The 144,179-nt window shown below is 35.2% G+C and overlaps 1 protein-coding gene across 5 annotated transcripts; it reads left to right on the plus strand.

The window, feature by feature from the left end:
• Positions 1-23,977: 23,977 nt before the first annotated feature.
• SMC2 (structural maintenance of chromosomes 2) lies at positions 23,978-72,436 on the plus strand. 5 transcript variants are annotated; one of them, XM_012753786.3, is made up of 25 exons: positions 23,978-24,222; positions 25,043-25,276; positions 25,883-26,032; positions 27,961-28,083; positions 29,175-29,213; positions 29,626-29,736; positions 29,927-29,971; positions 30,981-31,214; positions 31,436-31,585; positions 36,579-36,812; positions 38,402-38,561; positions 39,051-39,168; positions 39,777-39,915; positions 44,730-44,849; positions 47,301-47,505; positions 49,431-49,566; positions 53,581-53,705; positions 55,256-55,449; positions 56,681-56,824; positions 57,284-57,478; positions 59,337-59,537; positions 61,491-61,607; positions 66,736-66,896; positions 69,787-69,934; positions 70,838-72,436. In XM_012753786.3, exons 2-25 carry the CDS (start codon positions 25,109-25,111, stop codon positions 71,012-71,014), a joined length of 3,594 nt encoding a protein of 1,197 aa, XP_012609240.1. In that variant the 5' UTR covers positions 23,978-24,222; positions 25,043-25,108; the 3' UTR covers positions 71,015-72,436. The 5 variants fall into 5 exon arrangements, with proteins under 5 accessions (XP_012609240.1, XP_012609239.1, XP_012609241.1 ...); XM_012753785.3 differs by having other exon boundaries at positions 23,978-24,213; XM_012753787.3 differs by having other exon boundaries at positions 23,978-24,213; positions 25,048-25,276.
• The last annotated feature ends 71,743 nt before the right edge of the window (positions 72,437-144,179 follow it).

The following is a 144,179-nucleotide window of genomic DNA, read 5'->3' on the forward strand; positions in this document are numbered from 1 at the left end:
AGATCTATACATAGAAATCAATCATATTTCAAAATACTAGCATTGAAAACTCAGAATTTGAATAGAAAGAATACCATTTACAATAGTATTGAAGAAAAAAATGAGATAATTAGATAAAAATCTAAAAATATATATCCAGAATCTATATGTTGAAAGGCATAAAATACTGATGGAATACATCAAATAATAAAGGTATAAGTGGAGTGACATCCCATATTGATGGTCTAGAAAACTCAATATAGTTAAGATATCAATTCACCCCAATTTTATCTATTGATTCAGTGCAATCCCAAACAAAATTTCAAAAAGTTTTTTGTAGATATAAACAAGCTAATTCTAAAATTTATGTGGAAAAGCAAAGGCACATATTGGCCTAGTACATTCAGAAAAGAAGAACAAAGTTGGTAGACCCAGGCTACCCCATTTTAAAATTCGGCATAAAGCTATAAAATCAAAAATGGCTCGTGTTGATTAAAGAATAGACATTTAGATTTAGATTGATGGAACATAATAGAGATGCCAGCAGTAGACCACACATATATGGCTGACTGATCTTGACGAAAATGCAAAAGAAATTCAGTGAGAAAAAAATGGTAAAGTCTTTAGTGTCATAGAATGAGATGTCTAACACATGTCTAGTCACAGTAGCAAAAGAAGAGATTAGAGGAAATGGTGAAAATAAATATTTGAAAGGTTAATAGTATTTTCTACTTATAAAATATATGGATCTATACAAATATTAAATATATTGTTAATATCAAGCATGACAAGTCAAAATAAATCCACTTTGAAGTGAAAAAAATAGTATACTAAATTAAAAAGAGGATATCTTAAAAGCAGCTAAAGATAAAAGGAAAAATTAGTGTGGTGTAAGACTTATTAACATTAACAATGGTAGCCAAAAAATAGTAGAAAAATGTCTTCAAGGTAGAAAGAAAAAATAGCTCTCTCAATCTGTCTATTAATAGTCGATGCAACTACCGGTTTTCTCCACGATGCAGCATCAGTTCCCTGAATCTCTAGTTTAGGCAAAGTTTTGTTTCTTGCCTAATTGCATATGGGCTGCTAGTTGGCTCCTAATGTGCTAGCTCTGGTTCCTGTGTCATCTTCTTTATGGCATCTAGCTATAGAAGATATCCTTATTTGGAACACGCATTTCTCATGACAAAAGGAAAGGAATGGTGGCAGAACAATGCAAGACACTTAAAGCTCCTGCTAGGCCTGGCACACACCACTCTCACATTCTATCATCAGCTAACATAGCCCTCATGAACAAGGTGGATCTCTAGGGGGAAGGAAAGTATGCTTCTCCTTCAGGAAGACACAGCAAATTATAAGGCAATAAGCCAGTATCTATAGTATTCTTATAGGGAGGAGACCAAATAATTAGGAACAATAACATAGTGTATCACGGTTTAGTATCGTGTACCTAGACAGATCTTACCTTTCAAAAACAAGGCAAAATAAATAATTTTCAGATAAATAAAAGTGGGGGCGGATTTTGCTACTGATAAATCTTCACGAAAGGAAGTTCTGAAGATTGTACTTCAGAAATGAAGGAAAACAATTATAAAAAGAAGATCTAAAATGTAAGAAGGAATGGTGAACAAATAAATGTGAGCATGTAACAAAACCTAACATCATTTGCATAAAACAATAAAAATGTCTAAATTGCAGTGTGAAAACAAAACAATAGAAATAATGAGAGAGAGAGAGAAAGAGAGAGAGAGAGAGAGAGAATGCGAGCGCAAGCAAGCAGATTCTGAACAGGTCATTCTTTGCTGACCTCTGTGAATGCCTATTCCTCCTCTCTTCCCTGTACCCCCAAACCCTATGCACCCCCAAACCCTAGCTTCACTGGCTAACTCCTTGTCTACTAATTTGCTAATTTTTCAGGATTCTAATGAGATATCCTACAAAGGATTTACCCCATTCAAAGTCTGGGTTGGGTGGTTCTAGTAAGTGTTTGTCTAGCATACTGCCATAGGTACTCTATCATTTAAAAATTATCAAATTATACTGTTATTGTCTGTTCATTCTTCTGTCTCTAATGCTAAACTGTAGAACAAGAACTTTGTCATTTTTTATGGTGTATTTCATGAATCAAGCACAATGACTGTAGGCCCCCAGTATATATTCATTGAATGACAGAAGCAGTTAAATGTAGGATGGAAAGATATAATACTTTTAAAATTGAATGTTTTTAACAATTATTAATATCTCTCTAAGGGACAGCAAATGTCATTCATTATTTTATATACTTCCAATGAGTTCAGTTTTTTTTTCCCCACTAATTTATAGTTTGCCATAACTTTTCCTGAGAAACAGAGAAAAGGAAGAAATTATTATCAGTTTATAGATAAGATCGCTGAAGCTCAAAGCAGGTAATATCTCTTTCAGAAAGTAGTGCTAGCATTGAGATCCAAATATCGTTTTAAAAAATCAGCATTCAACACATAAAAATGATACTTTCAAATGCTCAAAACTACAGTTCCTGATGTGGTATGAATAGAAAAAAAAAACTTTATTTCTTATAAGGAATAGTACACCTTAATGTGGAGTACAAATAATATAATTAGCTAAAATCTATACAGCTGTTATTACTAAAAAAAAGGTATTCTCACTTTTCAGAAAATAACTGACAAGACATTGAAAACATCATTTTTCAGAATTTTTTTTCCTTTTTCCCTGTCCAAAATGTATTGAAGTGTAAGGAATTGGTGAGTAATTGTTTTGTCATTCATTCAAAATCTACCCAATGCAGATGGCATAAATTCAAGGCCATTATTCTCAAATAAATAATTCCAGACTGATGTTAGCTTACTGTTTCAAGAATGTTTAATTGAATCTGATAAATAAGGGAGATGAAGCATTTCTGTAAAAAGGTAACTACGCTGATGTTGGTAAACTGTAAAGAATCATCCTTAGGTGCCTCCAAGGTCTGACATGGGAGTAATTGTTCCATTTTATTATTTTGTTATTTTATTTTCTATTTGTAGCACAAGAAGTATTAAACCAACAATGAAAGAAAGAAATAATAAAAAAGAAAAATATCTCACAATCCTGCCTTACTAACAAATCTTTTGTTTTTACTTTTTATGTTCTTTGGATCATAAGTAAACATATTTTATATGTTTGTAAGTATGGTGTATATTTTAATGTTTTTTCACTTGCCATTATGTTATAAACATTTTTATGTGCTCTTATTTTTAACAGTAAGATTTTTTAATGGACAGTTTATAATCTACAAATTGACATTCTGTTATTTACTGAACCATTTCTCAGTTTTTAAATATTAAGTGGCTTTCAATTTTGTATGACTATAAATAAGTTAATAATGAGTATTTTTACATGTGATCTTTCTTTTCCTTAAAAACAGTATACAGTCAATAACAGCAACAACAGATAAAAAAAACTTGAACAATTTCAAAGTTTTTGCTATTTTTTTAAAAAATATTACTACAATTTACACTTTCAGCAGTATACACAAAAGCACCAGTTTCAATATGAAGCTATTTGCACATATATGCTAATTTAACAGATGCAAAAACATATATCATTTGATTTTACTTCTTTAATAAATAGTTACATTAAATTTTGTTCCATAAGTTATTGCTTGTACATGAACTTCTGGATTATAGCTCCCTGACATAAGGACTCAAAGATAATGACAAGGTCGCAAGGGAAGCTGATAATCCTCTGGGTGGGGGTGGTAAATGATCCTACCCCTCTTTTAGTCACTTGCCAATTGCTGGCTCATTCTTCAACTATATGTGAAAGGAATTCATATTATACTTTTACTACAAAAACATTAATTAATTATTTTCTAATGTACATATCATTTTGTATTTCATTTTATAGAGGTGGTAGGGATACCAATTCAGATAGAGAAGGGGCAGCTTCAGCCTCCGTCACTGTTTAATAGAATAATTATTTCTATTTGACATATAATCTAAGAAATCCTATCAGTAAAATATGAAGAATGTCTGCACTTAAGAGTACCACTGAACTTATTTATGATTGTACCCATCTTTAAGGCCACTATTTACACTGTTCTAAGTGAACTTTTTTAATGCATTAAATGTTAATTTTGTACAAAAAATACTAGTATTTATTAAGTTCCCACTATGTGCTAGACATTTCTGTATACCTTATCTCTAATTTTCCCAATAACCCTATGAAATAGATATTCATTGTCTCCTTTCTAAAGGTAAGGAAACTGAGACTCAAAGAGGTTCAGTGTTTTGCCCAGGTTCATGCAGCAAATACCTATGATGAATTTCGTATTCAATGTTGTCTTTATTTAACATCTATGATTTTTCATTTGTTTAATTATTTAATACTGGTCATTTCAAAGGTTGAGTATATTTTTTTCCTCTGAACACTTAATTTTCTATTATAAATTATATTTTGACATCAGTATATTTTAATCCAAAACATGAATAAACTACAACCCAAGTAAATTGAAATGCTCAATCCATTACTGTTTCTGATTATAAACTAATAAAGCTTTCTCTCTATATAAATTTTCATCTGAATAAATTAAACCCCAGGATGAATGAAGTCCACTTTCTTGGCCCAATGCTGTGTTATGCCAACTGTGCTTTTGGGGTGACAGGCTCATTTGCCATTATTCGAACATAATTTTCACCTTTTTACTTCTATATCTTAGCTCATTTTCAACTGCAAAGCTACTTTTCCATTTATTAATGACCCAATCCAAAGGGCACCTTCCTTTCCATAGCTTTTTTAGTCCCTTCAAAGTTAACTCCTCTGTCTTAGGAATAGTTATATAACTTCATTCTAACTTCATTAATTGTATTCTATGCAGTAAATGGAAAGAACCTGGTCTTTAAAGTTGTACAGGTGTGATTCAATATTTAGCTTTAATCTAAATTATGTCCTTTTCAAAAGATCAGTGTGTCAGTTAGCTATCGCTCTGTAACAAATCACCCCCCAAAATTCAGCGGTTTAAAACAAGAAGCATTTCTTACTGCTCTTAAGGCTATGAGTAAATTAGGTGGTTCCTCTAGTCTTGGTTGAGCTTATTTAAGCAGCCGCAATCGGCCTTGCATTAGGAAGGCAGCTCTGACGATCTTGGCTGGGCTCTTTGACATGCTTGGTGGTTGGCTGGCGATAAGATGATCTAATATGGACAGCTGGGCTCTTTTCCACATAATTTCTCTGTCTGTAGCATTCCAGCAAGATAGCCTGAGCTTTTTCCACATGGAAGTGATAGTGTTCCAAGGAAGTAGAACTCTCTTGAGGCCTAAGCTAAAAAATGACAGTCAGTTTCGTCACATTCTCTTGGCCAAAAACTAATCACAAAGACAGCTGAGATTCAAGTGGTAGCAAAATAGACTCCACCTCTTGATAGGCAGAGAATTCAAAATAATCATAAGAGAATAGCTACATTTCAAGATTATCCTGAAATTAAATAGGATATATGATTACAAAGGCCTTAGCAAATGTTTTGAATATAAAGTATTCTCAATATATGCTAAATTATGTATCCTTCATACATCTTTGCCCCTCATATCTTGCACATAGTAGGTCTATAAGTAATATCAAAAGAATTAATTATAGAAATATACATTTTAGAAGGCCTTTTGAAAACAGATTTTGAAACACATTTTAATACAAATGTGCAATTAAGTAGATGTATTACTGCCTCAACATCATATTTAATTCAAGTCCTGTAACTATATAGCAAAATCAATACTGATGTGAAAAGTCATGACAACTGTAACAATTTTTCTTCAAACTCCTGAATTTCCCAATTTATATTTTTATGCTATATAAAAAGTGGGAATTTTTAAAGGAGACATTTGATCATACTCAATATATAATTTGTGCAGGACCATTATTTTTGGCAATAGATTTTCTTTTATAGAAGCAAAATAGAGTATATAAATTTTGCATCTCATGCTGGGAGAAAATCAGTATAGATACACACTTTTCATGCTTCAAGGATTTTTACTATAATAGAAATAGAACATAACACCTTCGAACTTCACTCCCTAATGTATATTAGATAGACATGGTGAGAATGCATTCCCATGGGTTTTACTTGCTGAAATAAAGCTTATATAGTGTTTAGTATCCAAACAAATATGCTGATTTTATTTACAATTTTAGAAGCAACATTTTCTTGTCAAAGAGCTTTGAAACAATAACCTGCATAAATCAATATGTCAATTTTAGACATAGAGAAATTAGAGCAAATTGATAATACCTGTGTTTATATATATAGTAAAATTCAGAGCTGGGATTTGATTTATTTAAAAATGGGTAGAATTTCTTTTATTGAATGAGAGAATATAATCCCCTATGACAATGGGAACACGTAACTTCCCTAATTAATCTAGCACAGATTCACATGTTTCCATAGAACCCTGAGGGATACTTCAATGTTTCTAACATTTGACTAGTATTTTATCTTTTACTTATGTCAAAGGCAACTTTGCATACATGTGAAATAATACCCAAGCTTGAATATGCTATATATAACATCAAAGCTTTTTAAATCAGTATTTTAAAATTACAAAGTAGCTCAAAAAACTCAGATAACAATATAGCAATAATATAATATAACAATAATATAATAATAATGATATAATGAAAATCATGTGCTTGGCTCCAATGTTTATCATATTCTCATATTATTCTATACCTGCTTTACTTGTAGAGTTCCCTATAAAATCCTTTATATTTCCATTATCTTTGCTCCTTCTCAAAGGTAATCTATTCTCATTGATTCAATGTTTATCATTAATACTTAGGTTTTCTAGTGTTTCTATATTTTATTTAACTATAAATATATACATTTATATATTATGATTTTGCAGAACCTCTAACTATATAAATGGCATCATGTTACAGGTATTATTTTTCACATTGTTTTGTTTTATTTAACATATATATGAGCTTCATCCATATTAATATAGGTGTTGCTTTAGTTTATTTATTTTGACTGCATTATTTTTACAACATTCTATTTTATGATTATATCACACAATTTATTTATTTATTCTGCTGATAGGCTCTTCAAATGTTTCTAATTCTTCCCTTGTTCAAACAATGCTACTATAAACAATCTTGGATGTATTCTCCTTTCGTACACATGGAAGAGTTTCTCTGTTACAAAATGAGCTGATGAATTCTGGGTAATATACATCTTCAACTTTAATAGATATTAACAATTTGCGATTCATTAGCTGTGTATGACAATGACACATTTTTTCTTTCTAAGAGAAGTTATGTACTTTCTTGTTTTCATGTAATGACACCTATAACCTACTATTAATATGATTCTTTTTCCCTCTGACCTCACTCCTCAATACAGTACTCAACTATGGTAACTGCTAGACTCTCTCCTCCTCAAATAGTATGGGTCATGATTATACAGCAAGAAGAAACCATATCATTTCCCCCTCCATGGTTTGCAGCAAGGAATGGATTTGTTTTGTGGGAAGTGGGAATCAGAAATGTTAGACTGGGCACCTTTCTCTGTTTCCATGTGGAGGGATTGTTTGAGTAGGTAAAGACCATCTGTATTTTGGTAAATCCTCTGCAAATAGGCATACAGATCTCACAGGGCAAGGCTCTTGGTATTCTGCAGCCTGGGAATCAGTAGTTAAACATCCTTATCCCTTACTCCCATATTCTCCCAGAAAGCTTATATATTGAGAAATACATTTTGTCTTTGGAATGAGATACTTTTGGTCTTTGAAGTGTCCCAGCTCAGGATCTAGCAATTTCTGTCCTCTCTTCCCAGTCGCCCCTCAAACTGATAAGGCTACACCTAATGCTCTTATTCTGATCTTTCATGTAGCATCAGGTTTTCCTGATCTGGTAGCAGAACAATAATTTCTCTAATTCCCAGATGATTCATTCATTAATATTACAGAGAGGCAAATGGGCATCAGGAAGGATAAGTATTTCCCAACACAGCCAGAAAGTAGCATAACATAGAATCCAACCTACCTCTTCTACTTTTTTGCAAAATGTTCTTTCTCTTTTTTTTTTTTTGAGATAGAGTCTTACTCTGTTGCCCCAGCTAGAGTGCCCGTGGCGTCAGCCTAGCTCACGGCAACCTCAATCTCCTGGCTCAAGCAATCCTTCTGCCTCAGCCTCCTGAGTAGCTGGGACTACAGGCATGGGCCACCATGCCTGGTTAATTTTATATATATATATATATATATATATATATATATATATATTTAGTTGGCCAATTAATTTCTTTCTATTTTTAGTTGAGATGGGGTCTCACTCTTGTTCAGGCTGGTCTCAAACTCCTTACCTTGAGCCCGCCCGCCTCAGCCTCCCAGAGTGCTAGGATTACAGGCGTGAGCCTCCATTCTCGGCCCAAAATGCTCTTTCTACTACACAATTCACCCAAAATGATTCCCTTTAGTTTCTCTAGTTTTTCCTCTGAGACTTTTACTGGTGTTTGCTAGAGAACATTGAGTTTTGTTATATATTCCTAGAAATAATGCTATATAAATATGAACTTTAGTCTCAATGTTATATAGGTCCTCTGCATGCAATATTCTGTCAAGGGAAACACTGTCTTTCCTGTGTTGAGTCTTATAGCCACAGAATTTCAGAGCAGGACTGGACCCTCAAAAAGTTGGCTCAATACTCTCAATTTCCAGATGAGACAAAAGTGAAAAATAAAATCTAAAAAGATTAAGTTACTTGCCTAGTGTCATGCTGCTTGTAAGTAGCAGAACCACTATCATATAAATTTGTTTCTGATTGTAACAGTAATGAATAAAATAATAATTCACCACAAAGTCCTATCACAGAGATATTTACTATTAAAATATAATTGTCTATTTCTTCAATTAGGTGTAATTTAAGGAAAGAAGAGATAAATAAATGGTGGCATTTATTTAATACTATTATAATCATTGTAGTCCTCTTGGGTTTAAATTCAATTTAGGCATTTATTAGGTGTGTGACCTTGAGCAAATTAATCTATCTGGGCATCAGTTTCTCCATAAATAGGAGATAATAGTAGGGCTGTTTTCAGGATAAGATGTCAAATACAGGAGAATATTGTCTGACATATAATCAGTGTTTAATAAAGCATAGCTATTATTTTCTCTAAATAAGTGAAAACATAGTTTATGCTTCATTATAACAGGAAAGATGCATTTTTATGTTTTACAGATATTCTTGTCTATTATATATATAGATATAGATATAAATGCATATATACACTCTAATTTATCTTTTTAAAAGTGTGCTATCAAAGAATAATTTTTGTTTCTCCTCCCTTTTTTAAAAAGGGATCTATTAGATCCATCAGAAACTTTAGCTATGTTGACCATAATTTTATCCTGGGCATTGGCATCCCGCTGGGCACAAGAACACAAAAATGTTGTCATGTCCTGGAACAAACAATAAGTTCAGTGGAAACATTTAGATCACACACCCAACCAACATCTTAGTCTTGAGCAATTAGATTCATATATGCATTATAAATCTGAATAAAATGACAAAGTGTATAAAATATAACTGTAGCTATATAAAAATTGTGTATAAATATTAAGAATATGTGTATTATACACAAGCATATATTTAAATTTGGAGGAACTATGTCAGGAAGTTATCACTGCTTCTTTCTGGAAGTTTTTAAAATATACAATACTTTTCTACATTTTATGAATTGTAATAGTTTTATAACCTGAAACTTCCTAAAAGAGAAATCAATAAAGGGTCACCTTCTTCCCTGTATGAATTGTGTAGTATATCTGAAACTAAATGCCTTCCCTAGTTGAATATAAAGACAAACCTTTGATAGTTCCACTTAGATTGATTAAACATCTTACAGGATGCCATGAATTGAGCCACACCTCTGTGTCTTTGCCAATGCTGTTCCAACTGCCTGGTGTAGGCACCTTGCCTCCTTTTGTCCACTACTACATTATCACCTTAAAGAAAAAACCTCACTATCTCCCTGGACACAGTTTCTCCTTCTGAATTAAGCCTATTTAAATTACACACTAAGAATTGACAACTCCTGTCTTTGTGACGCACTGTAGCTTGAACATATATTTGTCAAAAACCTGAAACATTTTTTCCAGGTTTCCAAGTATATGTGTGTGTGTACCTTGAGATTAGAGGTCCTAATTATCTTTATTTTCCCAGTACTTAGCATAATAGGTGCTCTGTGAATATTTGTTGAACATGGGGAGGGAGGGAGAGAGAGGAAAAAGGAAGGAATGAAAGAAGGAAGGAAGGAATAGAGGAAGGTAGGAAAGGAGGGAGAGAGGAAACAACCAAATAAATGTTTGGTGATGTGCAAAGGATAAACACATCTCGTGTAGATTTGAAGCATTCTTGTGAGATTATTTGAGGCAGGTCTACTATTCATATTTTTTCCATTCATAGACATATTTGCCCAAAAGGCCAAAAAATATTAAAATCATAAGAGAAAACTGGATGAATCAAACCATTGAAAAGCTAATTGTGCACCTCTGGTTTCATAACACTTTTCAAATACAATACTTTTAAATTCTCATAGAAACCCAATGACCTAAATATTATTCTCAGTTTAAAGATGAGGAAACTGAAGTTCAAAAAGGTAAAATGACTTGTTTGAATTCACACAGCTAAAATATGGCAGTTTATTCTGTAGGAACATTTATCCCAGATCAGTGGTTTAGCACAAACCAAGCTTATTTCTCATTCGAGTTTTCCATTATATATCAGCAGGAAGGAACCATATGTTGTAGACTCCCGGTGACTCAGGCTAATGGAGAAGCCACTATGTCAAATACTGCTAGTTATTGTACCAGAGAGACAGAGAATTCAGAATTTCCCACGAGCAATTAAATGTTCTACCTTGAAGTGACACATGCCACTTTTATTAATAAATATATCCACAAATATATCCGTCAGAATTATTCACGTGACCCCACCCAACTACAAGAGGGACAAGAAATGTTGTCATGTGACTAGGAGTAAGGAGAACTGAAAATATTTGACAATATTTCTACCTAGTATCTACCACTCCTGAGTAAGAGTGAAAGTACTCCTCAAGTACTTTCTCAGTACAAACAAAAATAACGTGCTCTTTCTAAGCTCTTTGCATATCAGAAAAGCAATAGAAATAACATGCTTTTAGAATTTTAGAGTTATGTTAGTCCTTCAAAGTCATATTTGTCAGAATAAAATTATTTTTGTAGTTGAATTTAATTGCTTATTCAGAAATGTCTGTCCTGAAGCAGCCTGTTCGGAAGCAAATAATTGCATACAGGTTAGTCTACTTTGTGTCTGTTTAGTCCTAGCTCTATTTACATTTGGAGTTGAGACATATAAACATATTCTGATAAACTGGAGTCAGACTGTAGAAAGGGACAACAGGCTGGAGCATAGCAGTAATTTTCTACTGCAAACAAGTACTATAGTAGAGACAGAAGCATTAATAGTGCAGCCTGGAGGCTGGCAACCAGTGGCTGCCTGGACTGATTTGTAGCCCATATGCCCCATCTCTTGTATACTCCCACCGATGTGTCCCAATATTGGGATACAAGAGATGTATCCTAATACATGTACCAGTGGGATTATTTTCATTGTATAATTTATTTCACAATTAATATCTATTTAATATCTACTGTTTGGGTAATGTTATATTAATGGAGATAGTGCGGTATAATGGGAGGTTAATGGATTTGGAGTCAGAGTGTGGTGATTCTCCTTCAATGAAGAACTTAATTGCTTCAACTGCTGGGACGCCTATTTGCAAACAACCCTCAGCTGTCAGCACCTTCAGGGATTAATTCAGCTACAGAGAGTCACCTTTCCCAAGGTCATGCCCCTTCCCAGTATGGCCCACATCCAGTGACTGATTTATGTGGGAATATGCCAGTGAATATAAGCCCAGCTTGAGATCACTCTGCAGGGAACTCTGCAGGGTCTACGCTGGTGGTGTTGGTGGTCATTAGGCCTATATCTCAGCTCAGCTGCTGCTACTCAGTCCTGCTGCTATCTTTGCCTTCATAAATGTTGATGCCAGGGGCACTACTTTGTAAATCTGCATGCTACACTCTATCTTAGCAGCTGCTATCCAGAGAACCCAACTTGCAACACAAAGAACAGAGTTATTTCTGTTTCATTATTTACCAAGTACATATATTTGTGGTTGTTTGACAACATGTTGGCAAAATTTTTTACACTCTTCCCTCCCAAAGGTGGAGTCTCCTCTATCCCCTACCCGTAAAAAGTGGGTGGGCCTTTGTTACTGTTTTAATGAGCAAAGGAATATGGTAGAAAGGGCAGCTATATTATATATGACTTCCGAGACTAGAGAGTAAAGGCCATGAAGCTTCAGCTGGTCCTTCTTGGGACATTCACTCTGGGAGCCTTTTGCTGCCACGTACAAAGCCCAGGTACCCTGAAGTTGCTATTTAGAGAGACCATGGGGGAAGGTGACAGAGACAGCTATGTCTGGGAAGCCCCAACTATTCTAGCTCCCAGAGTTTGAGTCATCCCATACCAGGCACCAAACATATGAATGAAGTCGGCCCCACCCATCACCTGATTGTAACTTCATGAGAGACCCCAAGCAAGGATTGACTAGCTGACCCCAAGAAACTCCCAGATGAGATAAAGAAAAATATGTTGTTGTTTTAAGCCATTGTTTTAGGGTAGTTTGTTCATAGTTATAAATAAACTGCAATAATAATTAAATTATTTTACTTTTCTCAGTCTCAATTTCTCTATCTGCAATATGGGAATAATTTTATTAAAACCTTCTGAATCTACAGCACTGGAATGTTGTGAAAATAACATTAATAATAAATGTAAATTTGCTTTGTAAGCTATAAGAAGCATTAATTAGAAGTACAAATTATTATAATTATTACCATAAATCCTCATTAACTAGGAACAGAGTGTACAGAATACCAAAAGAGCATGGTTCCTAATCTCAAGGAGCAATGATTATTAGCTCTCAGTTTATAATCATTTATCCTAACCACAGAAATGTAAATAGAAGGGTCTAGTGGGAAAGAGAAAATGAAAATGAAGAAGTGGATTTAAAAGCAATAATGTAATATTTGTTTTTCTTTATCTACCCTTTCTGTACAGCTAAGATCAAAAGGGTATTTCAAGTATGTTTGTAGAAGATATAATTCTGTCCTCTTCCACCTGCAGATGTGGAAATTTAGCACTTAACAATTCTCCCTTTTACACTCACTAAACATTGACCCTACCCCCTCCTCTTTTTGTTCTCTGTGCTATATATTTTGAATACATGTATCTTCAACTAGACATAAACATCTTTAAAGGAATAGTTCAAGGATTCGTAGTTGTGCTCTAAGGTGAACCATCACTGTATTTTGTAAATAGAAATTACTTAATATGTGTTTATAAAATGAACTCCAAATCATGCAAATATGATTCGAAAGATAGTAAAGGATCAAAAATAACTTATTACTAAGCTCCTTTTTATTTAATTGAAAATTTAGAATTCAACTACCAGTTTAATCTTTTTCCTTTTTTTTTTTTTTTAAATTTTCTAGGTTCCAAAATTTTCCCCTAGTCTTTATTAGTGCAGCCTACTAGATATTTCAGTTTTCCCCACTCCTGCCCTTCCAGGCATATTTTGTGATTGCACTTTCTGAGATTCTTGTGATGAACAGTTGTGGTGAAATATGAGTGTAAGCAATGTGTGTCACTTTGGATAGAACATTTATGTTATGGTTCTAAACTGCCTCCAGAGTTCTTGTTTTCTCTGGCAGTCATTTGCAAGATTCAAGGTAGTAGCTGCTCCATCAGCCTGGCTTCCTTAGTGATGATAAGCAGAAATACCTTTTCCCTCTTGCAATCTGACCTGAAATGGACACATAGCATCAACAAGAGATAAATCGTTGTTTCTTTTTAAGCCTTTGAGATTTTGAGGTGTTTTTGATCTCACATCATAACTGCCTGTTACAGCCTTACTGATAGACTATACACTTAGTGATCAGAACTGATTGATGGGTTTGGCAAAGGTTCAGAGCAGGAGAGTAATAGCTCAGGTACAATTTCTCTTCTTTCCAATTCTTTGTCAGTGGAATCTAAATTGGTTTAGTAATTCAGCACTTAACCTGAAATGCCAAATTGTTACCATAGAGACCATGAGCTAGCACTTTTAATGACTGAATCATATGTACTTTTAGGCTTTCCAAACTCTATGTTAAATTCTGTTAAAATAGTCTATTGTGTCTCAATTTATGTCTGGAGTTGTCTTAGGTGTGTTCCCCAGAGAAAAGACTCAGAGACAGAGATTCGTAGGCAGAAAGTTGATTTGAGAGTGCTGTCCAGAACACTTGTGACTTGTACAGAAAACACAATTGGCCAGAGGGAGATGCTGAACTGAGATGCAGTCAGAACAAAGGCCTCAGCTGATGGTATGAGGGGCTGTTTAGATGGCCCTGGATAGCTGTCCTAGTTAAAGCAAAGGGCCTGGGCTTTTGTGTCCCTGTATCAACTAATCATTGGATATGGGTGACCACAGGGGAGGAGGTGTAACTTTCAGCTAGGCAGCTTCCTTCAGTGGGGGGGGGGGGTTGGGGGGGTGGAGGGTGAAGCCCAAGAAGGGACTCAGTGCTGAACTGTCACTAACCAACACTCTTGCCAGCTGGAGGAATTTATATGCCTCTGTCCTGAAGGGGGATTCTGCATGCTGCAACACAGCATCAACTGTATAAAGTAATATGTTTCTAATAAAACCACTGGCAGCCTGCCACCAGGTTATCTCCTACTGTAACCATTACTTCAGCTTTGTCCACCATGATATGTCCTCTTGGACAGCTGTTTCCCTGTTACCAACTATCAAAAGAATATTTAACCATAAGAATTCAGCTCAAAGATCATCTAGGAAAATCCTCCCAGGAAATCTCTCCTAATGGTGTTCCTAATGATGATTATTTTTCTTCTTGTGAACATTGGCATTCTACACCAATACTGTTTTATTATATAAGTTTGTTTTGACAAAGAAAAGGCCCTCTAAGTGGCTGACTGTGGAGCTACTCTTCAAACCTGAGGCACAAGAGATGCTAAGATGGAAAACCATAGAGGTGGGAATAACTTGAGGGACTCAGAGATGCTTAGGTCCCATTGCACTAAGCCTGTGAGTCCCAGATTATGTTATAGACTGATGTCTTCTAAGCCAGGTGCTTCTCACTTTTCACCATAATATATGGATTGTTTTCCCCTTATTATTCCTAAATCTTTAGTAAAAAATAATTTAAAGCTCCATTCTTGACTTGGTCTTGCTTCAGAGCCTTAAAGGGAAAGCAGATCATTTCAATCCCTTCTCAGGCCTTTGTCCTCATCCCTGACCTCTGACTTGATCCCTGTTCTTTACTGAAGTACGTATAGTGGACCTGGTGTTCATTATTGAGGGATTTTGCCAAGGGAGAGGGAATTATTAGAGAGAAAGGATCTGGGACTGTCAGGTCTAACTGTTCTTTTCCTATTAGAAATCCTCCCGACAGAATCAACCTTTGATTATCTGTTTTAAGTTTTATTTTACAGGGAAGCAATTTCTTTATACTTTCAATTAAAATTATTTGTACACAAATTTTATTTCCTCATTAGACTTTAGGTTACTTGAGATAAAGAATAAATTTAGGAAAATCACTAGAAGCCTTAATTTCCCCATTTACAAAATGAATGGCTATAATTCTTCAAGGGCTCGTTCATCTGCAGAATTTACTAATTTTATGTGAGTCAGCCTAAAATAATAGGATGTCACAATTCTAGAAAGGTTGAGAATACCTCATCTCTGGCTTTCATATTAGTTTGCTGGCAGATGTGCTGTCTACATCTTTTTGTTACTGTCAGGTTAAATAACTGCTCTGGAATAGAGGGCAGGAATAACACAAAGAAAGTAAAACAAGGAAATTTCACAACAGCCATCATCAGGAACTCAGGGGCAATTTGACCTAAAGCAGCTTGAAATTTTAAAAGAAAAACAGAACATACAATTTGTTTTCTCATTTGCTTTCTGTTTCCTCTTTAAACAAGCACACTTTATCTCTCCAAAGATTTTCTCTTAGAAAGAAAACACATTGCACAGCTTGACCTGTAATTTAAATCACAATTAAGCCTCCAGTTAGAATGTATCTTCTTCATAAGTCTGCTATAAATCCCCTAGCGTTCTGTTAAATTCCCTTATCCTCTTAAACAGCATGACCCCAGTTTTATTTTCCCTAAACATAAAATGCTGAATTATAGCTTATTTATGAGTTTCATGAATAAGACTAATTTGATTGCCATTTGCAGAGAAATTCTCACCAGGTTATTATACTCCTAGATCCCATTAACTAATAAAAAATACACAAAATAAAAATTACTCCAAATTAGTCATCCAAGCAAAATTGCTGGCAAGATTTCTTTAGATAAAAAGATGCCACCACCCAGAACAATTAAGAACATTTCCTCCTGTTGCCCCTGGTCAGCACTGCCTCCTACGCTAAATCCAATCTGCCTTCTATAAACATTTACTAATCTACCTTCTAGCCGGTTATAGCATTTATTCCTAGGGGACATTGCTTTTTCATTAAGAATTCACTCCCTATGAGCAGTGCCTCAATTGGTTCAGATTTTATGTTCCTGACCTAAATCTGGGTACCTACTATAAATCCAAACTTTACTGAGAATGTCCAAGCATTTTGTGAGCTAGGTCACCTGTGGTTTCCAAAGAGTTGAGGGCTTCAATAGTCACATAGAAAGGACAATTACTTGAGACATTAAGTCTGATAGCTACTTCTAGGATAATGTAAGATTGTTGCAGAAAGTTGTGCTTTGAAATCAATAAGAACTGATATCCATTATAACATAAGCTCTACACAGCAGAAATATTTTATGATACTGTTCACTGACATTGTAAGCACTCAATTATTATTATTTGTTGAATGGATGGACTTTCACCCCAGCTCTATGGTCAAAGCTTTGTTCCAAGATCCAGTTTCTTTATCTGTAAAAGGGAGATACATGAAGCAACTTAAGGAAAGTTTTTGGAACTTGGTATACAGCACAAGTATAAGTCAGTATTTTAAGCAATAAAATTACTTTTTAATAATAACCATCATAAATAACTCAAGCTAAGTCAAATAAAAGATTATTTTAAATCCTTGAAGAGCAACAGTGGGGAAAACTGTTGTTTAAAAGTTGAAAGCATTGTTCCTTCTAAAATGTGAACAATTAATCTTTGGGGCACTAAAAGCCTTTGTTTTTGTAAAATCATTTGAATAGATACTCAAGTTTATACAAATGTAGAATAGTTCTCTGTGGCAATAGAAATATATTAGACATGTAGCAGCAAAGAAATAAACTGCTTTGTTTTATATTGTAACATACTGACGTTAATGTAGGCAGTTATGTTTATTTTTAAAACATCTTTTTTTCCAATATGTGTATCTATACCATACTATGCCTATACATCATTGCTTGTTCTTATGAAAGTATTTGAGTGTTTTCCCCAAATAGTTGCCCACAGGATATTGAGTGAGAATACCTAAAAATGGCAGGAAAGACTTGGAGACATAATTGATTTAGATTGCTTAAACCTCACCTGAACTGTACTGTGAATGTCCCATAAATGCTGGTATTTTTATTAATAAGAAAAATATCCTCTCACTCTCAGGAGTAAATTGATGTCATAATACCATGGTCTGAAGATCCTTAGGAACTAATGAGTCAAACCACACTCTTGTGTGTGGTGGGGAGTGGCTAGTGGGGATTGTGGGGTATAGGGAGAGTGGAGACCAAAAGCTAATAAACAGAAGTCTGTGGATCCCGCATGTCCCACCTTCTCATAATGGGATAGAGGTGGGGTGGAAGTTAGTGTTTGGAGATAAGACTAGAATCAGAAAAGAAGGGGAGATACTGATCAAAGTAATTCATGAGTTTCTATAGACATTGATGTTTGATGGAGTATGCAGGTAACTACTTAGGAATTTAAATATGGGTAAAACTAACAATATAACAACAACAAACTTTCATTTGAAAAATCTGGAAAACAGAGAATGATTGTTTTCTGGTTTGGAGAGAATGACCATCTTTATAATCTTTGTGTGTTCATGTAGTTGCTTATCTATTTAATAACATTTATGGAACACAACTCTGTGTCAGGAACTTGTCTGGATGTTAGGTTATAGACATTATAAGTGACTGTAAGGCAAGACCATTGACGTGAAGGTGCTCACAGTGGGAGAGAGATATATAAATAAATACATGTAACAGAAGTTTGTGTGTATAATAAAAATGCACAAAGGAAGGTTGGTAATTATACCTTGACAGCAACTAAGGAAGTGACACTTGAATTATATTCTTTCAACCTGAAACTACAGCTGTTCTTATAACATAGCAGAAGTTTATTTTTATTTTATAGGCCAGAAAAGCACAACCCAAGGAAAAGAATATATAATGCTGAGAGCCCTCTGAAGCATAAAACTGGAATGTGTATTCCATGGTACATTCCTTAGCCTCATATCACAGTGGTCACAGATGATATTACAAAAATAGAACACTTCGCTGACAGGTTATATAAAAAACGTCTTCACTGTTACAACAGTGAGAAATTATCACTACCATTAACCTGCTGAACTTTAAAACATTGCATATTTTGTGGAATATATTGTATACTCCAGTACTGAGTATATTTGTACTTTTCAAATCTTGTTTTCCATTTTAAAACTCTTCCTTTACGTTAATGAGATAGCACCAACTAAACCCCTTGAACTTATTCATATTTAACCAATATTTATTATCTATTATGTGCTGAGGTATACCACAAAGGTATGCCACAGTAGAAATAGAGGACAGAAGAAAAGTGTGAAAAAAGGTTAAGTAATTATAGAAGATGTTGTAAATAATTTTTCCACAAGTATATTTGATTTGGGGGTTGAAACATACATAGATATACACATGGAGGAAAGTAGAGAGATGAGTATTTCAAGTTCAGCATGTACAAACATATGGGTAGAAGTGAACATCAATGCTTCAGGAATTACAAAAAATTAAAGATAGCACATAAAATACTCCATAATCTGTCTTCTGTGCATCTCTTATACTAAATCTTGCTTCATATATTGTATTTACCTTTTGTGCCTTTGCCTGTGCAATCCTTTTAGATTTCCTTCCACTCTTCACTTCCTCTGTTTAATGTCTTTATATGTGTCTTCTCCACTCAACTATGAACTTCTTGGAGATCGACCTACATGTTATTCATCTTTGTATCCCAGCGTCTAACACAATTCTTGGCATAATGCAAGCATTTTATAAATGCCTACTGAATACATTCATTCATCTATCCATAACGAGGTTGTTGAGCGTGCTCATCATTGGTTGGTGCTTGGTTCATAGTAGTGAACAAAAAAGACATTGCAATCTAAGGAAAAAAACAGCAGATAAGTCTGGGATAGTAGGTGGAGAACATAATAAAAAGCTAGGCATGCCACCTTAAAGAGGTTAGAATGAATTCTGTAGGCAATTTTCACCAAAGTTTTATGTATAGGGAAAAGATATATTTTTGATATAGAAACATACTTTTTTTTTTAACTTTAGAGAGGGCAGGGCCTGGCAGCTAACAAGTCATGCTAAAATAGGAAAGAAAGTTAGAATTTAAAGTGCAAGTACTTGCCACTATAGTAGACTGAAAAATAATGTAAGAGGTAGGGGAGATAATTACAGGGTCAGAAAAAAATCTAAGAGAGAAGAGTCTGTTTGGATCTAGTAAGCACTGAATTTGGTAATAAAAAGCAACCAATTGGAGGAGTACTAGGCAGATATGTATGGATTTGAAATAAAAAATAATAAGGGACTGAGATTACAGGGAAAACAATAAAATGAGAATAACATTTGAGGAAGAAGAACTAATAATTATCCCCCTGAAGGAAGGGATGTGACAAAGCAGAAGAGAGATGAGATGGATAACTCTGGATAAAACCAGCATGGAAGTGATAAAAGCAAATGACAGCTAGAATAACTGAAAGAACAAATATTAAACAAGTAAAGATAGGCTGAATTTTATGAGTGATGCATAAAAATATTTTCTTAAGAGCTGGTACTAGATTTATTTAGAGAAGTAATTATTGGTTTTAGGAAAAGCTACTTTGACTATAGAATGTAAAACAACAAAAAGGAAATTCTTAATGCCAGAAGCAAACTGAAACATTGAAGAGCAGAAAGCAGAACGGACACCATGGTAGCCCTCCAACATTTTATACTTGGCTATATGCCTCAGGAGCCAGTAGCTGGGTTTTAATGTCCAAGCACAAGGCCTTGAGCTTCAGTGAGGCAGAGGAGCTGGAACTAGACCCTTAGGGTAAAACCTGGAGCCTTAAGGAACTGTCAACTACAGGGCCTGGAAAAAAATGTTACCTACTAATCTGAGGTAGACAGAGGCAAGGAAGTTTCTTTGTCCAAGTCTTTGGAAGTGGGAAAAAAACAGAAGGTACCAGTGAAAAATCAAAACTTTAGTCCTATAACAGATCTAAATTTACAATATCTGCATAATTCAAGAACCACAACTGAGAAATTAGCATTTAAAAGTGCTTCAGGATCTTTAAGAGCCAAAGTATGCTTGCAGAAGCAAATGCATAATTGCTCTGAAGGGACTCTTTCACAACTCAGGGCATAAGAGATTCCCATTAACAAAACAACGGCACTGAAGAAGAGCACCACATGAGAAAATAAATCACTATGAATAAGAATCAGCAAAGGTTGTAAACAAGAGAGTTAGGAATTCAAAAGCTGGAAATAACAGATCAGGAAAGAAGGTAAAATAAAGATTAACTTGATTAAAGAGGCAAAATCATAGAAACTATGATGAAAGAATAAGCAGATTTCACAAAGAACCAAACAGAACATGTAGTTTTGAAAACAATATTGTCACTGAAATTAAAATAAATGGGTCTAACCAGATCCCATAGGTGAATGAATGTAATTGCCTCCTTTTCTATTCCTCATTTTAAATTATGCTTAGCTATGTTTTTTTCCAACTTTGCCAGACAGGTTATACTCAATGAAACACAGTACAAATATGGTGGGAGAAATGAAATACAGTCATGCATCACTTAACAATGGGATACATTCTGAGAAATGTGTTGGGAGATTTCATTGTTGTGAGAACATCATAGTGTGCTTACTACACAAACCTAGATGGTATAGCCTATTGCTCCTAGGCTACAGACCTGTACAGTAGGTTTCTTTGCTAAATACTGAAGGCAACTGGATGGCAATGGAAGTATTTGTGTACCTAAACATAGAAAAGGCAATGCATTGTGCTATGATGTCATGACATCACTAAGCAATAGGAATTTTCAGCTCCATTATAATCTTTTGGGACCACAGTCGTATAATACAGTCCATGGTTGACCAAATGGTATGTGGCACATGACTGTAATCAAAGTGTGCTGCCACTCAATACAATTTAAAAATACAAACTTCCTGTCATTATCATCTCTTTGAACCCCAAAATAATTGCTCATAATAAAGAATCACCCTAGCTTATTTCTGCAGTAAAGTCCTTTTTCTTCTTTTGTCCCATGTTCCAGGGAGAGAGGACTCACTCAGGTCCCTGTAAGAACTGCTTACTTTAGCACTCTAAAATTAGAAAAGTATACCCTGGGAGTAGAAGACTCATCTTTCTCCTAGGTTCTGTTTTATGACTGCATCTGTGTCCTTGCTGGTGCTGATGCTTTCCACATAAGCACTAGGACTCCACCAGCTACCAGATTTCTGATTGAATCACTGCCTGCCAGTGTTGAAGGTTTCAAAAGATTTTAATCCAGTGATGAAAGAAGTGTTTTATTTATACTATGTCTACCCTATAGTCTGTTTCCAGCCTTCACCTCTCGAAATTAGGGAGTACATTGGCTTAGTACCTTGGTCTTCTCCACTTCATTTGTAGTGATCTCAGGAGGCAGAGTTGTAACTGAGCTATCAGTGATTTCAAGTCCATCTGTCCTTTATTAACAGAAACTCCTTGGTGTTTCTGGCATATGCTAAGAATAAAACTAATAGAAATCTCTACCTTTATGAGCAATTTTCACTTTATAGTCTTAAGTGTCATCAGATGTGTATACTCTTATGACCACCTCAAAGTTCTTATTGAACAAAAGTGCATTTGTAAGTAAGTTTTCATTCATTTGACATGAGTATATCACCTAGTTATTAAGGTAACTGCAAATGCTAATGTCTGTCCTAACACTTATATTTTCATGCCAAAGCATAGATGAAAGGGGACATAGCTTAAAGTGTATGTGTAAGATTCAATAGAATCAATACAAGTCAATAGCTGTGACAAAGAAGATGCAGGAATGAAGGCAAAGACATCTGTTTAATTAAATTGATGTTAGGTCATGACCTGTGGTTGACATCACAGGAAGTGGGTAGTGTATCAGAGTAAATGTATGAGTTTTTAAAACAAATTAACAAACAAAACAAACCCATAAAACTTTATTCCCTTAAGTACGGAAAGAAATTCAAAGTATAGGCCCATTCTTGGAAGTTTAAGACTGGTTCCAATTACTGCAATTCCATGCCAGGGCCAAGAAAGCAACTTTTAAATACATGCCCTAACCTACTAAATATGTTTCACATGTTGAAAACCTAACCCCTAAAGTGACAGTCTTAGGACGTAAGGCCCTTTAGGTGATGATGAATGGGATTAGAGCCCTTATAAAATAGGCTCAGGGGAACTCTTTTGCCCTCTCCACATGAGGAAGCACCATGTGATGACAGCTAGAAGGCACTATTTATTAATCAGAAAGCCTTTACCAGACACTGAATCTGCCAGTGCCTTGATCTTGGACTTTCCAGCCTCCAGAAATATGAGGTATAAATTATTCATAAGATCCCCAGTATGATATTGTTATAGCAGCCCAAAAAGGATTCAGACACCCTAAAATAGTATTATTGGCTACCCCATCTTTTTGTATCTCACCTAGGATAGTACCATACCCATTCTGGAGCTACGCCCTTACTAACTCATTAATATTGTGCTCAAACGTGAGTAAACCTGACACCTTTTTCCTTTTTAAGAACAACATATACTGATAACAGGATTGGTTACTAGCAATACTGGATTCTATACACCAAGCATATGTAATACTTAAAAACACCCGCTTTGGAGCCAGGCTTGCCCGAGAACAAATCTCGGCTTCTTTATTTGCTACTCAGACAAGTTGCTTAACCTTTTTGAGACTCATTTTATCTGTAAAATGAAAACAATATCAGATTTCATGGGTTTGCCACAAGCATTTAAAAAGCCTTTGGAACACAGCCTGACATACAGAATTCAGTAAATATTAGCTGTCCTAAGGTTTTCAGAAACATTCCGAGTACTAGGCCTGCTTATCATTACAGAGAAAGACCTATTTGTCTAGCACCTACTACTCGCCCCACACAATTTCTCCGCCGGGCTCAGAACAACTCTAGAGAGAGTATTTCAGTCCCTTCCAGACGCGGAAACTTGACATGAAAACGCTCGCCAGGGTCAGAAGCCAGCGAGGGGCGGAGCCAGAGGCGGAGTCCCCAGAAGGCCGGCGCCTCCCTGGTCCCCACAAAGTACAGCTTCCATTTCTCAGGAATCTGGGCCAACCCGAGAAGATTCTGAGGCTTCCGAAACAGAACGAGAACACTGACAGAAAGCCTTCCCACTCCCAGCCTCCGTCTCTTTGAGACGGTAGCAGCTAGCCAAAGGCAGCACCGCCAGGCCCTCGAAAAGGCGGAGTCTGCAGGGCGCGGCCGGCGGGCGGAAGGGGCCTGAGGAGGGGCGGGGCTGGCGAAGGCGAGGCCCCGAGGCCGCTGTGTGGGGCTGGCCAAAGTGTGCCGGACGCCAGTGTCAATATATATCACCTGCTCCTTTAGTCCCTAAGCCCGTGCCGTTGCATTCTGGGAGCTACCGTTATCTATATTCTCTTTCCTGTTGCCTTGTCACTTTGATCGTTCGAGTGGTGTGAAAAGGTGGAATCCTAGAGTCAGGCACCTCCTAGGCACCAACAGAGGAAATAAGGGTGGCGGAGGGGTCCTTTGCTCGCGCCGAAATTTAAAGTAGTAAATAGTTCCGGTGCGGGTGCTGAGCTTGGGGCCGCTATGGCAGAGTTTGCCTCGTAGCACCTGCTACGAGTGGGTTGGTCTTCTCTCCGCTTCTGTGTCCGGGAGGAGCTTTGGGGGCTCCCCAAGCCCAGGCGACCTGAGGCAGCGGTAAGGCGGGTGCGTGCGCACGGCCGGTTGGGCCTGGCCTGGCGTCTTGGCGGGAAATGGGGGTCGGGAGCAGGAGGATGGGTAGCAAAGGATCTCCGTTGATAATTAGTAGCTGGCGGAGGAGGTGTAGAGAGGAAGGCCGGGGGAGCCGAGGAGACGGACTGAGTAAAAGTAAGAAGCTGGAGAATATGAGATTCATCTCATCCCTTTAATAAATAGTCAGTGACCTTCCCTCCCCCAGGAGTCAGGCATGATTCGGGGATACAACGTGGGACCTAGGCGAAGATTCTGCAAGAACTCATAATCGTAATGGGCTGCCATGGACAAGTAATTACCATTTAGAGTCACCTTTAATTGTCATGAACGAAAAAAAAAAAGCCGAGTTGTGGGGATGAGTAAGGGTGCTCTTTTACGTAGGGAGGTCAGAATGGACCCCAGTGAGGTGACGTTTGAGCAAAGACTTGACTGTAGTAGACAGTGAGCCGTGCCAGTTTTGGAAAGAAGCACGTTATGGGCAAAGAGAATGGGGTGTGAAATAATCAGTAGTCTTTGTTAGCTAGAGTATGATAAATGTGGAAGGCAAGCCTGGAAAAATAGGTAGGAGAAGTGGTAAAGAGTCACGACTTCGAAGTTGAGTGGTTTGACTTCCAGGTAGTGGCTATCTTTTGTATATTTTTAAGTAGGCAAAAGATAGCATTACCGGAGAGAGGATAGTGTGGCAAGTGGCTATTTTATTTCGATTTTCCTGTCATTCTTGTTTTAGTCGCTCACATTTATTATGATTTCAGGTTTATATGCCACTTAACGTGGTGTTATTTCTGTATTTCAGTACAGAACTGGTTTGTGGCCTGTTTGATGCCTAGCAGAGGTTGATGGGCCCACGGCAATATCGAAAATGCATATTAAGTCAATCGTTCTGGAGGGATTCAAGTCCTATGCTCAGAGAACCGAAGTTAATGGTTTTGACCCCCTTTTCAATGCTATCACTGGTTTAAATGGTAGTGGAAAATCCAACATATTGGACTCCATCTGCTTTTTGTTGGGCATCTCCAACCTGTCTCAGGTAAAGTGTAAACTTTCTGATTTATGAGAACTTAAGTTTATTGGGAAATCCTCACTGAACTTAGGAGATTACTGCTGATGTTCTCGTCATTTGCATTTTTGTGCTTTATGTGAATTATTTTATACTTAACAGCAGTCTTGTAAGGAAAGTTTTTATTCTGTTAGATGAGAAAATAGAAATTTGGAGAGGTTGCCTTAGGTTTATCCTCTCAAGATGTTTAGGAGTAACACTAAAACTCAGACATTATGACTTTAAAGCAGGCACAATACAGAGTTTGTATTTTCACTCCTGTGTCATAATGCCTTTTCAAATCCTAATGGATTAGATGACTAATGAAAATCATAGGTGCTGTCTTCCCTTAAGTTGTGTAAGTTAACTTTTGTTAAGAAATGGATAGAAAACAATTCAGAGTTGAAGGGTTCTAAAGAAAGACTCCCTTTGTAGAAAGTCACCTGTTTTCCTTGCCAGTGGATGCAACTGCCTGTCCTTGTCTACTTAATGGGTTACTAGATTGGTGGGCTTTCCAACAGCAAGAAATCCATTTTTAGTGCTAATTTGTACAGCATGGAATTTTGCAGTGGGTAAACTTTTCTTCTTTTGTTTTAGGTTCGGGCTTCTAATTTACAAGATTTAGTTTACAAAAACGGGCAGGCTGGTATTACCAAAGCCTCGGTGTCAATTACTTTTGATAATTCTGACAAAAAGCAAAGTCCTTTAGGATTTGAGGTTCATGATGAAATCACAGTAACAAGGCAGGTGAGTGGCTGTTAAACAATTGAATACCCTAAGAACTTTTCATGTCCTATGTGGGTTTTTGGCAATATGGCTTTGCAAAAAGCGTTAAAATTCATGAGCAAAATTGCTGGATCAAATACTGACTAGATTCCTTCAGAATATCTTCTTATATTAAAATCTCGATCATGCAAATTCCATCATTAAGAGGATTGAAAGAGATCTCAAAAATTATCCATCCAGTATAAGGACTCAACCATGCTTAATTTTTTTTTAATGGTTTTTTTTCAGGTCACATGGTAACATGCTTAAATCTTGAACCATACTCTAATCTTCATTGGCAGTTCTTGAACACCGCCAGTACCTGAGATCTTGCTGTTTTCTGAGATAAACCATTCTGTTTTGGGACAGGTCTTATTAGAAAGTTACTCCTATAAATTCAGCCTAAGTCTGCTGTCTTAAAGTTTTACTCATTGATCCTGATCCTCTTGAGAGCACCAAGAGTGAATCCAATTTATTCCATATTTCAATATTTAAAAGATCTACAAGTGTAAATGTTTTCTAAGTGAAATTTCACCAGGTCTCTGACCTGATGATGTTTGTTTCTAGTTCCTTCACTTGCCTGATCACACCACAGTATGTTCCAGTTGCCTCTTGCCCCCCATCTATCTGTCCATCTGTTGTTTTTAAGGCATGGCACCTCAGATTGTGTGTGTCAAAGTTGGTCTAGTTAGAACAGAATTAAGCAGAATTATTACTTTTCATTTTAGATACTCTGCTTCTATTTTTTCCCAGTATGGCATTGGAGTGTTCCTAATACATTATTGGTTTATAGAATATTTACTTGAAACCACTCTGACTTTTTTCAGGTGTGATACTTCTCAGCTGTATTACTGCCATTCTTTCATGTATGCAGGTTTTTGAAGCCAATGAAGAACCTTACATTTGTCCCTTAAATATTTTTCTTATTGTAGTTGGATAATGTTTTCAGCTTGTCAGAATTTTGTTTTTAAAAATCTGTCTGCTCCCATTTACTCTCCATTTTAGCATTATGTTACTTACAGATTTTCTCTTCTAATTTAATGAAAGTATCTGATTAAAAGAAAAATGGTTGACTAGGTTGGGACAGAATCCTATTCTTTGTCCTTAGGCTTCCATCAAATAATTACCCCATAAAAATTGTCACTAATTGTTACTAATATACCTGATTGTTTCTGTCTCATTTAGGCAGTAGGCCTGTATATTTACCAAAATATTGTCATACAGTCCTTGTCAAATTACTTATGGTAGGTGTATTAGATTTGTCTTTAAGGACCTTAAAACCTGGGGGGTGAGACAGTCTTACCCAATAAATGATGGTGTAAGTATGATAATAGAATATGAATAGTGTCTGGCTTCACTTGTTCTTAATGAACCCATTCAGTACTCTTTTTTTTTTTAAGGAATCACAGTCATGTCTTCATTAATGCTTTTTAGAATCTTGTCAAGAGTTGATGTCAAGCTGCTTGTCTTTAGGTTTTAATATCTGACTTCTGTTCCCCTTGAAACGTAGAAAAAGAGAGGTAAACCTCTGAGTATGGAAAAATTACATAAAGAAGATGATAAGGAAAGGAAAATATATTTTACACATACTGGGGAACATAAAGCTTCATTAACCTTATGGAGATGGAAACATAAACACCTTAGAGACCTAGTCCAATGTAAGGTAGATTAGGAGGCCTGTGGTTGGTTATATAACTAGTTAGCAAAAGTACCTGGATTGGAAGCTTGTTGTCCTGACTCAAGTTAGTGTTTTTGACCATGTCATGCTTCCACTGTTTACTCAGAATTGGTTTTTGTTTACCATTAGTTGGACAGAACGAATAAGTGCAAAGTAATATACTTTGTAATTTATCATTTTAGTACAAAGCATGTGTGTACATTCATATTTTTAAGAATTCTTCCTTTTTTAGGTGGTTATTGGTGGCAGAAATAAATATTTAATCAATGGAGTAAATGCAAACAACACCAGAGTACAGGATCTCTTCTGTTCTGTTGGCCTTAATGTTAACAACCCTCACTTTCTCATCATGCAGGTATTTTGTTTGAGGTTTTTATATCTCTTTCATAATGGTTTTGATATCTTTTAAGTACTACAATAGAAATATCTTCTTTTTTGGATTTTCCATTTGCTATTATGCAGTGTTTGGGGACCTATTAAGAAATGTGGTTTAATTATTTGCACTGATATCTTCTACCATATTACATACATTTGAATTTTGGAGAATGTTTAGAAATTTTTCTTGAATTTTATTTTATCACTAAAAGAACAATACATGTTAACTATTTAAAATTGTAATATCGTCTTTTATTGTTAGATTAAAGCATTTTAATATTTTAAACATAAAGGTTTTAGTAATTTTCTTGTTTAGAGACTTATGCAAATGAAAAGTAAAGACTGATGTTGTCTTGAACTTCTGTTATTTCACTTGACTCATCCTTGAGAGAGTCATGGTAAGGCTAATGGGAAGATCCTGATGGGACCAAAATAAAAATATTTTCACTACATCACAGTTTCAAAGCTGGAAGTTTGCTTCAAGTGAATCTAAGTCCTAATAATGATTCTCTGAGTGTGCAGGGTTTTTTGTCTTGTTTGGTTTGGGTAATGAATGAATTTAATGATTTTATGGCATTGGAATAAAACATTTTTAATTTTATTTGAGGCCTAGAAATGTGTCCTCTATTTCATGAAATTATTTTGGAAGGATATCATTCAAAGAAATCAAGAAATGTTCATTATTTATGCTAAAATATATCTATTACTTTCCATTTTTAAAATTGGATGTTTCTGCACCTTTAATATTAACTGTCTCAGAAAAATGATCCGAGTTAACTTTGTATCATCATCTAATACGTTATTTCATTTGTATCATTTAGTAACTTATGTAACATATCACTGGTAAGTCAGGAAGTAAATAGCAAAGTTCCAAAATTATAGAATTAATATAAGCTATCTTTGGTAACAAATTTAACAAAAGAAACATCTTTTCATGTAGGTAGAGATAGACCTCCCCCAAGACTGGTATATTGAGATTCAGAGGCTTCAGAAGAGATAAACATGAATGCCTTTAGGTTGAATTTTCTATAATTTATTATGATTATAGTAAGTTTACCACTTTATTTTCAGGGCCGAATTACAAAAGTATTGAATATGAAACCTCCAGAGGTAAGAGTACTATATATAACATTAAAAATAGTAATTATAGATACTGTTTTAATCTTCTAGGCAATCAGCTTTTTAATATAATTTCTTCTAATTACAAAGTTCTTGGAAATATTGTTTAGGAATGATTATTAAAGAAAGTAATTTGTTTATTTGGCAGTATGCCCAATATTAAAAGAAATTTGACTGTATAATGTGGTCTTGCTCAACTGATGTTCTGCATCAGGATTCATCCCTACAAAAAAACCTTATAGAAGATTTCTATAAAATTACTGTATTTAACTCTTTTGGTCTATTTTGGTGATTATTTTGGTAGGATTCTTAGGTCAAGACAATAAATGATATATTTAATGTAAACTCCAATGAGACACTTTGTCTTGGATTCTTAAAACATTAATAACAATTGTCATTCCAGATTTTATCCATGATAGAAGAAGCAGCTGGAACCAGGATGTATGAGTACAAAAAAATAGCTGCCCAGAAAACTATAGAAAAAAAGGAGGCTAAGCTGAAAGAAATTAAGACGGTAATTAAATTTTTATGAAACATTTTTAGAGAAGAGTGTAATCTTGCATTTGGAGTTTGTGCTATACAGATAGAATTTTTTTTTTCTCAGTTCAGTTTTCCATAGTTTTCCATGCCACTTCTCTTTTAAAAATTTTTTATGGTACTTTTCATACTGAAAATATTGATTTTTTTTTTCCTTTATTTTCCAGATACTTGAAGAAGAGATTACTCCAACCATTCAAAAATTAAAAGAGGTATATACTATATATGGGCGGATAGTCAGAATGTGTGGTGATATATTCAAAATTATGCACATAGGGATGAAGTATATATTATTTCTTGTGGATTTTTTTTCTGGAATGAGATAAGGGGTTAGAATTGGTACTCTATAACTCAGTTTTCTGCTTGCAGAGAATATGTGCTTCATGTCTATTAAGTCATAATGATATTGGAGAATGATCTTCCTAATCTCAGAAAACGATATGTCAGATTTTAATTATTGAAGGAACGAGTCTGAATTTCCCTGGATGATTTGACTAGAAAAACATTTCTCAACTGTATAGCACTCTTAGTAACCCTTGTTGGTAGAATGAATAACTTCTAGGATAAGAGAGGCTAGCACTGTAATTATTGCTGTCAGGGCATTTTGTAAGTGAAAGGTATTGAAATGGAGTTAACTCTGATTTTTTGCAGCTCCTGTTACCATAAAACTTGGCTATGTTTCAGTGAAAGAATACATTTATAAACTACATTGTTTTTTATAGATATCCATTGAGGAATTTGTTAAGTGCTCATTAAAATTTGGTAATGCTGAAAGCTGTTTTATTAATCCTTATAGTAATGTAGGTGGTGTTGGAAAAAATGAAAAGATTGTGATCTTGAAGGTACCCTTTTTGTATGCATGATTGAAAAATATATTTAATAGTGTATCACTATTGGGTATATAGATTATCTTTGTAGACTTCTTATTGCCACCAGTTTATGAACTTATGTTTCTTTGTTAATCCCAACTGCTTGATTATATATTTAGAAGAATTAGCTACATAGGATTCACTAGAGATGGTATGATGTTATCTAAAAAGCCAGAGTTTTCATGTAATGTAAAGTTTACTAAAATTTAAAATGCCATGATCATTCAATATGAGACAAAAATCTATTATATCTGTAATGGGAAATATGATACATGTTGTGGCTTGATTCTTTCCAAATTTGTTTTAAAAATATAAATTTTGAGTTATTCTTCATTGGTGACCTCTCTTTCAGGAAAGATCTTCCTACTTGGAGTACCAAAAAGTAATGAGAGAAATAGAACATTTGAGTCGATTATACATTGCTTATCAGTTTTTGCTGGCTGAAGATACCAAAGCACGCTCGGCTGAGGAGTTAAAAGAAATGCAGGATAAAGTTGTAAAGCTTCAAGAAGAATTGTCTGAGAATGATAAAAAAATAAAAACACTTAATCATGAAATAGAAGAATTAGAAAAAAGAAAAGATAAGGTCTGGACATATATATTAGTACAGATAATATAATCTGAAAAAAATACATACAATAACTAGGGTTCACTGGGCATTGTATTCCATATCAATTTGTTACTCTTAAAGTAGGATAATGAAATAGCTTGTAAAAAAGTAAATATTTCATATGGGAATCATATAAGAAAATGACAACATGAACAGATTTTGAATAATTTGATTGAATTGGGTGCATTTGATTATAGGAAATTGGAGGCATACTCCGATCTTTAGAAGAGGCTCTTGCAGAGGCCCAGCGAGTTAATACTAAATCTCAAAGTGCATTTGATCTCAAGAAGACAAATCTGGCAAGTGAAGAAAACAAACGCACAGAACTGGAAAAAAATATGGCTGAGGTAAGCAAATAAGCCTAATTTCATTGCAGCTAGTGTACATTTATCCATTCAGTAAATATTTGGTTTGTCTACTATAAGCTAAGTATAGTTATTTGGGCTGGGGATATAGCAATGGACAAAATGGTCAAAATTCCTTGCCTTGTGGGTCCCTCATTCCAGTGGGGGAGATGATGATAAAAATAAATAAAATGTATAGCATGTTATATAGTGATAACTGATGTGGAGAAAAAGAAAAGCAGGGAAAGGGAGTGGGAGTATAGGCATAGAGTGCATTTTGGGATTTTAAATTGAGTAGCCATTGAAGTATGGAGTTACCATTAGGTAAGATGGAAAACAGGAAGAACAGGTTTGAGTGGAGACAATAAATACAGTGCAAACATAATAGGTTTGAGGTGCCTGTTAGACACATTGAGTGCTGATGCTGATTAGGTAATTAAATATGTGAGTATTGAATCCAGGCAAAAATACAAATTTGGGGGTCATCAATATATACAGGATATTTAAATCCACAGGACTACCTAAAATTATTAAGGGTGTGAGTATATAAGAAGAAAAGAGGTTTAAGGTTTGAGTGCTGAATACTTCAACATTAGAAGTTAGAGGACGTGAGAAAGAATGAGCAAAGAGATTGAAGAGGTATGAGCAAAGTCTCAGGTCAGTAAGTTTGCATGGAGGCCAAATGTAAAAGGTATTTCAAGGAGAGGTGGCCATGAGTTCCTGATTAGAGTGTGCCTTCTCTCACAGAATGAAGGCAAAAACATTTAAGAATGTGTATACATAATTTTTTGAGAAGTTTTCTGAAAAGAAGGCTAAATAGGGAGCTAACTGGAGAGTAATGTACAAGTAAGAGATTTTTTTGGCTTGATTTTACATTGGATAAATAACAAATTGTACTGATGGAAAAGATCCAGTAGAAAAGGCATCATTTGTGATGCAGAAAAGAGAGATTGGAGAATTATTAAAACAAGGTTCCTCAGTAGATGAGAGTTGAATGGAAACTATACAATTAGATGAGGACACCTTTGCAAGTAGTAGGACTTGGTCATCCATAGTAACAGAATACTCAAATATATAGTCTCATATACAGGTAGATAAGTAGGTGTGTGATTGGAGCTTATGGAACTTCTTTTGAGGGTGAATCTGTTGTCCCAGTGCAAATATACATTTGTCTTTTCATTGAAAAAAATAACTTAATGAAAATATTCCTTTGTACTGTCCTATTAGATGTATTTGCATGTTCAATTATCAACTTAAACAGTAGGGTAAAAATTTAGACAAAAGCAATATGAATGTGATATAGCAGCAGTCTGTGTTGTGACACACAGCAGCTGAAATCAGTGCATCAGATTTTTTCATTTTTTTGAGACAGAGTCTCACTCTGTTGCCCTGGCTAGAGTGCTGTGGCATTAGCCTAGCTCACAGCAACTCAGACTTCTGGGCTCAGGCGATCCTCCTGCCTCAGCCTCCCGAGTAGCTGGGGCTACAGGCATGCGCCACCATGCCCGGCTAAATTTTTCTGTATGTTTTTAGTTGTCCAGCTAATTTCTTTCTATTTTTAGTAGAGACGGGCTCTCGCTCTTGCTCAGGCTGGTCTAGAACTCCTGAGCTCGGACGATCTACCCGCCTTGGCCTCCCAGAGTGCTAGGATTACAGGTGTGAGCCATCACACCCAGCCAGATTTTTTTTTTTTTAGTTGGGGTTTGTAAAGCTCTAAAGTATAGACCTTCCTTGGTTTTGGTGCATTTTTCCTTAATCATATCAGGTCCTTAAGGTTCACGTAGTGGCACTGGTTACTCCTTTTTTGTCTTCTTTTTTGCATCCCCTTATTCTTCCCGATCTCTAAATTTTAGCATAAAAATTAGCATCCAGGGTTAATACTCAGACATCTATATACACTCCTTCAGCCCTATTGCTTTACATACCATCTCCATGTTGATGCCTTCCAAATCTATAACTAGGCTTAAATCTTTCCCTTGACTCTGAAGAAGGTTCTCTGTGCACTGATTACCAGCCTGAGGTTAGTTAGACAAGACACACTCATATATGACATATTACATGAAGTGGATTTATTACTTATGGATAGGCAACAAGGGAAAACAAAAGTCTACGATTTGTTGCAAGCTTCATAGCTGAATGGCTGGGATCCTGGGCTAGTGAAAATGCATTCTGGCTATGGCTCAACAATCCTCAAGGAGATTATGTCAGTCAAGGTGTTACATCCATCTGAGGAGACAAACCTCCCCTTTTTCCAGATTCATGCCTGTAGGGCATGCATTCTAAAGCAAATAGGAAAAAGTTTGGTTAATAACACTGATACTAGGATTTCATAGGTGCTAACAGATGATTAGAAATGCTGAGATTGGGATTTTACAGGTGCAGTCTAATCAGATAGCTGCCTGGTCCACCTCTACCCCCAGCAAGCTCTGTGTTTCTCAACATACACAGTGTACTGTTTCCCTTGTGCTGGAGTGTAGTATTTGATGTCCATACTGCCCTTGTCATATGGTGGTACCATCCTTTAATGTCCCTCAGTTGCTTTATGAGTCAGCTGTTCCATTGTTGAGTGGCTCCATTGGCCTGTGGGTGACAGGGTACATGAAAAGTTTATCTTCTTCCATAAGAGAGTGCCCTTTGCCATGTTGCTTGGGCAGTAAAGGATGTTCCTTGATCAGAGTAAAGTCTGATGGGGTATCTAAAAATATGACAAATTTCTTTCAAGCGTGGCCTCAGCATCCACATGAGTGACATATATTTGTCCCTTTCAGGCAGCAAGCTGTTGCCATAGTCCTTGTCTACACATAGTGGATCTTTTATCAGTGTAGTCACTGAGTTGCCATTCTCTTGACAAGATGGCTAGGCTGCTGGCAACAGCCCATGAGTTGGTGAACATATAGCAAGATATGATGGTAGAGTGACCTGAGTAGACATCACCACTGCCTGTGGTTTGGCCCACTGGGCAGAATATCCATGTTCAGTCTCAAATGATGGCTATTCATTGGCCTGATGTTGGCTACAGTCCAGTGGACCCTTTCTGCCTTGTTTCACTCAGAATCTTGGGCCCTAGGTAGCCAGAGGAGGAGTCAAAGCATCCCCTCTGGGTCACTTGGACCCTTCTAGTAAGCTAGTCATTTGTTTGTGGAGCCTAGTGATCCCTTGGTGTTCCGATTGGACCTGATCTCAAATATATCATTTCCATTTGATAATTGAGCTCTGTTGAGCTTAGCCAAATTATTGGTGAGTTTTGTAAGCATCCAAGTAAGAATGGGAAGTTCAAGTTGCAGACACATATGTATGGCATACTAGCCTTCACTTGTTCAGTCTCTACCAGTACACAACAGTGAGTAAGGAGTTACCATTCATAAGGATTATGTCTGGTGGCTGCCTTAGGCAATTTACAAGTTGGAAAATCTGTGAGGCTAGTGCACTCCAGTGGCAATTTTCTGTTGCCGCAGACTCTAGTCAGCGTGCATGGAATTTGTGGATACTGTCATTGCATGGGGCTAGCAGGTTCTAAAGGTTTTAAAAGCACCTGAGCCACAAAGTGTTAAATTACTTCCAAGGTCTGTAAAAGGCCCCAGTCAAAGTTGGCAGCTTGTTTGGTCACCTTGATTGAGGGAGCCAAAAGAACACCCACATGGGGTATATATTGTGTTTAGTACCCCAGAGGCCTCCCAGCTGACAGGCTTCCTTTTTTTTTGAGACAGAGTCTCACTTTGTTGCCCAGGCTAGAGTGAGTGCCGTGGCATCAGCCTCACTCACAGCAACCTCAAACTCCTGGGCTCAAGCGATCCTCCTGCCTCAGCCTCCCGAGTAGCTGGGACTATAGGCATGCACCACCATGCCCGGCTAATTTTTTTTCTATCTATATTAGTTGGCCAATTAGTTTCTTTCTATTTATAGTAGAGACGGGGTCTCGCTCTTGCTCAGGGTGGTTTCGAACTCCTGACCTCGAGCAATCCGCCCGCCTCGGCCTCCCAGAGTGCTAGGATTACAGGCGTGAGCCACCGCGCCCGCCCGGCCCAGGCTTCCTTTTTATTAGTAGGTGCTACCAAGGCCAAGAATTTCTGTTTATGTTACTCACTATGCTCTTACTGCAGTTCTTCAAACACCCAAACATGTTCCAGGGATTGTCAAGTATACTGCCCTCCACCTAAGTATTTTCATGGTAATTCCTCTCTCTTCAGTCTTCTGTTCAAATGTTATCTCACAAAGGCCTTCCCTTATTATTCTTATTAAAATAGTACTTCCCATCACTTTCTGTCCCCTTACCTCGCTTTATTTGTTTACTGTCTTCCACCTGTGAATATGCCTCCCTGAGGACAGGGTCATAGTCTGTGTCTTAATGTCTTAGAAGAGTGCCTACTGTATAGTAAGTGCCTAATAAATATTTGATGAATCATGAACTGATCAAGTGGGCCAAAATTTGTGGTCACTTTCTTGCAAATAAGATAGCTAGATTTTTTTTTTCTTTTTTCATTGCTGGTATCTTGCATAGTGTCAGATAATCTGGTAATATTACTTAAAAAGTATTAAATATTAGTAATACTTTCCTTATACCTGTTTAGTACTTAAATTTTATGGCTTTTAGTAATTTATAAAATATTTTCATGTACATGCTCTTAATCCTAAAACTTCTACTTTTAAGCTTAGTGCAGGATGACTATTATTTCAACTTTATAGCTTTAGAAGTTGATTTTTAGTTTCTTCAAGTGGTTTGTTTAAATATGCAATGATTTTTAGCTCAGTTTCTCTTAGATTTGATAATATATGAATGAAAATATTTCAGGTAGCATAAGACTTACATTTATCCCCCAAACTGAGAATGAATTTCAAAGTAATAATTCAGTATTTATAAAGTTATGGTGGTTGAATTATTTTCTTTATCACGCTTACTTCAAATTGCTATGAAATGTGATAAGGTGAGGGTATATGTGTGTAAGAAAGTGAATGTTTTTCCTAACATACATTTTTCAATTTGAAATTCTTCCTGAAGGACTCTAAAACTTTAGCAGGGAAGGAAAAAGAAGTTAAAAAGATAACAGATGGGCTACATGCCCTTCAAGAAGCAAGTAATAAAGATGCCGAAGCTTTGGCTGCCGCACAGCAGCACTTCAATGCTGTTTCTGCTGGCCTGTCCAGCAGTGAAGATGGAGCAGAAGCAACGCTAGCCACTCAGATGATGGCCTGTAAAAATGATATAAGTAAAGCTCAGACAGAAGCCAAACAGGTAACTACAGACATTAAGCAGTGTGTGCTTACTTTTTTTTTCTTTTAAGAAGTATCTTTTCACATTATGCTTTGGCATTTGTTACAAAATGCTGAAAATAATCAGTGTCAGTGAACATATTTTCTTTATTCTGTCTGCATCTCTGTGGTACCTAATACAGCAAAAATATATGATAATTGCTAAATATTGATTTAGCAATTTAATTTGTCAAGATGCTATAAAACATAAATTATCTTAATTCAGTTCATAAGTGCAATAAATGCTTTGCCCTGTTTACGCATTGTGTGGAATATTGGACGTTAGTCAATTCTCATCCTTTTTGGCTATTTGTTTTTATTGAGCTCATAGTGTTGAAGTCTTAGGCTTTAACAGGAACAAAAAAAAAACCCTTTCCTCTCCATTGCTTTGCTTTTCCTACTTAGTTCTTAAAAACCTTGTTTCTGGAACTTTGCAACATCTTTCTAGGATGTCTCTTCACGTGACCTCACATTCACACATTCCAATCTTTGGTCTACCTACTCCAATTTCTTAATCTTCTGAGTCTTGTCAATCTATGTAATGTTTGTCAAATATGGTCACATAGTATAAAGTCCTATGAACACAAGAGACAGAAAAAAAAATATATGTGCATATATATATTGCTGATAGAAAAAAATATATATATGTGCATATATACACACACATACACACAGTCACAAACACACACAGGTCATTCCTTTCATTTTTTAATGGAGGATGCAGCTTTTAAATGTGCACGCAAATATGTGAGATTGTGCATTAATCCTATTCAGGTTTTTCTGTGTATTTGCAACTTTTTCATTCAGGGCTGACAGAAATGTTAGTCACAAAAATTTATAAGAATTCAACAACAGAAAGACTTGAAAGTATTCTCAATTTTTCTATTCACTTGTTTTATAAAAGAGCTATGAAAAATCTTGTATTATTCAGTTTTAGGGGGAGGATACTCCCTAATACATCTTGACAATACTAGTTCATGGTTTTAAGAAGCAGTGCTCAGTTGTATAAACTTCAGATGTATTAAGGTCTGATGTATTTATATAGTGCTAGTATCTAAATATTTGTCTCCTACCATTTAAATTTCTCTGTCAATTTAGCTTCCTTTTCCTATATAATCTTATTTCTCATTGCTCAGTGCAGCTTTTCCACTGTTATTGAACAGTACTCACAAATGTATACATACAAATAACATGTAAATGGAAAGGAAGGAAGGAAGGTAGAGTTTTGATTTGTAGCTTTCTATTGTGGTTTTAATTTAACCAGCTACTGACATTTTTAATGTGATACAGTTTTTCAACCTTGTTAATATGTCATGTTTTATAAATGTTAAAATATGGACTTATATTGCAAATTGTTTAATAATTTATATTATATATTAGTTTATACTCCATGTAATTTCTTGAGGAGAAAATACTGGGAAATGGTCAATCTGTTGAAATGCTAATCCAAGAGACCAGTTATGTTTTCTAGGCTAAGGTCTCTTAATTAAACCAATCTGATTCTGTGCCCATTTAATTACTTGCATTATCTGCTTCATATGTCATATAGTCTGTTACATTTTTGTATCACAGGCTCAGATGAAGTTGAAACATGCCCAGCAGGAATTAAAGAATAAACAAGCTGAAGTTAAGAAGATGGATAGTGGCTATAGGAAGGATCAAGAAGCTTTAGAAGCTGTAAAGAGAGTTAAAGAAAAACTTGAAGCTGAAATGAAAAAGCTAAATTATGAAGGTTTGCTTTTAAAAACATGATAAATTATTAGGAGGGTAGTGATTGTTGATAAAAATAATTTAAATAAAGGAAATAAGGAAGTAGAAAACACTTTACCCTCTTAATGGGTATTAGTATAAGAAGTATTTGTAAAAATAGAAAAATATCTAATTATAAAACAGTGCTTTGAATTTTTGGGAACTCAGTATTGAGTTTCCTGTTTTAATCATTTGAAAGCTCAAAAATGTCATTTGTATATTTCTACATAAATAGGCATTCAATTTATTGTGTTGTTTCTTAGAATGAAAATTTTGTTTGTTGTTGGAAATAATATCTACATTTGGTAGAAATTTGAATGTTAAGCATTTTTTTAATTTAATACTTATCAGAAATTTATATTTTGCTTCTAGGAATGCTTTTGATTGAAATAGAGTTTACCTATATTTTCCTTAAAACTGTAGAATGAGTTTTTAAAATTTGGTTTCTATTTGTTTCTGATTTACTCTTCAGAAAATAAGGAGGAAAGACTTTTGGAAAAGCGCAGGCAGCTGTCCCGTGATATCAGTAGATTGAAAGAAACATATGAAGCACTCTTGGCCAGATTTCCCAATCTTCGATTTGCATACAAGTGAGAGATTTAAATTTTGAATTTTATCATAGTAATAACCAAGACATGTTTTTATTTAAGCTGGAAGCAGTCTGAAAATTTTAACACCAAAATTTTTGTATGGAACTTCTTGTAAGCTGCTTTTCTTTAATGGATATTTTTTCCTTAAACATTTATTGAAATGCTTCAAATGTTGGCAGGGGGAATTCTTGTGAAATTTAATGGCTGCTGATGCCACTAATCTTAAAACCAAAATGAGAGGAATTTAATCTCAGTTCAAAGTATCTAAAGTTGTTCTGTCATTATTGTTAAATATCTACATTTATGTCTTATAACTTGTTTAGCTATGTGGGTTTTCTTATGGAATACTTACAGTAATCATATGTATTGTCACAATGAGGACATCAGAGTTGTTTTCATTACATTGAAAATATACCGAAATATCTATTGATTGATTTAAAAACAACAGCTGGCTAGTCATTTGGAACATGTTAAAATTTTTGTTTTCTTAAAACTATGTGATTCTTCTACTTTGTTTAATGTATTGTCCAAAAGAGTATTTGACTGATAAAATATGCCTTTCTCTATTTTCTTATCTAAGATTAATTTTTGTAACTTTTCTATTTTAGGGATCCAGAGAAGAACTGGAATAGAAATTGTGTGAAAGGACTTGTAGCTTCTCTGATTAGTGTGAAAGATACTTCTGCAACTACAGCTTTAGAATTGGTGGCTGGGGAACGACTCTACAATGTTGTAGTAGACACAGAGGTAAATTGATTTTAATAAAGAATATTAAAAAGTGCCGTGTAGCTTGAAAAGTTACATGCTGCTAGAAGCATTGGATGCTCTCTTGATGTTTTAAGATTCTCTTTTAAGGTCACTTATCTTTATAGGGTAAAATTGTTCAGTTAATGACTTTTGGGTAATTATACTTTAAAGGAAGTCTCATGCTTAATTAGTAAATCAGAATGCATATTATCAATCAGTCTTTTTGGATATTGTTTTTGCTGTGCGACTTCGAATTTACTTAAATTTGTGAAATAATCTGGGAATAAATGACCTGTTTTTAATGTCAGTCTTCCCATCAAGGTAATAGTGAATTTTATCTGCGTTTCTTCAATTCTCATTTTTTATCCCTCTGTAGAGTGCTCTTCTTCCTTCATATGAGTCCGAAAAGGCATTGTTGAATTTACTTTCTTCTGTCTTTTTAATTTTTTATTGCATATGTTTAAGGTGTACAATATATATACATATATGTGTGTGTGTATATATATATATTTTTTTTTTAGAGACTGAGTCTTGCTCTGTCACCCAGGCTTGAATGCCGTGGCGTCAGCCTAGCTCACAGCAACCTCAAACTCCTGGGTTCAGGTGATTCTACTGCCTCAGCCTCCCAAGTAGCTGGGACTATAGGCATATGCCACCGTGCCAGGCTTATTTTTTCTATATATTTTTAGTTGCCCAGCTAATTTCTTTCTATTTTTAGTAGAGACAGGGTCTCGCTCTTGCTCAGGCTGGTCTCAAACTCCAGACCTCTAGTGATCCTCCCGCCTCAGCCTCCTAGAGTGCTAGGATTACAGGTGTGAGCCACCATGCCTGGCCTACAATATGTTTTAATACATGCATAGTGACATAATTACTATAGTCAAACATTAATGTATCTATCACTTTCCATAGTTAACTTTTTTGTGTGTTAAGAGCACCTAAAATCTCTCTTTGCAAATTTTCAGTATGTAATATTAATTATAGTCTTCATGCTGTACATTATATCTCTAAATAGGTAGATTTTTATTTATCCTACCTAACGGCAAATTTGTACCCTTTGGCATATGACCTACTTCTACCCATTTCCTCCCTGCCTCCCACCTCTGGTAACCACTCTTCTACTCTCTGGTTCTTTTTATTCAACTTTTGTTTTTGTTTTTTGAGTACAGGTATAATTGATGCCATACAGTAATTGTTTTTCTGTGTCTGGTTATGTCACTTAGCATAATTTCTTCCAGATTCATCTGTGTTGTTGCAAATGGTAGGTAGCATCTCCTTTTTTAAGGCTGAATAATGTTCCTTATTTTGTGTATGTGTGTGTGTATGTACAAGAGAGACGAGAGATAGAAGGCACTAAACATTTATTTATTCATTCTTAATTTCAAAATATTAATGGAATACAATTTTTTTTTACATGGATAGCTTTTATAATACTTCAGTCAGGGCTGTTAGTGTGCCCATTACCTGAATAGTGTTCATTGTACCTGTTAGGTAGTTTTTTACCCTTCCCTTCCTCCCATCTCCCTCCTTCTTGATATCCATGTACTGGCTTCTCTGTGCTTGTTGATTAGTTCCAAATTATTAAAGAGTACATGCAGTGTTTGTTTTTCCATACCTGAAATACTTCACTTAGAATAATGGTCTCCAGTTCCATCCAAATTGCTGCAAAAGGCATTATTTCATTACTTTTTGTGGTTGAGTATTACTCTATGGCAGCAGTCCCAACCTTTTTGGCAGCAGGGACTGGTTTTATGGAAGACAGTTTTTCCACAAATTGTGGTGGAGGGAGGCAGAGCTCAGGTGGTGATGTGAGTGATGGGGAGCAGCTATAAATATAGATGAAGCTGCTGCTTCGCTGTCTCCCTTGCCTGCTCACCTCCTGCTGTGCAGCTAGTTTCCTGAGTTTCAGGGAAGATAGTTTTTCCACAGATGGTAAGGGGGAGGCAGAGTTCAGGTGGTGATTGATGCTGCCCAGTTCCTAACAGGCTGCAGACAAGTATTGGTTCTTGGCCTGGGGGTTGGGGAATGCAGCTCTATGGTGCATATATATACCACATTTTGTTAATCCACTCATGAATTAATGGGAACTTAGGTTGATTCCACTACTTTGCAATTTTTCCATAGAGATCATACTAATTTGCAGTCCACCAGCAGTATTGGCATACCTCCTTTCTGTCTGCATCCTCTGCAGCATCTATTGTTTTTGACAGTTTACACTGAGTATTATTATTGATAAGCAGGATGCCATTCTGTTTATCTTGTTGGGTAATACCTTATTGCTTTATTTTCCTTCTTGTGCTATTTTTTTTTATAAGAGCTAAGAGCTTTAGCTTTTTGGTGATTTTACACTGGTGGGTATCTGTTGTGCTAATCCATATATAATTCTGTCTGAGTATTTCCTATAGGGCAGGTCTGGTTATGACAAATTCCGTCAGTGTGTGCTTGCCTGGAAAAGTCTTTATTTCTCCATTGTCTATAAAACTTAGTTTTGTAGGACACAAGATTCTTGGCTGACTGTTCTGTTTAAGAAGACAGAAGATGGGGTTTCAGTCCCTTCTGGCTTGTAACATCTCCGCTGAGAGGTTTGCAGTTAGCTTCATGGTTTTCCTTTGTAGGTTAGTTGTTGCTTTTGTCTTACTGCTTATAGAATTTTCTGGTTCATTTTGACTTTGGCCAGGTTGATGACTATGTGTCTTGGAGATATCCTATTTGCTCTGGATCTTCCCAGTGTTCAGTGACCATCTTCTATCCATATATCTGAATCTCTGGTGATAACAGTGAAGTTTTCCTCAATAATTCCCTGGAATAGATTTTCCATGCTTTTTGCTCTTTCTTCTTCCTCAGGGATACCTATAATTCATATATTAGCTCACTTCACATAGTTGCATATTTCTCTGAGTGATAGTTGAGTATTTTTTTATTCTCTTTTCCATGTCTTTGAATGACTGTATTAGTGCAAGAGCCTCGAGAGCCTTGTCCTCAAGCTCTGAGATTCTTTCTTCTGCCTGATTTAGTCTGTCGTTGAAATTTTCTGCTGTATTTTGAAATTCTCTAAATGATTCTTTCATTTTAAGTTCCTTTTTATGTTTTCTAGCTCTTTAGTGACTTTTTATTTTCTTCATTTATTTTCTGAAAATTTTTTTGCTTATTGGCTTTCAGCTTTCTCTTCAGTTCGTTCATCTTACTTGCCATTCATATTCTGAATTCAAATTCTAATATTTTGACATTTTCCTTTTGGTTGGGATCTAGTACTGTAGCTTCATTGTGTTCCCTTGGGGGTGTTGAACTGTTTTGTTTTTTCTTGTTGCCAAGAGTTTTTTTTCCTGGTTTCTTGTAGCTCAGGGCTGATAGGTTTTCAGGGCACCTGTACTTTTTTGTTAGAAACTCTCCTACTTAGTGAGAATTCTGAAAGAGAGATTTCTAGATGGCGCTTTTGTGTCCTACTGCATAATGTTGACCCAGCAGGAGCAGGGTGGGCACACTCAGAGACTGTAGTGTAGCTATTGCCTTTTGTCCCTTTCTGCTGTGATTATCACTGTTCAAACCGCTGCTGGATGATCTTCATGCAGGGTGGTGGGTTATTCTCCAGATAGTTGTTGAAAGCTAGAGTTTGGGGCTGGATGAAACCCTCCCCATGGAGACTAGCATTGTGAGGGATTGCTCTGCCTGGGATCTCCCCAGGGAGGGGACAGTGGCAGCCAGGTTAGGCTGTCTAGTTAGTGGTTATGGGTGTCCCAGCTATGGGCATTTACTCAAACCAGGTCCAGGTGTAATGTCAGCTTGAGGATAGGGGTCTCTAGTTGGGTATTTGTACCTCCAGGCAATTCTGTAGTCTGGGGGCAGCCCTACAGTTTCAGAGGATGGAGCTGAGGTCTCAGCAGCTGCTGTGAAGCCTCCAGGGCGAAGCCTCTAAGCCAAAACTGAGGCTGGGAGGCAGGGCAAGGGTTGTGTGCGTGGAGCCACAGGTTCAGACTACAGTGTGAAACTGCAGAGGTTGTGCTGCATAGGTGGGACTCTGGAGGTGGGGCCATACATGGGGGGGAGCAGGTGCTGATCCTATAGTGTTGAGTGCAGATGCCAAAGCACAAGGCTTCTCAGGTGGTGTCTATCATGCCTGAGGTGCCCCCTGTGCTCAGATCCTCTGTTGGGGGGAAGGAGCGCTCGGCACCCAGTCACAGGGCATGGCGGGAGGGAGTGTCCAATCTCTCTGCGAGGGCTCTGCAGGGGGCTGCTGTTGCAAAGCCAAGCCCCTGCAGACCTGGTGCCCTGTACCTGAAAGCTCAGAGTGGTATCACTTGCAGAAGCCCAGGTGGGTAGCCACCAAATTGCTGCTGTGCCCTATTCTGTGGTGCAGTGTCTCTGCACAGACTCTTAGCAGCTCCCTGATCAGTCCAGAGGTCTGTGATGGCGGTGGCTGTGGAGGCCCCTTTACAGCTCTGGCCCAGAGCCTGTAGGGTGAATGTGGAGCCCCCCAGGGTTCTCTCCTTCTGACCTTCCCCATATGTGGATGCCTCCCCAAGTACCCCTCATTCCTACTGAATAAATCACTGGGTCACCTTCTCCTTCACTCTGAATATCCCCCATCACTTCTTACAATGTCCTTTTCAAGAATAGCCATCTGTAGGTAGGCCTCTGCATGCAACTTTCTATCCTCCCCTTGAGAGCAGCACATACAAGCTGCTTCTAGTCAGCCATCTTCTTCAGTCCTCCCTAAACATTTATTTGATTATGGATTTCTAAACTTGTATTCTTTCCATTTTAACATTTTTCTATCATCATTAATATATACTTTTTTGAATTTAAAATGCATGCTTTAGGTTACTGGTAAAAAGCTACTTGAAAAAGGGGAACTGAAGCGTCGATATACCATAATTCCACTCAATAAAATTTCAGCCAGATGTATTGCTCCAGAAACTCTGAAGGTTGCCCAGAATCTTGTAAGTCTTATTTTGTCTTATATCTATGTTTAAGCTTCATCTTTTTTTTAAGTTAGGAGATGTTAATTTGAGGATACATAATCATATGCAGAACCACAGATTTTTAATTTTGTTCTATAAAAATTAAGGTACAAGAAATACAGTTGGTTCTTGTGAAACTTGATGTCAAGAGAATAGAAATGTTGGAAGACTAGAACTTCCTTTGATACTTCCAAGTATAGCATTGGAATGTCTTTAAACTTTAAGTCATGTAACTATCAGGTGATGGTAAAAATTATACTTCTGATTTCTGAGTAGAATTTAGCTTATAGATAAATATCCAAAATTATTTAAGTGTTTTAAATGTCAGACACGCTTAAAATCTCCACAAGGACAACCATTATGGAAGGCATTCATTAGTATTGTAATGAAACTTTCATTATTAGAGGTCTTCTAGATGGCTATTTAGCCTATACATAGCAGGTGCCCAGCATCCTTGTCGACTGCTGAGGTGGATCTAAGGTGCTATGCTTGCTAGTAAGAAAATAGGTAAGTATACAGAAATACATTTAAAAAGCTATCGTGATTGTATAATACTGGGTAAAACATGAAGCCAGTCATAACATTCAGCAGCAGTTCAGTTTGTCATTGAGCAGGCTTTCCAAGTGCATGAGTTGAAAAAACAGTTCTATGAAACCTAGAAATACATGTGTTACTAGGTACATACAGTGTGTCCTTACTGAAATTGAGGTTTCAATGAAAATGATTTAAAAATATAGTTGTATTGAAATGTATACTATCAAGAGAGAAAGAATAAGTATGGAGTAATTGGAAGGTTGTGTTTTGGGTTGGTAATTTCTTTACTTGAAAAGTCACCTTTGGGTCAGAAAGGCTCAGGAAGTTAATTCAGCCACATAGGTCAAGTCCCATTGTTACAAGTAAATTGGAATTTTAAGTAACAGCAAAAGTAGTTGTCACTCAGATCCGTTAGTCAGATCTGTGTAACCACTTAGGTGCCATGGAACCTTGCCCACAGGCGGCACTCGTAGTTCGCATGGTATTTTGTGCTGTGCATTGATGATGAATCCGTTTTGCTCTTGTGTGATGAGGAAAGCTTTAAAGCACTGAAAGCTTGTTTTACTTTACAGGCAGCTTTAGGAAAATAACTATAATAACTCCTACTAAGGACTTGTTAAAAGGTCAGATTCGTAGTAACTTATTAGCTGAACATACTGCAACTGCAGAGATAAAAGCTGTAAACGTAAAAGCTTTTGGCTGTTGGCTAAAGTCAACACTCGGCCGTGCACCTTCATATTACGGCTAAACTCGATGCTCAGCTGTGCGCGTTCATCTGCAGCTATCGACTATAGTTGACGCTCATACCAAAGTGGTTAAAATTAGTATTATGTTTTACTCTCTCAATTCTGTTTTTATTTCTGTAACTGGCAGGTGGCTACTCTATTGTGTTTAATTTGAATGGAAGGATATTTATTCTGGGATAACCACCTTACTAATAATTGAAACAAACATTTTATGTAATTGTGTTGATGTGGGAATCATAGTTTGAGCATCCCAAGTCTAAAAATCTGAAATCCGAATAATTTTCCCAAATCTGAAACTTTTGAGCACTAACATGATGCTCAAAGGAAATGCTTATTGCAGCACTTTGGATTTTGGGGAAAAAGCACTAGAAATATTATTTAAGGCTTGGTGTGACTGTAGCAAACCTTCAGAAAAGTAACAAAGATAGGTTGGCTTCTGTGGAACACGGTGATGGAGTAGGCTGAGCATGTAAAGTCTGATTAAAACAAAAAAATAAAAATTTGACTTCTTTATTAATGGCATAGTTTTATTACATTTTTACACGATTACAGTACCAACAAGCTAGGTTCACAGTTAAGAAAATACAAAGTAGTATTTGTTTTACTTGTACAGGTTAAACATCCCAAATCTAAAAATTCAGAATGCTTCAGTATCTGAAACTTCTTGAGCACTGACCTGATGTTCAAAGGAAATGCATATTGGAGCCTTTTGGACATCAGATTTGGGATGTTCAACGGCTATAATGCAAATATACCAAAATCCCCCCAAAATCAGAAATCCAAAACATTCTGGTTCCAAACATTTAGTATAAGGAATACTCAACCTGTACTGTACGTTAATTAAGAAAGTTGTGTCTAGTTTAGTCTGTTTTGGATTTATAGTCATGGTAATCGCTTTTTCTTGATAGAAACTCTCGTGATGCCTGGTACTAGCTAAATATTTTACTTAGCAGTAGATCTTTCAATATTTAAATCTGCAATGCTTTCCTAAAACTTCTGAGTTTTACATAGCTTTTTAGGAAGTTTAAAAAGAATTTTAATGCTAGGTAATACTTACATTTCTATTATAGCAATTCTTATTAGTTTAATATTTAAAAAGAAAGGAAATAAAAAGGTATGTACTATGGAATATTTGTTTTTTTCCCCATAGGTTGGCCCTAACAACGTTCATGTGGCTCTTTCCCTGGTGGACTATAAACCAGAACTTCAGAAAGCAATGGAATTTGTGTTTGGAACAACATTTATTTGCGACAATATGGATAATGCCAAAAAAGTGGCCTTTGATAAAAGGATAATGACTAGAACTGTAACTCTAGGAGGTGATGTGTTTGATCCTCATGGGACATTGAGTGGAGGTAAATTTTATATCTCTTTGTGTTTATAATTCTGTGTGATAAGTAGGAAGCCCTCCCTTCCCCTTTTAAAAAGGGAATAGAGTGGTTGGGATGACTTAATTCAGAGTTTTATTCCTAGTCTTTGGTTAGAACCAGAACTAATCACCACGTTTTGTACTTAAGATCAAATGTATACTTACATTCCATACTTACATTTACTTATTATAAATCTAAGGCTTGAGTTTAATTTTTGAGTACTTATGTGACAGCTACTTAATATTGAGAAATTATATAATGTCATAACCCTCAAGGTTCTCATAATTTACTAATCAATTTCTTAGCTGCTTTTATTTATCTCAAATCTATTTCTTTTTATTCTTGCCCTTTTTTGCTCTATCAGAATATTCCTTTCAGTTACTGGGAAATTAAATCTTTCTATTAAGTACATATTCAGCCTAACTATCCATTTCAGGAAACATGTTAACTCCTGATTTGTGTATATACCTGTACTGTCACTGCTCCTGTCAAAAGTGAAAAAAAAAAAAAAATCTGCCCTTGAGAAAGTGCCTTAATGCCCTAAAAGAATTCTTAGTCAGTGATTATATTTTTCATGTTATAATCTTTACCACATTGAATTTCCAAATCTGTGTCAAGTGATAATATCCTAACAAACACTGAATAGCACAGGCAAAGTTCTGAGACTGTGTATATTATATATTAGCCACTAGCCACATGTGGCTCTTTACATTTAATTAAGTTAATGAAATAAAAGCAATTTCCTTAGTTTCATTGCTCACACTTCAAGGACTCAAATGGTTAAGGGGTAGATAATGCAGATGTGGAACCTTTCTATCATTTCATAAGCCTCTACTGTATGGGCTTTAAATAACTTATATAGTTCTTAACTATGAGGTAGGTATATTATTATCATCTCCATTATACAGTTGCAGATATGAAGGTAGAGAGTAGTTAAATAAATCACTATTAAGTAGCAGAGCTCAGAATTTGAAGCCAGGCACTCTGATTTCAGAGTTTGTGCCTTTAACCCAGTAGACAATATAGAACCTCTTGAAATATCAAGTGACTTAATGTCTTTTTAGGCCAAGTAAACAATAGCCAATTTGGTGACTTCCATGATCAAGTATTAAGTTTTTCAGGAAAATGACTAGTATCTTCAAATGGAAGATAAAGAGAAAATATCTTGAAATATTTATAACAAAAGAAACATTTTAGGTTTTATTGATTTGGATATTCTTGAAGTTTCTTCTTAAGGGATAGCAAAACCCCATATCTTATTAACAAAGTGCTCATAACAGCATTTCTAATTGATCTTGGCATTCTTCCATTAAATCTACAGAGTTTCCTTGTCAACGTAATCCCTCAGCCTGTCACTACTGGGTGATTATAGTTGCTTACAATGTGAAATCAGTTTACTCTGCTTGCCCTGCTGTATCAGAGCTTGGGTCAGATCATGATATGATAACAACCCCAAAATCTTAGTAGCTTACAACAGTTTATTCCATAATTATACTGCATTTACGGCAGGTCAGGTGCCTCTCTGCTCCATGTTATTCTGGGACTTAGTCTGAAGGAAAGGAAATGTTTAATTATGTGCTATCTCCTAAAGCTTACTTTCACAAGAGGCACATTTCCTATTTCATTGGCCAGAGCAAATCACATGGGCAAGTCTGGGGTGGAAAATGGGCTTTGGAGAATGGGCCCAGTAGACAAGACAGTAGTTATTCTGAATAAATAATCTACCACATCTATTTAGATCTATTTCTTACCAATTTTTTATGTCCTAAAGATCACACTTCTGTAGTTTCATAACCTTACTAAAAAATTTGCTATTGAATCATTTCCAGTATAATTATCTTAGAAGGCTTTTTATTGTTTAATATGTAGTAACTTAATGTGCAGGCCCTGTTTCAATTTGCCTCTATCAGGTGCTCGATCCCAGGCGGCTTCTATTTTGACCAAGTTTCAAGAACTCAAAGATGTTCAGGATGAGCTAAGAATGAAAGAGAATGAGCTACAGGCTTTAGAGGAGGAATTAGCAGGTCTTAAAAACACTGCTGAGAAGTAAGACTTCTGTTGTATTAAGCTGTGTGTGTGTGTGTGTGTGTGTGTGTGTTTTGCTTTTTGATTGAAAGCATGGTAGAAAATCATAGAAAATTTACTTTCATTTAAAGAAATACAACTTCTGATTTTTTAAATAGTATCCTTGGTTTTATTTAAATATTTGAATGAATTATGAGTTGATAGTGTTATTTTTTTCTGATAAGAGTACTATCTTTGTTATAAGAAATTAGTGTAATCTTATTTAAGCAAAAGGTAAGAAATAAAATATTTTACTCTCCCTGCTGTGATTTATATTAGGTTATTAAATATGAAATGTCCCATTTCCTTAAGTTTGACAGTTAATATTTCTGATATTTCATTTTGACAATTCTCGTTTTATTTATATGATAAAGGTACATCTTCAGTCTTTCAAACGCACATTTTAGCTTGCGATTATCTTTTATATGTTTTTTTAGAGCAATTTTTATGAAACCATGGATAAGTCACAAATTTGTGTTAATTTTGAATTTGAGTTCTGTTATGGAAACAATGCAGCTCAAACAGCTCGAAATATCAATGAAGTGTTTAGGAAAGATGTGGCTGATGAACTCATAGTATCTTCAATGGTTTGAGAAGTTCTGTTCTGGTGATTTTAATCTTGAAAATGAGCCACGTGGGTGACCTGAGACCAACCAAGATGGATAATGATTGAGTTGAAAGATGTAGTGGAAGTGAATCCACGCATTTATCAGCAACAAGGTTTGATGTTACTATTCCAACAATATTGGACCTTTTGAAACAAATCGACAAGGTAAAGAAGCTGGATAGATGGGTTTTGGGTGAATTAAATGAGCATCAGAAGAGAAATCGTCTCGTCTCAAAGCTTGCCTTTCTTTGCAGTCATGACATAAAGGCAAGCCAATTCTACACCATATTATTATGTATAAGGAAAAATGGATTCCTTTTGACAATTGCAAGTGTTCAGCACAGTGGTTGGATAAAGATGAAGTGCTGAAACACAGTCCCAAACTGAATATTCATCAAAAAAAGCTAATGATATCTGTTTGGTGGTCCAGCACTGGTATTATCCATTGTACTTTCATGAACCCTGGTCAGTCGATTACAGTGGATGTCTACTGCAACTAATTGGATGAAATGATGAGGATGCTTGTGATGAAGCAGCTGAGATTGGTCAGTAGAGACCAGCCTATTGGTCTAGACTAGACCACATGTCACAAAAACAATGCTTCTCAAACTACAGAGGCTGGACTTGGAAACTCTCTGTCACCACAGTATTCACCAGACTTTGCACCAACTGACTACCATTTTTTCAGGATTTTGACCACTTCTTGCAAGGAAAAGTATTCAATTTTCAACAAGCTGTTAAAAATGCCTTTCATGATTTCATCACCACTCACTCTCCAGGCTTCTTCACTGCTGGCGTAAATGAACTACCATTAAGATGGCAAAACTCTGTCAATAGTTTAGTTTCATACTTTGATTAATTCTACTGCATCTTGTTTGAGATATAATAAACTTTTGATTCAAAATCAGATATTTCATATTTAATGACCTAACAGCTGTAGGGGTTGATCTTAGATACTCTGGAATCTGATACTAGAGGATACTTGAGTTTTTTATTTGAAATTATATGATGCAGTATAGCACTGATTAGGTATTTGCACTAAGTTTGGCAGCATTATGGCTATCATACAGATATTGAAGACTACTAGGTTGTCTAATGAAGAGAAACAAGCTCATGTCAGAAAGTCAGCACTAAAATTTTAGTATTTCTTTATAGTGTTTCTTTGTGAGTGTAGGTGTACTTGTGTATGTATCCTTTTCGTCATTACTTCTGTTTGTATATAATAGAAGTATATCCATATTTTAATTTTTTGAAAATTGGGATCATGCTATTTAACTTTTTTTTTTAATTGAACATTATTCACTCAATAAATATTTATTGAATGCCTCCTGATGTGCTAAGTACTCCTAGAAGCTGGGGGTACAGCAGTGTATCAAACAAATAGGAATCTCTGCTTTCATCTAGTTTTCCTATAGTTGGAGAAACAGACAATAAAGATAGATAAATTGGTAAAACATATGTTAGATAGTTGTGAGAAGAGAAAAGTAAATCAGGAAAGGAGATAGGAACTAGGGCAAAGATGTGTTGAAATTTTAGAGTGGCCAAGAAAAGCCTGTGAACATGACTGTTGAGTAGGCACCTGAAAGATGTGACTCTGGTTATCTGGGAGACGAAGCCCCACTTGCTTTGAAAGCTTCAGAAGTTGTAAATGCTATGGACTTAAAAGTACATTATCTGAAAGTCTAATTATAATTTTTTCCAGTCCCTCTGAAGATGGGAAATAGGGATAAAAAACCATTTTATTCAGAATTCACAATACTGAATATAAGTGTAAAAAGTCTAAATTTTGAAATGATTTTTTGGGGGTCAGTTTTTAGCACATTCAGTTTCTGAAGTTTTCAAAGCTTAAAATGGCACCAAAACTTGTGGGACACTATATGGAAGAGATTTTTATAATTATTCAGAGTGGCCATTCAAAGATATATTATAAATTGTATCAAAATGTTCACTTTCAAACATCACATACCTACAAAGCCTGCATTTTACCTTTATTAGCTAGCATAAATTAAGTTAACCTTTTTTTGTTAGGAAGTTACAAGAAAATTTTTCTATGATATGTGGAAACTCTAGCAAGGTGATGTGTTCATAGCCACATTTGGCTTAGAACTATTAACTTTTGTTTAGTAGTATTAGATCACTTATTCTGCAGAATTGGTTTGCTGGCTAATTGTGGCACTGAGGTCAAGGAAAGGAAATAGATTTTGAAAAACAGGAGAATAGAAGGATCAGCTAAAGCCATCATTTCACACCATATCAGGAAAATAACACCTCTTTTTTCTTCAAAATTTCTACATGCAACAATTTTTTTTTTTTTTTTTTTTTGAGACAGAGTCTCGCTTTGTTGCCCAGGCTAGAGTGAGTTCCGTGGCGTCAGCCTAGCTCACAGCAACCTCAAACTCCTGGGCTCGAGCGATCCTTCTGTCTCAGCCTCCCGAGTAGCTGGGACTACAGGCATGCGCCACCATGCCCGGCTAATTTTTTTTTTTTTTTATATATATATCAGTTGGCCAATTAGTTTCTTTCTATTTATAGTAGAGACGGGGTCTCACTCTTGCTCAGGCTGGTTTTGAACTCCTGACCTTGAGCAATCCGCCCGCCTCGGCCTCCCAGAGAGCTGGGATTACAGGCGTGAGCCACCGCGCCCGGCCAACATGCAACAATTTTAGAAACTTAAAATTACTATTTTAATACTATCAAGCACAGTTTCAGGCAAGAATACTCAAGGTAGCATTTATATTTTATAAATTTTATTCTTTTTTCCTCAAACCTCATGAATTTCTAATGACAAGGCACTTTGTGAATTTATATTAACTTGAAATTTCACTGTAACTGAATTAGCTAAATATCTTTCAAAGAAATTTTTAAATAGCCAGAACTTTGATAGAATTACAAGGATTTGAAGAAAGTACAGTGCAGATGATTAAGTTTGATACTAAGTCTTCCTAAACTGTCAGTCTCATAAAAAGGGAATATTACTTAACATTTGAAAATGGGCATTAATAAATAACCAAATTCTTGAAATTGTGTGTAATGGTTATAATTTATTTTGTGGTGAGTAGTGTGTGCTTTTTACTTTTAGGAAGTCAGCAGAAGGAAATTTTTTAAGGAAACCTATTCAAAAATTATTTTTAGTGTTTTCTAAAAATGACTATTTCTATAAATAGTTATTATGGATTTTGGTCTTTTAGAGTTGTTATTGTCAGTGAGTGACCAAATCAGATTTGGATTAATTGATGCCTTAAAAACTTGAGCATCATCAAAACTATGATCAAGTAGTATCTTATATTGTTTATATTATATGTGAGTTTAATTTAGGTAAGAGCCTAAAGTTTGAATTATGTCTCAAATACCAAAAAAATTATAGGCATTTATTATATACTTTTTATAAGGTATCGCCAACTAAAACAGCAGTGGGAGATGAAAACTGAGGAGGCAGATTTATTACAAACCAAGCTCCAACAAAGCTCATATCACAAGCAACAAGAAGAATTAGATGCCCTTAAAAAAACCATTGGTAAGATGAAAACATTCTATGCCTATAATCTCTGTTGCTGTTGATATTTTTACCTTACTTTAGGTATTTGTAAGACTCAGTTAACACATGTAGGAGTGTTTCTTTAGGGTAACTCCAAATATGGGATTTCTAAGTCTTAGAGTAGGGGTCATCTTCATTTTTATTGTATATTGTCAAAGTTCTGTCCATTTTTACCGATATTCATTGTTACTAGTAGCATATGAAAATTTCTATTTTTCCAAATCCTTTTCTTTCCAGATTTTTAAAAGTCTCCAATTTGTTGGTTATGAAGAGGTAGTATATTAACATTTTAATTTTCATTTCCCTGATTGCTGGTGAAATTTGGGATCTGTGTTCATTGGACTTTTGGGTTTCTACTTCTGTGAATTTTCTATTTATTTTTTTGCCTATGGGTGGTTCATATTTTTTTTTCCATTGTTCTCATATGTAAGTTCCAATTTTTAGTAGGATATGTGCATTACAAATATCTTTTTTGGCTTATGTGCTTGTCTTTTAACTTTTTGTTCATACTATTTTTGTCACAAATATTTTTAATGTTTGCTATAATTTACTATATTTCTATCTCTCTAATTTTAAGAAGCTGTCTTATACTTTTTCCTCAGAATTTAATTGTATATGATAGTTTTAGTTTTGTCATTCCTTGGGACAATATCCACCCACCTATTTTCCACTAATATTTTTGTTCTGCAGTGAAAAGTAGTTTAGGAAATTCTGTAGTCAGGGCTTCCAGGGTTATATTTGCACCTAGGTGCTAACACTGACAATGTATGTCAGTGGTGATAGCACCATGTCCGTTCTGTCTTGTTCTTTTGTTTCTTTCATAAATGTTGGGATAATGTTTTTATCTATATTGTATCCTAGACATGTTCTCACAATATTTGCCTACTTGCTTGACTATGTATAAATGGACAAAGAGCACAAAATAAGCTTATTTATGATAGTGATTTTAAGCTTTCAGGCAACTAAAATTAAGGAAAAATACCATGATTATATTGTCAGTTCTGATTTTAGGAAGCACCATAGGTATGTTAAAAATATGAGTTGTGATCCCTTTTATATGTTGCTTCAAAACTTTTTAAAAAGTAGGATAGTTAGGGAGGGGGGCGGGTATATACATACATAATGAGTGAGATGTGCACCATCTGGGGGATGGTCATGCTGGAGACTCAGACTTGTGGGGGGAAAGGGGCATTTATTGAAACCTTAAAATCTGTACCCCCATAATATGCCGAAATAAAAAAAAAATCTTTTAACCCCACCTGCAAAAAAAAAAAATAAAAAGTAGGGATAGTTAAAGTTTATGTTACTCAGTTTCATACCAATAGAAATTATTTCTTTATAGATCTTAGATAATTCAGGTATGGCTCTTAGGATGGAGGTTTCAATATACCATTTCTAGACTATCATTGGGATAATTTGTTAAACTCGAGCCTTTAATTTCCCAGATTACTTCTTCTATTAAAAGTTGCATTTATAAGCCTTTATCTATAACTATTAATTTAGCCACATTTGCCTACTTTATGATGTAGAGGAAAGTGAGGAGACTTTAAGAAACACTAAAGAAATTCAAAAGAAAGCTGAAGAAAAATATGAAGTATTGGAGAATAAAATGAAAAATGCTGAAGCTGAAAGAGAAAGAGAGCTGAAGGATGCTCAGAAAAAGTTGGATTGTGCCAAAACAAAGGCAGATGCATCTAGCAAGAAAATGAAAGAAAAACAACAGGTAATAATCTTTGAAACTGAACCAATCTTTTAATGTCTACATAGAGCTGAAGGTGGTAGAGCATCATTTGTTGGCCTTATTCATCAGAATTGATCTCAGAATCTAAAAGCAAGCTGTGTTCTTTAACAAACAAACTATGCATCTTACAAATAAAATAAATATACAGGATGAGCATCTCAAATCCAAAATGTTCAAAATCCGAAACTTTTTGAGTGTCAACATGACACTCAAAGGAATTGCTCTTTGGAACATTTTAGATTTGAGATGCTCAATCAGTCAGTGTAATAATGCAAATATTCAAAAATCCTAAAAAATCCAAAATCCAAAACAGTTCTATTACCAATTATTTTTGATAAGGGATACTCAACCTATTTATTTCTCTGAAAACCCTGTAATTGAGTGTCATATAGTTGTGAGTATAGGATGCATTGGCTTGCTAATTTTAAGCAAAGAGCAAAGTTGCCTTTTGGTAAATAGATTCTTCAGGAGTGGACAAGACTCCACCAGGAATGCATTATATGGTGTTGTGGAGCTGTAATATCAGAGGTTCAGCAAGTCTACGTTTATTTGGTAACCCATAGGTGGATGTGCTCTTTGAGAGAATGATGTAAGAAGAGCATGTTATATTTACAAGATGCCATTCATTTGTAGGCTGGTGATACATTATTACATCATTTAGGCAGTGCTAAAGCTGGAATTTGAATGTAGAGTTTTGTCTCTAAAGGCTATGCTATTAATCATTGTTCTATACAATTTCACCTGAATATATTTTCTTCACAGTTTTTTTTAACCTGCCATAAGATTCTATCATTAAATAGCTCCACAGTGTGTTTTCTAATTAACCAAAGGCTATAATGAAAAAGAAGAAAATTGAGAAACTTTTTGCACATTGAGTAATTTTGCTTAAAAAACTTATCTCCACTAATTAATCTGTTACATGGAATTTTATATCGTTTTCCCTATAGAAATAAAAGGATAAAGGAAATAGTTTATGGAGAGTTCTTTGAACTCATAAAAATTATACATTTGTCAACTTTTTTTTCTTTTTTTTTAGTATAAGAAAATAAACTTTTTTCTTGCCTTCTTCTGGGAAAGATTAACATGTACTTTTGATAGTTGAGTGGTAACTAAACTGTTGCATGAGAATATTATTAATTTAGCTGCTCTGTATATGTTTATTTTTTAGTAGTTGATAATCTGTGTGAATACCCAGATACTGTGTTTTTTATAGGAAGTTGAAGCTATCACTCTGGAGCTGGAAGAGCTCAAGAGAGAGTATGCATCCAATAAACAACAGCTTGAAGCTGTAAATGAAGCTATCAAATCCTATGAAGGTCAGATTGAAGTAATGGCAGCTGAAGTGGCTAAAAATAAGGTAAGATTTCTTTATCAAATTGGAGAAATTTAGAATACTAGTCTCTTTATGAAATGTTGGCTTAAGATGTTTGACTTTAGTGCTCTTGATCTTTTCACTCTTGTCATGAGAGGAGCATGAGACAAAAATGGTGATTACTGATCTAGAATTGCCACTTTTCTGAGAGATTTTTATAGATCAGCTTCCAGTAGTCCCTCTTCCTCTCACCCACTGTTAATCCCATCTGAACTGCATCCAGCAGAAGCTCTTATTTTCAGCATGAACATTGCATTTCAACCCTTTTTTTGTCATGATAATTCATTAGTCTTTTTAATGATGATAGAAAGTATAGAGGGTTTGGTGACCTGTAATCAAGTCGCCTTCTTACCCAGAAGTCTCTCAGACAATTCTTTAGTAAACTGAAAACAGTTATATAATATTTTACGTAACTATATAATTTCTTCTAATTTTTTGTTTCAGGAGTCATTAAATAAAGCTCAAGAAGAAGTGACCAAGCAAAAAGAAATGATAACAGCTCAAGACAGTGTAATTAAAGCTAAATATGCAGAAGTGGCAAAACACAAGGAGCAAAACAATGATGCTCAGCTTAAAATTAAGGAATTAGACCACAACATCAGCAAACATAAACGGGAAGCTGAAGATGGTGCTGCAAAGGCACGTTCATGTTCATTTTTATCCTTAGAAATCAAATTTTTGTGTCTGGGCTATTGAAAAATTTTAGTAAACTGCTCGATAGAGATAACTCAGTAAAAATGCCAGAACTACAGCCTTACGTGTTAACTGCTTTTCAACAATGTTCATTTTTAACAAATGGCATGTTTCATTTTTAAATTTAATTTCAGATATTTGTTCCCATCTACCACATGTATTTACCAAATGCCTGGTGATCTCCCATGAAAATAACTGTTTTTTTGCCCCAAAATGTTGATAGAACTAATTACTAATGTATTAGTAATAATAATTTATATTCTTTACCTTATTTCAAATCGAATTAAAATAACTCACAAACATATATACAGGCAACTTAAAAAAGGTACTTAATTGGCTTTCAGATGTCCTTAGGTGGGTTACTGCCGTCAATTTTTGTAACTATAAAAAATCTGATATTTGGCCAAATGGTTATATTTTTGAGGTTATCCTGCTGTTTTTTGGTCACTCTTAACATTTCCTTCTTTCATGTATCACAGTGCCTTTACTTAAGTACTTTAAAGAGAACACATGCTTTTGCAGAAATTCATTGGTTGAGAGGCTACATTTGTGTGGTATTAAAAATTCATCCTTCATGTTTTCTTTTGAGTTTATAACAGTTTGGTATCAGCCCTTTCAATGCCCAGGATCTTTTTTAGCTTTGTAAAAATACAGCAACTTTAACTTCAGAAAGACCAAGAATATACTTGACAGTCTTTGAAAGAACCACAGAACTTGGTTTAAAGAACATTTTTTTATGGCTACATTATAATCTCCCACTTTATTTTATTACTATTGATTTCCCATTAGCCTAGTAGCTTAGTGTTAGTGGAGTCACTGAGATATTACAGTGCCAGTATTACTTCTAATAGTTTTTTGGTAGTATTGGTGATTGCTAGGGGATTTTATTTGCTATTGAGGTAAAAGGGGAGACTTGCAAGTAGAGCTGCTCAGAAGCTAAGGATTCTTTGAAAAACATAGTTTATCAAATATTTATTGCTTAGCTACTAGTATCAGATACTAATGTCACACACTGAAGATATAAAGATGAGCAATATGTACACAGAATGCTTTCAAAGAGCTTACAGGTTAGTAGTGAAGACAGACTATAAATGATAATTTTACTTTGAGGGCTAGAGGTGGGACCATACCTATGAAATTAATAAGGATAAATAAATTGATAAGGATTGGAGTCTACCAGTCAGAATGAATCTTAAATAATCTTAGTAAAGTCGTTAAGCACTATAATTTGAACTTCATAATCAGTTATATTATATGACGAAATATTATACTATGTCATTGTCAAAAGTGGGTGGGAGCAGAGAGACAGTCAACGTTTGGGGCAGGTTTTTTCCCCACCCTCTTAGGTTATAATTCTTAGAGAAAATCATTAGATACCAGTCAGGATTAGGTTCCTATTTTACCAATCTATGACTTAAGCATTTTAAGAATTTTGACTTCTCACAGGTTGTTTTTTGAAGCGATAGAATTTGGTAAAATCTGAAAGAGTCTCATCTGATTTATTAATACATTTCATTCTAATGGAAAAGTTTTGCATATACTGTGTAGAAATGTCTCCGTAAGTTGCCGCCTCTTCTAATGCTTAAGTATTTATTAATAATAGGAAGCTGTGTTGCTATACAATCTCTTGTTTCTGTAGCCTGTGCTCCAGGCAAAAATATTCATCTTTATTCCTGTCACTAGTGAACTTCATTTTTTTAAATAGTCATTATAGGGTTTTCTCTCCAATATTTGATTTAAAATTAGTATTTAAGAAACTGGTTTGTAAATAATGATAGATCCTTTTATTTTCATCTGTGGCTAGGTATCCAAAATGCTGAAAGATTATGACTGGATTAATGCAGAGAAACACCTCTTTGGCCAACCCAATAGTGCCTATGATTTCAAAACTAACAACCCCAAAGAAGCTGGTCAGAGACTTCACAAGTTGCAAGAAATGAAGGAAAAACTGGGAAGAAATGTCAATATGAGAGCTATGAATGTACTGACAGAAGCTGAAGAGCGAGTAAGTCAATTTCCTGTGAATAACTGGCCACATTCAGACATGACTGGCATTGATAGCACTATATGATTTCTGATGCATTTATTAGACTTAACCTTTTGCTAGATGTCCTTGATACTTGTTTTCTTTCTGCTTTCCTTTTCTTCATTTTTTTCGTCTTATTTAATTCTTTGTGCATTATTAGTTGTTTTTATGTTCTATTATATATCATGAATGACTTTTCTACTGGCTTTTGTTCTGCTGTAAACATGTTCTACTCTTTTCTTATTCTTGGTATAAATAAAAACAACACTTTTGGATCCTGCTAATTCTTCACATTTCTATCATTCCTTTCACTTGCCCTGAAAAGCCTTGAAAAATAGGGTATGCTGCTGCTGTCTGCCTCCTCACCAGTCACTCCATAACTGGTGTCTTCCTTTCAACTCTAGTGTATACAGAAACCATTATATAAGTAATGTCTAGAATTGTTACATAACCACTGTTTCACCAATCTGTACATCCAGCAGGATCTATTTGATTTAATGCTCTCAATTACTAGATAATGTTGCCCATCCCCCCTTCCCTGACAACTTTTAGAATCTGAGAAGAACTTGGGAGGCCCCATCACTAGAGAAACCCAATGGGAGAAGCAGTCCTATTCTTGACGGCCACATAAAAAATAGCAATCTTAATAATTTTATATTAATGTTCCATACCTTCTGTAATTCTATAAAATTCTATTTGAATTTATATATTAAAGTAAAATTAATAAGATATCTGCAAAACTGATAATGCTTATGAGCCCAATTATTTTTAAGAAATTTTTCTATAACGAATTTTATTAAACTGTTATTGACATTAGTATGCACAAAGAATTTAGGTTATGTTAGATACCAAACAAGTGCATAATGTAGGTGTTGCAATCTCTATAAATACTCCTGCTGGTTTTCAATTCTACCTTAAAACTTTACAATATGTGGCATATTTGTGGAAGGAAATCTTTGTTCTGAATTTGAGGTGTATAACATGGTGAAATGTGTTTCACTTTTACTTGTTTACTTATGAGAACTGGATCTCATTTTTTTTCCCAAAAGAATTCATCAACTCCCATCTCCTTACAAGAGAGGAAAGCTCTTGTTGATCAACAGGTGGCCTTTTGTTTTTTTCTTGTGTTCTGTGTCTCTCCTGTATAAGAAATCACATGGACTTATGTAAGAGATAAGATAAAGATGTAGAGAGGAGGTTTGGGGATCTTGGCCATAAAGGAGAGAGACAGCAAGGAAGATAGCAGGACTGGCCAGAGTTGTTAAGGGAGAATATGAACCCTCCTTAAAATGTGAGACTTTGAGGAGAAAGGAGAGTTTTAGAAAGTTCCATAGCTGTTCATAGCATAAATAATGTGTAAGCTGAAATTTGAGGCAACAGTTATATCAGGTATAGAAAAAGAACATTCCAGGAAGAAAGAACAATGCAGGGGCCATAAGACAATGAGTTTATTATGCTCAAAGAATTGAAAAAGACCATATGACCAGAACGTGGGGGAGGAGTCTGATGCCATGAAGTCAAGGGATAAAAGGGCCAGCTTATGTAGGACCTATACACCATGGTAAAGAACTGAAACTTTACTCATGTTGCTGCTAAGACTGACGGACAAAGAGAGGATTCAGGGCTACTTTTACTTGAATTTATAAATGATACTTCTTTTTTTGTCTTGGCTGCTTGAGAGATAAGGGAATATTTGTGAAATCAAAATATTTCAAGGATTTTAAATTCTCAATTCTAGTAATTGAACTTTCTGATGTATATGTGGATGGTTTTACAATTTGGTTTATAACTCTTAGTGTAATATATCATTTTGATAAATAGGAGAGTATGTATTACATATTTTAAAAAAATGAAACCTCTTAATTCTTGACTGAATTCCAGAATATAGAGGAAATTTTATATTTTCCCAATTAACTGCTTTTTATCTCACAGTATAATGACTTGATGAAGAAGAAGAGAATTGTAGAAAATGACAAAGCCAAAATCCTTACAACTATAGAAGACCTTGACCAAAAGAAAAACCAAGCCCTAAATATAGCCTGGCAAAAGGTATGTCTTTTATTTTATATGGGGAGGCAAGAATAAAAAATACTGTCATTGAGTTTATACTCTGAGAAATTTGTGTTTGAATGAGGCACATGTTCACACCTGAATTAAAACCTCACAGACTTTGTCTTTTAAATGCATTTTGTCTTTTGGACTTGACTGCTACTGGATGTTGTCACCTTGTATCTCTTTAAGAATTGGACAATGAACAAGCAAGTTTAGTATTCTCTTTTATAGGACTCTTACTCAACAGTCCCAATTCCATTATTGTTTTATGATAGCTTTGGTAGATCTCAAGCTTCTTCACTGTTATTTCTGCTTTCCTGCCTTCACATATCTGTCTTTAGGATAATTCCTTAGCCTCTCTTGTGAAAGTTTTCTTATTTTTTCCTATAGCAAAAGACTCCTGCTTAAAAGATTCTAAACATAGTCATTGTGCTATTTGATACTTTAGCAAACCTACGCTTTCCGAGATTCACTTGGGCACCTTGCCTCTTTTTCTTTGTAATTCTACAGGACCTTTATTTTCAGTAATGGGAACACAATTATCCCTTCAGTCATCTTGTTTTTCCTGCCTTAAGACTTACATTCAGTGTTCCTTTTCCCTGTAATATTTGTCTTTTATTAAAAATGCATGTAAAAAGTTGACCCTATTCTTGCACATATCCATTTAACACTGGATCTGAGAAGTTTTGTTTTTTTTTCATATGGTTCCTAGATTTACTACAAATCAGAAACTGTTCTTTAAACTGACCCTGCTCTTCATATTATATATCAGTCACTATTCTCAAATTAATTTTCTCATCAGCATTATAGTCTTCCTTCTGGCTTCAAGCATACTTGATTGACAAAGCCAGATTATTATAGGCATTTTTTGTTTTATTTCTTTGTTTTCATACTTACATAACTTCTATTTTATTTCATCTTTACATCAGTCTTCTTTTCTGCCCTTTAACTTGGTAAGTTTCTTTTTTCTCTTTTGGAGGAATTTCCACATGGGGTCCATGGTTGTGTTCAGAGTTTTGTACCATTCCACTCTCTTAGTCCTGAGCTCTGTCTCCTTCACCTGGCCTAAAAGGAAAAGAAAAAGAAGTTAGGGTGTTTATAAACACTGTTCTGTGCTACCTTCCATTATTCTCAGAAAGACAGTGGCTCTTTCCCCCTTTTATGATGATCATTGCCTAGCTCTGGAAATCTATCCCAGATAAAACTATAACTTGCTTCTGTGTAGGATATTACTTAGCATGTGTATTTGCTTTTAAAATGTGTGTTCCTTAGTAAATCTATATTTAGGAGCACTGCTTGTGTCTAGGAGATTTCCTTGTTATAAGTATTCATAAAAAAGTATATTTACATTTAAATTTATACTTGCACTTGAATTTGAAGATTTCTGTAGCAAACATGGCTGTCAAATCCTTTTGTGTTGCACTCTCAGATTTGACTGCTGAACTAAGATTAGTTGTGTTTTTGAAAACAGATGGCCAGATAAGTGTGTAGGCACAAAAATTACCCTCTTACGTAAGAAGTGAGAATTTTGACCCTAATCACTGTGTAGTAGTCTTTTTTTTTTTTTAATTCAGGATATTATGGGGGTACAAACATTTTAGTTACATGTAATGTGTTTGCCTCGCCCAAACCAGGGCTACCAGCGTGTCCTTCCCCCATACAGTGTGCTGCACTTCCATTAGTTGTCGGTATACCACCCCCCTCAACCCAACCAGCACCCAATAAGTATTAATACCATGGGAACACCTTAGTGTTGATCGGTTAGTACTAATTTGATGGCGACTACATGTGGTATATGATTTTCCATCCTTGTGATACCTCACTTTAAAGGATGGGCTCAATCTTTATCCAGGATAATTTAAGAGGTGCTAGTTCACCATTGTTTTTTGTAGTTGACTAGTATTCCATGGTATACATATACCACATATTATTAATCCACTCGTGTTGATGGGTACTTGGGTTGTTTCCACAGCTTTGCAATTGTAAACTGTGCTGCTATAAACATTCGAGTGCAGATGTCTTTTTCTCTTTTGGATAGATGCTTAGTAGTGGGATTGCCGGATCAAATGGTATTTCCAAATTACTTTCCACAGGAATTGTACTAATTTGCAGTCCCACCAGCAGTGTAAGAGTGTTCCACTCTTTCCACATCCACACCAGTATTTGTTGTTTTGGGACTTTTTGATAAGGGCTATTCTCATTGGGCTTAGGTGATATCTCATTGTAGTTTTGATTTGCATTTCCCTAATGATTAGAGATGTTAAGCACTTTTTTATATGTTTTCAAAAGAAGACAGACTAATGGCCTGCAAAGTATCTGTTCGTGTCCTTTTCCCATTTATTGATGGGGTTGTTTTATTTTTTCTTGTTGATTTTCTTAAGTTCTATATAGATTCTTATTATTAGCCCTTTATTGGATGTATAGAAAGCAAATTTTTTCTCCCATTCTATAGGGTTTTTCTCTCTAATGATAGTTTCCTTGGCTGTGCAGAAGCTTTTTAATTTGATCAGGTCTCATTTGTTAATTTTGTGATTGCTTTGAGGGTCTTCGTAAATTCTTTGCCTAGCCCAATGTCTGAGTCTTCCTGACATTTTCTTCCAGAATTCTTAAGGTTTCATGCCTTGGGTTTAAGTCTTGTCATCCATTTTGAGTTGATTCCTTGTGAGAGGTAGGGATCTAATTTCAATCTTCAGCATGTGGATATCCAGTTTTGCCAGCACCACTTATTGATATAGATTCTTTTCCCCAGTGTGTATTTGTCTTCTTTGTCAAAAATTAGATGACAATATGAGGCTGGTTTTATATCTGAGATCTCCAATCTATTCCAAACTTCTACATCTCTCCTCTTGTGCCAGTACCATGCTGTTTTGGTTACTATAACCTTGTGGTAAAGTTTGAAGTCTGGCAGACTGATGCCTCCCAACGTGTTCTTTTTTTTTTTTTTTGAGACAGAGTCTCACTTTGTTACCCAGGCTAGAGTGAGTGCCATGGCGTCAGCCTAGCTCACAGCAACCTCAAACTCCTGGGCTCAAGCGATCCTCCTGCCTCAGCCTCCCGAGTAGCTGGGACTACAGGCATGCGCCACCATGCCCGGCTAATTTTTTCTATATATATTAGTTGGTCAATTAATTTCTTTCTGTTTATAGTAGAGACGGGGGTCTTGCTCTTGCTCAGGCTGGTTTTGAACTCCTGACCTTGAGCAATCCGCCCGCCTCGGCCTCCCAGAGAGCTAGGATTACAGACATGAGCCACCGCGCCCGGCCTGTTCTTTTTGTTTAAGATTGCTTTGGCTATACAAGTTCTTCTCTGTTTCCAGTTGAAGTGTAGAATTATTTTTTAAATGATGGTGGTATTTTGATAGGGATTGTATTAATTCTCTAGATCATTTTAGGTAGTATAGACATTTAAACAATATTGATTCTGCCAATCTGTGAGCCTGGTAGGTACCACCTAACTCCAGGGAGAATGGCCTTTATCAAAATGTCCCAAAACAACAAATGCTGGCATGGATGTGGGGAGACTGGAATAGGATTTTCCTTCCCTGATCACAAACCCCACTGTTGGCTGCTTCCCAGATGCACACAGCAGGGCCTAGAGTTATGTTCTTATTAGATGACCTAAGGTGGTCCGGTGGGCTGAATCAGTGTGCTATCGATTAGTGCCTAGGCCCCACAAGGAAAGCTGCTTTTCTTGCTTCTCCAGGGGGGAACCCTCAATGCCCAATACGAAAGTTTCTGGGCTAGGGGAATGGTGATGCTCGAGGCTTCCCAGTGTCTGGGGAACTAGCATTGTGGGGAAGCACTCAAGATTTGCCCATCAACATAGGCCCAGCTAGCCAAATCAACAGGATACCCACTGTGTCTTGCTCTTTCTGTCCCACCCCGAGCTGGCCTAATTGTCAGCGGTTGCCAGGGGTAGATCCCCCTTTTCAGTGTTCACCTCATTTGTTCTAGCCCGCTGACCACCCGAAGCGAGGTGTCTGTCTCCTAACTCCCTGGAGTGGTCATGGGAAGTGATTACTCAGACCAGGCCCTCCCCTACCCATCGCAGTTCCAGCACGGAGCACCAGAGTATTCAAGATGTTTCTAGCTATTGTCCCCTCTCCACAGAGCCCACCGTCTTGTGTTGTAACTTTGTACCAACTTCAGGCACATCCCTGTTTGAATGGGTGTAGAGGTCAGTAGAAGAGCAGGACATTCTCTGGCTGGCTGGTCACAGCCGTCCCATGGTCTGTTCTCTATTGTTCATCTCACATTCTCCAGACTTTACAATCGTATTTCCCTTTCACCTGCTTTTTTTCCTGTGTTGCATGTCCCACGTAGTTTCTCTGCAGTTAACACAGTGCTGTTCTTGGCAGGGAGCGATCCACTCATGTGTAGCCATCTGAGTTCTTCACCTCTACTCCGCCATTTTCTTACTCCTGTCTTTCCCCTATGTAGTCTCCTACTGTGTCAAGACAAGGGCAGGCCAAACAGCTTCCTGTTCTCTTGGGACTTGGTCCTATTCCTGGCCCTCAAGACCGTAACCTCTTTGGATAGAAAATGAGGCATCTAGAAAAGAATACTTTAACATCTTGAACAAATCTGGTCCTTTGATTTTATGCCTCTTTCTCCTAGACCTCACAACCCCATCTTATTAAACTCTTCTGTTTACTGATAGAGTAAGAAAACATTGTATTCCAAAAAGAGTTTGAGTTTCATGTTTGCTTCTGCAGATATTTTGGGTTTTCTTCTCCTATGTGATACGGTTGTGTGTGTCTTAAGGATTCCTGTAATATGTTCTATAGAAGTATCAAAACTTTGGAGTAGAGTTAGAGGTATAGCTTCTAGTTTCCCCTAGAAATAGAAACTATTTTTTAAGGGGCCAGATAGTAAACATTTCTTGTTTTGTTAGCCACCCAGTCCCTGTTGGAACTACTTAATTCTGTAGCACTAGCACCTACTACATAATTTGTAAAGAAATGGACACAGCCAGATTTGTCAGCTGGGCTATAGTTTGCCAGCCCCTAAATTATAGTAACAGACAACAGAATGGACCTGCTGAATTGCATGTACATATATATATCAACAATTTATTCTTAGAAAGCATTCTGATATTTTAATATGATTTTTTTTTTTTAATCCAGGTGAACAAAGACTTTGGGTCTATTTTTTCTACTCTTTTGCCTGGTGCTAATGCTATGCTTGCACCACCAGAGGGACAAACTGTTTTAGATGGTCTGGAGTTCAAGGTTGCCTTAGGAAATACCTGGAAAGAAAACCTAACTGAACTTAGTGGTGGTCAGAGGTGAGTAATTCCTTTGCAATATTATTTTTCATTTTTCTTACTTTATTGTAATTCATCATCTCATCTCATTACCCCCTAATTTATTTGGTTTTCTTAACTACCTTTACATGTAGAGTTTAAGGAACCTCCTATGTAGAACAGAAATTTTTGGTTGGAACATTTGATTAAAATAGTAGGCGACAAAAGAGAAATAAGAATAGTCAGCTAGAAAACTAGACAAAATATATGAAAAATAATTCTTTTCAAATATTGGAAAATGAGTAGTACAAGATTATGATACCTGAAAGAGGAACTGGCTTTCTCTCTAGTAGCAGTTGCTGGACTTCAGATACAGAGAAGGAAACCCAAATACAGTCCGAGTTAAAAAGACAGAGAATATTATTAGGGTTTTGTGAGGCCCCAGAGAGCTGCATTAGGTCTATACTGTCCCTAAGAGTGAAGGTTACTAGACTCACCCTAGGAAACTTAACAACAGGTCTTAAAGAGATCAAGCTGATTATGTTACTTAATTGTTTATCAGAACAAAGCCCAGTGCTCTTTAAAGGAATATAAAAGAAATTGAGATATTAAACAACATCATCATCACAATGGCCAGCATCTAATAAAAATAACAAGACAAAAATCAATAAAATTTGACTCTAACCAAAAGAAATCAGTCAGTAGAAACATACTAAAAAATAACGGGAGGTGAACCTCAGACACAGGCTGGCAAGAGGATCCCTGATCCCAGGAGTTTGAGGCTATAGTAAGATGTGATTGTGCCACTCTAACCTGGGCAGTAGCAAGACCTTGTCTCTAAAAAGAATAAAATTAAATTTAAAAAAAAAAAACACACACAGTAAGACATACCATATCAAATTGTCAAAAATCAGTGATTAGGAATAAAATCTTAAAAATAGGCCAAAGGAAAAGAGGCATATTATGTGCCAGTGAACAAAGATAAGAATGACTTCAGGCTTCTTATCAAAAACTATGTAAGCTCAAAGTCTAGAACATCTATAAATTGTTGAAAGAAAAACATGTCAAGTTAGAATTATATATAGCTAACAGAAATATTCTGCAAATGGAAAGCAATATGAATAATTTTTGAGATAAAAACTGAAAAAGTTTGATCTAGTAGTAGAACCATACTACAGGTTAAAGGACGTTCTCAGGCAAAAGGAAAATGATATCAGATGGAACTTGCAGCTACATAAAAGGAATAAAGAATGTTGGAGAAAACATGGATTTGAGGAAGTTTCTTCTAGCCTTACACAGTAATTCAGAAAATCAGCATAGTGATAGGACACATGACCTTTTATGTTTCTAACACTTTACCTACAAACAGCCAAGTAATTAAAATCTCCTAAAAGAAAATTATGAATATCCACGTATTTGAAATTGGTTATTAATTTAGTATTTGCCTTTTCTCCTGTAAGATGTATAATCCATAGGCTTTGAATTGCTTTTCTGTATGTAGAAAAGTTAATTTTCTTATGAATTCTTTTATTATTTTTGTGAGTAGAAATGTATTTATACTTTTCATCATTGATAAAATTCCTAAATATTTTAAGCATCTAAAAGACAGTTCCTGCTTCCTGTTAATCAAAATTGAATTCTACAATTTAGATTACAGTATCTTTTAACTATTTTTAGCGAATACCTGGGAAATGTTTTGAGGAAAATAGAAAATGTTTGCTTTTCTTCTTGGGGCCTACAAATTATTTCCATAATTAAGATGCTATAAAATTATTTCTAGATATACCACTGTCCAGCATAGCAGTTCAACTGTTAGTGTGAGATTTTTTTAAAAAAAAATTAAGTTTAAAGCTGAATGCTTTAAGCATTTGGCACAAAGAAAGCCCATGAAAAATAATTTTAGGTTGCATGAATGACCTTAGTTCCCCTCTATAGAGATAAATATCTGACTCACTATACTTTGTTTTTTATTGTACTGTTTCATCCCTTTCCTTTTCTAGAAATCTTAGTTCTTCCTCCACTTGTGCACACACTCTTTCCTCACTTATGTGTTTCTTAATTAATACCCTGTTGGAATGCAGCAAGCATTGGATTGACTATTCTAGTACTGCATGCAGCCAGGAGGTATTTCATTATAGAATAAGTATGTTACAATTGTTATTGTAATTTTTATTCTGATGTTAAATAATTATATTTTATATTAAAAAACAAGGCTTTTTAATAAAATATGATTTTAAGACAAAATATTATAAGGATTATTGTAACTCTTCATACCACATTAGAATGAAAACAGCTGCAGTTAAAGGGAATGGTGAGCTGGAAGAGCACTGAAAACAGAACTATAGAATTTTTGAGTAGGTGTACCTATAAATCTTACACAAGGATTGTTAGAACTTCTGACACTGGAAAGTGCTTAGGATAATGGCCATAATCTATGCAGCTTACTAGCAAATGGTGCCTACACATTTATAGTTTCTCTGTGTATATGGGTGCATACATAATAGTTTGAAAGAGGACATCTAAACCAGTTATACTGTTACCAAGACAAGAACTATTGTCTTAAGTAAATACATAGCCCTCACTCACCTGCTATCTGGGCTCTAATAAGGAATTGGGGAAGGAGGAAAAAAACCACCATGATCTTTTTCTTAAGGACAAGTACTGAACAAACACAATATGGCAATATTATATTAAAATTGTCTGATGAAAACAGTATACTTAGGAAGAGAGGAAAAGTAGAAAGCTAAAATAAAACATTTTAATTCAATAAAATTATTGACATTTGAAACTTAAGATTCTTTATATGACAATCTTTCAGATTAACCTGTACTATTCACCGTAGTAACAGCATCGCAGATTTGTTTTTGTGTTCTGATAAAAAGTATTATAAAATCAAATTTTTATGGATATTCTTCCACTGACCTTTTCCTAGGTCTTTAGTGGCTTTGTCATTAATACTGTCCATGCTCCTCTTCAAACCGGCTCCAATTTATATCCTTGATGAGGTAGATGCAGCCTTGGATCTTTCTCATACCCAGAATATTGGACAGATGCTGCGTACTCATTTCACACATTCTCAGGTAAGACTAGAAAAAAGTTCTGGTAATAGTTTAACTAAGATACTTAGGATTGAAGAATATTAAAGCATTATATATCTATTTAAATAAACTTATGTTCAAATGGGTATAAAAGGAAAAAGGGTTCAGTCTCCTTTAAAGGAAGAGCCAGGCATTAAAAATGTTGATTAAAACATGAGGGAGAATCATAATTTAGTCATGATTTAGGGTTAGTATTGTTTTCTTTAGCTAGCTTCCATGAAGATGTACAATTAAAACTTTTAGGGACATAGCTCAGGAATCAGACAATCACACGGGACTTGATAGGCGAACTTTGTCCTGGCTACAAAGTAAAACAAGCCTCCTAAAACTAGGGACAGTTTGTTGCTATTGTACTATGACTGTAGGAACTGGGACTGCCAAATACAGCTGCATAATTTATGCATGGTACAACTCTGGGGGCTCCATTCATCATACTTACCAGATTGTGTACTTATTATGGCAGTTTTTTGGCAGATAAAGCTGAAGTAGTGCCTTTTCTTAATTATGTAAAGGTTCCATTTGGGCTAGTGGTAGTGCTGTAGGAGCTTGAAACCTTTGACATTAAAATATCAGAAGGAAAAATATTTCACCAGGTCTGTTAGAGCTAGCAACAAAACAGTGAATGAATGCCAGCTACAAAAGATAGCAACAAGCAGTCCACCACCAGGAAATAGTAACAGTGTAAGAAAGATCTCAAGATAAAATTAAGAGACATCTAAAACCAAATGATGAAAAGCTGGCATTTATTTAGGTGCCTAATATGAAAACTATTTAAAGTAACAAAATCAAAATGATCTCCAAACTATTCTCATCCCTAGTATAAAGAATTAAACTACTTTAATAATATTATATGATGTTTTTTTCTGTTTTTCTTTTTCTCTTAAGTTCATCGTGGTGTCACTAAAAGAAGGTATGTTTAACAATGCAAATGTCCTTTTCAAAACCAAGTTTGTGGATGGTGTTTCTACAGTAGCCAGATTTACACAATGTCAAAATGGAAAGATTCCAAAGGAAACAAAATCCAAGGCAAAAGGACCCAAAGGAGCACATGTGGAAGTCTAAACTACAAATTTACTCCTTCACCTTGACCTGTTTATTCAACATAAACTTTGAAGAGTTTGGACTGTTTATATAAAATAATTAATGTTGTTACTTAACCTATATTTTCTCTTCCTTTGTGTAATCACTTATAAATGAACATAGATTCCTCATCTCTTAATTAGTATAACTATGGTCTAATTACTATGGTTGTGATTTTATGCATATCATCAAATGTTTTTTCTTATGCATGTCTTTTATAAATTAGGGATCCTGAGATAACTGGTTAGTGATAAATTCTGTATGTAAAAGCAAATATATACAAAGAAACAGATGAGATTAAATTATAGAAGTATAGCTGATAGTCAGCTTTTAATTAGTTTAATTCCTAAGGCAATATTAATGTGTTTTTTATTGCTAATAAAGTCATTCAGGTAAGGAAGAATTATAAAGCAAGTAAGTGGACCAGCAATGGAAACACAAAGAAAGCTCTTAGGCAGGCACTGAGCTATTTGAGGCTACTTCCTTGAGGATATAACTCCAGATCCCTGTTTAGACTGAGATGGGAAACAGATCTTGAAAGATTTTTTTCATTTTAATGTTTGAATATCATGTTTCTATATGCTTAATTGGTCTTTGCAACCTTAAGTTTTAAGCCTTACGAATATTTTAATTGAAGCTTGGGAGGAGGTGTGTTGTATCATGCTTATCTACTACAAGTTTATCTGAAGTCTAATATTTTCAAAGATTCTTGCCAGCCTTTTCATAATCCAATCAGTAACAACCCATTGGTGAGTGAGAATGTAGGAGCCAGAAGACTAAATCAAATTTATCTTTCTCCTTGAGCCTGATAAATATATAAATAGATCTATCTTTTCCACCAAAATAACTCAAAAGTTTGATGATGACTGTAATTCTTAGTGTCTTCTGCTTTTTAGTTCAGAGGGTTGAAATTCCTTTAGAACATGAAAGATAGAGAACACCATAAGAATACTATTTATATTAGTATCTCTGATACATCAACAAAATATTGTCTCCAAACTGAATCCTAAAAGCTCTGACATGATCTAATCTGACTTTCAGTGTTTTTATTTTGTCCCCACAAATATCTCTTCCTGATATTTGAGTCTTAGTTCCTGAGTGTTATTATCGTACTTTCCCAGATAGATGCTCATACTCCTTGGCCCTGGCATTCTCCATACCTATCTGAGATGTCAGGACATACCCAAGGAACTAATATTATGGGACACAGTGGAAAGGATTGAATCTGGAATTAGTTGTGTCCACTGTTGGAGGGAAAATGCTATCAATACTGACTTGCAGGAAGTCCAGTATCACAGACATACAAAGTTTGTTTCCATTTAAATGTATTACAAACACTTTGCCAAAACAGTTGCATAAATTCACACTGTCACTAATAAAGTACAGTATACCATTTGACCACAAACTATTCAGTACTGGCTGCTAATTTTAATATTTGTGATTTAATAGCTATAAAATGGTACTTCATTGCTGTTTTAGTCGACATTTTATAAATACTTAGTGAGGTCGAATATTTTGGCTATGTACTAATTTTCTTCTTCCTCTGATATAATTTGTGTGCTTACTCTCCCAATTTTTGTCTTATATATAATCTTGATCCTTGAAAATCCTCAAACATATATTAAAATTTTGTGAGTAATGTTATTTTTTAATTAAAGGGACATTTATTTCACACATCCACAGTAATATGAGTTAATTAACATTTATCAAGCTCTTTCTATATATTAGACACTGTTCTCATTTGTGTGCATTTTCACATTGAATCCTCACAGTAACCCAGTGAGGTAAATGTTGGTATCAGCATTATGTAATTGAAGAAATTGTGTTGAGCAGAGAAGTTCTGAAACTTGCCTAGGGTAATAATACAGTTAGTGAGTGGCAGAGCTAATATGCAAATCTTGGCATTTTGTCTCCAGAACCTATAATATAATACCTCACTGACAGCCTAAACATTTACATTTATTGTACAAAATAAATTTAAGACATACCTGTATAAGCAATGTGAATATTGCCATGAAGAACAACCTGTAAAACATTTGAAGAGAGGATTTGTTGTATTGTTTTTGGTATTTCAAGCAAGCAAACAGCAAATGCACAGCAAAGACATGGTGGAGTAATCTACCAGGCCAACACTCCCACAGATAATAAATATAGATTCTGGGCAAAATACCAGAAACAACTACCCAAGAGCTCTAAAACTGAAGAAAAAGCAGGAAAATTTTGGATGGGATATGAAATTTGGAGGAGGAGACAGGCAGAAGCTAAATTTAATGCTCTTGCACCTTTGACCTAAGTGCTAGCTATGCAACTGTAGGACAGCTAAAACTGCAACAGAAAGCCGCCTGTCTTTCTGGCCTAGACAAGTAAAGGATAAGGTCTGGGATAACCACAGCTTCTAGATAGTAAGGGAGAAATCTCAGAAGGGGGAGTTAGAGAAGAGAGTCCCCAGTTAATAGAAGAACTCAGCCTATTGACCCCTGCACTATGCAAACACAGAACAAGTCAAAGATAAAGCCAGATTACCAGTTAAATTAGTAAGGGCAGACTTATTGCAGTAGTATATTACTGATTAAAGAGTCCAGCATAAACTGAACTTAGATTTGTATTGAACTGACTGGGTGTTTTAAAGGGAGAATGAGAGAATAGGGAGGGGTGAGTGGGGACTCAGTAGAGTCAGGGAAATATATTCATAAATGGGAAAGGGAAGGTCAGTCCATGTGAAACCCATTTGAGTTTGTTAACTGGCTCTTATCCCTAAGCTAGGTTCTCACCTTCATACACAGACTAGGACATAGGGACTGTGTCTTTAGGTGTTGGCTGGAACAAAGAGTAAATTCTTTTAGCCTGAGGCAAACCCCAAATAGATCCCTTTTGAGTAGTAACACCTCTCTTGCTATTGTGCACTCCTGGCAGCTGAATATCTTGGAGTGCTATATGTAACTGCTACTTGAACTGCCCATTCTTGGATGCTTACACACCCTACCAATAAATTTGGCCAAACTCAACAGAGCTCAATTATCAGATGGAATTGGTACATTCAAGACAGGGTCCAGAAAGAACCCCAAATGATTAGTAGGCTCCATGAAGAAAGCTTACCAGAAGCTACCAAGTGACCCAAAGTGAATTTGTTTGCGTATGTGGTTACCTATGGCCCAAGATTCAAAAACTTTCATAGTGAACGTGTGTGTGTGTGTGTGTGTGTGTGTGTGTGTGTGTATACACACATCCCATATTTCCTTTATATCTGGATTGCCTCCAGTGTTTTGCTAATATGAATAATTGCCATAAACATTTGTGGCAGGCCAGGGACATCTGATCCCTCCATTCTGGTGGGCGATTTCATCAGAAATGTCAAGTTTGTCAAGGACATGACCTCCCTTCCTGGACTGGAAGACTGGGGCCAAAAGGTCTGAGTCAATCAACAAGGGCAGTGAGGCTGCAGAAGTAGCAGCCTCAGGATAGACAGAGACTGACTGGATCCCTCCACCCACTCAGCCCAACCCCTATCCCACAGATGGGGGACCTGAGATATCTGAATGGGTGGGGATGAGGCACTAACCTGTCGATATGCTTTTTACACAAGGATGAAGCATCAGAGGTCTGGAAGATAATTCCTTGCCTTAGGATCTCCCAAGCTGTGGCCAATGTTGATTGTCTGGCAAAGTGTTTGATCTGCCATCCCCTACTTCATTCTGTCATAGACCACAACGACTAAGTCTCATTAATGCTATCATTGCATTAGCTCAGTTTCTTCCATACAATATTATTCATGAAGCCCCGACCCAGAGGGCTAGCAATGGTCCAGTCCTTGTTTTTGTTGTTGCTATTGGGATATTTCAAAAGAAGTGCACTGAAGTACAGCCCATCTCTAGGTTTTGTTAGTTGTGGTCTTGACATTTTGCCAGAGTTCCTTAAATTGAAACAAAGTACCAGCATTCCTGACACCAGTGTACACCAATAGAACCTGAGCCTTCACTTACTGATAAGCAGCTGGGGGTGGGGGGAAAAGGGAGGTGCCCTGTTCTTTTTTTTTTTTTATTTGTTTTTGTTTTGCCTATGGCTATCCAATTGCACTAGCATTGTTTGTTGAAAAGACTATCTCCTTCCTCCTAGGAAAACATTGAATTGGCTTTTGCACCTGTGTCAAAAATTACTTGGGCATATTTTGTAAGTCTGTTTTTAGGTTCTTTATTCTGTTCCATTGATCTATGTGTTTATCCCTCTTCCTATACCACAGTCTTTATTGCTGTAGCTATATAATAAGTCTTGAAATCAGTTACATTGATTCTTCCTACTTTATTCCTCTTTATTAAAATTGGTTTATTCTAGATTGTTGCTTTTCCATATAAATTTGAGAATGATCTTAACTGTATCTAAAAAATACCTGTTGGTAGTTTTATAAGAACTGCATTTACCCTAAATATTAATTTGAAGAATATTGACACCTTTATTATTTAAGCCTGACAATCCATGGACATGCATTGGATGTCTCTCCATTTATTTAGATCTTTGATATCTTTCATCACTGTTTTACAATTTTCAGCATTCACATTCTGTACATGTTTTATTAGACTTATACCTAAATATTTCTTTTGAGCTACTATAAAGGATAGTGTACATTAAGCTTTAATGGCCATGTGTTCATTGTTAGTATATATAAATACAATTGATTTCTATATGTCTGTCTTGTAACCTTTGTCCTGACTGAACCTATTAGTTCTAGGAGGGTTTTTGCAGATTTTGGAGGATTTTCTATGTAGACAATCATGTAATCTGCAAATAGAGGCAGTTTTATTTCTTCCCTTTTGATCTATATGCATTTCACTTCTTTTTGTGCCTTACTGCATTGGCCAGAACTTCCAGCACTCTATTGTATAAGAATTGTGAGAACCAATATACTTGCCTTGTTGCCACAATTAGGGAGAAAGCATTCTATCTTTCTTCACTAAATATAATGTTAACTGTAGGTTTTTGGTAGATGCTCTTTATCAAATTGAGAAAATTCTCTACTACTCCTAGTTTAATGGTAGTTTTTACCATGGATGTGGGTTGAATTTTGTTAATGCTTTTTCTGCATTGATTGATATGATCAAGTGATTTCTTCTTTAGCCTGTTAGTATCATGAATTACATGGCTAGATTTTTTAATACTTAGTCAGTCTTGTATCCCTCAAATAAACCCCATTTGGTCATGGTGTGTATAATTCTTATATATTGAATTCTAATTGCTAATAATTTGGTCATGATTTTAGTGTCTATTTTCATGAGACACATGGCCTATAGTTTTTTTCCTACTGTCTTTGTTTAGTTGCAGGGTAATACTAACATCATGAAATTGAATTAGGAAATATTCCCTCTTCTACTGTCTTCTATTTTCTGGAAGATTGTGCAGAACTAATGATAATTCTTTAAATATTTGGTAGAATTTTGTGAAACCATCTGGGCCTGGAGATTTTGGGGGTGGTTGTGGTAAAATTATTAGTACGATTTCCTTAATGGTTATAGGACTATTTATATCATCTGTTTTATATTGAGCGAATTGTGGGAGTTCGTGTTTGAGGAATTGTTCCCTTTCATCTAAATTGTCAAATTTGTAGTCATGATACTTCCTTATTATTATCCTTTTGATGTCTTCAGATTCTCTAGTTGATCTCCTGATATTGGTAAGTTGTGTTTTTCTTTTCTTTCTTTTTTTTTTTTTCTTAGTCAGTCTTGCTAGGTAGAGGTTTGTCTATCTGTTGCCTATCTATTCTATTGATCTTTTCAAAGAACCGGCTTTTTGTTTCATTTGCTTTCTCTACTGTCTTTCTGATTTCAATTAATTGATTTCTGCTTTTAGCTTAATTATTTCCTTTCCTCTGCTTTCTTTGGGCTTACTTTGTTCTTCCTTTTTTAGTTTCTTATGAAGAAAGCTTAGATTATTGATTTGAGAACTCAGTTTTTCTAATAAGCAGTTAATGCCATAAACATCCTTCCTCAGTAATCTTTCAGCTTCATCTCACAGAGTTTGACATGTTGCATTTTCACTGTAAGTTCAAAATCTTCTAATTTACCTTGACATTTTTTCTTTGGCTTATGGTTTTTTTGGAGTGTATTTCTTAATTTCCAAATACTTGATAATTCCCAAGTATCATTTTCATCCTGAGTTCTAGTTAAATTCTCTTTTGGTCAGGGATCATACTTTGTATCATTTCAATTTTTAAAAAATGTTTAGAGAGAAACTGACAGATGTAAATACTACTATTAGGAAATAAAAAAGGTATAAATTTAGTGGTCTAAGTTCTACCCTAATCTTGTGTTTTAAATAAATAAACACAAAGTAAACCCAAATTAAGTAGAAAGATGGAAATAATAAAGGGTAGAAATCTACAATAAACAAAACAATGGAGAAAAATCAATGAAACCAACATCTGGTTCTTAGACAATCAACAAAATTGGTATATGCCTAAATACCCATCAAGTAAACTAGAGAAATTACAAATCACTAGTATCAGGAATAAAAAGAGTCACTACTATGGATCTTACCTGGATTTAAAAAGTACAAAATTATGACCATATGCCAATAAATTTGACAACTTAGACAAAATGGAAAATTTATTTTAAAAATACAAGTTACCAAAATTGACATAAAAATAGACAAATGTGAATAGTCTCACATCTAATAAAATTAAAATTATTATTAAATGTCTTTCCACAGAGAAAACTCTAATGCCTTATGGTTTACCTCATCAATTTTCCCATTCAAGGAAGAAACAACATGAGTCTTACACAAAGTCTTTCAGAAAATAGAGGAGGAGGGAACATATCCCAGCTTGTTTTATGAGGCTAGTATTGTTCTAATATTAAAAATCGACAAAGACATTAGAAAACAAAGAAATTAAAGGACAAGAGTCCTTATGAATATAGAAAAAAATTTTAAACTATTAGCAACTTGAATCTAACTAACAACATATGAAAATAAGCCATTTCCAAATTGTTTTTTCAACAGATGGTACTGACAGCTTGATATTTATATGAAAAACTGTAAACGTTGACCCTTCACAACATATACAAAAAATAACTAGAAATGGATTATAGGCCTAAAACTAATAGCTATAACACTTTTAGAAGAAACCATACTAATCTTATAGTATGCAAACTTTTCTTAGAACACAAGAAAGACAGAAAAATTGATAAATTGGACATCAAGTTGAAAAAAATCTCTTCAAAAAAAATGAAAAAACAAGCTACAAAATAGGAGAAATTATTTGCAATGTGCAGACTTGACAGAAGAATTGCATCCTAAGTATATAAAAAATTCTTATAACTCATTTGTTGGTATTTGCATGAAGGGTGAGTAAAACTACTAACACCTTAGCATAAATCAAGGTAGTGCAATATACTGTGCTTGTAGTGATTGCATTTTTTTCACTGCCATGCATTTGAATTTTTCTAGAAAACAGCAGTTTCACTTAAGAATCTTTGATGAAGCTATAAAAATCATATTTTTTATGTCTCAACTCCCTGAGTACATGTCTTTAATAATCTATGTGATGAAATGAGAATTATATATAAGCACTTCTACTGCACAGTAAAACATGATGGTTATTTTACAGAAATGCAGTTGTTTTTGTTGGGGACTGAAGTAAATGCTTTTTTCTTGGAATACCATTTTTACTTGAATAAATGACATACAAACTATGGTTATTAAATCTATGGTATTTGGTAGACATTTCTCAAAAAGGAACAAAATGAGCCTGTCACATAAACCTGACATATTTGTTGCCAATAATAAAATTGTAGCTTTCAAATGAAAATTAGAATTTTGGCAAACTTGTATTCATCATTGTGAGTTTGACATCCTCTTAATACTTCAAGACTTTTCTAATAAAACTGGTGGCAATATTAACAATGATGTTTTCTTTATATTGTATTATGAAATGTGTTAGCATTTAGAAGATATGCACAACTTAGTCGATAGTATTTTCCAATGACCAATGTGTGATGTTACAAAGTCACTATGTGGGTAAAATAACCATTCAAAGTGCATTATTTTAATATTACAGAGTACAAAATGTTTATTGATATGGTTTCAGATTCCACATTGCAACTAAATTTTGAGAAGCTATTGTTGTTAGCATTAACAAAGAATATCCACATTATTTGAAAAGACTCTTAAAAATACTTCTCCTTTTCCACTTATTTGTTCTCAATACTAGATGGGGAATTTTATTTGCCCAGAGTTATACGGACTATGTAGCTGACAAGCCCATACTTTCAGCCACTATACCATCATAGTGAGTTGGTTATACTCCTGGATTTGTGCCTGGAGCTGAGACAACATTTAGATTCCCCCAACATAGAAATACAAGAATCTCTTGGTTTTTGTCATACTTGGGTGGTAGCAAGGAGAGAGAGATTTAAATCTGTAGTAGAAAAAGGTTTTCATTTGGTCCTGAGACTCATGTTAGTGGTTTATTTTATGCTAATCTAGTGAGATAACATAGCTACCGATGCCTAAATGTATGACAGAATGGTAGGTGTAAGCTGTCTCTTCTTTTGCCACCAAAGACCTAACTTTTCTTCTTCCAAAAGAAGAAAACTGTGCATTTTGAGGCCTCACATGTTATCTGTTACAACTTACGTGGTTTGTAGAATGAGCTGTGTTACTTGATGGCTATTAAGTAGCTTCTAAAGCTCTTTTAAACCTCAGGGATCGCTCCTGCTCCATTCTGCGTATTAGTCCTTCTGCACATTATACCCTATTTAAACAGTTTGGCATCCTAAGGCCTCCATTGCTCGCTTTCCAGGGTTCCAGTCTTGTCTCAAACTAACTGGCTGTATGAATCCCACTTTCCATCCAATCCAAACAGCTGCTGCTCCCAAACACAGAGCTTCCTTCTTTGTCTTTGCTCATGCTCTTCCCTCATGGTAGAATAGTCATTCTATACCAATCCTGTCATCAGTGTGCTCATCCATAAAGTTTCTGTTCAAAGATCACCACGTCTATGGATCCTTCTCTATTCCCACCCCCTTTTATAAGATATTTAGTAGAAAATATTCTCTGATAATAGTATTATAACTGAACACATCTTAATTATTCAAATAGAGTGCAACTCAACCCTTCTCTTTAGCACCCACATTGCCTATTTGATGCATCGATCTCAAAGATTATCTGTTGAACGAGTATAGTAAATCATAAAAGTTAGAGAAGAAAGAGCATGTGGGAGTTACTCAGCTCTTGTGCCAACTGTATGGATTAGCAAATTGACTAGTATGAGATTGTTTGACCTAGGTTCACTCTCTGAAAATTTACTATTAGGATTCTGTCATACACTTATGCTTGTAATGAAGTCTCACAGTAAAATGTTATAAGCAAAGATTTCAGGCTGGAAACTTTTTTCCTCCAAAGAAGGATTTTAAAAAATCAGTAGTATCAGCCCTTTTATATATTGTGCTCATTATTAATATTTCCTATTCTATTTTTGTATGTGTCAAAAGTATATAAATTGCCTGAGCTATTATGTTCCAAGGTTGAAAGATTTTTATTGTCATATCTTCCAACTTTAATCAAAGGCAAATTTTTAAATCCTCTAGTGATTTAGTTACAGAAGTCTACTATATTACTAATTAGTTAGGATTGAAAATTCAAGGCAGATGTTAACTTGAAGAAAAAAAAAAACTAATGGGGGAGAAAAAAGATTTTCATCCTGAGATTGTGTCTAGCTCAGCATAAGGAAGCAGGTGTTAAACATATCCTGATTACCTCTGCTTTTTGGGACCAGAAAGAGCATGGGTAATTTACTTTTATAAATAATTCCAATGCTTTAAGCCTTATCTTCCACGCACTCTCTCAGATAATTTCCATCAGGACTAAATGGACTGAAAGTGCACTTTCCTGCTACTCCATGGCCCATGCTATCCTGGTGGGTTGCTACCAAAAATTTAGATGGAAAATGTGGTCTCAGGGTAAAGAGAGAAAAGAAAGGAAGAAAACAAGGATACATTGACTGCACATAGTTCCATCTATTATTTCATTTTAACGACTCAGCAAAGTTAATAGTATCATTCTTGTAGACAAGAAAACACAGCTCAAAGAAGTTAATTTACTACCTCAGCTGAGGTGCAGCAGAATCAGAATTTGAATATGTCTCTTTACTTCCAAGGTGCATGGTCTTTCAATTACACAAATGTTTATAAAACGCTATGTAACAACATAAAAAACTATTTAAAGGAAAGAACAAACTTTCTACACAGATTTAAATATATATGAGCACAAACTTTGAAATGGACTCATTTTGCCTTTTGTTCCTATAAAACTAAAAATCAAAAAATAGACAATAACTACAAACAACCACAAAGCAAAATTTAGCTCAAAATTTATTTAATTATGCAGATAAAGGGATAATCTAAAGTTACTGTTTAGAGTGAGACTTACATATTATCTGCGACAGTGCGAGCCCTTTTAATTTTAACATACTACCTTGTAATGATTCATTCCTCTACCACTTTTCTCAATGGAAACCACTGTATAACCTTGTACAGTGTGCTATAATGTCATTCAGTCATCACTCACTAGGAACACACCATGTTCATATTAACAACATTTTCTTTTATTCTATGGCCCATTGGATTAAAATACCCCTACTTCATGCTAAATAGTTATACAATTATAAATATATAAATGCAAGCAATGAAATCACCATGCAGTGCTTAAGATATACACTGTCTGTTGAGATGAGCCCCAACATATGCATGTTCTTATCAAAATAAAAGCACAAAATTTATAACATTGAGAAGTTTATAGACCCTGAGAATGTATTCTAAGACCCTTCTCCAAAGGTCCTCAAACTGCAGTTTGAGAAAAATGGCACTATAACACATGGAAGATATGCTTACTTGTATAGAGGGTCATTATTCTCTGATAAAGTTTCCTTCCACAGTAGCATTTTCCTCAGTTTGTTTTTACTGGTATGTCTCATCTGTGTTCCACATACTTTGTGTAAAGTGAAGCTTCTTCCCCATCTCCCTGAAAGGTGACAGCTTCCAGAACATCCCTAACTGTTATTTGGGACTAAGGAAAGCTAGCCAGAATTGCTCTTCCCATTGGGTCTATCTTTGAATTTCTCAAAGTCTTGTACCAATCCTAAATGTAATACAATCTATTGGTCCTTCTCTTTCATAATGTGAAATTGATAATATTGATATTAATTTGGTAGATAGAAAAATTACATCAGAACATGGAAAATATCATTTTATTTTCTCAATACATGCAAGGTACTAAAAATGTTAAATCCCATCACTACTAGCATAAACCAAAATTATTCTATAATATTCCAAGTGTACCTTTCCAGTTGTATATCATTTTGTCATACAGGTTAATTTGTCACCCCAACTAAACTGAACTCTTTGGACTGCAGAGTAGACTTATTCTAGAATTTTCAATGCCTAACATAGTGCATAGCACTTAGTAGTTTTTCTACCAATGAGAAATTGCTGAATCAGTAAATTCTAGCTAATGTTGCTTCACACTTGATGTATGATGCCTTGGTATAAAATTCAGTTGTACCCTAAATTTTATTTTTGAGATCTCCTTGCTACTCTTTTTGAATTCTCTTCCTTCTACCTAACACAATGCATGAAACATAGTAGGAAATGATTGTATAAATTCAATCCCACCTCTACCCAACTCACATGCACAGCGCTCCTAATAAGCTCATCTGACTGTACCCCATCTATTTTCCATAGGAGGCTATTTAAGAATCAAGAGGTTGAGGAACTTCTGCAACTTGTCTCTGAATGCCCAGCTCAATACTTTGTCCATTATATGTGCTGCCTAACTACTCACTCTGTGTCCTAGTCAATTCAACTTTTCTTTCTTTCTTTCTTTCTTTCTTTCTTTCTTTCTTTCTTTCTTTCTTTCTTTCTTTCTTTCTTTCTTTCTTTCTTTCTTTCTTTCTTCTTTTCTTTCTTTCTTTTTTTTTTTTTGCTATTACTTAAACTTTCAATGCTCTTTTGTTTCTTTTGCCTGGAAGCCCTTTATTCTGATCTCTGCCTAAAAATTATCACTGTATCTTTCAAGTATCAGATTAAATGGCATGTCTCTTGAGGCCTTGCCACCAGATAGAGTGAGATACTGTCTCCCTCCATACTTCAGTATTGTCAAGACCTCTCTTAGAGCACTTACTATATTCTGTTCTTTCTATTGGTGTTATCTCTCTGTAGAGCAAGGAGGGCAAGGACAATGTTTAATATATCTCTTTGTCCTTAGTCCCTGGCAGAAGCAGAGGGGTCAACATGTGTTTCTTAAATGGAAAGTGTTACACTTGCAAAAAAGTTTTTCATTACTATTGAAGATTAAAGAGTTTATAATTAGGGAAATCTGAAGCTCTCAGCCAAGAGGTAGAACAGATGTTCTTTGCAGGAGGTCCATTATGGTACTTGGAGCCAAACCACAAGTGGTCTATTTGTTAAGACATAGCGATAGTCATGGAGGCTCTGATTACTTCTAGGTAAGAGTGGGAAATGAATAAACCCTTACTGGAAGCCAAAGGCAATGCCATTCCAGGCAAGAGGGAAGAACACACATAAGGAATGAAAAGGTAAAAGAACACTGAATGTTGGGGGACTGAAAATATTTCTGTATGGCAGGATTGTAGATTGTAAAAATGGAATCAAGAAAAACAGCTAGAAAAGAAATCTAGGACTGGATTGAGAAAATTCTATTTGACTTTAAACTCTGTCCTGCTCACAAATTTGACTTGACTGGAAAATTAGAATAGCCTAAAATATAAAGATAAAATGATTAAACAAGAGAAAAACAATGTGATAAAAACTTTTTTAATGTGGATGTGGACCCCATGAACTAACCTTGAGAATTTAGCACAATCGTAACAAAGAGCAAAACCAGACACATAATTAAAATTTTCCTGAATGGGAAGAAAATGACTGCAAAGGCAAATTAAAGGTAGCCCCTGTATTTTAGGCAAAATCAATGAAAAAGGAATCATACCAAAAATTATATTGGCCTTCTCATTTGCTTTATGTTAAAAGGCACTATTCATAGTGAAATTTGGAAGTTGATATATTCAAACTCAAATGCAAGGTGTGGGAATTGTTGATTCACTAATTCTTAAACTGCAGGTACACTGTGTAAAACTACTACACTTTTTGCTACCTCCTGCTTTGTCCACCTTTAAGGTCCACCACAACAGATGCAACTCAGAAACCCAAATGGAAATAAAGTTTGGCCTATTTTAGGTGCATGACCCTATAGAGAGTCTGGGTGACAGTGTCAGAATCAACAAGTCACTTTGGGGCTCCACTCATCCTGTTAGCCATGGCTCAGGTACTCTGCTCTTTCCCGCTTCCCTCCTGAAGTTACTCGCTCAAGTCTTGCTGCCTATACATCTAATTTTCACATTTTCACACAGTCTCCTTTTGGTTTTTAATCACTGGCATGCTCTTGTAGGTCTTTTGCCAGTATTTCTACAAGTGTTTTCCCCAAAAAACTACAATTTTTTTCCAGAACCGTGCTCCTGCCCCGCTTCCAGGTCCAGCCTTACTTTCTAAAACTAGAGCCTAGGTTAAGCCTTTTACCTGCTTGTCTGGAAAGGGAATGTGGACCTTTATAATATTTACAGCTGAAAATATCTTAACAATTTAAGTCATAATTTTTTTTTCTTTCTCTACAAGAAAATCAAAAGTTTGAAAGAGTAATACCGAACTAACCTAAGTAGGTGTAGTTATTGCAAGATCCCTTAAATAATGCCACTCTCTAACACACTCAAAGGAAACATCAAATAATCCAGATAGAAAGACATGTTGCACATTAAGTTATAAATGTTGCAACTACTACAATGAAATGTGTTAAGACATGAAAGAATTTCTTAGCACTGAATCTTTTAGGGTGAAAAACAACAGCTTAATGTGTTGGTACAAAGGCCTATTTTAGCCATGTGTAGTTTGTGACAAATGCCACTGAAACCGCAATTAGGAGCCTTCATGTTTTTACATTTGTTTTCCTGAGCACACATGCTCAGAGATTTTCAGTTCTAGTTTTTAACTTCTCACCCAAATTGTCACTCTTAATCCACATTCTTGTTTGTACTAAAAGCACGCCATTTCAAGTGGTATTTTTGAAGAGCATGTATACATTATTCAATGTTAAAAGGTTCCAGAATGAATTTTTCTGAATAAACACACAGCTTCCTTTTGATCAGTTTGATTCAGAATACAGATTAAGCAGGCAGCAACTATTGGAGTGGAAGTGGCATCAAAGATCACTTTTTTTAAAGATAATATGAGGTAAGCTATATGTAAAATACTTCTGCTATCTTCCATTTCTTAAGAAAGCAGAAATTCCCCAAACAACATGTAGCTTTTGTATTCTATTAATATATACATATGAAACAAAATTAGAAAGTACTAATAATATTGCTAGAATTGTGGAATTTGCCAGGATATTTTTTCTTTTAAAAATTTCAATGGTATCATTACAATTATTTTAACTCTTTTATTTATTAATTATAAGAAAAATGTGTACAACAAAAGAAATTCAAATTTTATATTTTATACCCATAAAAAGAAAATTATCCCTCCCAGTCTTCACAAACATTTCTATTTCCAGAGTAATCCCTTTAGACAATTTCTATTTTAGTCTTTCTTAATATTAATTTCATAATTAATGTATATTCCTAATTAATATCCAATTCCCTCTTTCCATTGTGTCAGTATCATAAAGTTATTTTGAGCATGTTTCTTTTTGATCTAGGAGATACAGAAGAGATTCCCCTATTGAACTGTCTTTGAACAAAAATGTCATCATGCATTCTGTAACTTATTTGCATTCTTGATTAAATATTGTAATAGACCTACTCCGTGTTATGTAGTAGACTTCCCACAAGCTAGATAAGGCAAACTGACTTTAGCCTAAGACAATATATATATTAGAATGCCATATAACATTGGTTCACTCTCATTTTTCTCTCATTTGTGATGTTCTTTTATGTCTATCACTTTTATTGTAAACATAGGAAAGTACCTTATCTCTGATACCATTCAATTATTTTTATAAAAGAATTCAAGGCAACATTTTTTGTCAGGTTTCCTGTTGCTTGTCACGTGCCTAGTTATTTAAGTTTCAACAATCAATAGCATAGTTTTTATATAGTTTGAAAAAGGTACTCTGTTTAGACAATGTTGGATCAATTTTGCCATTGTCCACTCAACTACCTCACTCTCCCCTAGGAGGGAAGAAAATTATACTCTGTGGGAGGAACAAACTCTCCAGGTCCCAGCTATCTTAAAAAGGTTTTCTTAGTCAAACACAAACCTGCATTTCCCTTTAATTATGATTGCTTTCAGAAAAATACTACATATATTTGCTTCTTTTTCTTTTACTATGTGAAGTTTTAAAAGATTTGGAAAACAACATGCAAAAAATGTGATATCATAGGAGAGTAGTATTATGAGTATTTTTATATTAAAATAATTTGTCCATATTATTGTTATAAGTAGTATATTTCATGTTTTTTAAAATTATGTTTATAAGTATAACATTGTTAAGAAGTCGGAACCATTATAGTTTGTATCTGAACAGGATGCTAGGATACAAAGGAAGTTTGCTGCAGTAAGATGATTCAACTCAAAAGAATGTAGCCTGTAACATGACATTTTCCTGCTTGAACTACCCCAATTGTTTTGTTTCCAAATCAGCCTACTCTGAGGTGATCATACACATTTATATCAATTTATTAGCCATCCATCTGAAGATAAGAGGGGAAGATTCTAACAATAATGAGAGTGGATAGTTAGTAGGTCCACCTACATACAGGTAAACATGAGGCTTTCAAACACCTCTAGCAGTTAAAGTAAACAAACCAACACATCACCGAACAGAATATTGTGTATGAAATGATTCTGCAATATAAAGCAGGAAGAATAAGGTACTTAAAATGCAGAGATGAATATACTTTAAATCTTTTAAAATAATAAATATACAAAAGTCAGGAATTATGCTTTTCCTTTTCTATCAGTACTTATGAAAGATGATAAACTTTATGAGACAAGAAAGATATGATTAAACCAAACAATAGCCTGAAATAAAACAGTGATAAGGGCAAATTTAAAAGAAACTACGTGAGATAAGAAAATTCATAATACTATAAAGCAGATAGAATTAAAATTTACATTAGAAGCAGTTCAGTCTGAAAATTCAAATCAATATTGTGAAAAACAAATGTAAGTTACTTTTTCAGTTATACAAAAAAGAAAAAGAGAGGAAAATAACTGAAAGAATAAAAGTGAAAAACATCTTTAACTTAGAGTTCAGCCAAAAAGACTTAATATACGATAATTAGTTCCTGAAGAATAATCCAGAACAAAGGGACCAGAAAAAAATAAAGATATAAAGAAAGAATATTTTCCTAAAATGAAGAAAAGCTTGAACTCAAAAGGTTTTGGTGAGTGTTTTTCATTCTTAACAAAGAGAAAAACACCTAGAGAAATCTTTTAAATATATATGAATTATATAAACATATATATATATATGTATATATATATATATATAAATTCAGCAGTTTTATATATGGATGTTCTTTATTTAAAGTATAAATAATCCCATAAGAATTTTGGCAAAAAATGCCTTACAAAGGACAAATATTCTGACTGGTCATTGATATCTGCTTCACAATATTATATAGCAGAAGATATCTGAATAGAATCTACGTGAGAAAAAGTTGTAACATAAATTGTATATTCAAGCAAGTAGTTAATCATGTGAGAAAGCAATAGAATGTCACTCCCAGTTATGCAAAGTTTCAAAAAACAGTATCATCCACATAGTCTCCCTAACAAAACAAAACCAGAAATAACTCCAAGAAATAGTCTAGCTACTCAAGGGATGAATCAAAGTACAAAATCAAATAGGGAAGCTGCAGTTTAAAAACTTAATGGTAACCACTAAAATCAACATTGTTGAATGTATTATTATTATTTTAGACACAGAGTCTTTCTCTGCTACCCAGGCTGAAGTGCAGAAGCTCACTGCAGCCTTGAATTCCTGGGCTCAGGCAATACTCCTGCCTTAGCCTCCTGAGTAGCTGGGACTAATCACTCATACTACCACACCTGGCTAATTTATTCTATATTTTGTAGAGACAGGATCTTACTATGTTGCCCAGGCTGCCTTTGAACGCCTGGCCTCAGTGATCCTCCTAGCTTGGCCTCCCACAGTGCTGGGATTGCAGGCGGAAGCCACCACACCTAGCCAGTGAAATTATTTTTAAAGAAAGATTACAAAATAATGCAAATGTAAAAATCAATGATTGAAAGAAAGCAATCTATAGATATTGAGATATACCTGGCCAACAAATGTAGCATCATGGGCAGAACCAATCTTTGAGCTGTGCCAAAATGTAATATACTGTCATTAAGGAATCACATTGCAGGAATGTTAGTTGTACCTTGTGGGGAGAGAGGCTCTAATGCTGCTTCCATAGATGATGTGCACTAACAAAGTATTGATGTCCTGTTTGTCCATATGTAATGGGGTAAGGTGGATAGCTAACAATTTCTAGTTCATATTTGTGCAACATTCCCAAGTAGGCACTTTAAAATTTTTTGCTTAATTCTTACAACATTCTTGAAAGGTAAGTATTATGAGGCCTGTTGTGCAGATGTGGATGATAAGAATCAGACTGGTTAAGTGCCCAAGGACACACAGATGATAAATGACAGAATTGATATTATAATACAGGCCTGTGTCATCCCAAAGCCTGGCTTTCCCTGTCTACACTGCATCACTTCCTATCAATGTCCATTTAAATGGTTTTACCAATCACTTTAGTTAGGAAGGAACCTTTTTATCTTTGTTTCATCCTAGAATAAGCTTAACAATTCCACATTGAGTGCTGCCTCCCTTTTTTCAATATACAATGTATAATGTATAAACTATCCAAAAATATATCTGCTTCTCTAATTTTATTAATTTTTTTTAGTTTTGAATATTATGAGTACATACTAGTTATATGTATTTATTAGGTGCATGTGCTGTTTTGTTACAGGTATACAATGTGAATTAAGTAAATCAGGGTAATTGGAGTATCCATCACCTCAGGCATTTAAGATTTCTTTATATTAGGAACATTCCAATTCCACTCTTTTAGTTATTTTAGAGTATACCCTAACTTATTGCTGATTATAGTCACTTTGTTGTGCTATCAAATATTGTTCATTCTAACTATATTTTTGCACCCATTGACCATTCCCATTTTATCCTCCTCACTACCCTTCTCAGCCTCTAGTAACCAATCATCATTCTACTCTCTGTCACCATGAGATCAACTGTTTTTAGTTTTTAGTTCCCACATGAGTAAGAACATACAAGATTTGTCTCTCTGTGCTTGACTTATTTCACCTAACATAACATTCTCCAGTTCCACTGGAGTTGTTGCAAATGGCAGGATTTCATTCTTTTTTGTGGCTATATAATATTCCATTGTGTATATGTACAACAATTTATTTATCCATTCATCCACTGACAGACACTGAGGTTGATTCCAAATGTTGGCTATTGTGAATAGTGCTGCAATAAACAAGAGGGTACAGATATATTTTTGATATACTGAATTCTCCTCCTTTGGATATATACTCAGCAGTGCGATTGCTGGGTCATATGGCATGAATAGTACTATTTTTAGTTTTTTGAGGAACCTCCATACTTTTCTCCATAGTGGTTGCACTAATTTACATTCCCACAAACAGTGTATGAGCGTTCCCCTCGCCACATCCTCGCCAGCATTATTACCTTTTTGATAGTAGCCATTTTAACTGGGGTGAGATGAGCTTTCCAATACTAAAAATATGTTACATAGTAAATTTTATTACTTAGAGTTTTTCATGGTCTTGTAGTATAGTATGTCTCTGTCTTTTGTCTATTCTTTAATGAGTCCATTGCCTACACTGCTTCCAGTATTCTTCTAAAATACAGATCTGACCCTCTCATTCTTTTAAAGCTCTGTATTTATTTTCTATTATCTACAAATATGTATACAAGGACAGTTGTATTTGAGCCACAGTTGATACTTTCAGGCTCCGTCTCCATCACACCATGCTTTCACTCCCACTTGTTTTGCTCCAGCCACCAGTGGTACTTGTTCATTCATGCCTCTTCATTCATGCCCCCTCATGCACTCTTCTTCCTGATAAACTCACTTATTTTTCAAAGCCCAACTTGAGTGTGACTTTTTCTGTGTGTCATGTATTTCTTCATTCTCCTATAATTTTTAGCATTCTTCTATTACAGCCCTCATGACTCTGAACTGTATTGAATTGTATGCATATCTATATGCCAAATTAGACAATGAACCATTTCAGGAACAACAGACTATGAGCTCAGGAACAGTATTTTCATCTTTGTTTCCCTTGCACATTAATGGAAATTGGTGAACAATCCATTTTCTTTAGTATGGGTTTATAATAAAAAGAGTAACTACAATGCTTCAAACACTTCTAAACATTTTTAGAACCTAACTTTCAGTAATCAAAGTGATCAAATACTATTTTACTTTAAAAAGAACTGGTAGTCACAAGAATTGACATTCAGGAATTTTTTTTTTTTTTTTGCCAAGATAAACAGGACACTACCAATAACTTCTATGATTCCCCTATATCTTGTTTGACACTAAATGAATTCAAAATGTAGCCTTTATAAGATTTCTCTCTTTTTTTTTTTGCTCAAGCTCTGTATCCCTCTTTGTGTAGATAAGAGTTGAGCCCACAAAGAAACAAATGAAAACAATATTTAGGAAATTGTGGCTTATAATAAATTCAGAGTGTCCTAAAGGAAAAAGAATTAAAATCTGACCAAGGATAGCATAGTTTATGTAGACTAGGGTTATTCAGTGCATTTTCTTGTCATGATGTAACTTATGTACAGATAACTTTTACTCTTGTCCTCTGGATTTATTACTTAAATGAGCTTTCCTGATCCATGAAAATTGCTAGTAACCTTTTCATGTTCTGAATTTTCTCACCCTAGTCTACCAAGGGAGTCTGGCCAAGATGAACTTTAAATAACAGTGTTGAATATGTTTTATGGCTTGCCTCAATGCTAGAGAACAGAAATATTTATATTATGTGTGAAAACATTTGACATGGCTATAAAAAGCCTATTGGGGACAGGGTACAAGAAGTGTGGGCCATGAGGGGCAGGGTCTAGAAAAACTGACCCTGAAACAGGCTGATTCTTGAGAAGGCACTGGTGTGGAACAGTCTTTATCCTGTTGCCTAGAGCTGCTGGTTAGGCAGTTGTGGGCACAGTAAGGGAAATCCAGACATGATGGAATGCCTAGAGTTGCAGCAGTTAACACAGAAGCTTCTCATCAGAAAAGTACTGGGTAACCTTTTATAAACATCATTTCTGGGTTTAACTAAAGGGCAACTCATCATCTCTGGATACTTCTCTAGCTCTCTAGCTCTCCCTAGAGAGCTTTTATTTTTCTACCCACCCTGCACCAAAACACACACACAGCTCCGTGCCAAAGCAGGGCACGGTTTACTCACCCACTCTGAGTGGCTCTTATCAGTATCCCTCAGCTACCTAGACTTTCTCCTCCCACATCTTGTTCCCTGTAGGATATAAACACTTTTTCCAAATTCTTCATGTTTTTTGTTTCGGTGTTTTTTTTGTGTGTGTGTGGTGTTTTATGGTTTTGTTTATAATTTTACTTTAATAAGCATCTTGTTAAGTATAACACAGTAAAGAAAAGTGCACACAGCATTAGAGTATAGCTTGATGGATTAGAGTGAAGACATCTACCCAAATGTCTGGAGCCTGTGTTAGCTCCAGATTGTCTACATAGGAGGGGATGAGGGTGGAAATACAAAGGGAGGTATTCCTGGGGAACTTGAAGTTGCATTTACATAGCTCCATCCCCAGGAAAGCAGAACATGAGTGGTAAATAAGACAGAAACTCAGTCCTAGGAGCTGGGTCAACATGGAGTCAAGAAAGGCATGAGTAGGGAGGAAAGGTATTGATAAAAAATGAATTATGAATCACAGAAGGCATCAAAAAATAAGCTTTCTCTACTTCTTCACTGATCCTATAAACCAGTCTTGGTCAGAAACATTGAAAAGATTAAAACACTTTTAAATATGCAATATATTTTAATCCACATTTCTATTTCAAACTCACTTATTTTCTACCACCACCTTAGACAATGGTGCTTAACTTATCCCTATTTGTATATTTCTATAGAGTGCTTAGAGGGGAGAACTCTGAGCCATGTGGATTAAAACAAAGACTTAGGAAAAGAATAGATGTGACTGGGATTTACAGTATCTCACTGAAACATACTTACAGAAATCATTATAAAGCATGCAGACTTAAGCAAATCTACAGAGGTGCACCCCTCCCAGCAATCCATGAAAGTCTGTGACCTGCCAGGACTGCAGCTGCTTTCAAGGCAGGTAAGATTATTAATTCTTTTCTCGTTATATATCAGGCCTCTGACTCTCATTATTTTAACCAAAATGTAACAAAGAAAGAATAGGATTTCTGATTTTTGTTGGGTGTAATGATAGCATGTTATTCTGATGAGATTTTTACGTAAAAGAAAATGAGAAGCACTGAAGAAAACATAGATGGCCCAGGCACCACTCGACAGGACACTCTTCAAAGTTGATTACTAGCAGTGGTAGTTCTTTAGAATGATGGTTTTCGAATTGTGTTCCATAGGATTCCATAGATACCTTGCCATGGCATTGAGAGGAACCAAGCGGTTTTGAGTTCCAGCCCCTGATTATAGCAGAGATGTTTCACTATTGAGTTATAGTTTTTTGTTGACTTTTTTTGTATAAATTTGAATTTAAAAGATTAAAACAGTACTTTACAATAGGTGGGTATAGCAGTAATTAGTTCTACTGTGTGTCTGTCTTTCTCCTAGCTTAGGGTACCAAGAAGGAAATAGAAATGGGAAGGAAAGGATTTCAATTGTTCTCAGAAAGTTGTAATGATTATGCATGGGGACTCTGGCCTCTCAGTTTACATTAAAGGTATTGGCCAGGGTGTCCTAAAGATGGTATCACTAGAAAATAAAATTTAGCCATGCAAGTCAACCGAAAATTTTCATTCATTCAACATCTATGTAATTTCTATGAACTGCCAATTATTATCTTAGCTGTAAGAGAGAGGAAACTGGGGCTCTGGCCTGGCCCTGCTGGTAGAGGTGGGAAGGGTAGTTAGTGGGAGGACATTTATTGGGGAAGAGAGGAACAGACACAGAATCAAATACTTATAACACAATGTAGTCATTATTCAATACATATTTGTTCAATGGATACTTGAATGCATGCAAACAAGGCTGTAAGAGCACAAAGGTAGAGCTATTTCCCTAAAGAAACCATATGGAAACTTGGTCTTGGTTGACAGGTTAAGAGTTTGCCTGGTGAATTATGATTAAAGTTTACATACTTCCATCATTGCTCTATTAGAACTGTATTCCCATTGTTGGTTCATGCGTTCATTGAACAAGGGGTACTTACTACCTTATCACATGTCAGAAACTCTGCTAAGTGCAGAGAACATTAAGATGAATGAATTTAAGTGCCTGCTCTGAAGGAGTTTATAATCTAATTCAGAGTTTGTTGACTTCTCCACAAATCTGGGTCTAGGCATTTTTTTCTCTTTTCATTTCCAGGATCTTAGCACAGTTCTAGGCATACAGTTGGATCTCAGGAAATATATACTGACTACATGAATTCCCTTTACATCCCTGAAACATAATTTACTTGTCCCTTTTACTCATTTCAGCCTTATTATGTCATTGAGGGAATAGAGAAAAGCTCCTCCCTGGGGAAAGCTGGCACCTAATGATTCACAGAAAGCAATGGTTTAACATAAACACAGGAAATAGCAAGAAAAACCACAAGGCCTTGACGGCGCCCATAAACACTCCCTTGTAAGCCAGTTTCAACTATCTCTAGCCACTTTTTCTATCCTGTAGTACCTTTTAGCTAATTGTAATACTAAAATATTTGCCTTAGGGAGAATTATATCATTAACATAACACAGGTTGTATGATGGCACATGATGATGGTACTGTGCATGCTTAATATGTTTAGCCTGTACACATGCATGCAAAAACACTGGGAAAGAACCCATGTCTTTTGCTAGGGAAAAATTTGAGGTGCCACAGCTGGCAGGCAGAGTGGTTTTACTCTCTGGAGAATTCCTGTGCCATGCAGGAGTGAGTGCCCTGTGTAAGTAACCTCTAATAACTCATCTCACCATGCTGGGCTTGTCTGAGGCATTCTTTAGTCTCTTGACACTATCTCAGTTTGGGGAGCATTTTTCCTATCCTGTCCCATGCTTCTTCCAAAGCAGTCATCAATGCAAAGCTTGTTATTATAGCCTTTCTATAATACTACGTTGGGTCACTAGAAACTGATGCAGCAGGTCAGTAACATTGTTCACCCAATACGTTTCAAAGGAAGAACACATGAGGATTCTTCTAAGAATACCTAGATGATAAAACCATGTCCCATGGACATACTTGGCCAGTCCTGAATACAAAAGGTTGTACCAATGTCATCTGTTGACAGAGGGTGAATTTGATAATGGGAAGGTATGGTGATGGTGGTAGTATGGAGAAAGAATAACGCATTTTAAGCACCAATAACTATAAACTACTATGCCTGTCAATTTTACAAATATTTTATCCTCACTTAATTCTAACAACAATCGTGTAAAATGGTGGGGGATATTCTAATTTTATAATGGAGAAAGCTGAAGCACAGGCAGGTGAACTAACTTGCTCAGAATGATGGTAAGAGGCACAATAAAGTTGTTTTTAAAATTAAATTTCAGCATCAAGATTCAGACATTTGTAGAAATCTGAAAAAGTAGCAATTTATAGGAAATAATGATAATTCTCAGAAGTAAAGTTGTTCCCTTTTATTATAAAAACGAGTGTAGTGTACCATCAGTGACAGTATTATGGTCAGTTTATTGTAATGCATTTTAAAATTTGTGAGTTGTACATAAAGCACATAGATGCTATTATAGAATTTATTATGAAATATAGGTGTTAAAACCATTTTTGCTGCAAAGCAATTTATTCTCAAACAAGACTAAAATCTTTAACATTTAAGGAGTCATTTCACTTAGGAAGAGAAATTATACAGAAAGATTAAGAGATCCTTATGCTTTGTAGTAGAAATGCCAAATAATTACATTTATTCATATATAGTCCAACTGAACCATTTGTCAAACAGAACACTTAAATTCCTTGTTATGTCAAGGAATGGCAAAATCATTTAATGCATGAGAAGAACTGAAACTATAGGATAATTCAAAACTAACCAACTAAGTAAAAATAATTTAATGAGAAAAACTATTAAATATTCCTTGCTGTCATTTTTTAGTTTTCTTAAATGCTAGGAACCTAATTTATCAGAAAGGTAATTATTTGGTAACACTCAATGTTTTTGGTAAGATTCACAAAAACTTATTCCTAAATTTTTCAAACTCTAATTTTTAGAATTGAAGTTCCAGTTAAGTTGGAATAAACATACTCCACCCTCTTTCTCCTACATAAAGCCACTGAGAACTCAAAAGTATATTTGAAAGGGAAATAAAAACTCAAAGAGTAACCAATACAGTCTTGACTTTCCTGCTTTGTTTTGTTCTCCCAGGTTACCCACCATAGGTTTTAGGGTATCCCAAATAAGTGTGTGTGCGTAGAGAAAATAATGTCCAAGAAATTCTCTCTTCTTTTCTGGCTAGAGGAAGAGGAGAGGGGGCTATTTCCCCCTCTCCTCTAGAATAGAGGGCCCTAGAATAGCTGTGGAAAAAATTCTAGTTTCAAAAACATTCTGCCAACCCGAGCCCTATGCAAGTCCCAGTCATGAAGCTGCAATTCCACAGCAGTGATAGCAGCAGAGGCCACAGCCACCTAAATCGGAAAAGAAGTCCCTGTGGTCCAATGAAGGTGAGGGAAATTCCAGTTATCTCTCTCTTTTGTTTTTGTCTCACCACCTGACTGCTGACGTAGACATCATGGGAAATGTGTGACAGCATGGGACACAAAAATTTTAGTTTCATAGCCAGAGGATCAGGAAAAAGGATCTCTTAGATACAGAGAGTATGGGGAATGTCACAGAGAGGAGGGATCTGTAGTAAGAGATCCGTGAAACTATGGACAAGGTCCCAGCTCATCCCCTGAATTGTACAGGCTTGGCGCTGACCTGAGGTGTGCTGTCATACTGTAGTTCAAATCACTGACCAGATCCTAGGTTGGCACAAGTAGCACTGCAAAAGTTTTGAAAACTAAGTTGAACTCTAAACTATAGCCTAGATTAAAACTTTCACCCAAACCTAATGACCAAAGAAACCCCACCTTTTTTTGCCACTAAAACAAAATGTTATTATTCTCTGAGGAATATGACAAAACTTATATCTCATAACATTATATTTATAAAGTTCTGGATATAACTGAAAATCATATGACATATAAAAACAGTAAAATATCAACAAAACTTAAGGATGGTAGAAAATTCATAGATGCTAACTTGAAATGACACAGACACTAGAATTATCAACCTTTAAAGCAGGAATTATAACCATGCATCATGAAGTAAAGGCAAATAAGCTTGAAATGATTGAGAAGGTAGAAGTTCTCAGTAAAGATATAAAAACTATAAAAAGAAACAAATGGAAATTACAGAACTGAAAAATACAATAATGGAAATTTTAAAAGTCACTTAAATGGCTCACTTGCAAAATAATAAAACATAGGAAAGAATTAGTTAACTTCAAGATACACTGAAATTTTCTAATCTGAAAAAAAGAAGAAAAAAGATTAGAAAAAATGAACAAAACCTCGTGGACCTGTTTTATATTTGTCTGTTATATTCTTTACAAATTATTTTTGGCTAATTTCATGTCTTTGTTTTATTCTCTAGAATAGAGACATTTTGAACTGAAAGAAACATCACTAGCCACTTACATAGTTTCCTTATTATGCGTAATACTTTTTTTCCCTTTTGCATTCTCAACCTCAAACTGAGAATATTTGAATATTTTCAAATATATCCAGATTAGATAGCAATGCACAGCTCCAGTGTTTACAAAGTCTTCTTTTAGGATGAGCTGAAATCTGCCTCCTGTGTTTTCTATCCATTACTTCTGTTTTGTTTATTAATCCACTTCCATATGACAGTTTCAAATAAATGAGAATGTTCAGCATGTCCTCTGCTGAATTTTCATGAGGCTAAATAAATCCAATTTCCTCAACCATTCCTCATGTTTCAGGATCCCTCACCATCCTAATTCAACCTCTTGTGTAAACTTGGTAAGTTACTCATCCTTTAGCATAGAGACGACTCTAAATATTTTTTTTAACTGTTCTGACATCCCACTCACCAAAAGCATCTTGTCCAGGGTGGATATTCAAACAAACAAACAAATTAAATGATATAGATTAACTAGAAAGATAATACCTCAAGTTATTTAATCCTTTTCAAGTACTAATTCTTACAGTACTAATACTTACAGTATCCAAACCTTCTGATTTAAACCTCTTCTTCCTCAAATATAACGATTTGCCCATAAGTTTTATAGTAGGAATTCTGATCCATTTGTAGGACTAATATTATTTATTAATGGTATCATTACTCTGTGAAATCATTTGACAAATCAGGGTAATTCAATTTTTCATTCTTTTAGTTAGAAGTGAATGACTGACTCTTATTCTGATTGACATCACTAATGACAATGTGAGATTCAGCATTCTATGTTCTGCTTCAAGGACAGCAAAAGGATAAACTAGCTGACAATTTGATTGACATTTTATGCAAATGACATGAATCAATACATCTCTTGTACATGGCTCATTGAAAATTATAATTGCACATTTAAAAATGTATACAAGCCATATTTTATATTGGCAGCATGTGTTTTGTGGATCAGGTAACACATGATAAGAAACAAACATCCTTACATTGCTAAGGAAATGAGGCTTCTGGCTATGTTAAAACACATAACGGTTTTTTGAGAATGAAAAGTGTCCACTTCAGTGAGAAATTTTAATTATTAAATTCTGTATTTAACTCTGAGTTCCATAGAGAGCTGTAGTCCACATCCTTTGATAACTTAAATAGCAATTTGGTTTGGAAATTACAATGATATGAGGTTTATGTCATTAGGAAGAAAAACTCGTTAAACTAATTCCCAGTTTCTAATTTACTTTAGGAAATGATTAATGTTGAAACGACTAGTTGGAAAGAAGATTGATGAATTTAGTTTTCTCATGGAACACTGAGGTTGTAAAAATAAGTCAACTGATTTATCATTTTTATGTTGTGTGTATACTTCCTATCTTAATGAAGATGTTGACATTTTGTTCACTCAATTTTTATTATTTTATGGTTCACTAAGAGAATAAACTTTCTTAGAGTTTTCATCTTTGGTGAGGAGTTTAAAGGTCATCATATACAATAACAAAAGCTTTAGGGTCATACACAAGTATAAAGCCCAATTCTGGTTACCTATTAGTTATGAGACCTTACTCTTTATTTTACTTTTACTAGCCAAATTTTTCTCATGTGTCAAATGAGTGTGGCAGTAATAATCACTTCATAAAATTCTTAGTATTGAATGAGATAGTATACCTCAATACTGTGAATGTTCTCTGCTACTCTCATTATATTTTGGATGGAGTAATAGTCAGGAGGTTTGGTGCATTAAGATTCTTTGACTGTAAGAAAAAAATGACTCTAACACAGATGTTTATTAACACTTGGAGAACAGTGAGAGAAGAAAAATTCAGCTACTGTGAATCCAAAGGCCCTCCTCACTTCTTAACACAAAACATAATAGAGTATCTTGTGGAGAGAAGATGTTTGATGATTCTTAAATAGAAAGATGTTGTGTGTTTTTCTTTTGGGCTTCAGGGAGAAAACCTATGAGTAGACTACATACACTGTAAATATTTGACATGAAGTGATCTCAAAATTAGAAGAAAAGGAAACAAATGTTTAACTTTTACATTATCAAACTCTGTAATAAGTACTTGTTCAGTGGTGTTAGTATCACCATTATCATCATTAATAGTAACGACAGCTACCATCAAGCACCTATTATAAAAAAATACTTGACGTATGCGATTCAGTTTAATCCCTACAATGACCTCACAAGTTATATATAGGTTGAACATCCTAATACAAAAATCCAAAATCTGAAACTTTTTCAGTGCTGACATGATACTACAGGTGGAAAATCCATATCTGACCTCATGTGACAGGTCACAGTCTTAGGCTATGTGTATAAGGTGTATATGAAACATAAATGAATTTCATGCTTAGACCAGGGTCCCATCCTCAAGATATCCCATCATGTATGTGTAAATATTCCAAAATATAAAAAACCCTCAAAATCCAAAACACTTCTAGGCCCAAGCATTTTGGATAAGTTACGCTTAACATGTAGTATTTTGTCTATTGTTTAAAAAAGCAAGGCCTACTAGCTCACAGCAACCTCAAGCTCCTGGGCTCAAGCGATCCTTCTGCCTCAGCCTCCCGAGTAGCTACGAATGCAGGCATGCGCCACCATGCCTGGCTAAATTTTTTCTACATATTTTTAGTTGGCCAATTAATTTCTTTCTATTTATGGTAGAGATGGGGTCTCGCTCTTGTTCAGGCTGGTCTTGAACTCCTGACCTTGAGCGATCCTCCTGCCTCAGCCTCCTAGAGTGCTAGGATTGCAGGGGTGAGCCACCGCACCTGGCCAATACTTGCTTTTTAAAGTCACCTGAAATTAAATAAAAACACATAACAAGCTAAAAAAAAAAAAAGAAAAAAAAAAAAAGAAAGAAGCCAGGCCTAGAAAGTTGAAGGAACTTGCCCTAAATAATAGTACTGGTGAACGTTGGCATTAGAATTGAAACCAACTTACCAACTTCTATTTAACAAAGACCAAAAAAAGAAAACAAAAACATAAAAACAAGGGTTATCTGTTTTGGGTTGCTTTACTTTGGTTTATGTCAACACCACACAAAGGCATGACCTTTGGATAGTACTGCAAAGGCTACAATAAGGGACTGTGTAAGCCTCCAACTATGTGCCAACAGATGTCAGAATCACCATTATGATTTTATGGACTCCTTACACTTTGCTCAGTGGTAAACATCACTTGCCAACCACATAGGTATTCTGCCGTGAACCTCTGCACTTAAAGCTCTGTAGCTACAGCCCTCTGTCGGCACCAAGTTTGTCCTAATCAATGCTACAACATCAGCTGCTTCCAGGAAGCCTCCAATCTTGCTAAGCACTCTGGAGTTTATGAAGAGCTTCATTAGCTACTGAAGGGCTTTGCCTCCAACGAATGACAGAAGAGCACTTATGTGTGTAGCATAAGCTATGCCTCATGATGTTTTCAGATACCTGTTCCTCAAATGGTAGTTCTACAGTTGCCTTGAAATGTTTTCTCTTAATATACGCACCATCTAAACTTTACCAGCAATGAGGAGCTTCAAGCTGTTAACATGGTTCACATGGGGTTTCTCTGATGGAAATTTGGACTCTCTAGAAATCAATTTGTAACTCAAAATAATATGCTATTTACTCTACAATATATTACCTTTTAATTATAGAATTTCTGCTCTAAAATAAATATTAAAAAGAAAATATTGGCCTCATAACCAAAAAGAATCATTTAATAAATTTTAGGTACTATTTTTATTCACAAGCATGGTCACCAAAGCAACTTTGACTTCTGGAACAGACCATCAGCATATTAACTATTATATGAAATCTAGAATGCTTCTATTCAAAATCAGGAATAATCAAAGACACCAGGAGATAAACAACAGTCACACAGAGGAAATTCTGTTGAAAGAAAACAATATATTATGGCAATAATATGTTTTTGAGGTATAAAAAGATGACCCAAAGCAACTTAACCAGTTTCTTATTTGAGGCTCTGAGGTCTCAATTGTGAAAGATAGTTCATTGCGAAGGATAAAAAGAAAACACCCCAGAAGCTCTAGTGAGTTAAAAGGAAAGGTCAGTGACTGAGACAATCAAGGTGAATGATGCTTGTATGATGCCTGAGGCCTGGACTCTGGACCACAGGAACCCAGGGTTTACTGACTTCAAGGCAAACCTAATAGCATAGCCAGTGAGCTGGAAGGTCAGCTGAGACATGTAATAAATCAGATCCAATTAGTTCCCAATGCATGATTGTGAAATTGAGCAAGAGAAAGATCTGTTTGCCAATGGGTTCCTTGCAAGCAATTTAAGTTGAAATTTGCATCACAACTTTCTCAGAGATCTCTCTGTAAACCTTTATTATATCCTCACTGCTGACATGTGACTGGAATATTGAAAGACTGCACTAGGCTACTTGAGAAGGGACTCTTTTGTGGGAAAAGGGAGAACTAGAAAAGTTCAAGCTAGATTCACAATGGAAGTTTGTTTGGAAAGATTGAAAAAATAAGATCATAGAATTTCATAACTTGAAGGCACCTTACGTTAAATAGCCATTGTGCCTTGTGCAACTAAGGTCATCATAACCCATAAAGGATTATTCCATATCACAAGTTCAGAGCTTAGATTGAAACTTGTCTTTTTATTCCTACTGCAGTATTCTTTTCCAGTACATGACCTTGCCAGCCAAGGAAATGTCAAACAAAACAGAAAAAAGTGTTATAAAGGAAGACAGCCAAGGGCTCACTGGATATGCTGGAAAATTTTCCCTGTTGGGCAGTACTGGTTTGGCTAGCATATAGTTATTTAAAAAAAATATTTATTGTGAGCCAAAAACTTTATTATTTAATCCTCACAATATTCTTGTGAGGTCAGAGTTATTCTGTTTTGGAAGGACAAAACAGAGGCTCCAAGAGATTAAATAACTTAGCTCGAGAGGATAAGGTAATTACTAACGTACATTCCAGCTCCATATCTTTTGATAACCAAGTGCAGTGTGCTTTCCCTGAATATTTAAAATTGAGTTTTGAGAGTAGGTATAGTCTGGCTCCATCATACTGCTGTCCCAGTTGGTTTCATGGGGAACTCTAGAGGTGAAATAGTGATTCCGAGATTTCCATAAATTGAGGCAAGGGTTTCAGTCATTTGTTCCCTGGCATCAACTAGCCACTGGGTGTCAGCTACCACCTTTGGCCAAAGTTTAGTCTCAGGAATGTTAATACATGGAAATAACATTTCTATATTTATACTGCTATTGAGGCATTTTCAGTAATTAAAACTAAACTAGGAGGCTAATGATTTATAACTATATAAGTTATTATATTAAACGGCTAAATGAGGACTTTAGCAGAAACTGCTTCAGATAATTCAAATGGAAAGTGACTTTTTATAAAACCTGCTCATGACCCTCCTTTTGTCTAACATGGACACTTTTTAAATTAATGTTGGCTTTGACAACACCCTTCCTTCTGACTCTGGAAGAAGTTTTATATGAAAAGTGAGGTTATTCAGGTTTGTCATCCCAGTGCTCTTGAACATTTTCTAAAAATATTTAATCAATAAAAATTATATATATGCAAGGTGTACAATGTGATAATTTGACATATATCATGTACAGATTACCACAAATTAATTAAAAAACCCACAGTTACCATTTGTGTGTGTGTGTGTGTGTGTTTATAGGTATATGTCTGCATGCAGTGAGGATCCTTACAACCTGCTCCCTTATCAAATTTCAGGTAAACAATACGGTATTATTAACTATAGGCACCATAGCATGCATTAGAATGCCAGAATTTTTTCGTCTTATAACTGAAAGTTTGTCTCCCAGCCCTAAGCAACTATTGTTCCACTGTTTGCTTTTATGAGTTCAACCTTTTTTAGATTCTACATGTAAGTAAGATTATACAGTGTTTGTCTTTACATCTGGCCTATTTCAGACATATTATTGTGTGGCAAGAGCACACAATAGTGAAAAGATAACCTCTTTAATAAACAGTGCTGGGAAAACTAGATCTTCACATGCAAAAGAATGTTATTGGACTCTTGTCTTACACCATATATGAAAATTAACTCAAAATGGATTAAAGACTTAAATGTAAAATCCAAAACTGTAAAATTCCTGGAAGAAAACACAGAGAAAAAATTCCTTGGTATTGGTCTTTGCAAATTTTTTTAGGTATGACACCAAAAGCACAAGCAACAAAAGCAAAAATAAAACAAGTGAGACTACATAAAGCCAAAAAGATTTTGCACAGCAAAGGAAATAATGAAATTAAAAAATAAACTTATGTAATGGGAGAAATATTTGCAAATCATATATCTGAAATGGAATATCCAAAATTTATAAGGAGCCCACGTAACTCAATAGCAAAAACAAATTAACTTGATTAAAAAATGAGCAAAGAACCAGTCCCACTGATTGCCTGTAGACAAGGCCTATCCTTAGATGAGAAACTATAAAAGAAACTGGAATTCTCATGTCTGATTACAGAAAAAAAGTTACAGAAAAATTTAAATATAAAAAATCCTATTAAGAACAAAATAAAAGACATGATAAGATTATCTTGAGATAAAAGCTGCTAGCATAAGTTTAGAATATAAATAATTCTATAATAAACATTTTTTGGCAAATTTGTACATATTCATTATTATTCCTTTAGGATCAATTATTAGAGGTAAATATTTTATGTCAAAGTTTACACAGAAATTGAATGCTTTGGAAATATATATATACACACACACATATATAAGTTGCAAAACTGCCCTGCAGGAGATTATGCTAAGTAAATATTCTGACCAGCTCTGTACAAACTATTAACCATTTAGTCTTTTGTATTTCTTCAGGAAAAAGCCAAGTTAGCTCCTTTGTGGTGGAGGTGTATTGGCTCCCAGGAGGAATGGAAACAAAAGAACCAGAACTTTGGGGATATAAAGACATCATTTTTCATCAGAGGCAATTATTTGTGAAAACTATATTTAAATAGAGCCTGAGTGAGACTGGAGATCAGAGAGATAGAATGGTAATTACTTGGTGAGCCATTTAGTCCTACCTAGAGAGGTATGTGTAAATTTTCTGCTTAAAACATGAAGAGACTATGTTTGGTTGGTTTTCACAGGAAGATACTTCTTTTTCTACATTTTATTTCCTAAGTTTTATATAGAACAAGAGATTATTGAAATACAGCATAATTTACTAATTGACCCAATAATTGTTTATTGGGTACCAAGTGAAAAGATTGGTGTTCTAAATTTTAAGCCAATTAATATGAAAAAAGAACTCATCTTCTTCCTTCTTTCCACTTTGTTAAGGCATTGTATGAGAAGTTAACTACCATGCAGAGATGTCATGTGCATTGAATGGAGTAACAGAATCAGAGGTGCCTTTCTGGGAATGAGTAGTACAGCTTTGGAAATGAATAAAAAGCATAGGCAGAAAATGCTTGAAAAATTTTGGCTTTGAGAAGAGAGACAATATAACAGACCCAAGATCACATTAATCAAACAATCTATAATATTACAGGTTGGGGTTGAGGTGCTGGTGTACTCTAGTTGAAGCAGGAGTATCAAAGTATAAAGAAGTTAATAAAAATGATCCATAATCTCACAAGCTTATATTTAAGTGCTTATATACACATATATATGCATAAAAAGTTTACACCTGAATATGGAAATATGTACCTGAAGAGCTAACAGCTCAGATAATTACTGTCTTTGTTACACCAAAAGTTTGGAGAATAAAGTTATTAACATCTTACTGTTAGTCTCTATGCCTTAAGATTCTCACAAAATTATTAGAAGTGTTATTCTCACTTCTCAGCTAAGAATTTATTATTGTAAAATCCTTTGCCATGGGTTTGTTAATATGCAGCTGAACATTAGCTAAAATAATATTTTTAAAATAGCTTATTAAAAATGCATGCACAAAGTGAGCGGTTTACGTCATCAGTCTTCTTTTGTTTAGAAGCATCTGCTAATTGGAGATTTGAGGCTAATACCTCCAGAGATAGAAAAGTAATTGATCTAGACGCAGGGGTTCTCAAACTTTTTAAACAGGGGGCTAGTTCACTGTTCCTCAGACCATTGGAGGGCTGGACTATAGTTTAAAAAAAACAATGAACAAATTCCTATGCACACTGCACATATCTTATTTTGAAGTAAAAAAACAAACGGGCGAAAACACCTGCATGTGGCCCGTGGGCCGTAGTTTGAGGACACCTGATCTAGAGTTAGATTATGCTTAACACAGGTGAGAGGTTTCTTGGACTCATTCTCATAAAGACTGTAATCTTTTTAAAGCTAATGTTGCTATTCTCTACTTTCCTGAAATATTATGCACACATAAACAATTACATAAAAAGTTATTCATTCTATATTGAGCATTTAAAGCATTGTTATAAGTTAGTTTTCATTTTTATGGAGTTTTTGAACTTTGCAATGCATCCTTTTTTCTTAACCACAAGGAAGCTCAGAATCAAATCTGTATCATGCCTTTAGTACATAGAGGGCATAATGGTTTGTACTTTGGATTTAATCTTATCCTCCCTTTATTTCCCTTTACCTTATATATTTGTCTATTTTATCTGGTCGCATATGCATGTAAGATTAGCCAGAAATTAAAGCTGAAGTATCAGTAGCTTAACATAGCAATGGTTTATTTCTTGCTTATGTACATTATGAGGTGGTATAGGGCTCTGTTTCATGTGTCACGCTGTGATGCAAGCTAAATTTTTACCATCCATAGCTGCACTATCTGGAACATGCAGTTCATTGTAACATAAGAAACGGCCTTGGAAAGATGCACATGCTATTTTCAGTATTTCACCCAGAAAGTGACATACTTCTGTTTACTTTTTTGTTATGTCATTGACCAGACTTGCTGCAAGGCCCAATCCAATAACAATGAAGTCAGAAAATGTAAGTGTTCAAATAGAATACTTGGGAATACTGTCTCTGTGTGTTTTTGATAGGATTTCAGGAAGTATTTGTAGAATGAGAGAGAGTATAATTGAATCTAGGTATTTGTGTAGGTCGAAAATGATAAAATATCAACAGTTTCATATAGTTCATCCTAATATATAAATGCACAACGTAGTAAGCACTTTGCTGAGTTAACATTATCTTTGCCCTCAAGAAAAAGACTGTCTAGGGCTGGAGCAAGCCTCCATATGAATAAGGGGCTATTCAGTGCGAGAAATCTTGTAACAGAGAAATATGCAAAGTGTGATGGTATTAGACAAGACTAGTTAAGAGTTTGCTAAAGAAAGTGTCAATAGTTAATTGCAGATAGTCATCAGGAAGTGAAGGTAAAATAACTTCTAGACAGAAGGAGGGACAAAAAGGCAGAAAAATTAAGGAAAAAGTCATGTTTAGAAAAGCCTAAGAGCAGAGGATATGTAAAGAAAGACTAGCTTGAAATGAGGTTACAAATATAGATGGGGTCAGACAAGTTTATATGTCATGCTAAAGAATTTTGACTTTTTGCTGAAGGCAACTTGAAGTTTCTGAAGGCCTGGCATGATTTGATCAGATGTGTCTTTTAGAGATGAGGAAGGAATTCCCTATAGGAAATACTTCATGTTCTGAGGAAGAGAATAGCTTATATACTTTTGTATTCCTTTTTGCAATGTGGAGAGATCCTTTAAACATTACATATAAAATCTCCGAACCTTATAGTAATCAAATCTCATAAAAATCTAGAAGGGAGATTTATGTGTATGGTATAGGCCAAGTCTCTGACTAATATTGAGGAGGAAAATAGCTGGATTGAAACATTATCCACAGTTGTCACCTGAACCTGATCACTGACATCTTTTGAAGTTCTTGCTATATTAGAAAAGAAATACTATTTTTGGAATCTTAAGAGTTAGATGGAACCTTATTGTTTTCTATGTGAGAATTTTTTTTTTGAGACAGAGTCTTACTCTGTTGCCTGGGCTAGAGTGCCATGGCATCAGCCTAGCTCACAGCAACCTCAAACTCCTGGGCTCAAGCAATCCTTCTGCCTCAGCCTCCCGAATAGCCAGGACTACAGGCATGCACCCTCATGCCTGGCTAATATTTTATATATGTATTTTTAGTTGGCCAATTAATTTCTTTCTATTTTTAGTAGAGACGGGATCTCGCTCTTGCTCAGGCTGGTTTCGAACTCCTGACCTTGAGTGATCCTCTCACCTTGGCCTCCCAGAGTGCTAGGATTACAGGTGTGAACCACCACACCTGGCCATGAGAATTTTCTTAACATTTAATAAACTTGAAAGTGGTCATTGAGTCTTGTGCTTGGTTAGGTCCTTGAGTATCTAATTTAGTGTCAAGACAGATCATTCCATTAAAAGAAAGAAAAGCAGCATGTTTTGCTACTTTTTGCTATTATAAAGAATAAGACTTGAAAAATGGAAAGTAAGCAAAAAAAGAAAAAAGAAAAATGGAAAGAAAAAAAAGAAGTCTGGCTAGCAACCTAAGATAGTGTCCTTTCAATTTTAAACTAAAATACCTATAAAGATAATGACTCACTATAATGGAAAAATATTATTTAAAACTATAATGAACAATAACCATTTCAACCTTCTAACATCTTGGTGCATTTGGAAGATAGTTTATATCAGTGTGAAAATAAACCTCTTCTACATTTAATAGAAAGAGAATGAAAAAATGATATTTCAAAGTATGTGCCAGTTCTTCAGTCCTGCATTTGAACGATGACACTAATGAATTTTAGGAGATGTAGGTCCTGGAGATGCAAAATCAGGAAGGGCCAACTGCTATGCATGATAAAGTGAAAGTGATTATATGAAGTGGGAAAATATGAGAATGAGCAGCCTAACCCTTCATTAAAGTCTAAACACATGCAAATACCTTGTGTGACTGATGATTTAGAGCTTTTTAATCAAGCTCTATTAGCCTCGTAAAAACGTGAAAATTCCTTTCAATATCTGGCAATAGTTTTTGTTGTTATTCATGCTGTAACTTATTTGTCAACTACATTAACCTAGTATTTGAGACTAAAATGAAGACTCAAAATTAAGTATTTATGCTGCAGGATCCCTAAATTTGTGAAAAATCTCTCTTGAGAGTCAAAGTGGCATGAGGGAGCTGGGTTTCTCCACTCCAGGAGAAACCTTCACCTTGTAGTCTACGTTAAAGATATTCACGGTAACACAAATGGGTATTTATTTTTACAACATACATTCTCAACACAGCTGATATCATCCACAAGAGAGTGAAAATTCATTCAGAGCAAGAGGAAACAGAAAGTCACAGTATTCTTTTATGTATAGAGCACAGATATACACACAGTGCCTACACTATATATGTGGTGTTAAAATTTCATGGGAAAACAATAAGAAAAAACACCTAAGAAGGCTCCTTAAGGTTTCTTATTATTTTACATTTACATAAACTATGATATACATAGCATTTCATGATGTTGTGTAACATGATGGCTCTGGATGGAAGAGGAAATTTATGACTTTCCCAAACTTTGTAAAGCTTTGAACTTCTGCCTTTCCTCAAATAATTTATAATGTCTCTATGATGTGCATGCTGTCCATTTTTTTTCAGTTTCACCTAAATATAGAATATATTCTTTTCTTTATCCCTTTAAAAGAAATATAAATATATATATATATAATTCTTCATCGTTTTCCTTTAATCTGCTCCTTGAATAAAAACTAAAATGTCATTTTCTTTATGAAGCCCTTCCTTTCTCCTTAATCAGAAGTGAGTTCTCCCGTCTCTTTATCCTGTAGCAATTATTTTTATACCTCAAAATGTCTACCTCTTATTGTATATCTTTCTTATCTTTCCTGGTGTGGTCTAAAGTTCCTGGTGTCAGCAACTGTATCTTATTCATCTTCACAGCCTCTGCCATGCCTTGTACAATGTCTTAACTGACACCATAACAATCAACTCCATATAAATCTGGGGGTGTGGTTCAGGAGAAGGGGAGTTGGGAGCAAAAGAAGCTTTTAATATGAGTTTTAAGACTAGTCAAATGTGAGATGAATAATGTCTCATGAAAAGATTCCATTAAAATGTAATCATTCTGTTAGGGAAAGAATAATGTATCTTTGTGCATGATGATAAAGCTAATTCAAGTGAATTTTAGCTATAAATTATAAAAGGGAAAGTAAAATATAAAAGTGAGACAGGCCAAGAAACACAAGTGCATACTTCATCAAAGAGAAGCAAAAAGCTACGCAGGGAGACTCTGGGTGCAGACTCTTGAGCTGGTCTTCACTGGACACTGTGGAAAACTGTAAGGGAACAGAGTCCAACTCTGTGCTGTACATTGTGGGTCACTTTTTGTATCTTTCTGGTCTGCCTCTATCCACCTATTTCAGTCCTGCTTCCCTCTACATTGCTTCCTCCAAAGCCTGAAATCTTTAGAACTCCTTTATCATTTCTTCTCAGTTTAATTCATTTTAGCACATTTACAGAATGCCCTATATGTTTCAGGTTATCTGTAATGCACCAGGAGTATATAGAAGTATAAGGCATGGTCCCTGCTTTCAGGAGGACTTAATGGAGGAAATGGCTTTGAACTTGGCTTTGAAGAATAAGTTGGGTAATTAGATTAGGAAAAGCAAGGGGGGAGAGGCATTCCAGGCCCAGGGAGCAGCATGTGCAAGAGCGTGAGTCAGGAGCATGAACCGTATGTTCAGAATACGAGATTGACAGTTTGTTTGAACCACAGGGGAAGTGTGAGGAAAAGAAATTTTTGTGGAAACTCAGCTAGGACTTATGCTATGCTGGCTGCCTGAGAAAAAACTGCCTTTTTAAGTTCTTCATTTCTTGTGAATCTCTATTTCCTCTGCCTCCAGCTCTAATACTGAATATTCCTTTACTTTTTTCCTAATCCTAATTAAGTGGCATTTAGTATTTCAGGGGAGAAAAGTCATCTCTTTTGTATCACCCAATAATTAGTGTAGTTAATTAGCTTACATTTATAAAGACAATGCATGCCTAATTACATCAAATATAGCCCACATTCAATCAATTATTAAAATATTTGGGGGCATAATACTCTTTATCTAAAATAGTATAGGCATTAAGCCCATAGATCCAAGAATTGAACAAGTTATTTGCTATCTCTAAATCTTACTTTTTAACATTACAGTGAGAACTCTATTTCACAAGATAGTTTTTTGAAAATTAATTCATAAAATGCATTTGTGTTGGTTGCTTTCATTTGCCAAATCCCCTTTTCCACTCCATCCCATCCATTCTCTGTTCTTCAAGCTCTTCTGTGCCCTAAGACTGATCCCTTCATACAGCATCACCTATACTCCCTGTAGGGCTGGTTTCTAGTTGCTTCTAGTCAATACAAGGCACTAACAAGATATAGGAGAAAAAAGAAGAAAGTGGTTGGTATTTCTTCTTCCCTTCTCCCTGTTTCAGTGCTTGGTTGGGCACATTATGGCATTAGAGTTGACCTTCCTCCTATCTTGCGGCTCCTTTTCCATGGTACCAGCTCTCACTGGGCTCTAGCAACACTATTTTGTCTCTTATCTTTCAGGCATATGTGTCATAATTAATGGATTTCACTCGTTTCTAGCTCCTGGGCACCTCAGCACCCATTGTTGGTTTTCTTCTCTTTGCCCAGTCCTCTGTAAATAGTCCCTTCATTAAAGATCCTTGAGTTGAAACCATTAGAGTGGATTTTTGTTTCTGGTAGGACTTTGACTACTGAGGCCTGCAACCAATAGAGTGTGCATTTGGCACATACCTAAAACTTAGTTATTAATATTTTTATCCTCATTCATTCTCTTGTCAGTCTTGTTTGGCAAGTGTTTTTCTTATGTGAAGTTCAATAAGTGCTACTTAAATTTATTAATGGTTATATCATTTTATCTAAAACAGTCAAGTTACTCTGTGATTTGTGGGATCAGAGACAGATATCCAGTAATCTGAGACTTAACCCAAGGCAGCAGTGAACATTTGAATGGAAGTCCTTTATACCTTAAATTTCTGACCAACTGAGAAATAGAGTCTGGAACCAAGGATCAAATATCAGCTTTTTGGGAAATAATCAACTTTAAGATAAAATTGTAAGATAAAATTCTTAAGATTCATTTTTGTTGTTGCATGTAGCAGCAGTTTTTATTTTCATTACAATATTCAATTCTGTTTTATGAATAGGCTATACTTTATTCATTCTGCCACTGATGGATGTATAGGTTGCTTGCATGTAGGGTTTTATTAATATGGCAATGAATATTTTTGCATATACACATATTTCTGTAGGAATGGAATTGCTGGTTCAAAGGGTATGCATATGTTAAACTTTGACTCTGCCAATCAAGTTTTCAAAGCGGTTGTATCACTGTATGAAAGTTGCAATTGCTTTACATCTTGACATTTGGTATTGTCACTCTTTACTGTTGTAGTCATCTTAGTGGATGTCTACTGGAATATCATTGTTTATTTTTTCTTTTACATGCATGAATGTGTGTACGTGCATGTGTTATGTGTGTATATTCTATCTTGGTCAATCAGCTTTACTTTTGGTGAAAAAAAATTATGCATTGCCTGAATTCAATATCTAAATGGACTTTTTGCTGCTTCTCTGCTGAACCAAATTTACCTACCTAGTCATATATAGATCATTTCAACAATCAAGGTGTTCCAGGAGAGAAAAAAGGAATGAATATGGGTAATCTGTGGGGTAGGTAGATTCTTATGAAGAGTCAGTGACCTGTCCCCTGGTGACCTTCCATTCAGTTAAGGCCTTTCTTCTGTGAGTGGAGTGAGTGAGGCGGAGAGGGCAGAATAATTCTTCCTAATACTCTCAAGAGTAGTAGTACCTACTTTATAGTCAGATTCAGGACCCATGGTGGGAGGGAGAGAACTGTTCTACTTACAATTAATAACTGGGTGGGGGGAAGGCAATTTGCATGTTGTCTCAATAAGTCAGTCCTTTTTGGAAATCTGTGTTCATGAAGCAAGAAGGAGATGACAGCCATTAGATGGTGCTGGAAATTGCCCATTTGATGAGACTTAACATTTTATAGCATGGTTTTAATTTAATCCACAATCCTACTTACATATGCCATTAGGATTAGGATGTTCTTCCCCACCACTCTTGCTTGACTCTGACTCTGAGGGATTGTTCCTGAGCAGCTTCATGCTCAGAGCACAGAGGCTACACTACTACTACTTTTTTTTTTTTTTTTTTTTTTTTTTAAGAATATCAATGTAAGTAGGTTCTAGGGAGACTATGTTTCACTTTGAGGCCAGATGAGAGGAAGCTGCACATTTGTTGGAAACACTCAAAGGCAGCAGTGTGATACAGGAAGAAACTCTAGCACTAAAAACAAAGATGAAGGCAGAACATGGGAAGAGAAGTGGCCTCAAGCTCAACACCATGAAAGTCCAAAGGCTGTCTGATGCTCTTCCCTGAAAACCTGAAGCTGCCTTGCACTTGTGCCTAGTCTAGGGGAGAAAGTGAACATTTTCAAATACCATAAGTTGGCTGAAATTCTTGAGCTTCCGTCTGACCTATATTTTATAATAATTTTTTAACATTCTTCCAGGAAACCACTTCTGAATTTGTGCAATCATCTTCTCTGTTTGAATTTGTATTACATGCAGGACATGTACATTCTTACCACATTGATCCAATAGCCCATGAAATAGACAAAGCTCTTTTTCTTTTGTTTGCCTGTTTTGGGAAGTTGAATAAATGTGACAGAGCTGATCAAATGTATAAATGTAATGTTTACGTCTGTGCTTGGTTGTAAAATCTTCTGATGTCTTTTCTTTGTATTTATTATCAATTGCAGCCCTGCTGAATAAAATATAAAACTCTCAAATATATTTATTCTTTATTGAGATAAAAAAAATCAATGTTTCAAGCCTGAAAACTCATGACAATGGCAAGCAACTTATCTTCCTGAAGCAAGAAAAATGTGTGATTTTTTTCCCTATAGTGTTTTGAACAGTGAAAACTTATTCCTATCTATCAATTTCAGTTTAAAGTCTGAAATTATTTATAATTTTTACAGCATATCCCTATTTTATTTATTGATTTATTTTTTTTTATTCTTTTTTTTTTTTGAGACAGAGTCTTACTTTGTTGCCTGGGCTTGAGTGCCATGGCATCAGCCTAGCTCACAGCAACCTCAAACTCATGGGCTCAAGAAATACTCTGCCTCAGCCTCCCGAGTAGCTGGGACTACAGGCATGCGCCACTATGCCCAGCTAATGTTTTCTATATATTTTTAGTTGGCCAATTAATTTCTTTCTATTTTTTAGTAGAGATGGGGTCTCACTCTTGCTCAGGCTGGTTTCGAACTCCTGACCTTGAGTGATCCTTCTACCTCGGCCTCCCAGAGTGCTAGAATTACAGGCATGAGCCACCACACCTGGACAAGTATATCCCTATTTTAGATTCAATTATGGGGAACAGGAAAAAGTAGTAAATCAATAATTGCATTACATAATTACAAATTTTGTTAAAATGAAGTAAACAAAGCTAGAGGATAATGAAAGGACCCACATGACATAATGTGTTCAAGAGAGACCACCATGAAAAAAGCAGTATTTGAGATCCACAGAGCAAAGCAGCACTCATTTGAAGTATAGAAAAGAGCCTTTCTAGTATGGGTAGCATATGCAAATGCACTGTGGCAGGTGCTTGGCATGTTCAAAAAAAGATGAATGAAAGCCCCCTAGTTTACGGGGTGCTGAGAGAGGCAGAGAGTGCTATAGCAGTTGCACAGGGACCAGATATTGGGGACCAGATGGTGCAGTAGTCTATATACCACAGTAAGATGTTTTGATCTTATCTTACATGAAATAGCTGCTAAGCAGTGAACTGACACAGCATAATGTATTTTTAAAGAAGATCTTTGCCTGCTATGTAGAGAATGAACGAGAACGAGGCAAGAGGGAAAAACAGAAATGGTGATTCTATTTAAGTGGGAAATGGTGAAAAACTAGATTAGAGTGATGAAATAGATATGAAGAGAAATGGATGCATTTAAGGTATACTTTGCAGTTAAAATTCCTTGTAGAATTGATGAAGTTTAACAGCTAACTTTTCCAACTCAGCAAGGTTCCAAATAACAGGATTTTCAGCCTCAGGCAGAGAACATCCACGTGCTGTATTTCATTCCACCTCTGTTTGCAGCTGGGCTCACTGTAGCCTGGGTTTACAAGAGGGTTGTACCATGGCTCAGTAACACAATTTGAGAACAGAGACAAATAAATAATTGAAGCTTTGCGTTCATTTCAAAATAAAACCACACATGCAACCCAGGTCTCCAAATTTTCATATAAATATAAGAGCTCTTTTAAAAAAACCTCATATGTTTTTAAATTTTTAAGTTGTAAGAAATACATATAACATAAAATTTACTATCTTAACTATTTCTAAGTATTCAGTTCAATTATATAAGTTATATTCACATTATTGTGAACCATCACCACTATCCATTTCTATGATTCTTTTCATCTTACAAACCAAAACTTTGTACCTATTATACCATAACTCCTCATTCTCTCATCCCCTAACTCCTGGCAACCAACATTGTACTTTCTGTCTCTATGATTTGGACCACTCTAAATATCTCGTATAAATGTAGAACCATGTGGTGTTTGCTGTTTTGTGACTGGCTTATTTCACTTAGCATAATGCCCTCAAGGCTCATCCATGTTGTAGTATGTGTCAGAATTTCCTTCCTTTTTAAGGATAATATTCCATCGTGTATATATACCACACTTTGTTTATCCATTCACCCACTGATGCATGTTTGCATTGCCTCCAGCTTTTGGCTACTGTGAATAATACTGCTATGAACATGGTATACAAAGATCTTAGATATCCTGCATTCAATTATTTTGGATAAAAACCTTATGTTTTGACATTGATTTTTTTCTTAACGATAGCTACAAATGTTTATGCTGCCTAAGGCATGGTATCAAATTAGAGATCATGAAAACCTGAGACTAAGGTGTATCTGGTGACAGTGTAATGTCATAGAAAACTGTGCAGAATGTAAAGTCAGCATAGCATAGGTAAAGGTCTAAATCCAGCTCTTTGTAGCTTTTTGATCTTGGGAAAGTTAACTCCTCTGAGTCTCAGTTTTCCCATCTATAAACAGGGACCAAGGTGCCTGCCCAACATATCAGAAAGCTGCTATGAGGATCAAATGAGAAAATGTAATTAAAGCACTTTATAAACTGAAAAGTGAAATGTAAATGTAATATCAGATAATAATTCAGCAATCCTTTTTATTTGAAAGCTCTCTGGTAACCATTATTGTTTCTTTTTGTCTTATTTTTAATGGATTTATCAAATTATAATTAACATACAATGAACTGCATATGTTTAAACTGTATAATTTATTAAGCTTTGGCATGTGTATACTCCTGCGAAACCATCACTAGAGTCAAGATGAGGAATATATTCATCACCCCCAAAAGTTTCCTTATCTCCCTCATAATCAATCCCCTTCTCTACACACCACCAATCACCAGGCAACTGATGATTTGCTTTCTGTCTTTATAGGTTTGCGTTTTCTAGAACTATATATTTCAGGAAAATATGAGAGTACTTAATTGGAATTATTAGGTGTATCCTCATTTGGCTGACAGAACAGGGTTGCAAAGCCCTAGTCCCACCTCTTACTCATTAGATGATGCTTCACGACCCTACTGACCTTCACAGAAAAGAAAACCAACGAGAGAAGTAACGGCTCAGAACACCCCAACAGGGACCATTATCATCATAAGAATTTGTGCCACATCATATCAATTCCAACAACACCTGACATATTTTAAGAGATTGATACTTTGAGATTAAAAGTAGAAAAGGAGACAAACTGACAAGAGTGCAAACGTGAAGGTACGAGAAGAATGTTCACTGTAACTTGAAATAGCAAAAACAACCGAAAAGAATTTAAGTGCTCATTCATAAGTGATTGATTAAATAACAAGTTAGAAGCATGGAAAAATATGTTCTGCATTCATTTCCGTTAAAAGATATGATGACTATGGATGTAGAATGCATCCTGGAAGACTAACCACCCAAATGTTGACAGTGGCTCTTTTTATATTTGGGTGAAGGGATTGGTGGTGGTGGTAAGGGGGTAATCTTTCTTCTCTGTAGCACTTGACTTTTCAATAAAAACTAATATTTTCTTTGAAAACAGAAAAATAAATTTAACAAAAATCAGTCCCCCCAAAGCATGAAGAAGTCCTGTGATGCTAGATCTACTCTTAGGCATCACATTTAAATATATAAGCATAGAGAAATATTTGCAAGGGATTATACACAAAAATATTAAGAGTAATTATCTCTGGATGGTGAGACCATGTCTTGCTTTTACTTGTTAAATTGCTGTATGATCAACATTTTTTCACCCTAACTCTGTATCAGTGGTAATAAACAAAACACCTTTCATTTTGAGAGTAAAATAGAATGAAAAGGCATTCTAACCTGTACTTCAAGTCAATAAGGTAAAAGAACAGTTCTGTATCTTTGGATTATGGTAAAGGGGAGAAAAAAACTACTTCTGGTATAATAATGGATGTGTCTGTGCTTCAAGCTTCTATTTCTATTTGGTATTAAAAAGATTATCTAAATATAGTGGTTATTTTTGTCACAGAAATGCCAGCAATTGTCACAGTGTAGGAAATCAATATCAAATTCTCTAATTATTGCACTAAGAAACTCATTCATTGTAATGAATTCTCTCTAGTGTTATTAAAGAACTGGTGATTTTAATAATATATCTATCCATAGTCAGTTATTCACTCCAAACTGCCAAGTCATTTAGGACAAGAATATAGGGCAAATGACAATAATTTATTAAAAAAGATATGAGTATAAATAGGCATTTTCATTCTTATTTAAAACCATAAAAGGATTTTTAATATATTGAACATGGAAAGACATTATAAAATAAATGAAAACACTCTTCTAAGGTGAAGAATTTGAAAAAGTATAAGACTAAATCAAGCCTTAGCTTCAAGCCTTCTGAGGAGGTATAAAATTTTAAATCATCTTTTGGTAGAGATAAAATTAAACAATGACAATAGAAAAATGTTCAGAATTGAGTGATATGTTCCTGAGAGTTTTGAGATAACTAAAAAAAAACAAAAAACCTTCAAGCACAGGATCATCTCTTAATTACCTTGAAATATCATCTTCTACCTAGTGGAGAACTATTAAATGACTGCACAAAGAAATTGTGGAACTATTGACTAAATGTTTAATCTGTGGAATAGATATTATGTTGAAGTAGTGATATTGCCAATCTTATGAAGGTGTTTTCCCTTCAATCTGCTCCAATTGAGCTGTCATTATTTCTATTTCACTGAAACTACTTTTGCTATGCTCACCAATTCTTTCCAGTTTGTCAGATCCAGTGGGCCTTATTTTACTCTACTGTTTAACAGTGTTTGGTGAACCAGATTGCTCTCTCCTTTCCAAAATTCTTCTCTGTTTCTTTGACACATTGACCCTTTCTCAGGAGAATTTCTCATACCCTTTCTCAATCTCCTTTGTTGGCTCCTCTTCCAGTTAGTTAATCTGTAAGTGTTAGTGGGCTGTAGCCACCAGCTTGGCCCTATTCCATACTTTTCTCTTCACTTTTTCCTTTGCTCACACCCCCGACCTCAACTATCTGCTCCTGACTTCTATATATATACCTACAGCTCTGATCTTTGCTTATTTCTAAATTCAGCTATCTGTCTACTTGGCATCCCTAGTTAGATTTCTAACAAGCATTTGGAATTTAATGTGCTCCAAAGAGAACTTTGGATTTCTGACTCTGCCTCCAACCAAAACTCTCCTCACTTTCAGTAAATGGTACTTCTTTCCACCCACTTTCTTGAGCCAGAACAATGCAGGATTCATCTTTGATTCCATTCTTTCTCTCATTATTTCATAATGAGCCTACCTTTGATTCATGTTGGAATTGAAAATATGTACTAAGTTTTCTCTTGCCTCTCTGCCTCCAAACAACCACTTTTGTTCAAGCCATCACATTTCTCCTATACTAAAAAAAAAAAATTCTCCTAATCAATGCCTTTGTGTCCAGTTTTTCCATCTACCTTCATCCCAATCTATTTCTACAAAGGAAGAATGACATTTTAATAATGTGAAGTAGATACTCTTCCTCTGCTTAAAACCTCTGATGATTTTCCACTTCACTTACAATGAAATAAATGAGTTTTACCAAGACTCACAAGGTCCTATACAAACTTGCTCCTGCCCACCTTCTCAGTTTCATCCTTTATTAGGCTCTGTAGACCCACTGGATACTTTTCTAAGCCTGATACCATCATAGAATCTTTGCATTTGCTACAAACTCTGCATAGAACATGTTTTCTTCCTCCATGTCCCTTTTTAGGACAGGCCTCTGTCTTGGGTAGAGCTTAGATGTCACATTCTCAAAGAGTCTTTCACCAATTATCCAACCCAAAATTCCTTCCATCTCTTTCCAGTTATTCTTTATCACATTACATAGTTTTGGTTTACAGTCATTATAACTTTTGATTTATATTTATGTAATTATTGTTGAAAATTATTTCACTTATTCTTTATTGGCTAGCTCCATGACTACAATGAAAGCTCCATGAAAGCTGGGATTCTAACAAACTTATCTTCCATTTCCATTGAATCAGTGGATCTTATCATATTTATCTACCATAAAGCTCTATACAAAGGAGAGACAAAAAAATATCTACAAACATTCATCCAACATTTATTGAATGCCAGACACTATGCCAGGTACTCACTATATGGTGGTGAACAAAACCAACCTAACTCTGGATATCTTGAGGAATGAGATAGTCTAAATTGGGAGGGTCAAGAAAGTCAATGATGAAATATCATTTCAGTTTAGATTTGAAAAATAAGTAGGAGTCAGAGAAATAAGTGGGCATGTAGATTGGGATTCCAATACAGTGATTATTGAGACTTTACAAAATCTGATGACAAAATCTTATATTAAAAGCTATCATGAGTCATATAAATTAGAGGCAACAAAGTATTCATTGTAATTAACTTTCTTAATTTTAATTTTAGTGGTCTTGCTACCAAGGAGCCTTCACTGTGATTCTCCCACTGGAATCTGCCACACATTCCACAACGGCATCTTTTCCCACTGTAGACACTCCAATACCACGGAGCTTGTTGTGTTTTACTGCCCTCACAGCAGGGGCTACTGAAACCATCATCTGGTTCTGTTCAGAGACTTTCCTATCTGGGTCCTACTCAAAGATGGTAGTTTATTGCTGCTGTTGTTTTACATTTATAGTATTTGCACCTGAGTAGTATTCCCATGTGTAAATGTGCTACCTTCATTACCAAAAGAGGGTTGCCAAGCATTGGGTTTCCTCCTTTGTGGTAGTAGATGAACTTTGCAATAACTTGTTTTTACTTTTAAAGCGATGTCTCATTGTGCCCCTAATAATTGGATTCCTAAAAGTTTTACAGATATGGCTAGACATCGAATCTTTGTAGGATTTATCTCCTACCCTCTGGTGAGCTATAAAATTTTTAAAAAGGGTATTAAGAAAATAATTTTAAAAACTATTTAGTCATATGGAAAAATTGCTATGTTAACAAGTCATTAAACTATCAGAGTATAAAATGGCACTTATGCTGATTACAACTCCAAAATATGATGTATGAAGGCAAACACTAGATGGTAAAACATGACTAACAGATTATTTATAGAGAATAATTATGGTTCTTTTACCCATAACATTTAATTTTTTCTAAACTGAAAAAGAAAGTATGTTCCTGCGTGTCCCCGGCAAGGCAAAGGCAGTGAGGACCTCACCAAGATTTGTGAATTGTTTACTAAGCTGATCTATATTTCTTGAGTTTATCTCTTCCTTTACCAGTTCATAATAGTTGTACATCCTCTGTTAATTGCAGTATTATAATAGCACTTTATCCTATATGTTTCTGATTGACTATTGCCTTGCTTTGTGAAAATGGTCACATATTTGGGGGGAGTTGGTTAAGATTTGGAGGGAGTGGGGAGAAGAAGACTCCTTCATTTTCTTTGATTTTTGTACCTGCCTTTGATCTCTATATAATGTCTGTGTCCAAGTGTCAAAACCACTTGATCATCTCTGATTTGCCAGAGTTTTCTTTTTGCACCTGACACTAATGATCTAATGAATCAGCTACACTTTATATCTCTAGGTGCTGAAGATACTAGTTTTGTGAATTGACCCTGTAGCATTTGCCGGAAGACCCTCCCAGAGAATCTGAGACCATATGGGCAGGCTGGAGCACAAGTTGAGGGAATTAATTTTTGCAGCCATAACCCTTAGGTGACCCCAGTGGTGTTCCTCAATGAGGAACACCTACTGTTAGGCCATTAGCTCACTACCTGTGATCATGTGCTGATGATGTTAAAGAATTATCTGATTGCATAGTAAGTGCTGAATAATGACCCAGAACCTCCTGGCTGGTGAGACATATGGAACTTAAAGATTATAAACTAAAAATCTTGATACCATGAACCGCATAGACTATAAGAAATCTTCAATTTCCAGAAATATACTGGAATCCGGGCCACTCATTGCCTGAACTCAGAAATAGCTGCAGACCTTTGGGAAAAAGAAAAGGGAAGCTTAAGACAATTGGCCTAAAGGTTGCAGCTCTCAGCTGAGACTGCTTACTGTTGATTCTGCTCTGACCTGGGTGCCTTAATTTTCCCAGATCTCATCTTAACCTCTCTACAAGTGAAAAAGAAAAGTTAAAAAAAAAATTGAGCATCTATTATGTTACAAACACTGCATTAATCATATTTTATACGATGTTATTTCATTTTCATCACATTCCTGTCTGTTTGGCATCATGAACTTGATGTTAGTGGTGAAAATGTAAGACCTAACATAGGTTAAATATCTTGCTCAATAATTGGAGGGCTGGAATTCGAACTTAGATCTGACTTCAAAACTGTTCATTTGATATCTTGTGTCCTCTTCCATAGCAATTATCCAGTAACATATCCTTTGCTTATTCTCCCTGTGGCTCAGTGACAGTGCCTGCCGTCTTCCCCAATTCATATTAGAAGTTTGAGTTCTTTTCTTGTACTCACTTCTTGAATGTCCTACTCTAAACCAAGATCTCTCTATAACTCCTTCAATACTCAGAGGATGGCCTATTGCTTGAATTATCATCAATCATCTGCTCCATTTGCTCTTTGATAGATACCTGAAATCTGTGGTTTAGTATGTGTGATGGTTAATTTATGTGTCAAATTGGCTAGGCTTTAGGATCCAATTATTTAATCAAACACTAATTTAGGTTCTGCTGTGAAGACACTTTGTAGATGTGGTTAACATAGACAATCTGTTGACTTTAAGTAAATGAGACCGTCTTTGGTAAGTAATGTAGGTGGGCATCATCTAATCAGTCAAAGGACTTACACATGAAAATTGAGGTTTTCTGAAATAGTGCCTTAAGACTGCAGTGTCAACTTTCATGAAGTTTCTAGCCTGCCAACCTGCCCTGCAGATTTCAGACTCAAGACTACAACATCAGCTCCTGCCTGACCTTCGCATTTTGTCCTTGTCAGCCCCCACAACTGCACGGGACAGTTTCATACAATACATTTCTTTAAATATATTAATATAGTTTTATGTATATGTAAGCATATAAAATACATATGTATAAAAATATATATTTAATAATTGGTTATGTTGGTTCTGTTTCTCTGAAGAACCCACACTGATACAATATGGACACCCTTATTATCGTAACATCATTTCCCAGTGTCTGTCTTATGACATTGACTTTGATACCATACACAGACGTCCCATCCTAAGCCAATCAAGACAGTATATTTAAACCTCATCAAGCCTTCTTTGTTCTGATTAAACCTATGAAAACAAATAATGAATCAACCTACTCAGAACTAATTCTACATTGTGCCAAGTTAGCCTATGCCTTTGTGTATGCCACATTAATTATTGGATTTGATGCCTATCAAAAGACCTGCACTAAAACATTTCAGAGAAAGGGAGGTAGAACAGACAAATGCCAATGTGCTGATTAGTAAATAGACAATCTGTTGATAAACTAATGTTTGAAGCATTTTGGAAAAGTGAAAAGGTCATAAGTCTATAAAGTTTATGGACCATATCTATGTGGCAGTGATTTGTTTATGCACAAAGAAAACATTTAACTAGCTTAAGGAATTTAATTGAAGCATTACTCCTCCTTGTTATTTATCATATTTTGTGAAAACTCAAAAACAATTCATAATGCATCATTCAATTAAAAAAGGTTAATTAATCGAGGTTAACAAAAAATTGTCATGATGCTGAGTTGTTTATTGAGAATTATTCATTATATTTTTAGCCTACAAGACCACCAGACTCTGCTATATTTTAAAGAAACACTCCTTTTCTATATGATGACATAGCAGTATGTCTTGTGGTTTGATTCCTTCAATCAGACATTGGTGACTTTTGTTGTATGCAGTGTGCTATGCTCTAGGACTGCAACAATGAGCACAGGGACCTGGTTCTCCTTCTACCCCATGAACCAGGTTATATGAGATACTGCCCAGGAATCCTGTCTACATTCGGGATGTAAGAACTAATGTAGGAACTGATAGATGAGTAAAAGCCTGGTGCAGAGGAAAAATGTTTGCCCTAGGAAGAGAGACATCGACTGTGTGAAGACCAGGGGATAAGAGAGCTCCTGGTGTATTAAACAAAGGGAGCGATACACCTGGAGTGTAAAAAGTAGGGAAGGGTGATGGAAGTGGGGAAAATGAGTAGCAAGAAATGAAGCTGAAGACATAATTAGGGGCAAAGTTTTATAAGCCATGTAAAGGAGTTTGGACGTGAGCCTGATGGTGATCTAGAATCTAGCATCTTGCATCTCTAAGTGGACCAGTAACATCACTATAGAAGCTTGTCTTATGCTCACAACCCATGCCAGACCTATATAATCAGAACTGGCATTTAAATAAGATACTCAAATAATTCTTATGTGCAAACTTTGCAAAGCACTGGTCTAGAGCCACTGAACTTCAATCAGGACATGATGAAAGGGATTCTTGATCTAATTTAGTTGTTGGCTGTGGGTTCTGGTCTTTACCTGGAACTTTACTAGGAACTTCCCAGGTATCCCTTGGCTACCATTCAGACTTCATCAGCCTTCATTCTCCCTTACTCTCATTCTACTGTACTACCACCCTACCTTTGTAAGGCATCTTTTCCCAGATGTAGAAAACATGTTTCAGCCTCAGGGACCTTGCCCTCATTATAGATTCTGTCTTGAAAGCTTTGCTATTGCTTCCTGCATGACTTATTTCCTCACTTCCTTCCAGTCGGTGCTCAAATGTCATCTCAGGGAGGTCCCTGAGACCTCCCTAAAATACTCACACTGTCTTCAACTCATGTTCACCTTGCTTAAATTTTATCATAACATATATCAGTACCTGACATTATTTTAGGTAGTTTTACTTTTTAAAATACTCTAGTTGCTTGTTGGATTCTGCCACTACAATAAAAGTTCCATGAACCCACCGAGGCAGGGACTTTTTTCTCATGTTTATCTCTGTATTGCCAGTGCCTATGTACTTAATAGAGTTTTTCAAATGAACAATTGGACAAATAAATTAGAGGATTAGTTAAAATAGACTCAAACGCCAAATGCATAAAAGCTTGAAGCTATCTACCACTGACTTCCTCCTGCCCCTCCCACAAATAGCACTGAACTAAACCCTCTTAATTTAACAGCACAACAGGACCCCATCCCAGATTTATCTTATATAATTTCCCTACAGAGGAAATTTTCTGACATTTAAGCAAGTATTATATAAATCCTGGTATTAAGGCAAATTCCACATTTATAGGAAGATCTAAAGATTCTAGGGTTAAGAATAACTGGCAAGTCTTAGAGAATAACAATAGAAAGTTTTGTATGGTGGTGGTATGGAGTTTTAAGAAGTTGGATGAGCTATGAGAAGCATTTTATAGTTTAACAAGAGACAGTTTCTAGCTTTACATCCCCCCCCTCCCCTAAATTCCAATAATCCTACAACTCAAGATACTTGCTGTCTATGTTTCAAGTGCACGATAGCCATAATTGAGTAGTGGTTACTGTATTAAACAGCTCAGAATTATAGGATATTTCCATCATTGCAACAATTCCTATTGGACAGCCCTGTTCTCAACTCTTCCCCATCTAGTACTGTAGCTATCTTGGGATGGAATGTGTTTAAACAACTTAATGAAAATGGCAGAATGTCTATAACAGTGGAAGCAGGAAGGTACCCATACATCTGTGGAAGTTGTGAGAGGATTCAACATTTTTTGCAGTACTGATCTGAAAGTACCTAACATGTCAGTAGCACTCAATGAAGAAAAGAGTCAGAGAAGGACTGAGAATAAGGGAATGTCCTGTGTGCCGCTAACACTGGATGGTAGAAATGCATTTGGTTTGTAGCATAGAAGAGCTGAATTTCTACATTGGCTAAGGAGATGCATGTGTATCAGGTGTCCTGGATGAGGCTCTGAAATCGGGGAGAGAGCCTCGTACCAGATGAGAGAAGTACTGGTTGTGGATGCAGGGTCAGTGATCAGACCCTATCTAGGCCTCTGTTTCTTTCTTGTTGTTTTTTGTTGTTGTTGTTGTTTTTGTTTTTTTAAACATGGAAATGATTTAAATAGATGATCTCTAAGGTTCCTTCCTGCTCTGGTATCTTGACACTGATGGTTCTGCCAGAGAGCAAGCCTGCATGCAGTTCTCAGGCATTTCATGCCTATGCCCATTAATGAATGTCTCACTTAAGATATATTGAGGTTATTTGGAGAACACAGGGCTAAATATTTAAATCAGTCTTCAAAAAATAACTTCCAAATATCATATCAGTGATGAAACAATAAAAAAAAAAGTAATTAAAAGAAGTTAGCAGTTCCACATGTAAGGAGCTTAGAAGTCATCACTTCGTCCTAACAACAAGGAAAAGCCTGAACAGACTGCAAAATCAACAACTCTTCTTAGACATGTAATAGAGGTGAGGACACAGGGGAAACTGCTGCCCCCCCCCCCCCCAGTTTGGAGAGACAGACAAACACAGAGAGTCAGGACTTACTGGAGAAGAGACTCAAAAGCAAAAACCACTGCAGGAACCAGCGCTGGAGTGGGCGAAGCTGAACTGTAGTTGATGAATTGCTGGAGGCTCATTGTGAGCAAGTTTGAGAGTTAAAAACTCCAGGGCGCTGCAGTCCTAGGGAGGCCTCCACGCTTTTGTGGATTTTACCTCCAGGAGCTTTACCAGGCTTCTCACAGTTAATACTGAGAGAAAAATTGCCTTGTGTTTCCAGTAGACGAAGGGGAAAAGGAACCATTTTGAAATGCACCAGAGCACCCTGCTCTTAACAAGGTGTGTCCTCAGGAGAAAGTATTTAACCAGAGCCTAACACCTGGGGAAGGGAACTACCCAATTCCAGCCAGTTTTAGCTATTCTGTCCCACCCAAATGGGAGGGAATTGAGTGGCACTTGTAAAGTTCATAGTCCAGAGCCATATGCTGGCTAAAAGACTGAGACCTAATCATAGTACTAGAGGACATTCCCCCTAACCCCCTACAACTTACTACGGCATTACCGAAGGCCTGTTTACAACAGTTCCTTTTACGTAGTACATCATATCTAGCTATCAAGAAAAAAAATTATAAAACATACAAGGTAAAAAATAAAATTTCAACAGACAGAGCAAGCATTAGAACTGCACATGGTAGGGAATTGGAATTATCAGACTGGGAATTTAAAAGGACAGTGAAGTAATCACAAGAATGGAAAAACAAACACCACATGTATTCACTGTCAAATTGGTATTAACTGATCAACACTGAAGTACACATATAGTAATAACATTCATCAGGTGTTGGGCAGATGGGAGGGGGTGTGGAGGGAATAGGTATAGTCACATCTAATGGGTGCAGTGTGCACTGTCTGGGGGATGGACACACTTGAAGCTCTGACTCAGGCAGGGAAAAGGCAATATATGTAACCTAAACATTTGTACCCCGTAAGATGCTGAAATAAAAAATAAATAAAATAAAATAAAATGAAAATGATTGGTATGCTGAGTGCTCCAGTGGATGAAGTAGACAGCATGCAAGAGCAGATGGGCAATGTAAGCAGAGAAATGGAAATTCTAAGAAAGAACCAAAGAGAAATGCTAGAGATGAAAAATACTGGAACAGAAATGAAGAATGCCTTTGATGGCCTTATTAATAGATTGAACATAGCTGTTATTCCATTTTGCACTATAAAGAAATACCTGGGTAATTTATAAAGATAAGAGGTTTATTTGGCTCATGGTCCTGCAGGCTGTACAAGATACATCATGCCAACATTTGCTTCTGAAGAGGGCTTCAGGGAGCTTCTAATCAAGGTAGAAAGTGAAGGGAGAGCAGGCTGTCACATGGCAAGAGCAGGAGCTAGAAAGGGAGGTGGTAGTCTCAGGTTCTTTTAAACAACCAGTCCTGGTTTGAACTAATAAAGCAAGAACTTATTATCACAGGGAGGGCACCAAGCCATTCATGAAGAATCTGCCCTCATGACCTAAACACATCCCACCAAGCCCCACATTCAACACTGAGGATTCAAATTTCCAATGAGATTTGGAAGGGTCAAACATCCAAACCATATCAGTAGCTGAGGAAAGAGTCTCTGAGTTTGAGGATATAAAATGGAAACCTCCCAAACTAAAAAGCAAAGAGAACAGAAACTGAACAACATAGGGCAGAATATTAAAGGACTGTGGAATAACTATAAAAGGTGTAACATATACACAATAGAAATACCAGAAGGAGAAGGGGAGAAAGAACAGAAGAAATATTTGAAATAATAATGACTGAGAATTTCCTAAGTTAATGTCAGACACCAACCCACAGATTCAGGAAATTTAGAGAACACCAAGCAGAATCAATACCAAAAAAACTACACCTAGGCATATCATTTTCAAACTATAGAAAATTAAAGATAAATAAAAAATCCTTATAAAAAGTAGCCAGAAGAAAAGAAAAATGCCTTACCTCTAGAAGAACATAAGAATTATATCCAATTTCTCCTCAGAAACTATGCAAGCAAGAAGAGAGTGAAAAATATTTAAAGTGTTGTGAGAAAAAACCCTGACAACCCAGAGTTATGTGCTCTGTGAAATTATCCTTCAAAGGAGAAAAATAAATAAAGATTTTTCTGGATAAATTGAGGGAATTTGTTGCTAGTAGATCTGCCTTGCAAGAAATATTAAAAGAAGTTATTTAGAGAGAAGGAAGCTAACATAGTTCAGAAACTCAGATTTTCACAAAGAAGAGCATTCAAAAAGGAATAAGGTAAAATAAGGTCTTTTCTTTTTTTTCTATTTTTACCAGCTTTACTGATGTTTGATTGAATAAAAACTGCATATATTTAAGATGTACAAAGTGATGTTTTGATATACATGTACGTTTGAAGTGATTACCACCATCAATTTAATTAACATATCTAGCGCCTCACATGGTTACCGTTTGTGTATGTGGTAAGAACACTTAAGAGCTACTTGTAACCCCATTACAAGTCAAGGAGCATCTACACCCAATACATTATTATTAACTATAGTCACCATGTTATATACTAGGTCTCCAGAATTTATTCATCTTATAAGTGAAAGTTTGTACCCTTTGACCAACATTTTCCCATTCTTCAACTCTAGCTTCTGGCAATTACCATTCTACTCTCACTATGAGTTCCACTTTTTTTTTTTTACATATAAGTGAGATCATGCAATATTTGTCTACTATAAGTTACAACTTGTATAGAATGGCTAAAGTAGTTTGTCTCTTACTCTACACTTCATATCTGGTATTTCACTCAGGACAAACTACTTGAGCACAATAGACCCAACACTCAGGAGGAGAATGCTCTGGGAAACACACTCACCATAGGCAAAGTTGTGGATCATCTCCATGTGTCTTTTCCAATCCCTCCTTCAATTCTGCAATTTTACTTTGTGCCCTGTGCTTTTACAGTTCATGGCTGCCTGCTACTGCCCTTTGTATATTCAGCCCCATATTCAATCTTGAATCTAATAGCTGAGACTTTGTTTCTGTCCTTAAACAGGATAGTTTCTACCCTTTAGGCTCAATTGACTTCTGGTTTTGCTAGGTAATTACTCTGCCAGACCAGCCTTGGCTTATGATACTAATAGTAAGCTAGTATTGATCTAAATGGACAGTACAGTTTTAGCAGGACCCCTGGGAGGAAAGACTACTGCTGGATAGATTCAGACCTCACTCAATTTGGGTACAGAAATATGAAGGCAATCTTTTACCTACGCTTTATAGTTACATTCCAAATCGAAGCAAACTTACTAGTTTTTATGATTGGATCTGAGTGTTTTCCAAGCCTCCCTTAGCAACACATCCATAAATCTACTCTTAGGCTTGGCCATTTCTGTTCTTACTTATGCTTATCCAATTTGGTGTTGGTTCTTAGTAAACTCTTGGACAGGGTAATTTTGTTTTAATTCTGAGGATAATTTACCTCATTTCAAAATAAAAAAATATTTAGGGGGCTTCTACTTTGCTAGCCATTCTACTAAACAAAATACTCAATGGTTAAGAGAAAAGATATATATGCAAACAAGCCATTACAATGCACTTTGAAAAGTCCTTTTTGACATCCTCATAGAAACACTAAAAAGGACTGGTTTTGACAAGCATAAAGGCTTGTCACTGAAAGTGATGCAACTTACACCTTCCTAATGTAGCACGTAATGTAAAAGAACATGTTAGGGGGTCCCAGAGAACATACAAAGGTGATCTAAGAAGTATATTATTCAAAAATTTCTAGAAGGCCCTGGGGCCTTCAGCATTCTATAAAAATGAAATATATACCACTTGCTATGGTTTGAATTTTTGTCCCCTCCAAAACTCATGTTGAAATTTAATCCCCAATGTGGCAGTCTTGACAGGTAGAGCCTTTAAAAGATGATTGGGTCGTTAGGGTTCTGTCCTCATTAATGGATTAATGGGTTTTCACAGGAGTGGGACTAGTGACTTTATAAGAAGAGGAAGAGAGACTGGAGCTAGCACAGTAAGCCCTCTTGCCATGTGAGTTCCTGTGTTGCCTAGGGACTGTCCAGCGTTCCCACCGGCAAGAAGACCCTCACCAGATGTGGCCCCTAAACCAGCATAATAAGAATTCTTAAACAGTAAGTTACTTTGAACAGGTCACATATGGAGCTCAATTTTCTTTAAAAGTACCAGCAAATAACTCCAAAGAAATATAATGTCTGCCTATTCCAGCATAGCCTATAACTACATATTATTGTAGGCATGCACTGTTTCCTGTTATACAAGGTTATAATTTTTATTTTACTCTGAGATATCTAGTTGTGTCTTATGGAAAATACCACATTTCTGGGGGAAAATTATCTCATATGCAATTTGCAAAGGCATATTTACACACTTCCATATAAATCGTATTTTAGTGTCCTAGTAGTTTAATAGATTTTGTGCTATATATTTTGTGCTGCTATACCAAAAGACCAGGAACTGGGTAGTTTATAAAGAATAGAGATTTATTTCTTACAATTCCGGATGCTAGAAAGTCCAAGGTGGGAGGCCACATCTGACAAAGGCCTTGTTGCTGGACCATCCCATGGTGGAAAGCACAACGTGGTGAGAGAGCACATGAAAGAGAGCAATAAAGGACAGAGCCTTCATGACCTAATTACCTCTTATCAGCCCCACCTCTTAGCACTGTTGCATTGGGGGTTATGGACTTTGAGAGACACAATTCAAACCATAGCTTTGTCTCTCAGTTAAGCTGTACATATATGGCATGTGTAGTTTTATTGGTTCTTCTTATTCATATGTATTTTTTTATTTTTTTGGAGAACACATGGAGGGATTCAGGTTAGGATGGCTGCCATTATCTTATATGAACCTAAATGCTCTAAAGCAGGCATCCTAAAACTACGGCCCATGGGCCACATGCAGGTGTTTTTGCCCATTTGTTATTTTACTTCAAAATAAGATATGTGCAGTGTGCATAGGAATTTGTTCATAGTTTTTTTTAAACTATAGTCCGGCCCTCCAGCAGTCTGAGGGACAGTGAACTGGCCCCCTGTTTAAAAAGTTTGAGGACCCCTGCTCTAAAGTATTCTTATTTTTGCTATAAAATCCAAACCTTAAGATGTGATCATCCAGTTTCACAAGCAACTTTGCTTATGGATTTTTATGCTGTAGTGAAAAAAATGAATCGTTGGAGCCAGTCATACCTGGATTAATATCCTATCAATAGTGCTTACAATCTCTGTAAGCTTAACACCTTTATGTCTTTATTTGTAAAAGGCAAATAATTAGCTAAAAGGATGTTAAAGTTATATGATATAATGCATGCAGATGATTCATAAGATATTTCCTCTTCCATTTAGAAAGCATAGAGTTAATGATATATTCACCTGCTAAGTTGAATCATAAAAGGATAGCTATAATAGAAAGCATAGAGTTAATAATAAATTAACCTGCTAAGTTGAATCATAAAAGATAGCTATAATGGATTAGAGAAAATGATTTAAAAAGCTAATATCAATATCTGTCATTACACACATCCACTATTATTTATAAAGAAGGCCCTGTCACTTTAGCTACACTTGTAATGGAGGTCATTCTGTTGATCTAACATATGGCTACTAGGTAGATTAAGATATTTATTAATTCATTCTTGATAAAAGGGGAAACATGATGGCAGATTAGAATATTATGAGAAAACATGCCCTTGCTCTAGTGAATGGTCTTCTTGAAATTACTTTTCAAATTTATTGTTGTTCAAATACAGTAGTTCTATTCTGAAAGTCTGACGTGAAATATGCTATCAAATAAGAAATGATCTCTTAACTACCTTTATTCACAAGTAAATAAGTAATAAGATGGTAGCAAGCACAGAGAAAATCATATTTTGTCCTTTAGGAGCCTTCATGATTCAATGCTTTTCTAGTAGTTCCAGTTTTAAGACTTAACTTTTCCCCCTTCTTACTAAACTAACTATATTAAGCCAGATCAAATGGGAAGAAAATCATCCACACTTCCAGCAGCTCAATAAATCAAGTGGTTTACCTGTTTTCTTTAAGTTTTGGGGATAGGTATATATATTTTTTCAGGGCTTTAAATGTAGAGATTGTATCATAAGCTCACTTTTTTAGTTTGTCTTCAAAAAATGGTTCATAAACACACTCAAATAAGAATGATGTAAACAATGTGAGTAGTCCAGGCATGGTGGCTCACACCTGCAATCCCAGCACTTCGGGATGCTGAGGCAAGATTTTGCTTGAGTATAGGAGTTCAAGACCAGCCTGGGCAACACAGAGAGACCTAGTCTCTACAAAAAGCAATAATAAAAAGAAATTAGCCATGTATGGTGGCACATGCCTGTTGTCCTAGGCTGAGGTGGGAGGATTACTTAAGCCCAGGAGTTTGAGGCTGCAGTGAGCTGTGATCATGCCACTTTGTTCCAGCCTGGGCCACAAAGTAAGACTCTGTCTTTAAGAAAAGGAAAAAAAAAAAAAAAGAAAGAAAAGAAAAAAAATGTGAGTATATATAGACAGGGACTGAAAGAAAGTAGCTAAATTGTTTAGGAAGATGTAATGATGAGTGATTTTTCCCCTCCCATTTTCCCCCAGCTTTATTAAGGTATAACTGACAAATAAAAACTGTATATATTCATGGTATACAACATGATGTTTTGACATATGTATACATTGTGATATCATTAAATCAAGCTAATTAACATATCCTTGACCTCACATACTCATCATTATTTTGTGATGAGGACATTAAGATAAATTCTCTTAGCAATTTTCAAAAATACAAAACATTATTGTTAACTTAAGTCACCATACTGTACAATAGATCATTAGAACTTATTCTGTTGAGCTGAAACTTTGTACCTTATGACCAACATCTCCCCATTCCCACCCGCCCACCCCAGAGCCCCTGGCAATGATTTCTCTATTCTCCGCTTCTGTAAATTCAACTTTTTTAGATTCCTTACACAAGTAAGACTATGCAGTATTTATCTTTCTGTGCCTGGTTAATGAGCTTAGACTAATGTCCTCTAGCTTCATCTATGTGTCACAAATGACAGGATTTCCTTATTTTTTGATCTTTTTTCTTTCTTAAATTATTTTAATTGACAAAAATCATTATATATTTATTGTGTACATGATGTTTTGAAATATGCATATATTGTACAATGACTAAATCAAGCTAATTAACATATAAATTACCTCACTTTCTTATTTTTTGTGGTGAGAACACTTAAAATCTATACTTTTAGTGATTTCTAAGACTATAATACATTGTTATTAACTATACTCACGATGGTGTACAATAAATCTCTTGAATTTTTATTTATGTCTAACTGAAATTTTATATCCTTTGACAAATATCACCCCAATATACTCCTACCCTAGTCCTTGGTAACCAATATTCTACTTTCTACTTCCATGAGTTTGACTATTTTAGATTCCACATATAAGCGAGATCATGCAGTATTTGTCTTTCTGTGCCTGGCTTATTTCACTTAACATAATGTCATCCAGGTCCATTCAAGCTGTACCAAATGATACAATTTCCTTTTCTTTAAAGGCTGAATAGAATTCCATATATAATATGAAAATAGATATATACACACATGCTACTTTTTCTTCATCCATTCATCCATCAGTGGGCACTTAGGTTGATTCCACATATTGGCTATTGTGAATAATGGTGCAATGAACATGGGAGTGCAGGTTTCTCTTCAATATACTGGTTTCACTTCCTTTGGATATATGACCAGAAGTGGGATTACTGGATCATATTTTTAATTTTCAAAAAACCTCTATACTTTCTCCATAATGGCTGTACTTTCTCCATAATAGCTGTACTAATTTACATTCCCACCAAGGAATATAAAGTGTTCTCTTTTCTCTATGTCCTCATCAACACACGTTATATTTTGCCTGTTTGATAATAGCTGTTATAATGGGTATAAGGTGATATCTCATTGCTTTAATTTGTATCTCTCTGATGATTAGTGACATTGAACATTTTTTTATATACCTGTTGTCCATTTTTGTTTTCTTTTGAGAAGTATCTATTTACGTCTTTTGCCCATTTTTTAATCAGGTTATTTTTTTCTTGTTATTGAGTTCCTTGTATATTTGGATATTAATCCCTTATTAAATGCATAGTTTACAAATATTTTCCCTCATTCTCTTCCCTTTTTTTCAAATTTGCTTTAATATTAATACATTTCATTTATTATAATTATATATTAACAACTAACATGTATATTGAGTGCATCCTAGCGCCAGACAATATTTTAATTGTTTTACATGCAACATCTTATTTAATTCTTACATTTTATAGATGAATAAAGGAGCTACAAAGAGGTTAAGTAATTTTATTGGAGTCATAATTCTAAGATCAATTTGCCATAAATGTTATTTTTTATGTTGATATGCTTAATATAATTTATAATTAGCATGTTAATAGTTAAATCTTAATCCACAACACTATTCTTGACATTTTTACATTACTGATATTTAGGATGGTTTCTAGTCTAAATTATGGTGAGATAAGTACTTGCTGTGTCAAGGTCAGGAAATCATTTGGTGAGTGGTTGTTATGCATGGCACAGGCAATATTTCATAGATAAAGATGTTATATGTAATACACAGATGAATCTGGAGGAAATTTTGTTAAGTGAAATAAGCCAGGCACAGAAAGACAAATACTACATGATCTCACTTATATGTGGAGTCTATAAAAGTTAAATTCACAAAATAAAGAATAGAGTGGTTGTTACCAGGGTCCATGGTGCTGGTGGTTGGGAGATGGCCAAAGAATACAAAATTTCAGTTTAAATAGGAATGGTAAGTTCAAGAGATCTATTTTACAACATAGTGACTATAGTTAATGTATTATAGTATTGAAAATTGTTGAGAGTAGATTGTAAGTATTTTTGTCATAAAAAAATAAGTATGTGAGATAATACACATGTTAATTAGCTCAATTTAACTATCCCACAATGTATATATTTCAAAACAATATGTTGTACAGGATAAATATATACAACTTTTGTCACTTAAATCTTTTTAAAATGTTGAATTATCAAAACAAATTCACACAAATCATAAATCACTGTGGCAGCAACAAAATTTACTAAACATTAACACGTTCCACATGAGTCTCTGTTGTAGGGTCCTAAACACATCTAACAAGCCTCCTTGATGTCCTTTTTCTCACACAAAGATGTGTTCTGGTTCAAAGTGAGAACTAACAAAGTGAGTACCAACTGTATATGGCACAGAGGAAGCCATTCCGGTTGGTGGTTTCTTACTTTGTATATTCTATTAGGCCAGTAGAGAGCCTCTGTATCCAGCTGTATCCTATCAAATCCATAAAATCCTAGGTTTAATTAAAATAAGCTATCCAGAGAGATCAGGTATAGTCTGCAAAAACCTTCAATATGAACTTATCTTCTTGCAAATGAAACCTATCAGAGTATTCATGATTATATTGGATCAGGAAAATAATACCTTGGACGTCTTGAAGGAGGGACCCGGAGAATTAGAACTCATGTTAATTCTTTCCTTAGAGACCATTATTGATGAAGCTGATAGTACCAAATATCTACTAAAACATCTGGCCTAGGTCAGAACTGATACAGGGCTGAGACTTTATCTACTTCTCTGCATCTTGATAAAATAAGGGCATTTTTCATGAAAGGTTACATTTTTTATTAGTTAAGAAGAACATTTTTATACCACTGTTTGTAAAAAAAAAAAAAAAAAAAAAGAACATTTTTTCTACAGATACAACCACAAAAATATTTACATTTCTGACCACAAAGGGACAGTAAAAACATACCATGTTTTTATTACAGTTTTTACTAGTTGAACCCCTGAGTTTACCTGACAGAACTCTACTTCAGCAACATCCCAAGAAACAACCACAGAGTTTTCAGTTAATGCTCCTTTGGTAAATTTGTTGTTTTACTAAGTAGCTCATTCCCTCTTGGGCCAACTATATATTGTAAATGGAACATAAATAATTTCTCTTTCAGTTTAACCTCTGTTTCTCATTTTGCCTTCCAGAGTTGTATCATATTAAGTCAAATTGTTATACCACATGTCAAATACTTTGGTTTTTTGAAGGCATGTGGTATGGCAGAAAGAACACTGATTTAGGATTCAAGAGACTTGAGTTACTGTTGCAACTCTACCACTAAGTAGTTTTTTAACCTCAATATCCTTGTATGTCTTTTTTTCTGATATCTAAAATTGGGGAGTGGTAGTGGTGACCTTAAATGATGATAGAATCCCTATGCATCTCTTTTCTTCTGTGGCTTTAGCACTGCTTAGCATCCTGGGGGATTTCATAGTAAATACAATGTCCAAACAGTGACCTTGTGACATGGAAAAGTCAGTGCTCACATTTATTTGTGTTTCTGGACACAATGACAGGCTGTCTTTCCCACTCCCCTTGTAGGCAATGAGGCTCTGTGATTCAATTCTGGCCAAGGAAGTGCAAATGAGCAAATATGAGATGCCCCTTCCAGGCCTGGTCTCCAAATGTCACACATTCCTTACGTGTGCTCGCTCGTGCTCTCTCTCTCTCGCTCTCTCCCTCTCTCTCTCTCTCTATTTCTTTCTCACTTTCTTTTTTCCTTGGCTAGATGTAGAGAGATTCAGTAAAGGATGCCAAGGCCCCAGAAAAGGGAGAATCTAGAGGGAAAACTGATTACCTGGGTTCCTAGATGACCACATAAAACAGCACTCTTGTCTGACCTGACTAAACAGTGATGTGAGAAATACAGTTTAATTTAAGTCTGTGAAATTTGGGGGTTGTTTGCTATATCAATTTCTCTATCCTTTATCTAAAACTAGCATGTTTAAGGGGAACTGAAAAATTCCCACTTTTTCCTTACCCTGAAGGTGAATACAGAGTTGTATAATTTATATACCACTTACTCATTTTACAATGCTCCTCAATTATAATTAAGAATTTGTCACAATCCCTCATGGGTAAAGATGTACTTTCCTTCTCATTTTAGGCTACAGATTTTTGGGCGATGAAAAATGAATTGCAGCAAGCTAAAAAGCAATAACTATTTCCACCAGGGTACAGAATTCATTTGTTAGAAGTCAAATGCTAGAGCTACCAATATTTTATTTGTATAATGCCCACATTTATTAGAAATGCACAAATGAAGGTTTTCTGTTCTTAACATTTTTCTTTAATTTACTAATGTTCCCTTCTTGATTAATGTCACTTCTTGTTTTGACCATTGTGCCACATTTTTCGATAAAGCATCTAAATACAGAAATGGCACAGGCATTTTAAAAATATCAAACTGCATCAGGCTTTTTAACTTTAAATTGCCTTCACATTTTTATGTCTAAAATAAAATTAGAATGATGGTTTTACATCTATTAAATGCAATGTCTTGAGTTTCTCTGGCTCTAACACATATTGAGATTAAAAACAAAAAAATCATATTTATCAGTTATAAGAAAATTTAAAGAGTATGCAATGTCATTGAAAAAAGAAAAAAATATTAATTATTCAATCCTTCTTTTAGTAAGGGTTTCCTAGAATAGTGGCTTCTGGTAATTGGAGGACCCTTTATTTGCTGAGTGAGGTGATGTCTGTGGCTATGCGAGTTTGTTCTTTGGAGCAGCAACCAGACTGACTTTTCCTGAATAAGAATAAGAAATTATGCCAGGATGGGGAAAAGATTGGGAACAAGGAAGAGAAGAGCTGGACAGAGTGTATTGAGTGGAGGAAAGGTAAAGATAGAAAGCTCCTGAGTATTAGCAAAACTACAGGATCTTAAAAAGAAGACTTGTGAAGTTTGTGTGCTAGTGGATATGTCACAGAAAAGACTTCTTTGTCTTCCCTATGGAAGTTCCAGTAATATCTGTTTTGCAGACTATTTCTGCCAGCAATGGGAGAAGTTCTAAGTCCTGACTTTAGGAGTGTGTGAAGCTAAAGAAATGAAAGGTCTGAACAATAGCTCAGTAAATTTAACAAAGGTCAAAATCTTGGACAGTCTACTGAATAGTACCAACAACAATCTCTCATTGCTATTTTCCTGCCACAGGACTTTCAATGTTCTGCTCTCTCTCGCTGCCCCAGCATAACATCAAGAGTAAGGAAGGTTAGCTCAGGAAAAAACTCTGTGGACAGTTCCTGGAGACTCTGTCTTCACCCAGTCCACTTACTGAGGACTGTACCCTTCTGATGTGATCTTGCTTAGCCTTCCTTCATCCCCTTGGACTAATGTTTAACTTCTTTTCATCACACAATTTGTAACATAAAGAAAATTGAACAAGAAAAAAAAATTAAAACAATTGCACTGTCTTAACATAGTGTTTCATTTTTTTCTGGTCCTCTTTATCTTCATAAATCAACATTTTATATAGTTGGGAGAACAGTATATATACAATTTTGTGCTCTGCTTTCAAAAATTTAACATGCATCATATATTTTTCATGTAAATGTTGAAGTCTTTGAAATCACAACATTAAATGATGCAGATATTTCAAAATATTGATATAAATACTACATGAAAACTGTTCTTTGGTGGCCTTCTTCTGCCTACTTTGAAACCTGACTCTTATTTAAATCTGATTCGTTTGCATAAAATTTTTCTTGGCTAGATATCTTCAGACCCCCATCCTCAGCAGCTACTTGCATATTCTTTCAGGTTTGATTTCACAACTCATACTCTTAACTTGGCTTCAGCCTCTAGATTTTTTAAAAAGTAAAATTGTTAAAAATTTTTAACATAAGTTATTTGGCATGGTCAGATAGAAGTTCATATAGGTGAATTCTGGAAATCTTAATGCAAATTTAAATTGAAAGTTTTTTGGGGGTGCGGAAGATTTGCATTTACTCAATATCACAATGAAGGTATTGTATTGAGCATAGAAATACAAAATCTCATTTGATCCCTATAAAACCTTAAGAAATAGGCACTAGTAATTTTTATTATTTTTAAAGAAGAAATCTTAGTGCCACAACTTTAACATGTCCAAGGAAATGTTACTAGAAAATGGCAGTGCCCTAAATTTGAACCCAATTCTGTTTTAAATTTCTCTTACATTCTCTTGCATTGCTCAAGTATGACCATAGATTATAGATTTTTCAATATCTCATTTACTTTTATCTCCCACAGTACTGAACAGATATTGATGAATGATAAAAGGAAGAATATCAACACTCTTAGCCATATGAGGCTTTTTAGCAGACTTAAATACCACTAAAGTCTTTCAGAAGTATATTGTTGTGAATATTTACCCTAGTGAAATATTGTCACTATTGTCAATTATTCTATTTTGATATGCTAATCTTTAAGAAGTACTCTAAAACCATTCTAATTGTTGACACTAGGAGAGGGACTCATGAGAAGTATATTAAAACATATTCATTCTCTGCTTTTGTATATATTTGAAGATCTCCTTAGTAAGAGGTTTAAAAAAATAAGTTATTTTAAGGCTTGACATTCAGGATATATTTAATGTTTATAGTGATTTAAATTTCATTTGCTTTTCAAACAATAAATAGCTATGGTATGTTATTCTCTGCCAGGTACAGGACTGATTCTTATCTATGTTGCTCTCAGAGGACAACTTCCCTCCAGTGTTTGGACTGCTTCACTGTTGTCCTTCAACTACTAGCAAGGAGGAGGGCTGTGGTGGGGTCAAATCCTCATGAGAAGAGAACAGAATGAAAATCCACTAGTACAATAACAAGGATAGTACTGAAGTTTCTCAAATAGAATTTTGTGTTCTTAGGGTATCTTCTATTCTCAGGATATGGGAAATCTATCAAGATCCCAAGAAAAGTACTGGCATAAAAACAGACACATAGACCAATGGAATGGAATGGAAAACCCAGAAATAAATCCACACATCTATAGTGAACTAATCTTCGACAAAGGTGCCAAGAATGTACAGTGGGGAATGGACAGTCTCTTTAATAAATGGTGCTGGGCAACTCGATATTCATATATAGAAGAATGAAGCCAGACCCTTACCTCTTACCATATACAAAAGTCAAGTTAGAATCAATTTTAAAGGCTTAACTATAAATCTGAAACTATGAAATTACTAAAAGAAAAAAAAATGGTGAAATGCTTTAGGACATTGGCCTGGGCAAGAACTTTTTGAGTAATACCTGCAAAGCATAAGCAACCAAAGCAAAATTGGGCAAATGAAACCACATCAAGCAAAAAAACCTACTGCACAGCAAAGGAAACAATCAACAAAATGAAGAAACAACTCACAGAAAGGGGGAAAATATTTGCAAAATACCAATCTGACAAGGGAATAATAACTGGAATATATAAGGAGCTCCAACAACTCAATAGGAAAAAAAATCAAATAATCCAATTAGAAAATAGGTAGAGGATCTGAATAGACATTTCTCAAAAGAAGATATACAAATGGCCAACAGATATATGAAAAAATGCTCGACACCATTAGTCATCAAAGAAATGCAAATCTAAACTACAATGACATATCATCTCAGCCCAGTTAAAATGGCTTTTATCAAAAAGACAGGCAATAACAAATGCTGGTGAGGATGTAGAGAAAGGTGAACCCTCATACACTGTTGATGGGAATATAAATTTGTGCAATTACCATGGAAAACGGTATGGAGGTTCCTTAAAAAAGTAAAAATAGAACTATCATGTGATTCAGTAGTCCCACTACTGGGTATATATCCAGAGGAGGAGAAATCAGTGTATTGAAAAGATATTTGCACCCTCATGTTGTTTGCAGCTCCATTCACAATAGCCAAAGTATAGCATCAATCTATCAATGGATGAATAAAGAGATTGTGGTACATATGCACAATAGAATATTATATAGCCACAAAAAAGAATGAAATCCTGCCATTTGCAACAACATGGATGGACCTGGAGAACTTTATGTTAAGTGAAATAAGCCAAGAACAGAAAAACAAATCTTAGGTGTTCTCACTCATAGGTGGGAGCTAATATTAAAAATAATTGATCTCATGGATATAGAGAGTGGAATGGATGTTACCAGAGACTGTGAAGGGTACTGGGGAGGGAAGGATAAAGTGGGGCTGGTTAATGGGTGCAAAAATATATTCAATAATTAGATAACATGAACAATATTTGCTAGCATAACAAAATGACTATAATCAAAAATAAGTTAGGATATATTTAAAAATAACTAAAAGAATGTTCCTAACACAAAGAAAAGTTCAATGCCTGAGGTGAGGGATACCCCAATTACTCTGATTTGATTAATTTACATGGTATGCCTGTATCGAAACATCACATGTTTCCCATAAAGATATATAACTATTATGTACCCATAATAATTAAAAATTAAAATAGATCCTAAGAAAGTAACTAAATATTTATTGACAAATAAAACATCTAAGTTCTGATTATTGGCATTTGATTATGAAGTGGCAGCTTCTGAATTTAGGAACTGGCAAGAGACCAGTTTGTGAAATTAGAATACAAAAGAGAAGGACTAGCAGCAAAATGTGAAACATAGTAAAAAAGAGCAAAACATAATAAACAAAGAGCAAGAACATACATATAAATAATAAGGTAACACTAGATATAGTAGCTATGATAGTTCATTTAAATAGATTATTAGACTAGGAATAACATTCTAAATACAAAAGCAAATGCGGAAACAATAAAGCAAACAACCTACTCACTTAACTACATAAAGATTAAAGATTTTTGCAAATAAGCCTCCATTATCATATTCCAAATTTTCATGCAAAACCAAACTCGAGGGAAAAAGATTTACAATGAATATAAAAAATATGGTGTATATATTCTCATATATAAAAATATAGTATAACTCATTAAGAAAAGGACATAGTTAAAAAATTTAAAGATTTACAAAGAAGAAGTAATTCACTAAAGAAGTACCACTAGCTAACAAATATATGAGGATATGTTTTTCTACAGTACTAAGGTTGATGCCTGGTTTCTTTGGCCATTGTTTCCTTTTGGGGCAACATGCCTCCTACTCCCAGGGTCTTGCCAGAACCAGTACCTCTCCTGACACGACCTAGGGCAATCAACACTCTTTGCAGAGAAAAGTCAATGTTGAGTTGTTCAAATAGCATCACCCTAAAGAAACTCTCCATTAGTTCATGCTTTCCATATCTCCTCAATTAACTTATTTCAACGGAGATCAGACTGCTCAATTGTATTTTCAACATTTCAAGCTTCTTAGTTGTCTAAAAAATTCCTTTCTGCTTGAATTAAGCAGGGGTCTTTAAGATGCTTGCAAAGAAATAAACCTAATATAGAAAATAAATAAATTAAAATAAAGCAAGAAGACAGTACTTTCCCTATAAATTTTAAAATTAAATAACAACGAATTTAATGGTCAAAAGAATAAGAAAATGTATCTTCTCACAAACTTCTAGAAATTGATGCACTTTTTCTTGAGGTAAATTTTTCATGATTTATTCCTATGCAATATATTTAATTAATTTATAGAAATAAAATTTCTAAATAGATATAAGATATTATACAAAAAGATTTATAAAATTGAAAATTACAAATAAGCAACACTTAATCCTATACAACTGATTAAAAATCAAATCATTATATGGTATTATGATTAAATACTTTGTAACTTTACTTCTTACACATGGTTTAACATGAGAAATTGCTTATGACAGAAAAAACAAAACAGATTCTGGGGGATGGACACACTTGAAGCTCTGAGTTGAGGGGGGAGGGAAGGCAAGAGCAATGTATGTAACCTTAACATTTCTACCCCCATATTATGCTGAAAAAAAACAAAAACAAAAAAAAACCCCACCAGATTCTAAGACATGTAGTATGATCTCAATTTGTGATAATAAACATAAACTTGCTAGAAGGAAATATAATATGTTAATATTTTTCTGTTTCCTGTTTGTACTTTTAAAATTTTATTTTTTTTCAAAGGCACAAGTTTTACTTCTAAAATCAGAATAAAATTATACAACTAAAATTTAATGGGCATAAGGATATTTATATTTCATCTAGTAAGCATAGGTTTTATGGTCAGATAGATCAGAGTTTGAATCCAAGTACTACCACTTACCTCATATCTTCAGCCATAATTTCTTCATCTGTAAAACAGTGATAATACTAGTACTCAACCTCAAAAGTCAGTGAAGTAAGATAATGTGGTGAACTAGTCATTGTGCCTGGCATCTAATAAGTTCTCAATAATTTTTAACTATTATTATTTATTATAGGGGCTTGCTCATATTTAGATAAAACTATTTGGTATGCTGAATATTTGGTCTTCATTCCTCAATTCTCTGGTTATAGTTTTTAGTTAATTTTAATGCAATGTTTTGAAAATGTGTCAGTTCCATTATAATAAATTCTGTGATAACATTCAGCACAAGAACAAACAGATGATTCAACTTCCCCTGTGGGTATATCATAGTAATCATGGCATCAACAGCAACATGCTTGTTGATTAGATCAATTAATTCATGAAGACAAGATATTTATTCTGCATTTTTCAATTTTTATGCTTCATGATGACTTCCTGTTGTTAAATGCTTGCCCTTACTCTTATATTCTATTTCACCTAGACCACTGAATGGTGTAATGAACTTACAATTACATATATGACAGTAATTTATCTAACACCAATTCCCAACTGACAAAATCTATAAGTGATGAAAGAATAAGGTCCTAAAAGAGAGAGAACATTACAGCTCTGCAAAATTTTTCAAAACCTTCTTTAATACTTAGAAGTACTATGCAGTTAAGAATTAGAAATTGGAAAGGCTGAACAGTTTTGCAAGTTTGTTAGTCATTTGAATTTCTTCTTTAATTTTTATTCATGTCATTTGCCTGTTTTTATTACGCCTCTCTTTTTCTCTGCTTAAGCAAAAAAGGGGATAGATCATAAGGACAGAAATGTGTCACACAACGTAAAAGCAAAAAAATCCACCTGCACATCCAAGGGCCTGGAATCAGAAACCGGGGAGAAGAATGGATTTTAACGTCAGTTGCAGGAATCTGTCAGGTGGTGTGATCTTTCATAGCTTTTGTGTAATCTTCGTGACAGAAAAGGAAATGCTGGAAGGAGAAAACGCTACCGCTGTAATTTACTCAGCTGATGTACACACCCTAACTACTTAAATCTAGAGAACAGATTTTTAGCAACTTCCACCAGCATGACACCACAGCACTTCCCTGCCATCCCATGAGCCATGCCCTCTTCAGCAAATCTGCATCAGCACGTGGAGGGATCTCTGTTTCGAATACTCTATTTCATCTCTAGCAGTAGTGGCTGCTCCTTACATCGGTTAATTCTATATTCTTTAGAGTTTTCTTTACTTCTTATGGGTGAATCTCTCATTATTCCAAAGTCTGTTATACTTAATAATGTCGTATATAAAAGATTTCCTGCTCAAATTGCTAGGTGGTTTCTGTCCTTTGGTTGGACCCTAATATACCCGATTCCCAATTCTAATTGAAACAACCCTAAAGGTCTTATTTCTTACACTTAAAAAAAAAAAAAACCAATCACACTTTAAAGTCAATTTGTCATGTTGGTTCCTTATATTGTTAATCATGCTAACACCATGAATAGTTAACCACTCATGGATTTTTGCCTTTTGACTAGATCAGGGTTTCTCTTTGGCATTACTGACATTGTGATTGGGTGATTCTTTTATTAGGAGGGGTTTTTCTGTGCATTGTAGCAAGTTTAGCAGCTTCAAAATCACTCCTGGTTAAGAACCACTGAATTATAGTCTTCCTTTTAAAAAACATATTGTCCTTTCATCCATTTGGAATATATTTAGGATTTTGGAATGAAGCAGAAGCTTATTTCATTTTCTTTCTGCATTTATAGGCCATTGTCTCAGCCTAGATTATTAAACAATGCTTCCTTCTCCACTGCTTTAAAATGCTGCCTTCATCTTTTAAATTTCTTATACATATTAGTTTGTGCTTTAGAACTATTTTCTACTTCATTAATCTTTTATTCATTTCTACAATGTTTTCATTATTTTAGATCTATAACACATTTTTAAATATCTGATAGGTTTGAGTTCCTATAAAAGTTCTTTTTCAAAGAACTTTTAACAAAAAACTTGAAAAAGTTCTTTTTCATAATT

Source organism: Microcebus murinus, chromosome 12, assembly GCF_040939455.1.
Source record: "Microcebus murinus isolate Inina chromosome 12, M.murinus_Inina_mat1.0, whole genome shotgun sequence".
In the NCBI taxonomy this organism is placed as follows: Eukaryota; Metazoa; Chordata; class Mammalia; order Primates; family Cheirogaleidae; genus Microcebus; species Microcebus murinus.

What these genes read in the sequence shown, in the direction of transcription:
- SMC2 (XM_012753786.3), top strand. Translation starts at nt 25,109, where the DNA reads ATGCATATTAAGTCAATCGTTCTGGAGGGATTCAAGTCCTATGCTCAG. An exon ending in TCATGGGACATTGAGTGGAG is followed by an intron (nt 47,506 to 49,430) that starts GTAAATTTTATA and finishes TGCCTCTATCAG; the next exon opens with GTGCTCGATCCCAGGCGGCT. An exon ending in AAATGAAAGAAAAACAACAG is followed by an intron (nt 55,450 to 56,680) that starts GTAATAATCTTT and finishes TGTTTTTTATAG; the next exon opens with GAAGTTGAAGCTATCACTCT.